Genomic DNA, 141,802 nt, shown 5'->3' with positions numbered 1-141,802 from the left:
CAGATAGTGCACACGGGAGAGACTTAGTAATTCTACAGATAGTGTACACGGGAGAGACTTAGTAATTCTTTGGCCTTGAACAAAATGATAATTACCTTGCACGTCTGTGGTGAAACTTAGATTAGGAAAATTTGCTAAGGTTTCTCTCTGTTCTGTAACAGGGTCTCACTATGTAACCCAGGCTGGTCTTGAACTCACAGAGATCTCCCTGCCTTCTGCGTGCTGGAACTAAAGGCCTAGCCCCCCTCTTTCTCTTTGTTTTAGTGTTTGTCTTGTAGTGTGGGCCGGCTTTGAACTCAGGGCTTCCTTGCCTCAGTTTATTTAAGGCTACATAGAAGGTTTGTATCACTTTCCCTAAATTTCAAAACTCTTTATTTGTTGATTAATTTGTTGATTTGTTCTAGAAAATGAGTGGGGTTTGGACAGTACACTGTGTACTTCCAAGAAAAGATTGCAGTTTAGAAAATCTGTCCCTCACACTCCTCCTCCTTGAGACTATTAAACTGCTAAACAAATTCATTCATAGCTCTTTCCGTTCCTCTATTGTGAAATTGGAAGAGAGCACAATTTAGAAGAAATTCAGTTTTTCTACTTATGTAAATTTGATTTTAGAACCTTATCTTCTCTTCATCTGGTTTTGAAGCCTTGAGCATTGCACTTAAGTTCTGAGATTGTTTTTTTCCTTGTAAGGGGTAGTAGCGTTATATGTTCTTAGGAATGTATGAAACAGTAACAGGGACTTAGTACACTGTCCAATATTGTGTTGTGGCTGCTCTCTGATGGTTAAAATGATAATTTTGATACATTTTACATGACTTTAGGAAGTGTTTTTAAATGATATAGAGCTGATTTTGGAGTTGGACAACAGCCCTGTCCTTCTCTACATCCAAGCATGTTGTTAAAAGAATAATTCACAGCTTCTGTCTCATGTCAAGAGCCATTTGATATGGGTCAAAAAGAAAAAAGAATTTAGAAAAAATTTTACTTTTCTTCATACCTATTTTCGTCTCTATCATACTTTTCATTGAAAAAAATATATATGTCTGTATATGTCTTTATAAATAATGTTCAAGTTTTCCACAATTAACGTTGAATTCAAAGATTACTGTAGTAATCTTTGAAGTTTTCAGGAAGGAGATGGGGGCCTTACAACAACAACTCCACCTGGTTAATATGACGTCATGATGCTTTAGTGCTACTATAAGACCTGTTTTGGTTACCAGCTGCTCAAGATGGTTCCAACTTGGTTAGCTGAAATGGTGCACATTTTTACAACATTCTGTCCAGAATTCCAAATAGGAACCTCAGAAAAACACTACTGAATACTCAGAGACTATTTGCAATTATACCAGAAAGTAGTCTTTGAACTTGACCATTATTTTACTTTCACAGGATCCCATAGAAAGAACAGCTGGAAATAATACAGGAAGATGACATCCCCTCTCCCAACAGAGTTTTTCCTCAGGGTTAGGGACATCATTTAGGGGTTCATTATAATTGGTATAGGGTTGGGAGTTGGGGGCAAATTTTGTAGGCTCAGGGATCTCTTTTAAAAAAAGGAAAAAATGGATGGTATAATAGAATAGTGTGATCTTCTGCAAACTAATAATAATAGCAAGTAATGGAGTGAGCTATTATTTATAGGCAATATACATTAGTATAGATTCTTGTATATTGATACAAACTTAAATTATATTGAGTATGTTTCTTTTTCAGCCACCATGTTTGTACTACTAGGCAAAGTTATTTTCTAATATTGTATGTATACATGCTTTTACCTCTGCTTAAAATATTTTTGCATAATGATACAATTTTATGATATATTTATCATATTGCAATGTACATTTCTACCTCTGATCAAGATACTCATGCATTGTTTATATTTTGAGGTCATTGTCCCCACTTGTTGCACAGTTGTTTATTGTATAATATCCTAATATGAAGTCTTAGTCTTTTAAATTATATAGGTATTAAAAATTATAGATCAATGATCATCTATATTTGTCATACTTATAGTTAGACTAATCAGGTCTTTTAGATACATAGAGATTGTATTCTGCATGGATAGGTATTCTTCAACCACTTCAAAGAGCTGTAGAATGTGGCATTTAAATAACTTAGGGTTCTGTTGAAATGAGACACGATTGCTCTGGCAGCATTGATCTATTCCCAAGAGAATGTTGAGCACCAAAGACGCTCCACTTGGTGCTTATTTTCTTCTTGGAAAAACTGGTGTTTGGGCAAGAAACTCCCCATGGCCCAAACACTGAATAGGTAGATGGTATCTGGAAATGGATAAGCAGGAATGTCAAATCTTGCCAAAACAGGCTAAAACTGTTTTGAAAAATTTCCTGCCTCTGAAAATGGTCTGTCAGTTACTCTAGGCCTTAGCCAAAGTTGGTTGTTTCAAGGTTGCAAATAAGACTTTGGGTGAATTCGCAGGTAGCCAGTTGTCTCTGTCATTTGTTGCACATTTGGAGAAGTTGCTTGATTGCACTTCTTGCTTACTCAAGTAATGTTATTTCCCTTTTTGGATCTTTGATGGGGTTGAAGACTAGATAGTTGTAGTTAGTTACCTCTCATGACTTGGCCAAGTTATTTATTATAAAAGACTTAAACTAGTTAGGATAGGATAATTATTGAATATATTTGTTCTTATTGTATATAGTTTTGTATTAGACTTAGAACTTACTTATTTAAACAAAAAGGGGAGGTGCTGTAGGAAATCCCACTGCCGTAGTTACCAGTCCACTGGGGCATGGCCTCTTATAATATTTATGGTGATGTAGAGCATGCATCTGGCCTATTTTTCCAGATGTGGGATTTGGTTTTTGTTCACCATTCCAGCAGAGGATTCAGATTTGTGAGTGTACTCTTAAATAAATAACCATCTATTATTCTCAGTTCTGATCTAGTCTGGGATTTCTGTTAAGCATCCTTCTTCAATCACCTAGAAGAAATGTTGCCCCAATATACTCAGAGGTCTGCCATGGCAAAAGGAAGCTTCAACAATCTCCCTCATGTCCCAGGCTTGCATAGGCATTCTCTCTACCAGAAGCAAGTGTTTTCAGTGTCAGGCTACATGCACTGTGCCTACTATTGACCTCTTTCTCCACACTGAGGACCTCCCTTCCCTCACTGCTTAGTTGAAGATTTTTGCTGTCAAGGAATCCTTATTCGAAACCAAGGTCAAAAGTGGATTATGTCAACTCTGCATTTCATTAAATGTGAATAATGTACATCATTGTCCCAGATGAGAGGTGACAGATCCGCTCCAGCATTGATAATAAGTGATACTGTGGCATGAGCCTGAACCCACAGAGATCAGTGGGGACAACTGAGCCAAGCATAGACATTTGGCAGCCTAAGAAAATTAGCATGCCCACCTCACATACCTGTCCCTACACATCTCCAGAGACTTCTCTCTTTGGTGTGGGCTGATCCAATCTAACTAAAACAGCATTTATGGTTTGCAGGACAAAAGTCAAGACTAGAAGCTAGAATATGCCTCAGTGTAAGAGTCTTTACTGTTTTCTCCCATGGCTCCTAATAACCATTTATGACTGGGAATCCAATGTGTATCTTCTGATCTCTACAGGAACTGCATGCATGTGGTCAAATACAATATTAAGGCCAGCAGCCTCTTTAAAAGGCTATGTCCCAAAGTGACTGGGAAAGTAATTATGTGTGGTGGTTATAGACTGATGCTGTATGGCAAGAAAAACAGAGGCAGATAACTCTGTTATTCCTGATTTCTTTCATGCTCCCATAATGAATGTGTTTGTTGCCTGAGAGTCTATAAAAGGGGTGTATTTCTCAATAATTTAGTCCTTATGAACAGTTTATAAAAGTGTATCTATACAGTAATTTATTAGGGATAACTAAATGCATGACAGTGCAGATACAGCATGAGACAGTGATTTTATCATTAAATGTGTATATATGGAGTAAGCCTAACTATGCATATACAAGACGCCAAACTGCTGTGTCTGCCAGGCTGTCTGGGAACTCACTATGTGGCCCATTCTGCCTCATAACAGAATGAACTCGCAGCGATCCATATTTCCTTATGATTTGGGGGGTTATAAGAGTATGAAACTACACCTGAATAAAGAAGTTGGGTTAAAGTGTGAAGAATTGGAAATTGCTTTTTTATTCACAAAGAAATACATTTCTCTCACAAGGGACAATAAAAGGGCTTTTAACATAAACACTGAATAGCCTTACCAAACTAAGAAAATCCATAACAAGAACAAATAACATCATAACAAAGAAACCAAAACCAAAATAATCAAAACCAAAAGTATAAAACAAAAAGCAAACAAAATTTAAACTAATTAGAATTCATCAAGGCAGATGGAATAGCACAGAACTATAATAGGCTCTGGCTTGCCTTGGAGACATTGTAGCAGGCAGTCACCCATTGGAACTGATTTTTCAAGATATCTGTGGTCATTCTTAGGGCCTGTATATGTCAAGTTCTCCGCAGGGATGAGGCCATTTACTAGTAAATGTAGACTTTTGAGTAAATTTGTCTAAGATTTTCTACTTCCCAAACATATTAGACTGCTTTCTTTTCTTCAGAAGAACTAAGTCAACAGACACATAACACACTGGGTATGATCACCTGGAGGTCAGTTGGTGTTTCCCTCACTGGTGAGTTCACAACTATAAGAAAGGTCTTTTTGTCTGGAGGCCTTGACCCTAATGTGAACAATATCATGGGTGAAAGGTGCATGTGTCTTCCTTTGGCTTCATCAGTTCTCTTAAGGACTGTTATCAAGAAGAAATCAAGACCCAAAAGCAGCCATGCTGGGTCACTGGCTAGTCATAATCTAGGCCTATTCCAAATGGAAAACCAAACTTGAGGAAGAGTATGCATTCCCAGAATTCAGTATTTGCTGGGGGTGGGCTCAGCACGTGGCTCTGGCTCTAGCAGCTCCTTCTGCAGGTGGCTCTCATCCTGGGCTGTTGCCTGTTCCAGATCAGTCTGAAGCTTTTTGTACCTGAGAGAAAAAAGCAGTTATGACACAACCTTTGTGAGGAGCTTCTGTGCTGGATGTCAAGTAGCTCCCTCCACCTCAGCTCTGCTTGACAGTCAAAATTCATCGTTTGACTGAGTTAATTGCTGGTACCCTCAAGAAATTAGGATCATAGAGTAGCTGGGACTAAAATTTTTTCAGTCCTAAACACAAGTCATAATTTAAAGTAATCACTCTATGTTGTCCATTCTATTAGAAAAATTAGGACATGCTCCTAGAGATTGGGAACTCATTTTGTAAATATCAGTAATATATCACAGCATTCTCAATACCATAAGAACAATTCACATTCTGTACAAGATTGTAGATGGAGTGGCGGGCTGCGTCCCGCCACCCGGCTAGCTTTACCCGAAATAATTACATACAAATTGTATTCTTTTAAACACTGCCTGGCCCATTAGCTCTAGCCTCTTATTGGCTAATTCTCACATCTTGATTAACCCATTTCTAATAATCTGCGTAGCACCACGAGGTGGTGGCTTACCAGGAAGGATCTTAACCTGCATCCATCTTGGAGATGAGAGCTATAGTGACTGCCTCACTGCCTTCTTCCTCCCAGCATTCAGTTCTGTTTATTCCACCTACCTAATTTTCTGTCCTATCAAAGGGCCAAGTAGTTTCTTTATTAATTAACCAATGAAACAACAGATAGATAAAAGACCCACCTACATCATTTCCCCTTTTTTCTGTTTAAACAAAAAGAAAGGCTTTCATTTTAACATAGTAAAATTACATATAACAAAACAAAACAGTTATCAAGCAAGAATTACAGTTATAATACTTATATCTATTTTATCTTTGATCATAACTAAGGAAAACTATAACTATAATGCTGAGTTCAGGCATAAACTAACCAGGATTCTCTCAAAAGCCCAATGCCAAATCCCCACTGTGCAGCACAGGAAACGAGGCATTTCTAGAGCCTTAAAGGCTCCAAAGTGCTCTGCGTTGGAGCACCAAAATGATGGGCATGGGCGATCGGAAGTTGTAATTAACCAGACCAACTTAAAATAATATTCAGCTTTAATAAACAGAAGAAAGGAAACTTACAAAACCAGGGTTCCAGCGATCCAGGAGCGCACGGGACAAAAGAGGAAGAAACAAGCGCACCTGGGTATTTTATCTGTTTTTTTGTGGCCCCAGGGGGACACATCCTAAACAGAAGGTGATTGGCTAAAGTCCCCCATCACAAGATGAGATTGACTGTATCATTTTATAAATAGACATAAAAGTGTCTTGCATTCTGGGTAACTGAACAAGGTCATCAGCCTCGCTCAGTCCTCATGCCCAGAAGGCACCTTGAACGTGAACAACATGTATGATAGAGTCTGTCATGCTAGAAGAGCATTTCCTGTGATGTGTACCTGAGAACATTGGCTCTTCTGGGGCTCTGGGACCAGAAAGAATTTGTGATGTCTCAGGACTAGAGTTGGGAATCTGTATCCAGGCTCTCTTTGGGAATCTGTGATAGCACAGTCTGAGAATGGTCTGATCTTCCCTGAAGCTGACACATCTGCCAGGGTTCATTCTCAAAAGTCATTATCCTATTCTCTCCAGAAAACACTTTTCATGGGATGAGCAAATATTGCAGAAGGCTTTGTTCAAAGGTGGGAATCTATTGTCTACATGATATTTTTCTAAATAAAATTGCAATTTCAACCAGGCCCCATGTTGAACAACTTTAAATCCAATATGATGGGGGATGCAACAGGAAGCTCTATGTGGCTTCAGGGAAAGCTTCTGAGAACACATATAGAGGGTTCTGAATGGACAAAGGAAGACTCAATTCTTCAGACACACTGAGTGTCAAACGTATGATTTACTAGAAAGATCTTGTTGACTGTATCAGCAGAATTCTCTGAGGTCTTTGTTCCTTGTTTCTTGCTGGGAGCCACAGAGATGAGCAGAAACCCACCAATGACAGAGATTCCAGGTACAGGAGACTCACTTGACTCTACCTCCCCTCCCAGTCTGTTCTCCTACCTCATCTTGGAGGCCTCAAAGTGATGCTGTAGATTTTCTGCCATGTCCTTTTCAGGAGTGATCATCTCCTTCTGATTCAGCAGAAACTGAAGTCTTTCCTCCAGCCTCTTGAGCTCCTGTTCATTATAATATTAAATTCTTAGTGGAGAGCTACAGACTGTCATACTAATCTAAGCACATATAAAGGATCTAAATAGCTTGCTGGTCAGCCAATCTGGTAAACATAACCATCTGGTTTAGGAAAAAACCCTGATTTAATGGAGAGGCTGACTAGAAACACGGCAGTACTTGTGCATGGACACTGAAATGAACACCCAGAGAGCATGCAGTTGGTGACTTATGGGAGTATGGTTGAGTAAGGAGATGGGTGAAAGCATGCATGGGTGGATGGGCAGAGAGGCAGTCAAATGGGCAAATGGTGGTTGACCTCATCCTGACCTACTTGCCTGGCCCTACCTGTTGTGGCTGGGTTTTGAGGTCACTGGTGTCTTCTTCTTTGTCTTTGCAGTTCATTTTCCAGTCCTCCAAGTGGGGCTTCAGCAGGACCCAGTCCTCCAATAGCTTCTTTTTCTCCTGCCTCAGCATGTCCACTTTCTTCTCCAATTGAGTCTGTTGCATCAGGAGCTGGCTGTGCAGACCACTAGAGAAACATTTTCCATACTAAGGCCCTGTAAGCCTCCTCTTGCTAACCCTGCCTCTAGGAATCAGCACCCTAAAAGGCTTTATGATTCCTAGAAGACTTAACCTGGAGTCTGATACAGCCAGGACAGCTGCATTCAGAAGCCAAAATGAGAGAACAGCTAAGACTGGAAAGTATCAAGCTACTATAGAAAGCCCCAACACCAAAAAGGATCCATGTCCCTTCAATAGAAGGAGAAGTCTACCAGCTGTCCTTACTACTCTATGGTAATGGAGAAACATCAGCATGTAGTGGGCAAATACCCTCCAAGGGAAGACAGGAGACCCAAGGTGATTCTATTCTATCTCCAGGTTCCACAACTGCCATGTGTGTAAAGCTTGGTCTGGAGCTCCAAATGCCCAAGGCTACCAGACATTCTCCTCCCACTGTAGATCCCTTTTCTTCTTAGGGGCTCATGGGGCTCTAGGACAATGGTGGCAGAGCTTAACTGTCCCTTTCACACTTAGCAATAATGAGTCTAAGAGAAAACAGTCGAAGAGCTGCTTACTATGAAGCAGAAAGACTACAACCACAGTTGACAATTCTCCATCCAGAAAAAGAAAGGCATAGATGTCCATTGCACAATTGTGAGAGTCTATGTCAAGGTGAGCCTTACCGATAGAAGACTATCTCCTTGGTCAGTTCACTGAACTTCTGTGAGGCCTTGGTATTCTCATTTTCCAATCTCTTCACTTGCATCATGACCTCATCATGTTCCGACTTCAGCTCTTCATACAAAGGATTTGGCTTGGGGTAGGGCCTAGAAACAGGAAGAAAGACCCCATGAACAAAGGTCTCAAGTATCATGGAAAATCAAGTTGTAGCCTGGTTCACCACAGCCCTGTGGATGCCACATTCGGCCTCCATGGCTTAGAAACACTGGGTTCTATTCAATTGGAATGCTGGGCCCAGGATGGCTGAGACTCAGGTTCAGGTGGAAGCTTCGCTGGCTGCATGATCTCACTCAGGAAGCCAAGAGGTTCAGTCTTGCTCGCTATGTTACCAGGAGTCTATGACACAGGTCTTGGCACACCATATATTGTAGTGACATTTCTCCCATTTCACTACAGCTATTCTAGAGTCTGGCTGACAATTACTGAACACTTAGAGCACTCAAGTTTGAGTTTTCGGCCCAACAGCAGGATGGTGATATAAACTGCCCAAGCGATTCCTAGGTGCCACCAAGGTAAGCACATAGGACAAGAGCTATGCTGCTTAAAGTGGTGCTCCCTGACCTCAGTACTGGCATCACCTGGAAAGTGGGACAGGCCAATCCTCAGTCCCTAACACAGATCTCTGTCTCCCAGAAACTCTTGGGACACACAAACATTAAATTATGCATATGTACACACACACACACAGACACACAGACGAGAGAGAGAGAGAGAGAGAGAGAGAGAGAGAGAGAGAGAGAGAGAGTAGTAGAGACACAGAATGGGAGAGTGACCACAAGTGGACACTAAAGAAATGCATGGAGCCTTATCATCTAACAGAATAATGTACAATAATAGATAGAAAATGTGATGAGCCCCAGGACATCCAGTTGCACACTGAGAGGGAACAAGGCCCCTCCAGCTGCTACCAGGAGTTTCCAGCACACAATCACCTACCAGTCAAGTTCAAAGTCTTACCACAAACTAACAGCAGCTAGTATCTCACACAAGCCACCACCTGAAAAGTCTTTTCCAAATGCATGCTGGAAACTATCTGTTACTGCTGCTGTCCCTGAGTTGTGTGACTGAGATCACAAGATCACAACATTTCATTTGGAAAAAGGAGAATAGTTAGAGTCCCAATCTCACGCCCTCCAAAGCTTCAGGTCTGCCTCTCCTCTGAGAAGAATTTTGGATGTGAGGTGAGGCACAGAGGCACTCCAGAGTTGCAGCCTCCTAGAAACCAACACCTTCTTGTCAGACTTTAATTATTTGACTTTTAGTTAAACAGCATTTTCCTTTTATTTTATATGCCAACTCCAGTTTTCCCTCCTAATCGCCTCCCTTTCCAATCTAACCCCTCTCCTCCCATGCCTCCTCTGTCTCTGCTCAGAAAGGGGCAGCCTCCCATGAGGTGGAGCAAAGAGTGGCACATCAAGTTGAGGCAGGCAGAGCTCCTTGCCTTATTTCAAGGCTAGGCAAGGTAATCCAGCATGGGGAACATATTCACACAAGGCAACAAACAAAGCTCCAAGCACAGATTCTGATCTCACTGTTAGGACCCTATAAAGTGACCAAGCTACACAACTGTCACACATAAACAGAGGTCCTAGGTCAGTCCCATGCAAACTCCCTAACTATTGGTCCGGAGGGCATGAGCTATCAAAACCTCACATCAGATGTCACTGTGGAAGCCAAGACCCAAAAAGAAAGCAGGTGAGGGTGACACTGCTGACAGCCCCATGAAGTCTGAAATGATGGATACCTATTGTCCACAGTTCCTTCTGTGATGGAGATGAGACGTTCTCGTAATTTATTCCTTTGGCTGGTCATCAGCTGTAGCTCCTTGGTCAGCTCCCCCTTTTCCTTCAGTTTCATGGTGAAGAGAATTGCGTCTGACATTGGCTCTATATCATCCCCTGTGGGGAGATAGAAACAAGTAATGTTGCACATGACAAGGAACAGAGGATGGACAGACAGCCCTGAGACCCAAACAGAAAGATCGTGTATGGAACCCATTGAAAAGCAAATATTTTGGTCCATATTGAGAGATTCCCAGTCTGGATCTCAGCTCTCCCATCACTTTAGACATGTGGCTACAGAAGCAGCCTGGAGTTTCCTTTGCCTCCCTGCAGAGGCTTCAGGAGAAGACCCCAGTCACCTCTTCAGGCTTATTCACAGCAGCACAGGATGCAGCATGGTCCAGAGCCCTGAAGCCTGCCTGTGATTTCCGAAGCCAGGAGAAAAATAACAGTGCACAGGTACTCAGGTGTTGTGAGGAGCCAGATATACAGAGGCCACTCCAGGACTATGGCTGTGGATTGGAAAGTCACGCAAGGGCACAACATGGTCAGCAGACTCACCAAGTCACCCCAACTGACAGCCCAGAACATTGAAGCTGGCAGAAAGCAGCCAATCTCTGGCCTGGTGCCATACCTCTGGTGGTTGGTTGGCTACACTAGGCAACTGCCTGCCATCCTCAGCTGCTAATTCAGAACCCTAAGGTAGCCACAGTCAGGGAGAGGTCGTCAAAGGAATTCTGCTGTACAGTCTGAGAACACAATGTCTTGGCCAGAAGCACTTTTCTCTCTGTGAGAATAGTGTAAGGCAGTCACTGAACATTAAAAAAAAAAAAAAAATCCTACTGAAGATGAAGTACAGTGATGTGTGCCCTAAGAAGGGGACACATTATCCCCTCCTTTCCTCCTGATGGTCTCTTTCTGCCCCCACATTTCCCCCAAACCACAGCAAAGGTAAAAGCTAAGTGGTGCTCCCAGCACAATAGCCTTGCCCAGGTCAGCCTCTGGCTTAGGAGATGAACAAACCAATGTTCTGGAATCCTTGCCTTTCAGGAATTACCATAAGGAGGGAAGTCCATTTGCTTCTCAGAAGCACAAGACCTGATAACCCATGACTGGAAGGCCAAATTCAAGCCCACCTCCACCAGCAAGTTCCCCACCCCCTGCCCAGGACTCACTCTGCCGTCGCCAGAACAATTTGCTTCTTCGTGTTTTTCTCTGGGACTTAAAGGCAGATTCTTTCTGTCTCTCTCTGTTCTCTGGATGACCTCCATTCTCCCTCCCAAGTAGACGCCTCAGTCTAGACAACATCTCTAATGATGTCCACTATGGGCACTGAAGGAATATCCTAAGGGCAGTTGGTGTTGCTACAACACTGATGACATCAGTTGGGATTCCAAGAGGTCTCCAGGATACAGTAGAATGCCCAGAGAACGGACTGCTGATATCATGAGGAACTGCACTTGCTACCCTGCTAATTACCTTTCCTCAAATGACCAGAAGTCCAGGTTCCCTTTCCAGAAGTCTCCCTGGAAACACAGAGGAAAACTTTCAATGCCTCTTCTTCCAAGGTCAGAATTTTTTAGCTTGACTGGAAAGCCCATGGTACTTCCCATGTTGAGAACTGAGCTGTTCTTTTCAAGACTGCCTAGGAATTCATTCCTCAAAATTCTTCTATTCATCAATATGAAAAATTGAATATTGCTGTGAATCCACGTTAAGATGCATGTAAATGAAACCTCCAACTTCCTCAAGTACAGATGTTTGAAAACACATTCAGAATGAATCTGCAGGCTTAGAGTGTGGAATTTGGGATTAGAAGCAATGTTCTTATCTTTAGAAAGTTGCTTCAGGATTCCTAAGCACTTAGAGAATGTACCCACCAGGGTGTTGATAAAAGTATAATGACCCATTGGCAGAGGAACCTGATATAGTGGGTCCCGCCCAGAGAAAAAAACCCTCAGGCTGAGTGTGGTGCTCTGCACTCTGCACCAAAGACACCAATGCAGGCTTAGCTATCGCCCTCTCTGAGTTACAGTGAGATTTTGCCTCTTGGGAGAGAAAGAATGCAATAGTGCAAAAAGAAAGTCGACAGCTGTTGACATATCCAGTTGGCAGACTGAGTGCCTATCATGTATCAAGTCCTGGGGTCAGTGACTCAGGCTGTCCTCATTGTCCTTGTGGGCCCTACTTGAAGTCATAGTTCTTATGCACTGGAAAAGCAGGATGATCTACACTCAAGGTGAACCTGCAAAGCTAGTGTGTGAACAGCTTAGGAGACGTGAGTCTGTCTCAACAAATAAAATGGAAATATACTTGCCCCCAAGGCCTCATCTACTAATTCTGTCTTTCTCTGAAGGTTTTCTTTGAGACACGCTTTATGGAACCCATAATCTCTAATTTACAATTCAGCCACAACATCCTGCGTGCTGGACTCATAGGAGTGTACTAATCCCCTGGAAGTCAGCTCCTTCTCAGACTTCCTGAATTTTAGACAGAGAGGTGAGTGGAGGCTTCTTACTGTACTGACCTACAAAACTAACTGAGGCGTCCGTATTACCATGCCATCTAGATGGCAAGAAGCCTAAATTGTGCATTGTCACTGTGCTCACAAGTCGCAGTATTCCTGGAGTCATCTTGTCACTTTCTGTGCTCATGCTAATTGAGAGCATACTTGGTGAGGACAGGTGGAGAATGAGCGGTTCTTCTCCACCTGAGCGTGTGCATTACAGGTACATACGCACACATGACTGGATGTCCACCTGCTGTCGTATAGGCAGCCGTGCACAGAGCCATAGACACTCTGCTTCATGAACAATTTGAATTTTTTGTAGGATTGTTTTATAATTTGCTATTCCCACACTTCCAGATCCTTACAGAAGAAATGCGTTGTGCAGCTAGGACTTTTTGATTGTCTCAGCTCAGGAAACTTCATTGATTGGATATCTGATATCCTCATGAACTGTTCTTGAATTTTTTTTTTTGTGGTTTTTCGAGACAGGGTTTCTCTGTGGTTTTGGAGCCTGTCCTGGAACTAGCTCTTGTAGACCAGGCTGGTCTCGAACTCACAGAGATCCGCCTGCCTCTGCCTCCCGAGTGCTGGGATTAAAGGTGTGCGCCACCACCGCCCGGCTCTGTTCTTGAATTTTCTATAAATTTCAGATTGAAAATTAGTAATCTACACAGCCAGAGTATGATTCCTCAAGGACTGTGTTTTCTTCCTTCCTTTGCCATCCCCAGGCCCTGATCCTGAAGGAGCTGTCTGTGATCAGAAGTGATGCAGGCAGCACCTGCCTCTGAAAGCTGGCCAAGAGCAACAGACTCCTCACCATAACCCTTTGTGGCTCCAAAGTGAGCTAAGCACTCAGGGTTAGCAGTGTTTGTGTTCAGCCCAGGGCTTGGATCTAGAACACATCTTTGGTGATTGTAAATTCATAGGGGCAATTCATTTCTTGAAGTGCCTGTTTGTAAATCATGGAAGACTGAGCTTTTGTTTGATTTGGCTGGGGGTCAGTTTAAGGCTTTTGGAGAAACATGTTGTTAATGTGACTGAGTTCTTGAGTTTGAAGGTGGTTTCACAAAATTTAATGTGAAGAAGGTGAAGGCTGAGTGTTTTCAGCAATAGACTTAGTGAAGTAGCTGTCATTGTTTTTGTGGTGCTGCTGATCAAACACAGGACTCCATCCATTTACATAAGTGCTCTACCACTGGCGTATAGCCGTAAGTTTGATGTGGCAAAATTCTGAAACTTCATATTTACTCAGATTGTTACACCACTGGGTTTTATTGTACTGTGTTCAAATTTGAATCTCACGGCTTCTATTTCTCTGATCATTATTCATTATGGATAGAATTCCAGATCTCTAACTTGGCTGCCTTTTATACTGTTTCTTGGTAGCATCATTTTCACGGGTGGGCTGTGTTTGCTAGAGGCAAGCACAACTCATTTAAGAGAGGCTTCCTGACTCAGCTTTAGCTGCAAAAAACTCGCAGCTCTTTTAAGAGAACCCGCCAGCACACACTTAAATGTTGTTTATGAATAGCTTACAGCATGCTTCTTGGTGGTTGCAGGGACCTTGAAATGCCATAGAGTTGTGGCAATAAGCATGGCTCCTGCCAGTACCTCTGTCATGAGGCTAGACTCTCAGAAAGCTAAGGTATGGGGTGGATCTAGCCATCAAAGTAACAGCTTTAATCCTAGTCATATTGCTTAGCAAATTAGACTCATGTGGTCAGACAAAAAGAGAGATAGATATACAGTAAAGATAGACTCAGATGAAGAAAACCTCTAAATGGTTTACAGTGTGTTTAAAAATATGTGTAAGCTTGGGAGAGAATAGTAAAAGGATAAAGTCCTTAAAGAAGAAAGAAAGAAAGTAGTTGGGTGTGGTGGCACACATCTTTAATCCCAAGACTTGGGAGGAAAATGCAGGCACATCTCTGTGAGTTCAAGTATAACCTGGTCTGCAGAGTGAGTGCCAGGACAGCCAACAATACACAGAGAAACCTAGTCTAAAAACAATTAAAAAGAAAAAGAAACAAAATAGAGTTCAAAATAAAGCCATGAAAAGATGGAAAATATATAGAGAATGAGGATGTTGTATGTTCTTTTGCTGTTGCTGTTTAGCTTGAGTTTTTTGGTGAAATCGTAACAGTGGGAGTGGGGGTATCTCTGACCCTTTTGCCTGCTCTTGAGACCCCTTTCCTTCTACTGGGTTCCTTCACAAAGTTTGATATGAAGGTTTGTGCCTAGTTTTAATGCATCTTACTGTTCATGATTTGGTTCATACTGCTGGGAGGCTGCTCTTTTCTGAAAAGAAATGGAGGCACAGTGATGGGGAACCTCTTCCTGCCAATGTCCTTAGAGAGCCTGGACCAGGTTGAGGCATGTCTTTGGGTTTCAAAAAGCCACAATCCCGACCACTCACCCCTGTTCTTCCTGTGTGCCACACCTGAAAGTCAGACCCCATTCCTATTTCCTCTCTATGATCAATGAATTTCCATTAAATAAAAAGAAACCTTAGTATACCCTATTCGGAGCTAGTGTGGGATCATTTGATTCCATGTTTCCCCCATCTGACATGTTCTGCTTCAAAATAGTAAATCTGGAAGAGAGGAAAGAGGGTAACTTGGAGGAATTGAGGTGTTGTGGGATGTTTTGATAGTACTCTGACATTCTTGAGAGATGCCATTAAGGTTCAACCTTGAAATCAGTGGACGAAAACAGCAAATGTCTGACCAGGACTGGCCATAGAGAAGCCATAAATATGGATAGAGACACAATGGAAGGAAAAGGCACTGGCGTTAACTTCCCCTTGGTTCTGGGATGAGGGTGACGGATGCATCTCTTGCAGTGTCTCCAACCAAAAAGCAAGGTCAGCTGGTTGCTTCTCAGCTTCTCTGATCTGGCATGTTTTCACTCCAGTCTTTGACTCAAGTCTTATTGATGGACAGAATGATAGAGATTTAATTTAAACCTATATATTGTGGCAGCAGCAGAGGTTGGGCCTTGGGACCTGAAATCCCATACAGGCTGCAGCCTGAGCATCCAGTATGGCACTGACTGAGGAGCTATGGGGGCCTCAGATGATAATTAAAATATCAGTAGATTGATATGCAGCCACTAAGCCAACAAACAACATCAGGCGGGAGCAGGAACCATGGTTGGGGTGTATTGTACAAGAGAGGAATCAAAAATTTTAAATAAAATCTACCCTTTTCTATCCATGACATTTTGATTGTGAGAGTCAACTGTTTTTCTGATTGGTTAATGTTTATTCCTGGTTGGTACCCTGTTGTTTGACTTCACCACAGTTTTATTTATTCATTGTACTGCTGATGGACTTTTGAGTTGTTCCACAAACCACACCATTGCTCTTATTCATGCTTTATGGTGTAGATATTTGGGTGTGTTCCTAGGTATGGAATTGATGTATGGAGCACAAGCATCAGCAGTTTCTCAGATGATATCGTCAAAGTGGCCGAGTTATTGATCTTCTCACTAAGTAGCAAATGAGAGTTCTTGTTTCTCTTTTTGACATTGTCAGTTTTCATACTTTTAGTCATTCTGAGTATAGAATGCTTTTGCTTTGGGGCTTAGTTTGTGTTTTCCTGATTGCCAATGCAGTTTGATAATTGGCATGTTTATTAGCAATTATATTATTTTGTTCAGTTCTTGTTCAAGTTTCTTGCTTGTGCTTTCACTGAGTTGTCTAATCATTCCTGGACTCACAGAGATCCCTTTATTCAGCGTCCTGAGTGCTGTGGTTAATGGTGTGTGCCACTACACCTATCTACCTTATCTTTTTTATTGATTGAGATGCATAATTTACAAACTGTATACATGATTTCTGTGTTCATATTTGTAGACTAAGTTCCAAGTGAAATAAACTACACGCAGGTTAAAGATTCAAAAAAATATATACGGCTGATCAGACATTCAGCAAACTATTTTGGATTATCCTATGTCTCGCTTATTGCCCATCGTCTGTGTCTGCCCTGACATCTTTTGACTGCCACAAAACCTTTGGGATGTTCTTGTAGTAGATTATTAGTTTCCTCCAACCCTACACTCGGGAGGGCACTAGAAGCACATGAAATCTATGACAGAATTTTCTCCACCTTGCTGTAACCTGCCCATTAGCTATCTCCACCAATGTGTTGATAAATTCTGTGAGTCATAATTGCCTCTTGTTCTATGACTATAAACGCTCATGCAGTCCCTTCCACGGTAGAACATTTCATTCATGACAACCTGAATTCTGGGACCCTGGGCTATGACCACTCATATTTGACTCCAAATATGAGTTTTGGGGTGAGAACTGTGTTCTGTGTCAACATGCATATGACACAAACCCTCCCCCACTTTTGAGACAATGTCTCACAGTATAGCCTTGGTTGGCCTGAAACACTGGCCTCTACCTCCTGAATGCTGGGATTAAAGCTCTTACCCCTCACATGACGTAGACAGTTACCATTCTGCAGCTCTCCTTTCTACTTTATGGTATCTTTTGATGAATATAAATCGTTCTTGTAGTCCAATTTATCAAATAACTTTTATTCCATTTCAGTTATGGAATAATTTTGCACCCTTCTCTAGGCATAATTTTCTGTCCCACCAGTCAGCTCTGCAATAACCACACAGAGGCTTATTAATTATAAATGCTCAGCAAATAGCTTAGGCTTGTTTCTAACTAGCTCTTATAACCTAAATTGACCCATTTCTATTACTTTACTTGCTGCCACATAGCTCATGGCTTGTTACCGTATCTTGTACCCATCCTGCTTCCTCTGCATCTAGCTGGCAACTCTGCTTTTCTTCATCCCAGCAGACCTCTCCCCCACTGTCCATAGGTCCAGCCTAATCTCTTCCTGCCTAGCTATTGGCCATTTAGATCTTTATTAAGCCAATGAGAACAATGCATCTTCATAGTGTACAAAAAGGTTTTTGCATAACACCCTTCAGTAGATAATCATATAAAATATAGAACATTTAAGTAAATAGAGATACCAGGTATACAATGAAAAATACATCTTTCTTATTGAACCCAGGGCCATATATGTGAGCTATATTCCCAGCCCTCTTTTGTAAACTTAAATTTTTAATTACATTTTATTTATTTAGTATGAATGTAGGCATGTGTGCATGTGTGGTGGGTCAAAGGATAGCTTGTGGTCTATGTTCTGTCCCTTATGGGTTCCAGGAATTGAATTCAGGCAGCCAGATTTCTCAGCAGGTACCTTACTCAACAAACCATCTCAACAGCCCCATAGACTTTTCTATTCTTTTAAGGCAGGATCTTCCTCATTTGCTCAGATGGGCCTTGAACTTGTAATCCTTCTGCCCCAGCCTCCTGAGAAACTGGGGTAACAAGTCTGTGCCATGGGGTTCAGTGAGAAAATATAACTCGCTGTTTTTCTTTCTGTATATGTTCATGCAGATATGTGCACTTTTTCTTCTTTAGCTGAAGTTCCAATTTAATTGGCCATCCTGTTTTCTCCCCTTTTCTGTTATGTCTTTTAATGATAGCCCTCATTTGATGATGTCTTGGAAACATTTTTACCACAACGGGTGATAAAAGGAGACATCTGCTGACATCTAGTGGGCAGAAGCGTGCGCGCACACAGTTCACACACAGGATAGTCTCACAGACAGGAATTTATTAGGTCAAAACATCAACAGTGTGAGGATGAGAACTCGCTTTCTGTTCGGTGTCATTTGTGCGCATAGAGCAACTCTCCCTAAATGGTTGCTTCCTGGAAAGTAATACAGATGTTTTCTTAGTACATTATCAGGAAATTCTGTCCTGTTATTTGCCAGCTCACAAGCAGAAATTGACTTCGGTGTCCAGGAATAGAGGTCAGATTTAACTCACTGGATGAGTGTCCCTCTCCACTCCCCAGAACGTCCTCCCTTGCTGCAAACCAAGTGTTCATATACATGTGGGTCCATTTCTGGACTCCATCCCAATTTGTCTTCGCTATAGTTGATGACTTTACAACAACTTATCATGTAGCCACAATAATTTTAAATAACATGACTCCAGGGAATGCCTTAAATTGGTTAGCCCCAGAAACAGTCCCTGAAACAAAGGTTTGAATGCTAGTGGTTGATCAGTGATGTGATTCTTACAAGTATTCCTGGAGGAGGGAGGAGATGAAACAGAGGAAAGAGGAAAGAAATGTGCTTGTTGATGAGCTAATTACCTCTGTGGGTAACTGAAGGGTTATCTCACAGGGGATTGGGAAGAAAGTGATGAAACCATTCTTCACCAGTTTTCAACCATTATGGGTAAAGCTACTTAGGGACATCATTTAATTTCCAACATTTGTGGTCTGCTGTGTGTGCTGGCTGAGCATGTTCCGGTAAGGAAACAAAAATGGAAGAGAGAGGGAGGGAGGGGCGATGGAAGGAGATAAGAAGGGAGGGGAGGGAGGGAGGGAGGGAGGGAGGGAGGGAGGGAGGGAGGGAGGGAGGGAGGGAGGGAGGGAAAGAAAGAGGCAGAAACAGAGAGAATGACACACAAAGGTGCACGCGCGCACGCACACACACACAGAAGCAGAGAACAAACTGGGATAAGAAAGTCTTCTCCAGAGGCTTGCTTTGATGAGCAATGATGGCAATGCTGGCCGTAGCCTTCCTCCAGTGCAAGGCCTGCCCCACTAATGCATCACACTGACTCCATTTCCATTGTCTTTTCACTTTTTAATAAGAAGCTTTTGAATGGGTGGATAATGAAGATTAAGTACATATGTAGAATTTTACACAACTCTAATAAAAAAATAAATTATGAAATTTGCAGAAAAAATGGATGGAATTGTAAAACACTATGTTAAATGAGGCACAGAAAGCTAATGGTTCATGTGGTCTCTCATATGCAGATCTCAGCTTTGGGTTTTTATATATGTGCATCAATGTGGGGGCAAGTGTGTGTATGAAACAGGAAACTAGGAAAGGGTCCGCAAAGGGGGAAGGGACTAGATACTGGAAGGGGAGGGCAGTAGAGCACATATGATATGAAAGTAGAAAGGGATTGCTTAAGTGGGGGCAAGTGCAGAAAGAGGAGGAGAAGAATTGAGGGAAGCATTAGTATGATGGCTATCCCTGATTACCAACTTGACTACATCTGAAATTAACTAAAATCCAAATTATTGGATACAGCAGTGAGGGATTTTTTTAAAAATCATTTGAAATGGGAAGATCCAACTTTGATCTCGATCTTTCGAAATAGGAAGATCCACCTTTAATGTGGGCCGCACTTCTGGTGGTAGCCTATAAAAAGGATATGTAAAAAGGAAGATTTTGCTCTTTCCCTATTTCCCTTTGCTCTCCCTGGCAAGTTCTGTCCTTCACTGGCTTTGGAGCCTGTTTGGAATCCAGAGCATACTGAAGACCAGCTGAGACAACCTCATGGACTGAGCAACTACTGGATTCTTGGACCTACCATTGGTAGATAGGCATTGTTAGGCTAGTTGAACCACAGTCTGTAAGCCAGCAAAATAAATCGTATATCTACACCTACACACACACACACACACACACACACACACACTCATTCTATAAGTTTGTTCCTCTAGAAAACCCTGACTAATATAGTCAGTCAAACTAAGGATGTATGAAGAAGCCATAACCAAACCTGATAATTGATAAGTTAATTAAAAAGGTAAAATTAGCAGCTGGAGAGATGGTACAGTGGTTAACACACTTGATACTCTTGAAGAATTCAGCACCAGTGTCAGGAAGCTAACAGCAGCTTGTAACTCCAGCTCTAGGGGATCTGACACCCTCTTTGGACCCTGATGGCACCCACCCACATTAAGAAAAATTAAAGCAGAGATTACACACATATGTGGATAAAGCTGTTTCCAGAAGCTATTGTGAAAATTGCAATGCCAGAGGCGGGCTACCTCCATGAGTTTTTGGTCAAGGAGGCTTTCTAAGGCCTCTAAAATAAGACAGGCAATTAGCAGCACTGTTGGTTGCCACCAGAACTAGATAGTAAGACGGTTGTTGACACCACACACTGGGTACAGAAGACAGCAATCAAGCTGCACCTGGCCTAGAAACTTCTCTTCTTGCTAAGCCTCATAGTGCTGGAAGTTATTATGCCAGGAGCCAGGGGGAGAAAAGTGACCAACAGTCTTCCCTGCGGACCTTGCATACTACACTACTGATCTACTACTCATTGATGTGCTCACTGGTGCAGTAGTGCTGGGTCTGTCAAGGGGGGACCAGTGCCTGTCTGAGCGGATTTGAGGCCTGCTCCACAGAACAGAATTACATTTAGTGCTGTAAGTCTGGTAAGCCCATGACTGAGGAGGGTCGTAGGCTCTCATGGGGAGCTAAAGCTGAGGTTTTGCTAAATACATATGATAGACTCATTGAGTTGCCTTCTAAATAATTATGATTACTCTAACAAATTAGTATTGCTTGAGCTCCAGCCAGAAACGTTTCTTTTTGCAGTGGGCAGCGCCATAACTGGCCAAAGTGCTGAAAGTAACTGCTGGATGCTCCACCATAAATGGGACATTCTTTTCATCCCCTTCAGGAGATGCGGGAGAATAGCGAGAGGAAAGAACATAAGAACTGAAGGAAAGGGTAGAGTGTTGTGGATCACTGTCTCCAGGCATGATGTGGTTGTTACACTCCTGAGCTTACAGCAGCTGTAACTAACTGCATAAGGCCTGAACAGGATTGAGCTCTTCAACAGTCTATCATGGGTGAGAGAGGGACTCACAGGGTCCCCTCTCTCAGGATCAGGCACGTAATGGTTGCTGGAATAAGAAGAGACATTTATGTTTTCTTCAGTAGTAAGGTACTCATGTTTCTGGAAGCAACCCTAATGAAACTCATTGAGCTACACACATGCACACACTCACACACATGCACACACAAACACATGCACACATTCACACATGTACCTGCACTCACATGGACATCTGCACGCACACATACATAAGGTGAAAGTAGGAGGACTAGACGAGAAGACTAAGGAAATTAGCAGAACCGAGAGCAGGAAACAGTCCTCAGTCTTCCCCAGGCAAGAACACAACAGTTTGTTATCCGATACCAAGTGATCAGCTCTGAAAACATACATACAACTAACATTATACAGACCGAGTAGGACATATCTGTGTATTTAGGAATATATATACCAAGGAGGAGTATATGAGAGAACTTGAAGGGAAGAGAGGGAAATGATGTAATTATAATCTCAAAAATGAAAGAAAACAATAAAAAGCTCCCGTATGCCAAGATAGCCCCCTTTTCTGTACAAAAACAAAAGATATAAGCAGAAATAGGAATGGGAAAAGAGGGTGATGAGGGTGAATGTGATCAAAATACATTATATACATGTGTATAAATATCATGATGAAGTCCACCATTATGTATATTAATGTGTTAATAAAAATGTGAAAATAATCTAAAAGGAGATTTATTAGGATTTTCTTCAGAGAAGCAGAGTCAATGAGATATATTATATCCTGTATACATTACTGTTATGTATGCATATGTGTCTATATGTAAATGTGAGACATACATATATGAGAGAGATTTATTTTAAGGTTCTGTCTTACAACACTGTAGGAGCCAAGGCCCAAATCTGCAGTGATGGCAACTGACTGGGTATTCAGGTAAGAGTGGGTGCTGTAGTTGTGAGTCTGAATTCCACACAGCAGCAGATAGAAATTCAAGCAAGGCTTATATTGTGTCTCTGGGTATATGTGTGCTTATGGCGTATGGGATGATATCTGTGGCCTATGTTACAACATGCAGATGTCGCTGGTCTAGGCTGCTGTCTGAGGGCTGTGCTGAACAGGCCTTGTCCTTCTCTGGCCATTGCAAAGTGGTGCTGGAGGTGGCATGGGCAGCAGAGAACGGGTCCCACCCCTCACCTGGATGATGCCAGAGAACTGGCCCTGGTGGCATGTGTAGGGAAAGCTGTTGGGCTGACCAACTCAACTACTTCCCTGGCTCAGTTCCAGGTCCTTGAGTTGACCCTAACATCTACGATCTATGAACTGCTGGAACATGTAAAGGGCTCAGTTCTGGTTCTGCACTATCTCCATGACTCTGGGCAACAGCAGGATATCTGAGAAGTTTTGGTGAGAGTCCAGTATTGATGGTGTAGTAGAAGCCAGAAGCCCTGAACCAGACCAATGACTCATCACAATCAGCACTTGCAAGTAAAGATTTTTGAGCAAAATTATACACTGTGTCACACATTGTAACTTTCAGTGCCACATGTGACTGAGAGGTGGCACAGATGGAGGAGCAGAGTGGTAAAGGTGTGGAGGAACTGGAGACTCGATAGCTGGGACAAGAGTGAGAGAAGGCTGTAGCTGATGGAGGAACAGCTTGCTTCTCAGAGGGGTTGGCAACGCTCTTTTTAATTTTATCTTGGTGGGGGTGGGGGGTAACAAGGGAGGAGGACAGATAGGAGGAGTGGGAAATGAGTTCCCAAATAATCAACAAAAATAGGTTTTAAAATGTTAATTCTGTCTCAAAATACCTTTATAGGTGCAAGTTGCAATCCGTACTGTTGCAGTGGATCCTGTAGTCATTATTAGCAGTCATTATCTGCCTCTATAGGTACTATTTCTTCCACAATAAGCTGTTCTGTTGGTTTAGGCTGCTGCCCACTGGGGTACCAAGACCTTTATCTCTGAGTTCACTGTGCCTTTTTCAGAAGAGGCTTTCTCCAATTTCATGTTACAGTTCTTAGTAGGCAAACAATCACCAAGGAGTCCAAAGGATCTTCTGTAGCTGGTGTTACAGGTAGTTGTGAACTTCCCAATGTGTCTGTTGTGCTGGGAACTGAACTTGGGTCCTATGTAAGAGCAGAGTGTACACTTGGAGACTGAGCTCTCTCTAGTCCTACTTCCTGAGTCTGCATTAACTTGCTTAGACACCTCCTGAGTCCTAGGAGTCTCCCTCCAGGATGAAAAGTTTCAATTCAAAGGATGTTACTACCCAACAGGGGTACATTTACACAGATATCATTCATACCCTAGTGTTGCCTAGTTTATAAATGAGGTTAACTCATAAGTATGTACATCTAAAATATGTATGCAAGGTATAAGGTTTGACGTACAGGGTGGGTTCAAGGACTCATTTGCCAGAATGCAGTATGGATTTAGGCTAACATTCAATTTACCTTTCTCCTTCTTCCTCTTCTTCCTCTTCTTCCTCTTCCTCTTCCTCTTCTTCTTTTGATACGGGGTTTCTCTGTGTAGCTTTGGAACCTGTCCTGAAACTTATTCTGTAGACAGGCTAGCTTTGAATTCATAGAGATCTGCCTGCCTCCGCCTCCCGAGTGCTGGAATTAAAGATGTGTGCCACCACTACCCGGCTTTCTTTTACTTTTGACTTCCTTTTAAATTCAACTCTGCTCTCGACCCAGCAATACCACTATTGGGAATATACCCAAGAGATGCCCAAACATACAACAAAAGTATATGCTCAACTATGTTCATAGCAGCATTGTTTGTAATAGCCAGAACCTGGAAACAACCTAGATGTCCTTCAATGGAAGAATGGATGAAGAAAGTATGGAATATATACATATTAGAGTACTACTCAGCAGTAAAAAACAATGACTTCTTGAATTTTGCATACAAATGGACGGAAATTGAAAACACTATCCTGAGTGAGGTAAGCCAGACCCAAAAAGAGGAACATGGGATGTACTCACTCATATTTGGTTTCTAGCCATAAATAAAGGACATTGAGACTATAATTCGTGACTCTAGAGAAGCTAAATAAGAAGGTGAACCCAAAGAAAAACATATAAGCATCCCCCTGAATATTAACCTTCATCAGGCGATGAAAGAAGACAGAGACAGAGACCAACATTGGAGCACTGGACTGAAGTCTCACGATCCAAAGGAGGAGCAGAAGGAGAGTGAGCACGAGCAAGGAACTCAGGACGGCGAGGGGTGCACCCACACACTGAGGCAATGGGGATGATCTATCGGGAACTCACCAAGGCCAGCTGGCCGGGGACTGAAAAAACATGGGACAAAACCGGTCTCGCTGAACATAACGGACAATGAGGACTACTGAGAACTGAAGAACAATGGCAATGGGTTCTTGATCCTATTGCACGTAATGGCTTTGTGGGAGCCCAGGTAGTTTGGATGCTCACCTTAATAGACCTGGATGGAGGTGGGTGGTCCTTGGACCTCCCACAGGGCAGAGAAACCTGCTTGCTCTTTGGGCTGAGGAGGAAGGAAGACTTGAATGGGGGAGGGGGAGGGAATGGGAGGTGGTGGCGGGGAAGAGGCAGAAATCTTTAATAATTTAATTAATTAATTAATAAAAAATCAGCAAGAAAAAAAATGTGATATTTTCAACACAGCAAATTCTCAATAAATGACCTTCCATCTGCAAAAAATAAAAAAAAAATAAAAAAAATAAATTCAACTCTGACACATAGGCCATAATTGCATTTTGGGTTTTCTAGTATTAGAATCAGCTCAGATCCTAGCACAAGATCCCCCACAAAGTGCTCGGTGCTTTGTAGGTATTTTCAGCAAAGGGCTGGAAGTATATCTCTTGCAGTTTAGATCAAGTGCAGTCCTTGAGTCCTAGGGCCCCTAGGCCTCTCAGTTGCAACTAGACCAGTGAGCCAGATTTTTTTTATTCATTACCCAGTTTCAGGCATTCTGTTGCAGTAACATAAAAGAGACTAAGACAAACCACTCCAGGTCCACTCTCTACACAGTTCTGGTGTCCACATTGATAAGACTGTTTTGTGATGATTGGAGTTGGCTACTGGACGCTCTGGCAGGAGTTGGGCAGGAGGTTGGATTGTCGCACTCTGTCTCACAGACTACGAGTCCACTGTCCCCTGTACCACAGGACAAAGTCCCTATCCAGTAGCTCCATTAAGGGGGAGAGCTTCACCACTATCCTCAGAGCCCCATTGCATCTCCCTGGCCAGACCTGTATGTTGAAGAGGCAGAGCTGACATCACTCTGCTGTTCTAAGGTGCATGGCCCCACATCAATCTCCAGAATTGTCTCCTTTGCAAACAATCCCTCAAGTGAACTTTCTACAAATTACTCTATGTCATTGTGTTGTCTGTCATGACTGTCACCTGGGTAAAAGGTCCTTTGAGAACAAAGGACCGAATGACAAGCAGAGATGACAGTTTCAGAGCCCAGAGATGGAGTTGATAATGGAAAACATGCCGTTGGTCATGGTGTTTTTTTAAGGCCAACAGGCTCAGTGAAGATAAGGTCATGTGCTTGATGAAACCACAGCAGATTTCCATCAAGAAAACCATCATGAAAACTACAAGGTTCTCAACTTTTCTGGTCATCTGAGTGTGGGTGCACTTTTTAATAAGGAAATGAATCTGAAGTAATATAACCAGTATGTTGCATTTGATAGCCCTCAGTCCATGGAGCAAAAATAACAACAATAATAAAATGCTTCAACTATCTCAAGACGGAAGCACTGAAAGCTTGAGTAAGGACGGAAGCCTCTTATCACTTAATCAAAACCATGGGTGCACCAATAACGGCCTGAGTCACAGAACACATGATTTGGAAGATCTGCAGGCTTCTCTTTCCAACCCCCTCTAGCTTGGCACACAGAGATATCTGGTGCACAGAAGGACAGCCGCAGCTGAGTTTTATAAATAATGCTCACAATCCCAAGATAGTTACAGCTGAGAATATTTACACAGTACACCTGCCCACCACTTTTAACTTTATGCAGCCTGCTGTCTTGATGTGAGACGGTATTCATCTTGGCCAGAGCCTGTGTTGGGCAGGTCTGGATGACCCTTTCCCATGAGTTACATGACACATTTTTTGATTGTTTGTTGTGAGACAGGCTTTCTCTTTAGCTTTGGAGCCTGACCTGGCACTCACTATGTAGACCAGGCTGGCCTTGAACTCACAGAGATCTGCCTGTCTCTGCCTCCCAAGTGCTGGGAGTAAAGGCATGTGCCACCACCACTGGCTACATTAAACTTTTTGTGCTGAGTCACGAGGCTCACACAATTACCCTCTCTGGCTTTTTAGGAGCAAGTAACAAGAGCAATTCCAGGCAACTCAGAATCAAGTTTTATTGGGGATGTTCTCATCTTACCTGGTTACAGGTCCAGGGGGATCATGTGATGATGTTACCAACACAGGGTGAATCAGATCCTGAGCCCTTGGCATCAGAGTTCATCTCCCAGCTTCCTTATTGCTGTTCTTGGGAGGCTTCTTCAGCCATGAGTCTGGAAAACATGTTTTCTCCAACCGTTCATTGTCCTGCGGAACTGGCTGTGGAGTCTTCTAGAAGGATCTTTGTGGTTTATGCTAAGTCCCAGTTCATATGCTGGACCTCTAGGAAGACGTCTCAGACAAAACCTCTTGTTCTTTTATGTTGTGGGCTAAATGTTACTGATTGTAAAAATCAATGTGGCAACTTTGACACTGTTTTAAAAAAAATCTAATCAGTTTTTGCCCTGCAATCTTGTCTACTTCCCCTCTCCAGGCAGATGACTATATGATTTTCTTTGGGTTCACTTTCTTATTTAGCTTCTCTAGGATCACAAATTATATGCTCAATGTCCTTTATTTATGGCTAGAAACCGATTATGAGTGAGTACATCCCATGTCCTCTTTTGGGGTCTGGGATACCTCACTCAGGATAGTGTTTTCTATTTCCATCCATTTGCACGCAAAATTCGAGAAGTCATTGTTTTTTACCGCTGAGTAGTACTCTAATATGTATATATTCCACACTTTCTTCATCTATTCCTCCATTGAAGGGCATCTAGGTTGTTTCCAGGTTCTGGCTATTACAAACAATGCTGCTATGAACATAGTTGAACAGATACTTTTGTCATTTGATGGGGCATCTCTTGGGTATATTCCCAATAGTAGTATTACTGGATCTTGGGGTAGGTTGATCCCAAATTTCCTGAGAAATCGCCACACTGATTTCCAAAGTGGTTGCACAAGTTTGCATTCCCACCAGCAATGAATGAGTGTGCCCCTTTCTCCACAACCTCTCCAGCAAAGGCTATCATTGCTGTTTTTGATTTTAGCCATTCTGACAGGTGTAAGATGGTATCTCAAAGTTGTTTTAATTTGCATTTCCCTTATCGCTAAGGAGGTTGAGCATGACCTTAAGTGTCTAAACTGGGAACTTGCGGGTGAGGTGGCAAGGGGCAAAGGGGAAATGGGATGAGAAACATGAGAAGGGGAGGATGGGAGGAGCTCGGGGGATTGGGATGGTTGGGATATAGGAAGGGAGGATACGGGAGCAGCGAAGTATATATCCTAACTAAGAGAGCCATCTTAGGGTTGGGAAGAAACTTGACTCTAGAGGGGTTAGCAGGTGTCCAGGGAGATGTCCCCAGCTGGTACCTTGGGCAACTAAGGAGGGGGAACCTGAAATGACCCTATCCTATACTGATGAATATCTTGCATATCACCTTAGAACCTTCATCTGGCGATGGATCGAGGTAGAGACAGAGTCTCAATTTGGAGCAACGGTCTGAGCTCTTAAGGTCCAAATGAGGAGCAGAAGGAGGGAGAACATGAGCAAGGAAACCAGGACCACGAGGGATGCACCCACCCACTATGACAGTGGAACTGATTTATTGTGAGCCCACCAAGGCCAGCTGGTCTGGGTCTGAATAAGCATGGGTTGAAACTGGACTCTCTGAGCATGGCGGACAATGAAGGCTGATGAGAAGCCAAGGACAATGGCACTAGGTTTCGATCCTAATACATGAACTGGCTTTGTGGGTGCTTAGCCTGTTTAGACGCTCACCTTCCTGGACATAGATAGAAGACCTTCGTCTTCCCGCAGGGCAGAGAATTTGGACTGCTCTTCAGTATCGAGAGGGAGGGGGAATGGTGTGGGGGGAGGAAAAGAGGAGTGGGGATGGGGGAGGGGACTGGGGGGAGGGGGCAATATTTGGGAGGAGGGGAGGGAAATAGGAAACGGGGAGAAGGTGGAAATTTTAATTAAAAAAGAATAAAAAAAAAGAAAAAAAATCTAATCAGTTATAATCTCACAACCAAAGACCCCCATTTCGCAGTGATCTTTTTTTTTTTTCATCTGCCTCAACATTTTGTTATTTGAGAACTAAAGCCCTGGCAATGAATCCATGGGGAAAAGAGATGGATTTTTGGCTGGCCTTCAACCAGCCTTGTGTAAGGCATCGGCCTTTGATTCCAGTAAGAAAGGGGAGAGATCATTTGTACTTAGATACTGTAACAGACTCTACACACACACACACACACACACACACACACAAATAAGGGCCTTGTTATGTATCCCTGGCTGCTCTCAAATTCATGGCAATCTTCCTGCCTTAGCGTTCTGAAAGCTTGGGTTTCACACATGTGCCATCAAATAGTTATCAGAAATTGTTAGCCATGGGGAAAGGGAGAATCAGTTTTCTCTAAGAGCATGGCCCTTGGTAAGCTGTCTAAGAATATTGGCAGCACAAATTGGTCTTGCTGGGTTAAAAAAAAAAGACACAAAATTCGATTGGTAGAACAGAGTGGTGATGAATCTGATTCTATTTATTGTTATGGTGGTGCCTGTGGAGGTCAGAGAACAGCTTTGTGGGTTTATTCACCTTTACATGAGTTTTGGGGTCAAGCTCTGCAAGGACTTTCACCCACTGAGCTGCCCCCTTGACACTTCCGTCCCATTTTCAAGAGTGTACTGCTGTCTTTTACTCTCTGGAGATATGGTTTTTAAAATCTCTTAGTATTTTCTCCATTCTCTTACTTTTGCCTACTGTTTTGAAGTATCTGCTCAGAGGAAACGCTTGATGGCCTGGGTAAGAACTGGGAAGCAAGATGTTAAATAGTGCTCACAACACATGAACTTCTGTGTCCGGTGTTCAGCTGGTAGTTGGTAGCCAGGGTGTGTATCTTTGTTTCTTTCCTCTGGGGCTAGTGGAAGTCTCCAAAAGAGGCGTGCTTACATCTTCCCTGGGTGTTGGAGGGGGTAAGGATCCATGCTGGTAACCAGAAGCACATGCAGGAATAAAGACCAGTGGCTTGCCTCATAATTCAATGCTCATGGTATGTACTCCCTCATAAGTAGATATTAGACATAAAACAAAGGATAATCAACCAACAGTCCACAACGCCAGAGAAGATGGGAGACAAGGAGAATGAATTCATGTATAGATATAGAAAAGGGATTTATTAGAGTGACTTACAGGCTGTGGTCTGGCTAGTCCAACAACTGTCTACTAACAGAAAGTCCAAGAGTCCAGTAGTCATTCAGTATGTGAGGCTGGATGTCTCAGCTGGTTTTCAGTATATGCTGGCACACCAAAGAAGAAGACTCTAATGTCAGTGAAGGAATGTACTTGCCAGAGACAGAGAGAGATTCTTCTATGTCCTTTGTGTAGGCTGCCACCAGAAAGTGGCCCAGATTAACGACAGATCTTCCCACCTCAAAAGATCTGGATTAAAGGTGGATCTTCATGTTTCAAATAATTTAATTAAGAAAAAATCTTTACAGACATACCATAGAAGTTGAATTATCTTTATCCCAGACGTACTCAAGTATTCATGGTAGATATTAATTTTAGAAGCTCCCTTTCAGCATATGATACAAATGCATTACCTGGGTCGGAACATGGAAGAGAAAAAAGCATGAGATTATAGCTATGTATTCATGTAGATTGTAAAAGTTTATTACATGAGAAAAACCCAAGGCAAGTAAGGTTGGTTGTTAAATTGTTCTCTTAAAGGCAGAGTAAACGGGCAGTTTGACCACAAAGTCAGCTAGCAGTCTTAAGTCTTAGTGACTTCAAGGTGTATTATTAATTTGACTATGAGGTTCAGCAAAAGCCCAAGTCTCTTAGAATATAACAGATCTTTTTTTAAAAAAAAATCATAATGCAATGTCACAGATATGATCAAAACATTTACTATGTTTTCAAAAATTAGTAAAAAAGATTAAAAAGTGGTTTCACCCTAGTGCAATGGAAACTCCATGATAACTAAGAGAGTAACCCTGCAAAGAATCCTAGTAATGGGGGAAATGGGGGACACAGAGCCTGGACTGGACAACTTCTGTTAAATAGGCAAGACCTCAAGTGGAGGGATTGGTACACCAACCCATGACCATTGACCTACAGTTAATTCTGCCTTACAGGGTGATCTGGGATAGAAGCCTAGCAGAATCATCATCAAAGGGACTAGAGAGACTTAACTTCATTCAGGTGAAATTTGTAAAATTCATTAAGAATATTCAGATATTCTCCACAGCATGTTGAGGTCCTATTACTGCCTGGGGTGCTCCTCAGGTGTTTAACTTCCAAATGATTTCAGTCCTTGTATATGTTAGATGTTGTATTCACTACAAGTGAATCTACTCATCCAAGAATCTTAAATGACTAACTCTTGTTAACGGCCAATAGAGAAAATTTCTTTGTTATTATCCAAATCCAAATGTGACCGGTTTGATATGAGTCAGTTTTTGGAGAAAAGTTCTCTTGTACCTCAGGATGATCCTGAATTTCTGATGTTTTTGTCTACCTATTAAGTACTGTGACGACAGGCATGTGTCACCATGCCTAGTTCATGCTGTTTATACAGAGCCGGGGGTCAAACTCAGGACTTTATGCATGGGAGACAATCATTCTGCTAACTGACTTGTATTCTCAGCTATCAGTGCAAATATTTTAGAACAATCACTAGCAAGTACACTTATTCAGTTAAAGTTACACTGATATTACTATAATAATACATTTCATATAAAAATAAAATATAGTTTGGTTATATATTCACATTAATTAAGAGTTTTACACAATAAATATATCCTCAGTGAATTTGTTTCAGGTCAAATGACAGTTATTTGTAAATATTTTAAAATTAAAAAATTAAAATGATTTTATTTTATGCCTATGAGTGTTTTGCCTGCATATATGTATGTGAACCATGTGTGTGCCTGGAGGTCAGAAGAGGGCACTGGATTCCGTGGAACTGTGGTTGCAAATGGTTGCTGATCACTATGCTGATGCTTCCAATCAAACTCGGATCCTCTGCAAGAGCAAGTGCCCTTGACCATTGAACCATCTCTCCAGGCCAAGATGAAAAAATTTAAACATTAGTACTTTATATCTGTACTTGAAGCAAAGATTCGAGTTGAATTGTCATTATCCCCTTATCTGAAAGATTATCAGAAACAGCAAACTAGACCTTGGTGACTTGGTAAAAACACTTTGGGATGGTGGCTTGTGTGGTGTGGTGTGTGTGTGTGTGTGTGTGTGTGTGTGTGTGTGTGTGTGCGTGCACTGGGGAGGTAGCTCATTTGGCAAAATGCTTTCTGTGCAAGCCTGAGGCCTTGAATTTGGTCTTCAGAACTCATATAAAAGAAAAGAAGCCTAGTGTAGAGGCAAGTGTTTGTGCCCAGTCAGTGCTGGAAGGGAGAGATTAGAGCATTTCTGGGACTCACTGGCCAGCCAGCCTCATCTACTTGGTGAGTAGACTGTGGACTAGTTGAGAGACCCTGCCTCAAAAATTCAAGATGAGTGTCGTATTAGGAACAATACTGAGGTTGACCTTTGCCTTCCACTTGCACAAACACACATATGCATGAATACATGTACACACATATGCAGTCTCACATGTGAAATTACACACACATGCATGCTTATAGATGAACACACAAAAATAAGAGAGAGAGAGAGAGAGAGAGAGAGAGAGAGAGAGAGAGAGAGAGAGAGAGGTGGATTGATAAATTAGAGTTCCAATCTGGATTATTTGAAATTATTCCCTCTGTTTTTATGGTTGCTGACAAGTTTACACCCATGGCCTCATTCTCTCTCTCTCTCTCTCTCTCTCTCTCTCTCTCTCTCTCTCTCTCTCTCTCTCTCTCTCCCTCTCTAAGAATGGTGTTCATCTGGGGATCATGAACCTTGCTCTTTTATTGTATTGTTCTAACTAACATTTCTAGATGGAGGGGTATGAATGTCTCTCCACCACCCATCTGCAGTTGAGAGCATTGGCTACTCTTCCAGAGGACTGCAGAGCCATTTTTCAGCCCATTCCTTTTACTTCTTAAGACATTCTTGGAAATTATTTGCTTGGCCAAAGGAATTCATCACAGTCCCAAAAGCAATGGGTGTTGCCAGCCTCAGGCTCTGGTTGGTATCCCTATCCTGCCATGTGCTTTCCTCCAACTATTCTTCTTGTAGACAAATGTTTACACTGAACTGCTGTAGTCCTGTGGCTTCCTGGTGGTCTTTGCAGAGACCTTTGTGGATGGAAGGATGTTGCAAAATTTGATTTTGTGATAGTTTTTCTTCTTGTTTGCTTCTGATATCTGTTCTATGGCCACAAGTGAGAGGCAATGCCCCCTGTACCCTGTTAGAGCTTTATAGATGAGAGGGCTCTTTTCCAGATTGTTTGACCTTAGTTGCCCTCTCTATACCTGGGGGGTAGACAGAGGGAGTAGCGATCCTCAACTGAAAGTGATCCCGCACTTTCACTCTCAATATCTGAAGGCATTTTGATTGGGTGTGTAGATGGTGTTGCTACTGGCCTCTACTGGAAAGAAGCCAGAAATACATTAAAGATCCCATAGCTAGTTTGCAACACAAAATGTTCTCAGTGATTCTGAATTATTAAATATAAATTAATGCTGGTATAGGGTTAGTAGTTAAGTTAGGGGATGGGAGGCGGCTCAGTGGCTAAGGGAGCATGTTGTAAAAGTATGAGGACTGGAGTCTGAATCTCTAGCATCCATATAAACTGGGTGTGGTCTGGAGTCTGAATCTCTAGCATCCATATAAACTGGGTGTGGTCTGGAGTCTGAATCTCTAGCATCCATATAAACTGGGTGTGGTCTGGAGTCTGAATCTCTAGCATCCATATGAAACTGGGGTGTGGTCAGTTGTGCACTATTGAGACTGGAGGATCTTTGTGACTTACTGGCCACCAGTGCAGCTCCTGGCTCACCAAGGACCTTGTCTCAAAAGATTCTGTCAGAGAGTGATAGAACAATACCCTGGACATTCTATTCAGGCTTCTATGTGCATGGGCATGTACACCTATGTACACATGCGTATACACCACACACACAGATGCAGAATGAGAGAGAGAGAGAAGAGAAGCGAGGAGAGAAAGATAAGGATAGATAGATAGATAGATAGATAGATAGATAGATAGATAGATAGATGATAGATAGATAGATAGATAGATAGATAGATAGATAGATAGATAGATATTTCAGAAAAACTCTATTTTTATCCTTGGTATTTCCAATCTCTCTGTCTGTTTCATTGTGTATCCTTCTGCCTTTGCCTGTTCATTCAAACTCACCCATCCCCATAAGCCAAATCTTAAGTTATTTAAACTGCAAATCAAGTTTTTGTGTGTAGGAAGAAGAGAGCAGCTGAGAGCAGCTGAGAGAGGAGACACACATTGCAGTCTAGAATCTGGGTCTTTATTGAGGTGTATTGCCCTTTAGGGACCTTCTGAGACATCTAAGAACCCTCAGGGAGATTAGGGAGTTGGCAAGGCTTCGGCAGGTAGTAGGCAGGCCAGAGCATATGACACAGAAAACCGGCTCGATTCCAGTTCCAGATTTCCTCCCAGGTTAGTCCAAGGTCCAGAGTTAATTCTCCCTCAAGATCTTATTGATCCAGGGCCTGTAATGGGAGATTCTGGTGAAGACAGCAGGTGGCTTTGCGTTCCGATGTACATAGGATGCAATGCCTTGGGCTATCCCAGCACACAGGAGGGGTCCTCCAGAGTCTCCCTGTTGGGGAAGGCACAGACAGGAAGTGCATGAATGGATGCTTCTACTTCTACCCACCCAGTTCACCTTAGAGTTGCAATTAGGTCTAGAGTCAGCCCAGGAGCCTGATGCAGCATTTTTCTTTCCTGGGACAGTCACCATACCTTCCTCACATTACCCCATATTCTCTGAACAGCAGACAGAAGATGGATACTTTGTTTCCTCAGTCCCTGATCCCTAAACCCTGAGAGTAGCTGACAATCTTCTGTCTTGCCTCCTTCTAGCTCTCTGGCTCCCAGCAGTGGTTTTCAAAAAAAACTAGTAAGAGGATCACCTTGTATATATTTCGCATCTTCTTGCCCACACACAGCTGGAGTTTGTCATGAAAATCAGGGAAGTGATTGCAGTTTTGGGGATCCAAGATTCTCATCTTCACCTCTTGCAGTGTGTCAGAAGCTGGTTCATTCACATTTGTTTTGCCCCAGCCAACTGCCCGGCACACCCTCCCAGGTGTGATGGACTTGAATTCGGCTGAGAATGGGAGGGTTCCTACGCCTAGGGTTAGGTTGGCTTTCTCCTTCAACTGTGAAGAGATTGGGGGTCTCTTAGTGAGGGCGGTGGGCTAGGAGATAGCTACAGGTAATCAGGGAGGAAAAGGGCAAAATACCAAGTACAAGGGGTTGGGGATAAGAAAGGAGTTCTGTCCTGAGGCAGAGCAGAGGAAGCTCAGGGCAATGGGGGCGTGAAAGAAAAGTCTAAGGGAATGGAATCAAAGCAAAAACTTGTTACCTTCAGTAACATGATGTCGTTGAGAATCAAATGATCATCATATTCTGGATGAGGGAATTGATTTTCAACCTCAAGCCTCTGCCATGTGTCTTCTTTTCCTGTTTTGTTGTGGGCTCCTAGGAGGACTGTTATAGACCTGTTATGAGGAAGGATGGGGGCTGAGGATGAAGAGTGCTTGCCTGGCATATATGGAGATCTGGGTTTGATGCACAGAGCTGGATAAACTGACATGGTGGTGCAGTTCTGTGATCTCTGCACTTGGGAGAAAGAGCGTGGGGGATTAGAAGTTCAAGGTCATTCTTAGCTATATAGTAGGTTTGAGGCAGGCCCGGGCTACCTGGCACTGTATTTCAAAAACAAAACACAAATAAAACCAACAATAGAGACAACAAAAAGAAAGGACAAGCAGAAGACAGTGGTAGCTTCAGAGATAAGCTCATTTTGAGAAAAGGCTGGAATTCCTCACTGGGATGTGGGGCTCTCACAATCCCCTCATTCTGGGCTCCTCGTGGTTTCAGATGGCTAACTGTGTAACCAGGGGAGCACTGTGGAGATGTCTGCACTTGGGCCTAAAGGTAGATCTTGGGCTCAAGTCAGCTTCAGGAGAGAAAAGACTTCGAGAAAGAGATTTACATTGCAGTTTCTGTTGCAAAATGTATTTTCTAGGTCTGGGTGCCCTGGAATTGCTGGGGAATTAGCAAGAAATAAATGACTTAGGGGTCAGGGGTGGCACTCCCCAGTTTGGGGAACTTGTTATGGGGCCATTCTTCTTCAGCAAGAGTTGCGAGGAAAGCTGGGAGTAGTAATGCCCTGTGGATGCTGGTCTGTCTTCCTTAGAAATGACCGGCCCTGGACCCTGGGCACTGGCTGTCAGTGTTCTTGAAAATGGCAAGGAGAGATGGCCCAGAAAACTACTGACAGATAATCCATGAGTATCTTCTCTGTTAAATGGGTCTGGAGGGGATACTACTGGAGAAACCTCCTTTGCCTCTGACGGGAGCTGCATTTATAGTGATTGAGACTCAGGGCATCTCTTTAATTACATCTCTCACTTGTCAGTTGGCCTAGGTTCAGGATCCCTCTTCAGATCCCACCTGAGTTTGATCTAGGTTGCTACCCTGATGATTTATCTCATTTTTAGGGATGAAATAGCATACTATCTCACCTTCCTGCACAGTGGGCAGCAGTCATCACAAAGTTTCGTCTTATCAGGAAGCCACTACAAGCTGACCGGTGGTTCTCGGAAGTTTCAATTTCCAGATAGGCCATGTAGGGGCGGGAGTGTGGTATGCACTCTGTGCCCCCGATGATCTCCCCTAGAACAGAGAACCAGGGTGTAGATGCTCTCTCCAGAGAGTGCACAGTGGGGTTAAGGTTGGGAGAGGGTTCCCTTGGTCTTCTTGTCCTAAATGCTGCCTGTCTTCCTCTCAGGTGTGTTGATCATCATTTCTCACCCACAACTCACCCTTCACCAAATAGTCACTTCTTTCTCAAGGCACAGCAGCCAATCCTGCCTTGGGTTTAGGCATTTTTCACTTCTGATTTCCCACACTCTGCACTGGCCTAGTCCATCTGCCTTCCAGAAGCACATGTGGTCTTAAGCAAAATCACAGGGTAATCTTTCGCCTTAAGCCCCAAAGATGAAGATTTACCTGTTTTTCTGGAGCCTCCCTCTTTATCCCACTTGCTTTAGGATTACCCCCACTTAGTCACCACAAGATTCCGTGTTCCTGGAGACCACTGTGGCTTTAAAGAATGGAAGGGTGTGTCCCAGGAGGGATTTCACTCTTGGGCTCCTGAGAAGAGCTTGAGACCCATTTAATAGTCCCCAAAGGCAAACTAAACCTCATTGTTTTAGAAGCTGACCCTGGATAATTGAGAGGGAAGGACCCCAACACTCACCAGCTTTGGTGCTGGAGCTCAGGAGGAAGAGCAGCAGATAGAGAACAGGAAGATGCATCCTTTCAGGGGGGCTGCTCACAGCCAGTGCAAGCTGGATTTTTGAGACTTAGACTTATTACTCCCAGCAGGAGGGGAGTGGCAGAGCTGTTTACCACAGGAACTGTGTGGCTGTGGTTTCTTCTTTAAGTCAACTGTCTTCATGACTAGATGCTCTTCAAGAATGACACGATTTTACTAGAGGGGAAATTAAAGCCTAAACTCTTATGTCACAGATAGACAGGTCCTCAACTGTGCATCTGTGTGGGTTAGGGGTGTGAGGACAGAATAAGAAGGGATCTTACCTTTTCTAGCTAGGGACAACTTGTTAAAGGTCCCTAGAAACTGGAGTTGAAGGTAATCTTGGTACTGAGCTTCCAGGAGCACACAGGCAGTGATGACTATAGCCCGCAGTAGGCAATGTGTTTTGGAGAAAGACTCAGTGGACATGTACATGTATAGACATGTACATGAGCAAATAAACATACACAATATGCCATTCCGACAAAGTAAATTAAAAATATAATATTCTGTTAGTTTTTATGCTATTCCAGTCCATAACACCATACATTAAAATTTGAACAGCATCCCCCTTTAATAATGGTTACTTAAAATTTGAAAAAAAAATTAACCTGCATTTCTTCCTCTGAATCAGTGTTTTTATCTGAAGAAGAGACAGAGGGAAATAAAAAAGAGAGCTAGAGGAGGAAGCAGACTCTAGGGTGGGACTCCACATGTCTCAACACGAGACTGAAGAGATAGGATGACCATTTCCCCAATCTGTCCCTCTGTTTGATATCTTGGTACTTCCATAGCAACCCTATCGGTTATTATTCTTTCAGTTTGTTGGCCTGACCTTTAGGGTTTATGGTTAGAACTAGATCTTTCTGATTTCAAATCAAGGGTCCCTTCTCCTCACCACAGAAGAGAAAGAATCTTGCTAAGTGTGAGGGGAGCAACAGGGTATGAAGTAAGTAATTTTCTCTGGAGGACTGAGGTAGTTCTAAACTGAAGACTACAGAGAGGTAACACTTTTTCTTTTTTGCTATAACTACCTTGGAAAATACCATTACTGTCTGTTTAAAAATGAAGAATTGAAATGGAGATGAAGACCACACTACCTCTAACTATCTTTGATTTTTTGAAACAGGATTTCTCTGTGTTACAGTCCTAGCTGTCTTGGAACTCATTCTCATAGACCAGGTTGACCTCAAACTCACAGAGGTCCACTTACCTCTGACCCCAAGTGCTGGGATTACAGGCTTGGGCTACTACGACCAGATGGACCTCTAACTGTTAAAACACACCAAGCACCTGGTTGGTGCTCCCCTGGACATGGAAGAATAGTCCAGGAAAGGGCGGGAAACACAGTGGAATGTTATTTCTCTTGGAGACCAACAAGAGATTTAGCTCATAGGTGGGAGCCTATAGAAGGGTAAATGCTTCCTGCACATCATTCCACCACCCCCTTGTTTCATGCTGGGCACATGAGCACAGGGATCCATTTCTTAGTATCTACCAGCTGTGTTACTCTCATGTGAACTTTCTGAGCCAGTCCACATCTCTCACCCTCTGAAAAATAAAACATTTACACACACTTCCCTAAAATCTTTGTGCACATGAAGTATATGAATATGGTTTATCAGAATTCCGTTTTGCCTCCCTTGTCTGCTTTACGTGTTGCTTTACTTAATAGTTTAATTATGACTTGAAGTTCATGAAATTGGAGTGTGATTAGTTAGAAATGAATGGGGTCACTAGGAGATATTGCCTGTGCTTCATTGTATCAAGGAGGTCATGGGTGTGGCAGGGCCTTGGACTCAGGCGTGGCCCCTGCCAGCATTCGGGGCCTGGATGACACCATTGCCTTGGGTGGCACTGCAGGTTACTTAGATTGTCATGGACCCAACAACAGCTTGGTTCTTGAACCTACACATGACTCCGGTTGTGGGTGTAGATCCCAAGCATTCCATGGTAACAGGAGCCCAGGAAATCAGTGCAGATCCTGTCTGTGGCATCTTTACATGTATACTAATCAGTGGTGATGCTGGAAACCCAGATGTGTAGACTGGTAGGCAGTGAGAAAGGTGGAGATGTTGATGTTGACTTCCTGACCGCAGTTGGTAATGGCAAAATTTTCTCACAGCAGTCAAGGGTTAAGCCCAACATATTGGTTCCCCTTGGGGATAGTAGCCCTCATGTGAGGTCTCCTCAGTTTCAGAATCACAGTGTCCTGCAGCTAGTGCAATGTTACCATTGGCTAAGAACAATGGGGAATTACTTCTAAGAGGAAGGCAGACCACTTAGAAGTTGACCTAATACAGGGATTCTTCTGGAAGGCTAGAAGTCACTATGCCATCTTTGAAGAAGATGGCAGTTGAATATGGGTGGCTCAAAACAAATATGGAGCCAGCTCCATACTTAAGTTCCTGAGGACTTTCGCCACCAGTTGCTAGTTCTTCCCAGCATTTGGTCCAGAAAAGGCTGGTGCTCGCCTGTTGTGACTTCTGTAGCCTCACACACCTTCCAGCGACTTCTGAGGGCAGGCTCTCCTCACTCTGCAAATAATGAAAGTTCGAGTTCTCCCTTTCTGATTTGTATCCCTTGCTCTTCTTTTGCTGTCTTAGTGCTCTAGCTAGAATTTCATGTACTATATTTCATATATATGGAAAGAGAGGACAGTCTTGTACCTGATTTTAGTGGATTTTCTTTGAATTTCTCTCTGTTTCTATTATGTGGAATAATTTGAGGAGTCTTGGTATTAGCTCTTCTTTGAAGTTCTGGTAGAAGTCTACACTGAAACTATCAGACCTTGGGTTTTTGTTGATTAAGAGACTTTTGATTACTGCTTCTTTTTCCTAAACATTATAGGTCTATTGAAATTGTTTATTTGGCATTGATTTAACTTTGGTATGTGGTATCTCTCCAGAAAGTTATCCAGTTATTTTAGATTTCCCAATTTTGTGGGGAACAGGTATTTGAAGTATGACCTAATGATTCTCTGGATTGTCTGCCATTAAGTTCCCATTTTCATTTCTGATTTGTTAATTTGGATGTTCTCTTTCTGTCCTTTGGTTATTTTGGGAAAAGGTTTGTCTATCTTGATGATTTTCTCAAAGAACCAGCTCTTTGTTTCATTGATTCTTTGTTTTTATTTTATTTATTTCAGTCATCAGTTTGATTGCTTCCTGTTGTCTACTTCTCCTGAGTGAGTCTTCTTCTTTTTGTTCTAGAGCTTTCAGGTATGCTGTTAAGTCACTAGTGTGAGATTTATCCACTTTCTTTATGTTGACACTTAGTGCTATGAAGTTTCCTCTAGCAGTACTTTTATAGTGTTCCATTGATTTGGGTATACTGTGATTTCATTTTCATTGAATTCTAGGAAAACTTTAATTTCTTTCTTTCTTCTTTGACAGGTGATTCAGTTGAGCATTGTTCAATTTTCAGGAGTTTGTAGGCTTTCTGCAATTAGTGTTGTTGTTGAATTCTAACTTCAAGCCATGGTAATCTCATAAGATAGAGGAGGTTAATATAATTATTTTATATCTGTTGTGGTTTGCTTTGTGAACAAGTATGTAGTTGATTTTAAAGAAGGTTCTGTGAAGTGCTGGGAAAAAGATATATTCTTTTGTGTTTTGGCGAAATGTTCTGTAGGTGTCTATTAAGTCCATTTGAGTCATGACATCTGTTATTTCTCTTATTTTTCTGCTAACTCTGTCTGGCAGACCTGTCCATTTGTGAGAGAGGGGTGATGAAGTATCATACTATAAGTGTGTGGGTTTTGGTGTGTGAATTAAGCTTTAGTAATGCTTCTTTTACAAATGTGGTGCTCTTTTATTTGAGGCATATATATTCAGAGTTAAAATTTCATCTTTATAGATTTTTACTATGATGGGTATGTAGTGTACTTCTCCATCTCTTTCAGTTAATTTTAGTTTTAAGTCTATTTTTGTTAGATATTAAAATAGCTATACCCACTTGTTTCTTAGGTCCATTTCTTTGGAAAATCTTTTCCCAACCCTTTACTCTGTGGTGATGTCTGTCTCTGAGGTTGAAGTGTGTACCCTGTATGCAGCAGCCTGATGGATCTTTTTTTTTTTGTAGCCATTCTGTTAGCCCGTGTATTTTTATAGGTGAATTGTATCCATTGATATTAAGAGATATTAATGACCAGTAGTTGATAATTCCTGTTATTTTTCAGTGGTAATGTTTGCATATTTACCTTCTTTTGGGTTTGCTGTTGCCTGTATTTTTGTGAGGGCAGCTAACTTCCTTGGGATGGAAGCTTCCTTCTAGTGCTGGATTTGTGGACAGGTATTGTTCAAATCTGTTTTTATCTTGAAATATCTTGTTTTCTCTGTCTATGGTGATTAAATGCTTTGTTGAGTGTAATAGTCTGGACCGGCATCCATGGACACTTACTGTCTGCAGTGCATCTGTCCAGGATCTCCTTCTGACTTTCAGGGTTTCCATTGAGAAGTCGGTTGTAATTCTGAAATGTATGACTTTATGTGTTACTTGTCTTTTTTCCTTTGCATATCCTAATATTCTTTCTTTGTTTTGTATGTTTTGTGTTTTGATTATTATATAGTGAGAGGACTTTTTCTTGGCCCAGACTATTTGGTGTTCTGTAAACTTCTTGTACCTTCATAGGCATGTACTACTTTAGCTTGGGAAAGTTTTCTTCTATGATTTTGTTGGATATCTTTTTTTTATGCCTTTGAGCTGGAGTTCTTCTCTTTCTTTTATCCCTATTATTCTTAGGTTTGGTCTTTTCATGGTGTCCCAGGTTTTCTGGATGTTTTTAAAATTTTGTTAGATTTAATATTTTCTTTGACCAATGAATCTATTTCCTCCATAATATCTTCAACTCCTGAGAGTCTGTCTTCCTTCTCTCGTATTCTGTTGGTTATGCTTGCATCCATAGTTCCTGCTCATTTACCCAGATTTTCCATTTCCAGAATTCCCCTGGATTGTGTTTCTCTATTGCCTTTATTTTAATTTTCAAGGCTTGAACTGTTTCCTTCACCTGCTTGATTGTTTTTTTTTTCTTGCTTTTCTTGACTTTCTTTGAGGGAGTTCTTGATTTCTTCTAGTTTTTTTTTCTTTTTCTTTTCCTCCATATCTTTAAGAAAACACTTCATTTATTCTTAAATGACCTCTGTCATCTTCATAAAGTTATTTATAAGGCTGTTTCCTTCTGCTTCATCTGTGATGGCCTAGTCATGTCTTGCTGATTGGTGTTAGACCACTATTTTCTGATGGTGCCATTGCTCTTTGTGCTGTTGAATGTGTTCTCACACTTCTTCTGCCCATCTCTTCCTCTAAGGGCTGCATGTGGAGTCTGAGCCTCTGGGGATCCTTTTTCTCCAATTAGTACATGTGGGGCCTCTAGATCAGGTGATCATTCTTCGTCTAGGTGCAGTGGTGCCTATTTCTCTGGTGGTCATTGGTGCTGTCCTTCCAGGTGTAGTTGGGGTCAGTGGTTCTGGTGGTCACTACTGTTCCAGGTGAAGTTTGGGGTGTTGGGAGTGGTGGTCACTGTCAGTACAGGTGCATTTGGGGTCTGTGGGGCCTGTTGTTGTTGGTGTGGAGGTGGGGTATGGTTAGTTGGAAAAGGTGTTGCTTCCTGGTCACTAGGGGAACTGTGGGTGGGTGGGAGAGGGACAGGATAGGGCCTAGAGAGCAGAGCTCTCTGGTAGGGAATTCACCCACTCGCTTAAAGCTCCAGGTGCAGTGGAAACATTTTTTAAAGAAGAAAACTACAGGCTAATCTTTTCTGGTATGGAGTTAATACTTGTTCTGGTTCATGGCTTGGGAGATTTCCAGTTATGGTTTGGCTCTGTGTCTCATGTTGTGGTTTCCCTGCTCACCCAAGCTCCCCCCTCAGCTTTCTGCAGCAGCAATCATAGTACGGTATTCACTTTACTTTTGTTACATAAGATGCCGCCAGACCATGTTCTTGCCTTTAACATGAGAAGGAAGAGGATGGAACACAGCAAGGACTTTTCTTCCTTCCTTCCTTCCTTCCTTCCTTCCTTCCTTCCTTCCTTCTTTCTTTTTTTCTTCCTTCCTTCCTTCCTTCCTTCCTTCATTTGTACCTCTTTTTCCTCCTTCTTTTCTTCAGGCAAAAAACATTATAAAAGCTATAACTAGATGGGGAGCCAGTGTTCACAGACATGGGCACAATAAACTGTTCAAGGGGTATGTATGATCATATCACAATATAATATTGTAAACAATATTTACTCATATGTGAATCATCTATAGTATTATAAAGCTGTTTGGAAAACTGAACTATTATAACAATATATGTTATAGTGTGCACCAATCTCTAGCAGGACAGCCACCACCACTACAGCTAATTTCCTTTCTTCCTGGCTTCCTTATCTTTTTCTTCCCTCCTTCCATTTCTTTTTTATTTCATTCTTCCTTTCTTCTTTCCTCCTCTCTCCCTTCCTCTTTTTTGTCCCACACTCTTTCACTTCCCCTCTACCCCCTCTACTCTCCTGTTTCATTTTTCAGGTAGATTTTTCATGTAGTCCAGGTTGGACTGCCTTGAATCCTGATCCTCCTGCTTCTTCCTCTCTGTAACATGAGAGCCTTCTTGTTGGGGTTTCTGTCCTGCCCAGTTCCCACAGCCCGTAAATCCCAGAGAAAATCACACAAGGTCTCCATAAGTTATAAAACTGATTGGCCCATTAGCTCAGGCTTCTTATTAACTCTTCTAACTTATATTTGCCCATTATTCTTATCTATGTTAGCCAGATGGCTCGGTACTTTTTTCAATGGGGCAGGTGACATCTTCATTCTTCGGTGTCTGGACAGGACTGCAGAGAGAGTTTCTTTCTTCCCAGGATACTCTTGTTCTCCTTGCCCCACCTCTACTTTCTGTCTTGTTGTCCCACCTATACTTCCTGCCTACCTACTGGCCAATCAGCATTTATTTAAAACATAATTGACAGAATACAGAATTGTCCCACACTACCTCTCAAGTGCTAAGGTAGCTTGTGTACACTTCTATGGTCAGTTTAGAACATTTTTGTTAGGAAATAATTTTGTAATGAGACACAAGATGTAATGTAGATGTTCAAGATATATTCAGTGCACATAAGTGACTCCAATATAACATTTAGTGGCTTTGGATTATAGGGTAATAACTTGGGCATATTGGTGGACACCTCAATCTACAGTACTTGGAAGGTTGAGGCAAGATTACAGTACTTGTCCCTGGCTAGCCTGGGCTTAATAGCAAGACCTTATATAAAATAGAACTGAATAAAGCAAACTGAAAATTTATTTATGCCTAAAAATGACACAAAGTCATATTACATCTGTAACAAGTCTTTCTCTCTCCCTCTAGCTAGTTACCAAATAATGACATAGACTTCTTTTTTTCAATTCCAAAGACATCTTTAATATTTTTATTAATTTTATTGAGCTATACATTTTTCTTTGCTCCCCTCCCTTCAACTCCTCCTACCTTCAACTTTCTCCCATGGTCCCATGCTACAAATTGACTCAGGAAATCTTGTCATTTTATACTTCCCTGGTAGATTAGATCCACATATGTCTTCTTAGGGTCCTCATTGTTTTCTGGGTTCTCTTAGGTTGTAATTTCTAGATGGGTTTTCTTTGCTTTGTGTTTTAAAACCACTTATGAGTGAGTAATATATTTGTTTTTCTGGGTCTGGGTTACCTCACTCAATATGATGTTTTCTAGATCTATCCATTGGTCTGCAAATTTCAAGATGTCATTATTTTTTCTGCTGTGTAGTACATCATTGTGTAAATTACCATATTTTCCTTATTCATTGTTTGGTTGATGGGCATTTAGGTTGTTTCCAGGTTCTGGCTATGACAAACAGTGCTGCTGTGAACATAGTTGAGCACATGTCCTTGTGGTACGATTGAGCATCCTTTGAGTATATACCCAAAAGTGGTATTGATGGGTCTTGAGGAAAGTCTTTTCCTAATTTACTGAGAAATCACCATACTGATATTCAAAGGGTATGTGCCAGCTTGCACTCCCACCAGCAATGAAGAAGTGTTCCCTTTACCACACAACATCTCCAATATAAGTTGTCATTAGTGTTTGTGATCTTGGTCATTCTTAGAGGTGATTATATATGAAAACAGAATCCATCCTTCTGCTGCATACAAGAAATACACCTCAAATTCAAAGAGAGACATCTCCTCAGAGTAAAGTGTTGGGAAAAAATTTCCAATCAAATGGACCTATGAAACCTATGAAATTAGGATAGCTGGTGTGGCTACCCTAATATCTAACAAAATAGACTTCAAACTAAAATACATCAAAAGAGACTTCTTATTAGGTGTGAAAGCTCAGGCTTAGGTTAGGATCGTCTCAGTAGCTCTTATAACTAAAATTGAACATCTCATATTAATATATGTTCTGCACATGCCACTATCTTTCTTTAATGTTTCACATCCTCTTTCCTCTCTATGTCTGTTTGGTGAGAACACTTTTCTTCTCCCCAGAATCTGCTTTGCACCAGAAATCCCATATAAACACTTCTTGCCGAACTATTCGCCATTCAGCTCTATATTTGACCAATCAGAAGATGCCTTTGCAAAGACATATCTTCACAGTGCAAACAAATATGTTGCAACATCCTTGGTTCTTTAAAATGTTTCCAGAACTACTAAGAGTTTTAGTGACAAAATATTTAATAAATCATGCCTTTGGATGATATGAGAACAGATAGGGGCAAGTGGTAACACCAGCTGAAGGTCATTAATCAACCCTGGCATCTTTCTTCTTGTCACATGTCACCAAAGACTGGATTCTCTCATTGCTAACTTCCTTTTCCTCTGAAGATAAATCTTCTTTTGTCACCTAAAAATGCTTCTCACCTGCATTTACTTTGTTCAGAAAGTTCACCATTTTAGCTGACTCTAGGGTTTTTTTGTTGTTGTTGTTGTTTTGTTTTTTTTTGGTTTTTCAAGACAGGGTTTCTCTGTAGCTTTGGAGCCTGTCCTGGAACTCCCTCTGTAGACCAGGCTGGCCTCGAACTCACAGAGATCCACCTGCCTCTGCCTCCCGAGTGCTGGGATTAAAGGCGTGCGCCACCACCGCCCGGCTTAGGGTTTTTGTTTATATTTTTGCAAGGCATGTGTGAGAAGTTGTTGATCTCCAATTGAATGAATCCTTCAGATTCTGTTGGCTGAGCTTGCTTTGACCTCCTCAGTGCGTGTCTGCTGCTAAGGGTGCACAGAGAGGTTTCATTAAACTGGCCTGTACATCTCTCCTACATCAGCCACCACAGACAAAACCATCTTATCTGCATGATTCCCTTGCTGACCTCATGAGACCATAGTGGTTCTTTCGTTCCCAAGGGTCATCAGACAGGCCACTATTGTCCTCTTTCACCATAAATACAAATGTGGTTGTGATCAGGTTCTTGATTTTTTTTTAATTCATTTGATTTATTTTATTTTTTTTTATTGAAAAAAAATTTTCTGCCTCCTCCCCGCCTCCCATTTCCCTCCCCCTTCTCCCGCCCCTCTCCCCCTCCCCCCCACTCCTCTTCTCCTCCCTCTCCAGTCCCAGGAGCAGTCAGGGTTCCCTGCCCTGTGGAAAGTCCAAGGTCCTCCCCTCTCCATCCAGGTCTAGGAAGGTGAACATCCAAACTGTCTAGGCTCCCACAAAGCCAGAACATGAAGTAGGATCAAAACCCCGTGCCATTGTCCTTGGCCTCTCGTCAGTTCTCATTGTCCGCCATGTTCAGAGAGTCTGGTTTTATCCCATGCTTTTTCAGTCACAGTCCAGCTGGCCTTGGTGAGCTCCCAATAGATCGGCCCCACTATCTCAGTGGGTGGGTGCACCCCTCGTGGTCCTGACTTCGTTGTACATGTTCTCCCTCCTTCTGCTCCTCATTAGGACCTTGGGAGCTCAGTCCGGTGCTCCAGTGTGGGTCTCTGTCTCTATCTCCATCCATAGCTAGATGAAGGTTCAGCTTTTGTTGAGATGAACAAACTGATTCTATCATTTGTGTGTAAATGTCAGATCAGAGTGATGCTTGACAGGGCTTACACAGCAGTGCCATGTAGAATCAACAGCTCCTTTACCTGGAGACATTGAGGTATCTGTGACATCTAGAGATAGGAATTGGTTTTCTCCCTCTACTATGTGGGTCCTGGGATTGAACTTAGGTCATCAGATTTGATGGTAAGCATTTTACCTATGGAGCCATTTCTGGCCTAGTGCCATTGTCCTTGGCTTCTCATCAGCCTTCATTGTCCGCCATGCTCAGAGAGTCCAGTTTCAACCCATGCTTATTCAGTCCCCGACAAGCTGGCCTTGGTGGGCTCCCAATAAATCAGATCTACTGTCACAGTGGGTGAGTGCATCCCTCGTGGTCCTGATTTCCTTGCTCATGTTCTCCCTCCTTCTGCTCCTCATTTGGACCTTAAGAGCTCAGACCATTGCTCCAAATTGAGTCTCTGTCTCTACCTCGATCCATCGCCAGATGAAGGTTCTAAGGTGATATGTAAGACATTCATCAGTATAGGATAGGGTCATTTCAGGTTCCCTCTCCTCAGTTGTCCAAGGTACCAGCTGGGGACATCTCCCTGGACACCTGAGAACCTCTCTAGAGTCAAGTCTCTTGCCAACCCTAAGATGGCTCCCTTAGTTAGGATATATACTTCGCTGCTCCCGTATCCACCCTTCCTATACCCCAACCATCCCAATCCCCCGAGCTCCTCCCATCCTCCCCTTCTCATGTTTCTCATCCCATTTCCCCTTTGCCCCATGCCACCTCCCCCAGGTTCTTGATTTTTGAGCTGCTCAGTCACCAACTGCTCCTTTAACACCAAGGGCCCATGTGGTGTGATTTGTTCTGTGGTGGTGTCCTTTCTGGAAGCAGTTCAGGTTCTCAAATGTGACCTCAGCCTAGATGTCAGGAGTTTCCATCTGCCACACCATTACTGTGAGCCAGGCTGCAGGGTGAGGCAATCACTTTCTCCTACATTCAGTTGCCTAGCTCCAGGAAAGAAGAGGTATTCCAAGTCTGAGTTGTTATTTGACTATGGAGGTAAAGACATGGTGTGGTATTAACTACAGGTTACCAAGAATTCACATCTCCCAAAAAACACACAGCTATTGTCTCTGCTCTCTCTTTCACCATTGAGACTTTTGTGTAAGTCAAGGCTGATAGACCTTGCTTGTAGTCCCAATGCTAGGAAGACTGATTCAGAAGGATTATGAGTTGGAGACCAGTCAGAGCTGTGTAATGAGACTGTGCCCAAACAAAACCAATTGAAATCAAAATGAAAATAAAAAACCCTACCATTCCTCCGAGCTCCTCCCATCCTCCCCTTCTCATATTTCTCATCCCATTTCCCCTTTGCCCCATGCCACCTCACCCGCAAGTTCCCAGTTTTTGCCCTGCAATCTTGTCTACTTCCCCCTCTCCATGCGGATGACTATATGATTTTCTTTGGGTTCACTTTCTTATTTAGCTTCTATAGGATCACACATTATATGCTTAATGTCTTTTATTTTATGGCTAGAAACCGATTATGAGTGAGTACATCCCATGTTCCTCTTTTTGAGTCTGGGATACCTCACTCAGGATAGTGTTTTCTATTTCCATCCATTTGCACTCAAAATTCGAGAAGTCATTGTTTTTTACTGCTGAGTAGTACTCTAATATGTATATATTCCACACTTTCTTCATCTATTCCTCCATTGAAGGGCATCTAGGTTGTTTCCAGGTTTTGGCTATTACAAACAATGCTGCTATGAACATAGTTGAACAGATACTTTTGTCATTTGATGTGGCATCTCTTGGGTATATTCCCAATAGTGGTATTACTGGATCTTGGGGTAGGTTGATCCCAAATTTCCTGAGAAATCGCCACACTGATTTCCAAAGTGGTTGCACAAGTTTGCATTCCCACCAGCAATGAATGAGTGTGCCTCTTTCTCCACAACCTCTCCAGCAAAGGCTATCATTGGTGTTCTTGATTTTAGCCATTCTGACAGGTGTAAGATGGTATCTCAAAGTTGTTTTAATTTGCATTTCCCTTATCGCGAAGGAGGTTGAGCATGACCTTAGGTGTCTTTTGGCCATTTGAATTTCTTCTGTTGAGAATTCTCTGTTCAGATCAGTGCCCCATTTTTTTATTGGGAGGAGCTCGGAGGATTGGGATGGTTGGGATATAGGAAGGATGGATACGGGAGCAGCGAAGTATATATCCTATCTAAGGGAGCCATCTTAGGGTTGGCAAGAGACTTGACTCTTGAGGGGTTCGCAGGTGTCCAGGAATATGTCCCCAGCTGGTACCTTGGGCAACTAAGGAGAGGGAACCTGAAATGACCCTATCCTATACTGATGAATATCTTGCATATCACCTTAGAACCTTCATCTGGCGATGGATCGAGGTAGAGACAGAGTCTCAATTTGGAGCAACGGTCTGAGCTCTTAAGGTCCAAATGAGGAGCAGAAGGAGGGAGAACATGAGCAAAAAATCAGGACCACGAGGGATGCACCCACCCACTGTGACAGTGGAACTGATTTATTGGGAGCCCACCAAGGCCAGCTGGTCTGGGACTGAATAAGCATGGGTTGATTCCGGACTCTCTGAGCATGGCGGTCAATGAAGACTGATGAGAAGCCAAGGACAATGGCACTAGGTTTCGATCCTAATACATGAACTGGCTTTGTGGGAGCTTAGCCTGTTTGGACGCTCACCTTTCTGGACGTAGATAGAAGGACCTTGGTCTTCCCGCAGGGCAGGGAATTTGGACTGCTCTTCAGTATCGAGAGGGAGGGGGAATGGAGTGGGGGGAGGAGAAGAGGAGTGGGGATAGGGGGAGGGAAGTGGGGAGAGGGCAATATTTGGGAGGAGGGGAGGGAAATGGGAAATGGGGAGCAGGTGGAAATTTTAATTAAAAAAGAATAAAAATAAATAAATAAGTAAAAAAAAAAAAACCCTACCATTTAAGTTCACAACTATAAATAAGAGTTAGAAAAAACAAAGCAAAAAAAAATCAAAAGTCACCTATGTAACTATAATTCAACATAGATTCTTCAACTTTTTAAAGATTCATCCAGTTTGTTTAATCCACACAGGTTTCTTTTCCCATAAAATGAAATTTAAAGTAAGCCTGGTATTTTGAAATCTATACTGATACTGATCAGTGGTGAAGCCAGAAACCCAGATGTGTGGACTGGCAGGCAGGGAGGAAGGTGGAGGTGCTCAGTTCCTGGTCGGGACTGATAATGTTAGCAATTTCTCATGGTATTGATAGTCACAGTCAAACCCTTTATTATTATTATATTACATTATATTATGATTTCTTATGTATTATACTATAAATTATCATATTACAATTTATTATATCATATTATGCCAATTTAAATAAGGTACCCTTGAGGCATAGTAGACCTCATGTGAGGTCTCCTCTGTTTCAAACTCCACAGCACCCTGCAGCTAATGCACTGTTTCCCTTGACTAAGAACAATGAGACTTTGACTTCTATGAGGAGGCCAGGGCACTTAGAAGTTGACCTAAGGCAGGCATTCTACTTGTGAAAGGTTAGAAGTCACTATGCCATCTTTGAGGAAGATGACAGTTGAATTTGAGTGGCTCAGAAGTAGGACTAGAGCCAGTTCCACACTTAAGGTCCTGAGGACCTCTTCCCACTGATGGCTAATTGGCTGAGAAATGGCTGGTGCTCCCCTGTTGTGACTGCTGCAGCCTCATACACTTTCTAGGGACTTCTGAGGGCAGCCTGTCCTCTAGCTGCAGGTGCAATACTGGGAGGACGGTGACGGTGAGTCAGGTGTTGGGGACACAAGCCACCAACAGCCATCTCTGAGCAAGACATGGGGATTGGCTATGATGTGTGGAAGAGGTGTAGTGACCAAGGCATTGATATTTGTGGAAAGACGAGATGAGGACAAAGAGAGAGAAGAAGAGAAGGGCAGACAGTGGAGGAAACAGCAGAGCAGTGCAAATTTCTCCTGATGTGGAACCTTGCAGTACACACGCATGTATGTGAGATCATATTCAATAATCCACAGTGGCACACCCTGTGCCAGGAAATCAGTACTCAAGTTTGCTAACTTGGCCAGAGAGTATCGCCAAACACCTCTTCACTCAACTTAGAGAGGTTCTAGGTGTGGGTGAGGAACCAAGTCAGTTTAGAGCACAGAGTAGAGGCTCACAGTTGCTGGAGTTCTCATCTTTATTGAGGTGCATTACAAGGAACAATCAATCACCAGAACCATGTGTCTCTTTATGATCCACTCACACAAAGGGGAAGGATGGGACAGCCTGGGGAACAGGCTAGGGCCAGGCTCAAAGAGACTGGGACAGTCTGGAGATAGCATGGGGGAAGGTCGGTTTAGGCTAGGAACAGAGTCACCCAAGGGGTACCAGAAGACCTCTGACTTGGAGATCCTGACTCAGGCTCACAAGGCTTTTTAGCTACTTGCCCTTATGACTGTATTAATCCAGGGCACATAAGTGGAGATCCGGGTGAAGACTGCAGGGGGTTTTGCGTCTAGACGTCCATATGATACAATACCATGGGCCACCCCAGCACACAGTAGAGGTCCCCCAGAGTCTCCCTGTAGGGTAGAGAAAGCAGAGGGTGAACAGAGATCACTTTCCCCCAACTACAGATTCCTTGTCATAGCTAATCCCAGAGTGAGGTGAGCACTTCTGGCTCTCTGGAGATTCAATTTTTTCTCCTGTCTTGTCACAATGCTTAGGTTGTTTCCCTTCACCCCCCTCTATTCTCATCTGGAAACCCCTGGGAAAGTTTCAGCAAGGGTTTGTGCATGGAAATGAGAGCTAGAGGGAGAATTTCAATTCCAAGAGTGCTAGGATCCTAAGAACATAGGCATCAGGACAATGGAGAGCTGTTTGTCCTCCTCCCCCCCTCTGGCACTGTCTCTTGATGTGAGGAGGAAAAGTAGGTGGGTTCTCACCCTGTATGCAGATCTTGTCTTTCTGGGACTGCCCACACAGACTTGGAGGTCATAGTTGAATTTCTTGTAGGATTTACAGGCCTCTTTTGCCATGATTCTCAGTTTCACCTCCATCAGTCTTTCTGATGTCGGCTCTGTCACTCCAGTTTGTCCCCAGCCAGCTGCACGGCACATTTTTCCAGGTATAATGAAGTCAGGTAGGCTAGGCAGGGCAATTGTATCCACAGCCGGAGTGAGCTTAGCTTTTCTTTGAAGCTGAGGGGGAAGGAGAGAAGACGTGGTAACCCAGAGAAGCATGCTGTCCTGGACATGGGTTCTTTCCCACTGGGGTTGTAAGGACAAGGATTTTAGGGGTGGGTTCTGAGGAAATGGGTTGGATAATGAGAGTAAAGGATGGGAGAGCTAAAATGGGCAAGAAAGATAATGGAACCTTCAGCAACATGATGTCGTGCAGATTGGAGTAGAAGCTGTACTGTGGGTGGACGATTTGTTTTTTGACTTTTATCTTCTGCTGTGTGGGTTCTGTCTTGCTCACATCATGAGCCCCAAGAGTGACAGTAATTTCTCTGTTGAAAGAGAAAAAGAGGCAGTAAAAAGTGCTGTTCTCATGAGGACTCATTTTGAACAGAGGGACACCAGGTCTTCTCTATCCCAGAGCAGAGCCACTTGTAAGACCCCGATTGGAATTGAGATGAAGCTCCCAGGAACACACCATCAGAAGCTATGAGCTCAGGGAAACACAGCACTGAGAGGCTGTGCTCCCTTCCAGTATTTGGACTGAATACATGGTTTTGCATGTGGTACAAAGGATCTACCATTGAGTTACACCCCAGCACATGACTGAGAGCTCTGGTGACACCAGGACAAGAGGAAGGCAGCAGTTTGTCCTGACCGGTACCCTTTTCAAAGCTCTGTCCTCTGAAAATGGAGATGACAGAGAAAATGGGTGCCTTTGTGTTCCCTTTGTCTTCTCATTATAAGTAGGAGTCTGTCTGGAGATGAGCAGGACTGGGAACTTTCCTCAGGCTCTGCCCCTTTGTGACTCTTGCTCTTGCATTTCTTCATACAAAGAGGAGTCACCCACCTTCCTTTACAGTGCGCGGCCGTCATCACAAATTCTTCACTTATGAGAAACCCTCCACAGCTGGCAGTGAAACCTCCATCAGTGAGGACCTCCAGATGGGCCATGTAAGGGCGGGAGTGTGGTTTTGACTCCACACCACCAATAATCTCCTCTGGAACAAAGAACCCCGAGTTCCTAGTCACAATCTTACAGGACACCCTAAGAGGGCTGGCAGAGGAAATGGGGCTAAAGCTGAGTGCCTGCTCCCCATCCCATCCCAACTCTCAAGGGGCTCATGTCACTCCGAACACCCTTTGATCTTTCCTTCCTGTTGATCTTCCTCTCCAGCCTTCCCTTTCCACCATCATCCTACATTTCAGTACACAATGCACATTCATGTTGCTGATGTCAGTTCATTTAGACAATTCTTCACTCCTTTATCCTGCCTTCATCAATGGTAATGAAAGGCCATAGGAGAATTGCCAAAACAGAATATTTTGATAAACTATGTAAAGGGTAATTAATTTTTCATTCTTACTTACCCTAAGACATTTCTCCTGGACTACATGCAAAGTACCTGCCTCATTTCAGGGTTTCTATTACCATAGTTAACAGATTTGGGTCAGTTGCTGAAAAATTCAAGGGTAGGGAGACAGAGACAAAACTCACCAGCTCCAGTTCCAGGAGACAAGAGGAGGGCCGACAAAAGAAAGAGTAGGGCCTGCATTTCCCACTGGTGCAGCCTATGCTCAGCCTCTGGTGTGTTTCTGTCTGGTCTCTGCTTTTATAGATCCAAAGCAAGAGAAAGGGAGGGCAGGAAACCACCAAGCTGCCCTGGTCATGCTTCATCTTCCTTATCAGAAATTCTCATGACTCTGCTCTCTGCTTGTGTTGAATCTGTAACCAGATCCTGAGAGTCCTGGATCCCATGATGAGGTGCCTACTTCACCTGATGAAGATGATCCTCAGATACAAAACAGCAACAATGTGCTGAGGAACTTGTTTAAGGATGCTGAGCCTGTCCTTGTAAACAGCCAGGTATTATTGTCAGCTTTGAGGCCCATGCAGCATGTGTGAAAAGACTCAACCTCTGACACTGTAGCACAAACGCAGGCATATGTAGTGTGTGAAACATATGAGTGTGATGGGGTCCGTTTCATTTACAACTGGTTTGGGGCTGATTGAGCCTGATAGCCATAATTTGCGTTGACAAGTGGGAGGGCATCTCAGATTTATTCTAATAAGAAGCAGGTGATAGAATTTGTTAGAGAGAGAAGAAAGAATGGGGAGAATGTATTGAATTCACAGCATATCATGCAGGATGGAGACCTTCAGCCAGTGTTTCTCAATCTTCCTAAGGCTGCGACTCTTTAGTACAGCTCCTCATGTCGTGGTCACTCACAACTATAAAATTATTTCCATTGCTATTTCATGACTGTAAGTTAGCTACTGGAATAAATTGTAATATAAAAATCTGATATATAGAATATCTGCTGTGTAGCCCCCTAAAGGATCCCAAACCACAGGTGTAGAAGTGCTACTATAAGTGCATGTTCTGATTTTCTAATACTAATAGCACATCGTGTGGATATTGCCATACACATTTAGGGGTAACTTAATGGACTCTTAGGATGTCGCATAACAGGAAGATCATACATCTAATTAGTTTCAGAATCTTACTGTTTTCAGTTCCTGTGGGATGGAGAGAATGCATAACGGAAAACATAAAGTACCACATCTACACTCTGCATGGGATCTCAGGATTTCTATTTATCTACTGGGACCCAAACATGTTTGACTGCAACATAGCATCTCTCAAGATCATATTTGAGGCCATACTTGGTGCTTTCATCATTTCATGGACCACTGAAAATCAAACACTGCTCTCAGGTGAAAAGGAACATGCCACTGAGTACAATTTCTAGTCTTGCTTACTTGATCACAGTTGAAATGCTGTCATCTTGGAATAATTGACATTTTGTTACATTACTGGTCTGAGCTTTCTTTAGACCCCACCAACCCTGAGTACAATTGTTTCCATTTTACACATGATGAAATCAAGACTTGACAAACTGTCAGAAACATTGACTACCAGAAGTTGGTCTCAGTTCAGTTGCTTCATGACTCTTCCAATAACCTTTCTTTGTTCCAGCTGCTTTCCTTGATTTCAGAAACAAAGCAAGACGAAGCAAACAGAGGACTTTGAAGGGTTCAATTCACTTGTCTACAGCTCAGCAGGAATGACCTTAGAACAGATCCCACATATTACAGTGCACACCTGTGTTATACCATTCAGATATGTTGCACTGCTCACATATGTTACATTGTTCACACGTGTTGTGCCATTCATGTATGTCACACCTCTTGTATGTTGCACCGCTCACATGAGATGCACTGCTCACATGTGTTATACTGCTCAGATATTGATGCACTGATCACCTCTGACGTAGAGCTCAAGTGTTTTATACTGCTCATGTGTGTTACACTGCTGGCATATATTACATACATTGCACCACTTATGCAGGCTTTCATTCCAGATTGGACCCAGTAGAATAGAGATCCTCACTGGAAGCAAGAACAGGATTACTTTTCTGTTCACTAGACTACACCTTAGTATTAGTTCTTATAGACCCTTTTGTAAGTGATAAAATGTAGTAGCTGTAGATGTGAAATGATTATGGCATGAAGAGTAATCCTGCCACATAAACAATGTCACACCAGGTGTATCTGCAATGCAAGATAAGTCATCAGTGTAACATGATTGAACTCCCTGTAATGGATGTAATTGGACTCCCTCATGATGTATGATGACATCATGTTGATTGGACTTGGAGTGAAGGAGGTAGCAACTACTGTAGACACCTTGGGAAGAAGCATTCTTGCCTCCAAGTAGGAACGAAATCTAAATTGTTGGATAACCTTTTTGTACACTATGAAGATATGTCTCCACAAAGGTACCTTCTGATTGATTTAATAAAAAGCTGACTGGTCAGTAGTTAAACAAGAGAAGATAGGCAGACTTCCAGGAAGAGATAGGAACTCTGGGAAGAAGAGAGGCAGGAAATTCACCAGGAGACAAGGGAAGTCAGATGTACTGTGGAGGAGAAGTAATGAGCCATGGAGCAGAATGTATATTAATATAAATGGGTTAATTTAAGTTTTAAGAGCTAGTTGGAAACAATCCTGAGTTAGGGCCAAGCTTAATAGTTAATAAAAAGTTGGGAGTTGGAAGTCCAAAGGACAGACAACTACACTAAAAACTTTGACTTCAAAGAAGCATCTGTGGTTTCAGTGATCACAAGTGGTCACTTCCTAAGTGAAGTTGCTGCATCTGGTCTCTGCATCCGACTGGAAGAGGTAAATGCTCACTGGGTATCTGGATGAAAAGTTGATAGAGAAAGAATGCTTAAACCTGGCTTATAGATGACTCCCTGTGATCGACCGATGCCACTTGAGGGTGGATGTTTGTGATTATACAATCCTATTTTATCTGTCTTGGAAGATGATGACGTACAGATGATCAAACTCAAAATAATAGCATCTTCATGCTTCTAGGAGAAGACTACCTAATATGTAATCATAGTAGCAAGTAGCAACTAAAGTCATTTATATTAACTCCCCTTTTCTTTTGGACATTTGAAGAGTCCCATGCAGTGGTAAATAATAGCGAGAGCCTTCTTGACCTTCATCATGTTTAGAGACAATTTTTTTAGAAATTTCATATAGGAGTACTGTATTTATAGTATTATCATGTCTCCTGTCCCCCTCAAATTCTTTCATGTTCTCCCATTCCCTCTTTAAAAGAAGAGCTTTTTTCTTTTAATATTATTATTGTTATTGTGATTATTATTAGTAGTAGTAGTAGAGTTGTAGTAGTAGGGGGTTGGGGGAGTGTGTGTGTGTGAGCGCGCGTGCACACACAAACACACACACATACTATTGAGTCAGTTTAGTGTTGCTGGAATATACTCGGTTTTAGGGTTGACCACTTGAGGTTGGAGAACTTATCGTGGACACTGGTCCTCAGAGAAAACTAGTTCTCCCTCTTTATCTAGGGCTTAGGTCTCGTGAATCTTCCCCATCTACATTTGCAGGTCCACTCGTGGTGTCACTATGCAGCTCTTGTTTAGACAGCCGTTTTGTTGAGCTGCCTAGGCACAGCTTCGCTGTCATGTCTAGAAGACACTAATTTGCAGCAGGCATCCTGGTCCTCCTCCTCTTACAGTCTCTCAGCTCCTTCTTCTGTGATATTTCATATTACAAGGTAGGGATTACCTTGTAAATGTATCCTTTGGGGCTGGGTACCCTGTAGTAACTTATTCTCTGCATTTTCCCACTTGTACGTCTCTGTTTACAGTCTCCATCATGATGCTTCTTTGATGAGGGCTGAAAGCCACACTTACCTATGTGTCTAACTGTAAGTGTCCAGAATACAGCAGAGCTTACATCTGCTTAAGGATATAATAGTAGGCTCTCTTCTAGCTTTCCAGAACCAGGCCTGTGTTCCTTTCAATAGAGTGGGCCTTAAATCCAATTAAGCAGTTGCTTGATCCCCCTAAGATACAAGTGTCATTATTTCACCACTGTGAATATCTTGTCAGTCTTCCATTGCCATGGGACCTATGTTTTCTATGTTTTACACATGAGTGGGACTACTGACAAGTTTTCTTTCTTTATTTTAATTTTATTTTTTTTACAATCCTTTCTCATTTTACACACCAATCCCAGTTCCCTCCCTTCTTTAGATTCCTCCCATCTTCCCCTCACCCCACTCAGCATTCACTTCTCAGAGAGGATAATGCTTCCCATGGGAGTAAGCAAAGTCTGGCACATCACTTTGCGACAAGAGCAAGGCCCTCCCAGCTACAGCTAGGCTGAGCAAGATATCTCCCTCCATAGTGAAAGTGCTCCAAAAAGCCAGTTCATGCACTAGGGATATAACCTGGTCCCATTTCCAGTGGCCCTACAGACTGACCAAGTAACACAATGCATTTATGTGTTACTTTTCCTTTTTCCTTTGCATGTCTTAATATTCTTTCTTTATTCTGTATGTTTAGTGTTTTGGTTATTATATAGTGAAGGGACTTTTTCTTGGTCCAGTCTATTTGGTATTCTGTAAACTTCTTGTACCTTCATAGGCATGTCCTTTCCATGCCTGGGAATATTTTCTTTCATGATTTTGTTGAATATAATTTCTATGCCTTTGAGCTGGAGTTCTCCCTCTTCTATCCCTATTATTCTTAGGTTTGGTCTTTTCATGGTGTCTCAAATTTTCTGAATGTTTTCTATTAAGATTGTTGTTGGATTTAATATTTCCTTGACCAATGAATCTATTTCCTATATTGTATCAACTCCTGAAACATGGTGTCCCAAATTTTCTGGATGTTTTGTATTAAGATTTTTTTGGATTTAATATTTCTTTGACCAATGAATCTATTTCCTGTATTGTATCTTCAACTCCTGAGATTCTCTCTTCCATCTCTCATATTCTGTTGTTTATGTTTTCATCCATAGTTCATGTTCATTTACCCAGATTTTCCATTTCCAGAATTCCCTTGGTTTGTGTTTTTTTTTCTTGCCCCATTTCAGTTTTCAAGTCTTGAACTGTTTTCTCCACCTGTTTGATTGTTTTTTTTTTCCTTGCTTTTCTTGGCTTTCTTTGAGGGATTTCTTCTAATTTTTTTGTTTTATTTCTTTCTTCCTTCTTTCCTTTCTCCTTCTCCCTCATTCTTTGTTCTTCCTTTTCTTCCGAAAAAAATATTATAAAAGTTATGATTGGAATGGGATCCAGTGTTCAAAGACATAAGCTACAATAAACTGTTCAAGGGTATGATCATGTTACAATAAAATATTGTATATACTCAAAATCTGAATCATCTGCAGCATTATAAAGCTGCTGGGAAATGTGGACTATCATAACAGAAGATGTTGTAGAGTGCACTCAGCTCTGGCAGGGAGAGCCAAAACCCAGGAGTAGTTAATTTCCTTCCTTGCTTCCTTCCTTTATTCTTTCCTCCTCCCTTCCTCCCTCTCTTTGTCCCTCACTCATTTGCTTTCCCTCTTCTCCATTTTCTCTCATTTTTCATTTTGAGGCAGACTTTCAAGTAGTACTGGTTGACCTTGAACTCAGTATGTAGCTGAGACTATAGCCTTGAATCTTGATCCTCCTACCTCTACTTCTCAAATGCTAGGGTTATGTATGTGCACTACTACCAGGTTTAAAATTTTTTGTTATGAAATCAGTTTATAATGTGATACTAGATGTAATACAGATGTTCAGGATGTAGTCAGTACACAATGCTGACTCAAAGATAACATTTAGTAGTTTTATATTATAGACTGAAAACATGGACATACTGATAGATACCTCAATCTGCAGTACTTGGAAGGCTAAGGCACTTGTCTCTGCCTAGCCTGGACTTCATAGCAAGACCTTATATAAGATAAAACCAAAGGAAATAAAAATTCAAAAATTGTTTATGATTAAAATGGCACAAAATCATCTAACTTCTATAGCGAGTCTTACTCTGTCCCTCCAGATAGCTCCCCCAAAAAATGACACATAGACTTCTTATTAATTATGAAAGATCAACCTTAGCTTAGTCTTGTCCCACTGGCTCTTATAAATGAAATTAACTCATTCATATTAACATATGTTCTGCCATGTGGCATCACCTGTCTTACATGTTGAACCTCCTCCTTCTCTTCTATGTCTCTTTGGTAATTGTACCTTTCTTCTTCCCAGAGTCTGCTCTGTCCCAGAAGTTCCGCCTAACCTCTTGTTGCCTAGCTATTGACCATTCAGCCCTTTATTAAACAAATCAGAAGGTGCCTTGGCAAAGACACATCTACACAAGGTAAACAAATATATCACAACATCCTTCCTTCTTAAATAATTGCTAAAGCATACCTTTTGATGGTCCTAGAACAGATGGGGACAGGAGGTGACACTGGCTGTAGGACGTAAATCAAGACTGACTTTTGTCTTCTTGAACCACATGATGAGAGACTGAAATCTACTCAGTGTTAGATTCTTTTTTTCTCTGAAGATAAGTCTTCTTTGGTCACCTGAAAATCCCTCTCAGTACAATTGCCTTGGTCTGAAGATTCAGATTTCTTGTTGACTCTTGGGTTTTGTTTCCAGTTTTGTAAGGCTAGGGTGAGAAGTTGCTGACCTCCTCTTGGATGTTGGATGAATCCTTCAGCTGTTGTTTGCTGAGCTTCCTTTGACCTCCTCAGTGGGTGTCTGCTGCTAAGGGTGCACAGAGAAGTTTCATTAAACTAGCCTGCACATCGTTGTTGGAATCCGACACAACCACCACAGGCAAAACATTCTTATCTGCATGTTTCCCTTGGTGACCTCATGACACAGTGGCAGTTCTATCATTCCCAGGGTTCATTGGTGAAGTCACTATTTTCCTCATTCACCATAACTACAAATGTGATTGTGATCAGGTTCCTGATTTTGGAACTGCTAGACTATCACCTGCTCCTTTAACATCAGGGGCCCATGTGATGGGGTTTGTTGGTAGAGTAACCATTTTGGAAGCTATTTTTTTGCATAATGTGACCTCAGCCCAGGTTTCAGGAGTTTCCATCTGTCCCACTATTACCATGGGCCAGGCTGCAGATGGAGCAGACACTCTCTCCAACATTCACTAGTCTAGCTCCAGGGAGGAAGAGTTGTCCCAAGTCCATGTTGTCCTTAGACTATGAGTGTAAGAGGCATTGTGGCTTCAGCTTCAGGTTACCAAGTATTCACATCTCCTAAGAAAACCCATAGCCATTGTCCCTCTGCTCTCTACTTCACCCTTTGAGACTTTTGTAGAAGCCAGGGGTGGTTTAGCACGTAGGGAGGCTGATGCAGAAGGATGAGTTAGAGACCAGTCTGAGCTATGGAGTGGGATGATGCCCAAACCAAAATTATTGAAATCAAAAGGAAAAAAATCTACCATTTAATTACACAACTATAAAGAACAGTTAGAAAAAAAGAAAACAAAATTTCCTGAGTCACCCTTATAAATATAAGCCAATAAAGATTCTTTGATTTTTTTTAAAGATCCTTCCAGTTTGTTTAATTCACAATTCTTCTTTTTCCATATAGTTAAAGTTTATAGTAAGTCTATACTGACACTGATTAGTGATGAAGCAGGAATCTACATGTGTGGACTGGCAGGCAGGGAGGAAGGCAGAGGTACTGAGTTCCTGGTTGGGGTTGGTAGTGGTTGCAATTTCTCATGGTTCAGCAGTCAAGGGTCAAGCCCATCATATTCGGTACCATTGGGGAATAATAGACCTCATATGAGATCTCAATTTCAGATTCCACAGCACCCTGAAGCTAAAACACTGTTTCCCTTGACTAAGGACAATGAGAGCTTTGGCTTCTAAGAGGATGGCAGGGCACTTAGAAGTTGACCTAATACAGGTATTCTACTTGTGAAAGGCTAGAAGTCACTATGCCATCTTTGAGGAAGATGACAGTTGAATTTGGGTGGCTCAGAAGTAGGTCTAGAGCCCGCTCCACACTTAAGTTCTTGAGGACCTCTTCTCACCAGCTAGTTCTGCCTGTTACATAGCCCCTATAAAGGATTTATATGCCCCTGTTGAGACTACTGCCTCAATAGACACTTTCCAGGGACTTCTGAGGTCAACCTCTCCTCTAGATGCAGGTGATGGTGGGTCAGGTGTTGGGAACACAAGCTATCTACAGCCACCTCTGAGCTAGACATGGCAATTTGTTATGATGTGTGGAAGAAATTTCGTGGCTAAGGCACTGTGATTTGTGGAAAGAAGAGACGAGGACAAGGAGAGAGAATAGGAAAAAGAAGGACAATGAAAGAAACAACAGAACAGTGCAAATTGTTCTGGATGTGAAATCTCACAGTACACACGTGTATATGTGAGGGATTATTCAGTAATCCACAGTGGCACACCCTGTGCCAGGAAACAACTGGTCAAGTTTACAGACATGGCTAGAGAATAACACCCGTCAACTCTTAACTCAGCTAAGAGAAGTTCTACCTGTGTGTGAGGGACTGAGTTAGTTTATGCACAGTGTGAAGTCTCAGAGCTAATGGAGATATCATCTTTATTGAGGTGCATTACAGGGAACAGTTAATCACCAGAACCTTGAGTATCTTTAAGGTCCTCTCAGAGATGTGCTGTGACAGGGTGGGGACAGTCTGGAGACACATTGGAGGCATGCTGGCACAGGCTGGAGACAGGTTGGGATGGGCTGGGGCAGTTGGGGTACAAGTTGGGACAGGCTGGAGATCGGTTGGGGGCAGGTTGGGACAGTATGGGGACAGTCTGGGGACAGGTTGGAACAGGCTGAGGACAGGCTGGGATCGGGATCATACAGGCTGGACACAGGCTGCTGAGTTAGACTAGAGGCAAGTCTGGAGACACGTTTTTCTTTCATTCAGGAGGTAACAGAAAAGCTCTGACTTGAAGAATCTGACTCAGGCTGACAGCTTCTCAGCTATGTTCCCTTATGACTGCATTAATCCAGGACACATATCCAGAGGTTCTGGTGAAGACTGCAGGGGGTTTTGCATCATTATGTCCATATGATACAATACCATGGGTCACCCCAGCACAGACTAGAGGTCCCCCGGAGTCTCCCTGTAGGTTGCAAAAAAAGCAGAGAATGAGAACAGATCACTTTCTTTAACTACAGACCCCTCACCATAGCTAAACCCAGAGTGAGGTAAGGAGTTCTGGCTCCCTGTGAGCCATGAGTTAGGGCTTGAACTTTTTCTACTGTCTTGACACAATGTTTAGGTTGTCTCCCCCTCACTCCCTTCTATTGCATTCTAGAACCCTGGGGGAAAGTTACAGGAAGGGCTTGGATGGGGTATGAGAACTAGAGGGAAAACTGCATTTCCCAGAAGACGAGCAGCCAAAGAACACAGGTGTAGGTCAAGGCAGTGGAGAGATGATTGACCCACTCCCTTCTCTGACACTGTCTCCTGATGTGGGGAGAGAAAATATGTTGGTACTCACCTTAAACACTGATTGTCTGTTTCCTGGACGGCCCACACAGACCTGGACGTCATCTCTGTAATTCGAGTAGTGCTTACAAGCCTCTTTTCCCATGATTCTTAGTGTCACCTCCCTCAGTTTGACAGACAATGGATCGTTCACTCCAGTTTTGCCCCATCCAGCTGCCAGGCACATATGTCCAGGTTTAATAGAGTCGCGTGGACTAGGCAGGAGAATTTTAGCCACAGCAGGAGTGATCTTAGCTTTTCTTTGAAGCTGTGAGGAGGAAGGAGAGAAGACATGGTAACCCAGAGAAGAGTGATGTCTTTGGCATGGGTTCTTTCCCACTGTGGTGGTAAAGCCAAGGAATTCGGGGTAGGTTCTGAGGAAATAGGTTAAACAAGAGAAAATTCAAAGGCCTGAGTCAAAAAAAAAAAGAGTTAAAGAAGGATATTTAAGAAGGCAGGAAAAATAATGGCACCTTCAGCAACATGATGTCATGCAGGTGCAGGTAGACGTTGTAATGTGGATGAATGATTTGTTTTTCGACTTTTATCTTCTGCTGTGTGGGTTCTGTCTTGCTCACATCATGAGCCCCAAGAGTGACAATAATTTCTCTGTTGAAAGAGAAAAAGAGGTCCCATTTATTCAATGATGCCCTTAATGTCTGTGCTGCTGGGGTTGTATGTAGGAAGTGGTCTCCTGTGCCCAGGTGTTGTAGAGTACTTCCCACTTTCTCTTCTATCAGGTTCAGTGTGTTCGGACTGATATTGAGGTCTTTAATCCATTTAGACTTGAGTTTTGAGCATGGTGATAGATATGGATCTATTTTCATTCTTCTACAGACTGACATCCAGTTTTGCCAGCACCATTTGTTAAAGATGCTCTCTTTTTTCCATTGTATACTTTTAGCTCCTTTATCAAAAATCAGGTGTTCATAGGTTTGTGGGTTAAAGCTAGGGTCTTCTATTCAATTCCATTGGTCGACTTCTCTGTTTCTATGCCAATACCAAGCTGTTTTCAATACTGTAGCTCTGTAATAGAGTTTGAAGTCAGGGATGGTAATGCCTCCCGACAATCCTTTATTGTATAAGATTGTTTTGGCTATCCTGGGTTTTTTGTTTTTCCATATAAAGTTGATTATTGTCTTCTCCAGATCTGTGAAGAATTTTGATGGGATTTTGATGGGGATTGCGTTGAATCTATAGATTGCTTTTGGTAGAATTGCCATTTTTACTATGTTGATCCTCCCAATCCAAGAGCAAGGGAGATCCTTCCATTTTCTGGTGTCCTCATCGATTTCTTTCTTCAAAGACTTAAAGTTCTTGCCAAATAGATCTTTCACTTCCTTGGTCAGAGTTACCCCAAGATATTTTATGCTATTTGTGGCTATCGTGAAAGGTGATGTTTCTCTGATTTCCCTCTCTGCTTCCTTATCCTTTGTGTATAGGAAGGCAACTGATTTTTTGGAGTTCATCTTGTATCCTGAGACTGAGAAGCTTCTGTAAAGCAAAGGACACTGTCACTAAGACAAAAAGGCAACCCACTGACTGGGAGAAGATCTTCACCAACCCCGCAACAGACAAAGGTCTGATCTCCAAAATATATAGAGAACTCAAGAAAGTAGACTGTAAAGGGCTAATCAACCCAATTAAAAAATGGGGCACTGCGCTGAACAGAGAATTCTCAACAGAAGAAGTGCGAATGGCCAAAAGACATTTAAGGACATGCTCAACTTCCTTGGCGATCAGGGAAATGCAAATCAAGACAACTTTAAGATACCATCTTACACCTGTCAGAATGGCTAAAATAAAAAACACCAATGATAGCCTTTGCTGGAGAGGTTGTGGAGAAAGGGGTACTCTCATCCATTGCTGGTGGGAATGCAAACTTGTGCAACCACTTTGGAAAACAGTATGGCAGTTTCTCAGTTTAGGGATCCACCTACCCCTGGACCCAGCAATACCACTCTTGGGAATATATCCAAGAAATGCCTTATCATACAACAAAAGTATATGCTCAACTATGTTCATAGCAGCATTGTTTGTAATAGCCATAACCTGGAAACAACCTAGATGCCCTTCAATGGAAAAATGGATGAAGAAAGTATGGAATATATACATATTGGAGTACTACTCAGCAGTAAAAAACAATGACTTCCTGAATTTTGCAGGCAAATGGACGGAAATAGAAAACACTATCCTGAGTGAGGTGAGCCAGACCCAAAAAGAGGAACATGGGATGTACTCACTCATATTTGGTTTCTAGCCATGAATAGGGGACGTTGAGCCTATTATGCGTGATCCTAGAAAAGCTAATTAAGAAGGTGAACCCTAAGAAAAACATTTAGGCGATGAAAGGAGACAGAGACAAAGACCCACATTGGAGCACCGGACTGAAATCTCAAGGTCCAAATCAAGAGCAGGAGACAGAGCACGAGCAAGGAACTCAGGACCGCGAGGGGTGCACCCACACACTGAGACAATGGGGATGTTCTATCAGGAACTCACCAAGGCCAGCTGGCCTGGGTCTGAAAAAGCATGAGATAAAACCGGACTTGCTGAACATAATGGACAATGAGGACTACTGAGAACTCAAGAACAATGGCAATGGGTTTTTGATCCTACTGCACGTACTGGCTTTGTGGGAGCCTAGGCAGTTTGGATGCTCACCTTACTAGACCTGGATGGAGGTGGGTGGTCCTTGGACTTCCCACGGGGCAGGGAACCCGGATTACTCTTAGGGATGATGAGGGAGGGGAACTTGATGGGGGAGGGGGAGGGAAATGGGAGGTGGTGGCAGGGAGAAGGCAGAAATCTTTAATAAATAAATAAATAATTTTTAAAAAAAAGTTATCAGGCTTCATCTATGACTAGGAGCACAAGCTGAATGCCGTATTCTGTGGATGTTCGTGACTCAGCTCACATGAGGGCTCTGGGGAAAGAGTATATCCCGAGGAGAAGCCCTGAACTGACCTGATGCAGTGGGAGTGACTTTACTGGTCTAGGCACACAACATTTGATCCTATGCTAAAGTTCCTGATCCGGGTGCTGGAGCTGTCGTGTATCATCTCCTGAGTCACTCTGGGCAAGGTAAAGAGAGGTGGATGCAGTTCTGAGATGAGATGACGGCTGGATAAAGAGGCATTGGGGCACTGGACCAGGAGACGTGGGAGGAGCCTCAGAGAACAGTGGACTTCCTAGGACCATAGAAATTCCTTAGAGGGGTGGGTAGAGTACTAGGGAAGGGCTTGTGAACTTTCCTTCCCTTTGTAGTCTGGTAAATTTGAAGAAGAATTTGGAAATGAAGAAGGCATCATTCTCAGACTAAGTCAGTACTCTTCAGGACTGACAGCACTGGCCTATATATGTGCTGTAAGAATGGAGTTGGTGCACACGTATGTGCAGGCTTAGTGAGAAGTATTTGAAGACAGCAACCATGAGACTAGGGGAGGGCAAAAAGCTGGTGCACAAATGTAGCTAAGATATGAATTCACAGAAGAAAATGATATCAGCACTTTTATGAAAACAGATTTTTTTATTAAGATTCAAATAGCTGTACCCCAGGATGTTGGACACCAGCCCAGACACAGAGCTGTCTTCTGTACCCCAGGATGTTGGACACTAGCCCGACACAGAGCTGTCTTCTGTACCCCAGGATGTTGGACACCAGCCCCGACACAGAGCTGTCTTCTAGGGTTGTTGCAAGAGTTTCATCGTTTCCCGAATCCAAGGAATAAAGCTTGAGATTCTGGTAAATACCCGAGGAGGTTTCTTGGTACAAAATTGATAACTGACAATACCCTGGGCCACATTGTCACATACAAAAGGTCCCCCAGAATCTCCCTGTGGATATAAAAAGAAGTCCCTGTAAATATCCTCTTATCATCTCCAGCCACACTCATTTCTCCCCATTCTTCTCTGTTCTCACTGAGGCCTGGGTTTTCAGATGGAAAGTCTAAGGGCCACCATTGACCTCTGTCCTGAATGGGATGAAGGTTCATGAACTCTGTCACTCACAAACTGGAGTGTTCCTGCCTAATGTGTCCTTTCTTCAGTCTCAGTAGACTGTAGTTCTCTTACTTTCCCAAAGTGAGAAAAAGAGAGGATTGAGGGAAAATGTTAGATCCTTGTAGGCTGATCCCTACATAACCCTAGACTATCAGCAATTGTACAGTGGGAGAAGACATGGCTGTGCATCTGCATTATAACTCTGTCCCTGGGTGAACATTTGAAGACAGCTGTGTCCTTACCTTACCAGTAGCCTTCTTCTCTTTGGGATTTCCCACACAGAGTTGGGTGGAGTTGTTGTAGTTTCTGGACATTGCTTGGCATGCTTGGCTATTTTGAACTTCTAGCTTTACTTCCTGAAGTGTGTTAGGCAGAGTACAATCGGCCAGTCGTCCCCAGCCTGCCACTGTGCACACCTGCCCAGGTTTCACCCAGTCCTGGCTCTTTGGAAGGTCAATGATCTTCACAGCATTACTGAGTTGAGCTTTGTGTTTCAGCTGGTCAGAAAGATGAGGAATAGTTCATTTCCAGCTTCTCAGCAAACTTAAACCACACATGGGGTTGCCTGTACCTTCCCCACCTGCAGAAACTCCAAAGACCCATTCTATTGCCTGGGACCATAGACTAGCCACCCAGAGAGAGGACTGGAAGTATACCCTAGTAATCTCTGGTAGTGCACCAAAAATAATCAGTAAAATGGTACCTTCAGTAGCATGATGTCATTGACGTTTGTATCACGATTATAGCCCTTGTGACATATGGCTTTAACAACAGGGATGCGCTGAGTGTTAGTCCGTTGCTTAATATTGTGGGCACCCAATGTTACATTTATTACACTTGAAAATAAAATGGATTAAGCACAACATAGGAACAATCAATCAGTCTCTAAATTGAAGGTGGAGGGTTCAGTTTAAGGCAAAACTTGACTGAGTAAAGATCAAGAAAATAATGAGGCGTATTGTGTTCTAGGTCTTCAGAAAACTCCCCAGCCATTTGGATCCTTCACCTACACCATCTGGTCCCATATCCCACAAGCAGTTTAGGTCAAATACAATAGTGAGGTTGATCTTTGTCTTTAGTCTATGTTTAGGGACAATTTGTATCTGTTGTTATTTGGTCAGTTCCAGGCAACAAAGCCGGTTGCTTCTACTTACCTTCCATTACAGTGAGCTGCTGTCATTACGATGTCTTCTCCCACCAGGAAACCACCACATTGCCTTGGGAGTGATCCGTTTTCATAAATCTGTAAGAATGCCATGTAGGGATGGGAGTGGCGTTTGGCTTCTGTACCCCAAAAGATTTTCCCTAGAAGAGAAAATTTGTTCTGCACCTGTGTCCTCGTGGAAACTGTGCAACAAACCTGGTGGATTAGAGCGCCTTTTGTGGCATCTGCCACGCATCAATAAAGGGTCCCTGACTTCCCAGAGGAGGCCTTAAAACCTCTGAGGAGCAGATGGGGAAATAGGGTGGGTAAAGGAGAGAAGGAAAAGAGGAAGGAGGGGAACTGGGATTAGTATGTAAAAAAAAATCAATTAATTGATTAATTAATTAGTTAATTAAAATAGGAAGGGACCCAGGCTTCTGTGGATGATCACGCAGGGCTTAAGCATGATGCTACTTTTTCACTAGTTCTCAATTTGTGTAGTAATGATGGAGCCAAGACTTCTCCCTGAGTCAGATACAACCTCAAGTACCCATCAAGGAAGAATTCAGCACACAGTGACCAGAAGATCTAAAATACAACCAATAAACTAACTTCAGTTGCTCCTCTGTCTCATGCTTCACCTGGAGTCCTCATCAATTAAGTGCTGGGCTTTGCCTAATGTTAGCATAATACACTAACGGGGTAGAAAGCTCCAGCTGCCTTTTCTCCATTCTGATTAAGTAAGCATCGTAACTACACCATTCAGAAACGACAAGATTGTTCTATAAACCACGAGAAAACCTCAAATTGCTGTGCCAGAAGCTCGATCCAGATGGCAGTTCCAGGATAAAGCGGTCACTCTTAGGTTTGGCCAACTAGAACTTTCAGGTGTTGTTTTCAACTGTATCTTTCCAAGGGAGTGCTATGATATTTTCACAATTTCTCACTTTTATATGACTGAGATCTCACTCACCAGGTGCCATTACAAGTAGTTCACTGTGATTTCAGAACCCTCTTTATCCAGTGCTGGGGCGAGGCTAAGCAAAATTTGAGGTTAGCGAAGTGAGAAGTAGACCTTAGACAGAGCCTGGCAGGAACACTGTAGGAGTGTTAGAGGTGACACATGCCGGACTCTAGGGAAGGACATGGTTGCTTACCTCCTTCAGTGCTGAGTGGCAGGACAGCCACCAGGAGGAGCAGGAGCAGAAACATCTTCCTCACAGGCCTGACCAGTTCTCAATTGTCACCTGTTGTTGCCTCACACCTTTTAAGCATTTTGTGTAGAAAGAGAGTCATGGACGGTGGCCACGAATTTCCTGTGTGGTATTTAAGATCCGAGTTCTTGCCCCATTCATGTGGTGAACGTGCAGGAAGCACTTTGTCAGTCAGTTGCTGGTGAGCATGACCGCATTCTCCACAGGAATGTTGGACTCTGAGGAGGGAGGAAGAGCCTGCTGAGGCCTTCCACATCGAGTAAAGAGGGAGCCCCCTTCTCATGTCAGTGATCAGAGAACTGCACTATGATGGCTTTGTCTCTTTAATTTGTGATCAGGAAATTATCTCCTTTAAAAATAAAACTCTCTAGGAGGAGCTCATGTCTAACTGCTGTTTGGAGGAACATGAAGACTTTTTCTGTTCCACGTGTGAAAGTCCTCTTTTAAAATAAAATCCTAAAGAAAAGCTGGAGCACCTGTGAAAATCTCATGAGCTTTGAACACTGCTGTGAGGTGGGATGAAGTGCTAGGGTGATGTTGGCGACACTGTCAGAAAGAAATGACAGAAGAGGTAGCTTTATAGAAATGATTCCACAGCAAATATTAAGGGTCCAATGCAGTCTAAAAGGGCACTGAAGCTCTCATCTTCTTGACATTTCAAATGCTGAAATCATTTCATCAACAAAGTAGTTAGAGGCAGGAAAGGAGAGATGAAGAGCAGAAACAGAACTGTGCTGTTCCTGCTGAGTGTCTTGCTCTTGTTCCACACTGTCAGGCAACCTGGTCCCCAGGGAAGAACGTGATGTAGGCAAAGCTAGGGTGCTGCTCACTTCTCTGTTTCCACGAAGTAAACACCTTCTCTCTGGGTCTGTCTCCCTGAGGAACCAGTTTCTCTCTCCCCTGAAGAACCAATTTCTCTATCTCTCTCTGTATCCCTGAGGATCTAGCTCTCTCTCTCTCTCTCTCTCTCTCTCTCTCTCTCTCTCTCTCTCTCTGAAACAGATTCTCTCTGTCTCTGTCTCCTCTGAGGAATCAGCTCTAGTTCCCCTTGCAGCTTGCATATGCATGTACTTTTGAATGAAAATTCAAGTGCATTTCTTCTTAGAACACCAGAGTCCTCCTGGCATTTGAGATTGCTTTTCTAGGCAATCTTGTCATCTAGTATAGACACGAGGAGAGCTCTGATGTAAGCTGTGTGTGCTCCTCATGCTGACTTTTCATCAGTCACAGCAAAGCTGGAATCATCAAACATATTCTCTTCATCTTCATCTTCTCCCTAAGGAATATGAAAGGGATTTTCATTATATTGTTTCTCCATTAATTTACTTTGATCTTCTTCTCCTAATTTATAAATGATGAACACATTTAGTGATCTTGGAATAATTTTTAAATATCTGTGTAATACGGTACTATATATCTGCTCAAACAAAATCCATGACTTTAGACACATAGAATATTGAAGATGCTAGATTATAACGTTACTCTGCAGCAGCTGATTATCATTTAGATGCATCAGACCAATGCTGTCACAATGCTCACTTCTGATTTCTTACATCTTGATAATGCTATCACATTTTCCTGGTAGTTAAACGACTTTTGAGCAATTAGGACAGACTCTTGGGCTAGCGTTCTGTCTCACACTTGGATCACATCCCCGTTATCTCAGGGTTTCCTGGGACCAGGTAACATTGTCAAGCAGCCACATTGTGAATGTCCTAGTGACCTGTGACCTTTCTCAGAGGTGACTGTAGTTCTGACTAGGGAATAGAGAATATGTGCACAAGATTGAACACTATCTGTGGAATGAAGTTTGTTTTCTGCTGTGAGGATTTCACTGATGAATGTGTCTGAGGACTTTGCGAGTTGAAAGAAGGGAAACAAATGGGAACAACATTTGCATGGGATACTGCATGTATGTGCGTGAGAGGTCCGGAAGGTAATGAGAAAGGGCCAGGATCAAATCATCAGAGTAATTTTTTTTTTTTTGGTTTTTCAAGACAGGGTTTCTCTGTTGTTTTGGAGCCTGTCCTGAAACTAGCTCTTGTAGACCAGGCTGGTCTCGAACTCACAGAGATCCGCCTGCCTCTGCCTCCCAAGTGCTGGGATTAAAAATCATCAGAATAATGATGAAAATTTTTCGTATTTGATGGAAAAAATCACTGAGGTCCTGTAATAAGTGTTGTGGACTTCATGTAGGAGGATTTCAGACAAGGCTCTAGGCCATGCGAGCCCTTTCCACTGTGTCTTTGCTCAGCGTTTCCCTTCCAGCCAAGCCCTCTCCTTATATAGTGCCTCTGTGTCCCTGCCACCCACAACTTCTGTTTCTGTCTTATGATCACAGAGAAGCAAGGTAGACCTGGGCCCCTGCCCGGCTGTGATATCAGCTACACCCAAAACTTTCTTCCTGGGTCCAAATAGCTGAAAATTCCAGGGAAAAGAAAAACCTATCAATACTTTATCTGAATAGGGGATGGTGACTCCCAACATCTTTAAGCAACATCTTATTCCATAGAGATTTGGTCTTCTTATATTCTCCCAGATTGTTTAAAGTCAAACAATTGCCATTGTTGCAAAGTGTAGAAAGCACATTTGATCATTTTAGCTGTTTTCACTAGTGAAGTGCAATGGCATTGTGTGGACCCACAACAGCCTTGCACAGCTAGCAACAATGTTCTTCTTAGATGGTTTTCACCTTTCTGTATGGACACAGTGAGCCTGTGTGATAATGCTGTCTGTTGCTCCACTGCCTGACTCTATTTCTGTCTCTGTTCATCTGTGAGAGACTGTTGTACAAACACCAGCATCCTGAGCATGATGCTACCTCATGCTTCATACATGTTCATGTTTTAATCTAATAACCAGGCACCAAGCATTATTAGATAGTTCAGGACTATATTTAGTCACAGAAAAATGGAGAAAGTGTTAAAACCAGAGTGAGAGCTGGGGAGGGGATGAGGTGATTACAGAAAAGTCTACCTGAATTCTGATCTAGACCACGAGGATGTCTCTTCCCAGAGGGAGTTTGCACTCATATGCTCCAGAGTTTTTAAGGCAGACTATAGAGTTACCACAATTTTTGATATTTTGGAAGAACATTATGAGAAGCTAGTGAGGAATTTTTGTAAGTGGGACATGGATGTCAACAGATTCATCTGAGAAAAGCCTGAAGTCTGGCACAGGCCTCTGTTCTTGTTTCTAAAGAATAAACACCCCCAGTTAAGGTGATACTATTGCCCAGCATGGGTATTTCTTTTGCCTCTATTTATAGAACCCACTACTGCAAGCAAAATGGTACGTGCAGTTGATGAATTTGTTACACTGCTTCCAGGAACCTCACTCAAAGTCTTGAGTGTCTGCTGAGCTGCTCACTGTGTCTGAGGATTGTATCCTCCTCACTGGTTTAGTTTTCTTCCTAATGCCGAGCTGACTCAGATTGAGACTGTGATAGGAGGTCCCATCTTAAGGTGAGTTCCCATGGGAGAGGATCCTGGGAAGTGAATGAACTTCCAAGCACACAAAGATGGCAGATGGAGAACTGGAGAGGAAGAGTTTGCTGTGAGGAAGACAGTGGTACTGAAAGGATGCTGACTCTGGCCGCTCTCCTACAGTAAGCACTCTGAGTTTGCCTACTGGGACATCCTCCTTGTAGTTCCAGAGACAGGGCACAAAAGGGCCTAGGAGTCTCTGTGAACTGACGCTCTTTTTTTTTTTTATTGAAAAAAAATTTTCCGCCTCCTCCCCACCTCCCATTTCCCTCCCGCCCCTCTCCCCCTCCCCCCACTCCTCTTCTCCTCCCTCTCCAGCCCCAAGAGCAGTCAGGGTTCCCTGCCCTGTGGAAAGTCCAAGGTCCTCCCCACTCCATCCAGGTCTAGAAAGGTGAACATCCAAACTGTCTAGGCTCCCACAAAGCCAGAACATGAAGTAGGATCAAAACCCAGTGCCATTGTCCTTGGCCTCTCATCAGCTCTCATTGTCTGCCATGTTCAGAGAGTCCGGTTTTATCCCATGCTTTTTCAGTCACAGTCCAGCTGGCCTTGGTGAGCTCCCAATAGATCAGACCCACTGTCTCAGTGGGTGGGTGCACCCCTCGTGGTCCTGCCTTCTTTGCTCATGTTCTCCCTCCTTTTGTTCCTCACAACAGACAAAGGTCTGATCTCCAAAATATATAAAGAACTCAAGAAACTAGACGTTAAAATGCTAAATAACCCAATTAAAAAATGGGGCACTGATTTGAACAGAGAATTCTCAACAGAAGAAGTTCAAATGGCCAAAAGACACTTAAGGTCATGCTCAACCTCCTTAGCGATCAGAGAAATGCAAATCAAAACAACTTTGAGATATCATCTTAACCTGTCAGAATGGCTAAAATCAAAAACACCAAGAATAGCCTTTGCTGGAGAGGTTGTGGAGAAAGGGGTACTCTCATCCATTGCTGGTGGGAATGCAAACTTGTGCAACCACTTTGGAAATCAGTGTGGCGGTTTCTCAGGAAATTTGGGATCAACCTACCCCTGGACCCAGCAATACCACTCTTGGGAATATACCCAAGAGATGCCCTATCATATGACAAAAGCATTTGTTCAACTATGTTCATAGCAGCATTATTTGTAATAGGCAGAACCTGGAACTGACGCTCTTTAGAGCAAGGTGTGCTGTAAAGAACCTCATGGACACTGATTTGATGCTGAGAATCTTCTGGGGGAATTCTTTGGTCCAGAGATGAGAAATGGCATGTCCTAGATATTCATTCAATTAAAAAGTCACATCAGCACAAGAATCTTGCAGAAATATGTTATCTAATACCACTATTTTTTGGGGCTAACAGATGTCTGTAGTCCCCAGGGAGGTAGGTTTTAAGTAACTGGAAAGAAAGGAATAGGTCATTTGGTTTCACATCACACATCCTCTCCAGATACATATTCAAGCAAAGCAAGCATCATGAAAAGTATTTAAATGGAGGAGTAACAGCTAAGAGTGTAGACCAGGAATCAACTGTATTCCTGAATTAACTTAATAGGATGCATTGTGGTCACTTCCTTTCTGAGCCATCCATTTTCATGGAGATGGGTGTATATTTGAACCTTTAAGCATTTTTTCACTAGCCATGAATATTTTCATGAAATAAAAGGAAAGCCATAGCAAGTATTTCATACTCAGTCTTCTCAGAATAGATGGTGTAAGGCATATGTCTTGATTCCCTTTTCCCCTCTAACCCTTACAGGCATCTCCAGAATTTGAATGTTCTTAGATGTGGTTGAGTGGACTCCAAGTGACGAATAACTGGCATAGCAGGACAATACTGTAGGTTCCATGTGATGGGAAGTACTGGACAGCTGGGAACTGAGGCCTGGGAATCAAATAGGCTGCTGCTGCTGCTGCCTCATAGTTGAATCCTCAGTACCACATGCTCAAAGCCTTTTGGGTGAGGATATACCAGGGAACTGTCTGAAAAAAGAAATGAATGTGAAGTTTGACCAGAATCCATTTTTTCAAGTTTAATAATTTATTGATCGATGATCTTACACCTGGATCATACTTTCTACTTCTTCCTCTCCTTCTAGTCCCTCCCCCACCTCCTCTCTGCACCCATTCCCACTCTTCTTCTGCTTCTATTCAGAAAAGATCAGGTCTCCCATGGATATCTATGAACAATTTGCAGTAAGACTAAGCATTTTGGAGCCATTACTTCCAGGAGGGACTTGTGTGTCTGGGGTGTGTGCTACGGGGTGCATTTTGTGTTTGAAATAGGGGGTACGCCATGTCCCGTGGGTCCAGCGCCGGTTTTGACCACCACATTACTATTTTCTCTCCCGAGGGCTGACTCTACCAAGTAGAATATGCTTTTAAGGCTATTAACCAAGGTGGACTCACATCTGTGGCTGTCAGAGGAAAAGACTGTGCAGTAATTGTCACATAGAAGAAAGTACCCGACAAATTACTGGATTCCAGCACAGTGACCCACCTGTTCAAGATAACTGAGAACACTGGCTGTGTGATGACTGGGGTGACAGCTGACAGCAGATCCCAGGTACAGAGGGCACGCTATGAGGCAGCTAACTGGAAATACAAGTACAGCTATGAGATTCCTGTGGACATGCTGTGTAAAAGAATCGCTGATATTTCTCAGGTCTACACACAGAATGCAGAGATGAGGCCGCTCGGTTATTGTATGATTTTAAGTGGTATCGATGAAGAACAAGGTCCTCAAGTGTACAAGTGTGACCCTGCAGGCTACTACTGTGACTTTAAAGCCACCGCAGCAGGCGTCAAACAGACAGAGTCAACTAGCTTCCTCAAAAAAAAAGTGAAGAAGAAATTTGATTGGACATTTGAACAAACAGTGAAAACTGCAATCACATGCCTGTCTACTGTTCTGTAGATTGACTTCAAGCCTTCAGAAATAGAAGTTGGAGTAGTTACAGTCGAAAATCCTAAATTCAGGATTCTCTCAGAAGCAGAGATCGACGCTCACCTTGTTGCTCTAGCAGAGAGAGACTGAACATTGTCATCACTTTACCAAATCCATGATGCCACTTGCCTGTGTGTTTGGTGACAGCAAACCAACATCCCAGAGGCCCCTGGGTTGAAGATGGAACCTCTCCCACTCCTCCTGCCGCTGAGCTGGCTAGGACTGCATAAATAAAACTGTGCTTTTGGGGAAAAAAAAAAGACTAAGCATTTTGCCTTGCCTAAAGGCTAGGCAAGGCAATGCAGTATAAGAAATAGATTCCCAAAGTCAGCACAAGATTCAGAGACAGTCTCTGTTCCTGCTGTTAGGAGTCCAACAAGAGGACCAAGCTCCACAACTGTAACATATATGCAGAGTATCTAGGTCAGTCCCATGCAAGCTGGTTGCCTGTTCAGTCTCTGTGAGCCCCTATGAGCCCCTATGAATTAATTGTGTGAGCCCTCCTCTGGTGTCCTTGATCTAGGCGACATACTAACTTCCTCTAGAAACCCCTTGAGTCAGGCCCGTACAGTTCAAATCTTCCATGATACTACTAGTAATGCCCATTAAACACTGCTTTCCTAACGCAAAGCACCAAAGCCCAGACTTCTCCAAACAAAAGCATAGTCAAGACTATGACAATGATACCCCACTCCTGGTACCAAATTCTGTCTTAGTTAGGGTTTCTACTGCTGTGAAGAAACACACCATGACCCCAGAAACTTATATAAAGAAAACTAATTAATTCGGATAGCTTACAGTTAATGAGGTTTAGTCTGTTATCATCATGGTAGAAAACAGGGTGGTTTGCAGGCAGACATGGTGCTAGAGAAGGATCGAGATTTGTACATCTTGATCCAAAGGCAACAAGAAATGAACTATCTGTCACACTGGACATAGCTAGAGCAAAGGAGAACTCAAAGTGAAATGCTTCCTCTAACAAGACCACTTCTAATAATGCCACTTGCCATGAACTTATGAAGGCCAATTACACTCTACCAATCACAAATAGGAAAACATAAGTCATAAAGGAGGTGAATATTAAAGTGGGAAGTTATAGACCGGAAATGAGGCAGAGGATAGGAGCTGTAAGTTTGTCTGGAGGGAAGAGTTAACTGAGATAAAGAAAGTACAAAGATACCATTGGAAAACCAGATGTGTCCACCTATCCAATAGCTGCTTCACTGTTTTGAGGATACCCAACTGCCCCCTGATGAGATTCAAGACCCACACCAAGGGCTACAGGGGACCCAGGCCTGGTGCTATAAGCCTAGCTATTAACCTAGAAGGGGCAGTGGGTTCATGCAGGGGTGCATTTCTGATGATTCACTAAACCAACACAGCAACAAACTGCCTTCTAAATAACCTATGCTTTCCCCACCAACAAAAGAAGATCCCAGTCTTAATCAGAGACCCTTCTCCTTACCATGAATGGTGGTGAATGTAGAGAATCATGGCTGCTTAACATGTACAAATACGTGGTGGTTGTGAGCCCATTTGTAGTTCGGTAACTTATAACACTGCCTATAAGACTCAGGAGACATTATGGAAGAGGGCATGAGAAATATATAAGACCCGAAAGATAGAGTGATGGACTCCAAAATTCCTTTCTCTAGACTTGATGCAATTATTGCCTCCATCAATTAACACCAACTGTAGTTACCGGCTCTGTGCCCACATAAGATTAGCCCTATCACCAATCATTCAAAGACAGTCAAAGAAGGGGGAGGGGTTTGCAAGGCCCCACTCTTTACCTGTGAACTATTGGCTATTCATAGATTTTTGGGAGAGGAGGAAATCACTGTCTTCAGTGTGTATCCACTACCAGGCTCTGATAGAGAGACCCAAATCCACAATGACACAGTTGATCTTTGTTAATCTCAGAGGTCATAAAACTAAACACATAGGAATGAACATGAGAGAGAAATTTGTGAGGCGAGTTTAGGATGTTAGGGAGGTGAGAGGTTTTTAGAATGTTCAATAAGCTGAGAATACATACATGTGAGAAATTGTTTTTAAAAAGTTATCAGGCTGCCATCTATGACTAGTTGTACAAGATGAATGTAACAGAAGTTACTCAGTGGATGCTCGTGACTCAGCTGACACCAGCATTCTGGAGCATGATGCACACACACACTCACACACACACGCACACGCACATCCTCACACATATGAGAAGTGCTGAGCTCACCCTGTGGTAGTGGAAGTGACAGGTCTAGGCACAAAACATTTGATCCTATGTTAAAATTCCTGATGTTGGAGCTGTCATGTGTCATCTACTGAGTCACTTTGGAGAAGGTAAAAAGAGGTCGCTGCTGTTCTGAGATGAGATGACAGCTGGCTAGAGAGGTCTTGAGGTGCTGAATCTGGAGACATGAGAGGAGCCTCAGAGAACAGTGGACTTCCTAGAATCATAGAAATTCCTTAGAGGAAAGGGTAGAATATAAGCTAAGGGTGTTTGATTGACTATCACCCCCAATGTTGTAGTTTGTTAAATTTGAAGAAGAAATTGGAAAGAAAGAAGGCATCCTTCTTAGACAAAGTCAGTACTTGCCATGACTCACAAAACTGGCCTATATACGTGAGAAATACTTAAAGATAACAACCATGAGGTGAGGGGAGGGTGAAGAATATTGGTACACAAAATACTTAAGATATGCATTCACAGAAAAGAATGAGATCATTTGTGAAAACAGATTTCTTTATTAAGATTTGGATAGATGTACGCCAGGATGTGGGACACCAGCCCAGACACAGGGTTTATCTTCTAGGGTTGTTGAAGGATTTTCATCATTTTCTGAATCCAAGGAATAAAGCTTGAGATTCTGGTGTATACCTCGGGAAGATCCCCAGTACAATGGTGTTGGCTTACAATGCCCTGGACCACATTGTGACACACAAAGGGTCCCCCGGAATCACTCTGTGAGCAGAAAAATAGGAAGTCTTAGTAAATATCATTACCTCTTGCCAGACTCATTTTCTCCACAATCTTCTCCATTCTCACTAATACCTGGTATATCATATAGAAAGGTAAAGTGCCATTCATTGACTGACCTCTGTCCTGAATGGGAAGGAGGTCACTGAACTCTGTCCCTCACTAACTGGAGTGTCCCTGCCTTGTGTGTCCTTTCTTCAGTTTTACTAGGACTCTAACTCTCCTATTTTCCCGTAGTGAAAGGACATAGATTGACTCGTGGAAAATGGTAGATCCTTGTAGGTTGATCCCTGCATAAACTCTAGACTAGCAGAACTTGTCCCAGTGGGAGGAGACATGGCTGCATGTCTGCATTACAGCACTGCTCCTGCGCAAACAATTGCAGATGGCCATGTCCTCACCTCAGCTGTAGCTTTCTTCTCCTTGGGATTTCCCACACAGAGCTGGATGGAATCGTTGTAATTTTTGTACATTTCTTGACACTTCTGACTTTTTTGAACTTCTAACTTCACTTCCTGAAGTGTGTTAGGCAGAATACAATTGGCCAGTGGTCCCCAGCCTGCCACTGTGCACACCTGCCCAGGTTTCACCCAGTCCTGACTCTTTGGAAGGTCAATGATCTTCACAGCATTACTGAGTTGAGCTTTGTGTTTCAGCTGGTCAGAAAGATGAGGAAGAATAGTTCAGGTCTGGCCTCTCAGCAAGCTTAACTAAGCATGGGGTTGCCCGTACCTTCCCCACCTGCAGAAACCGCAAAGCACCATTCCATTGCCCTGCAACCATAGACCAGCCCCCCAGAAGACAGGATTGATATATCAGTAACACGTGGAGTACACCAAAAATAGTCATTGAAATTGTACCTTCAGTAGCATGATGTCATTGACCACTTTTTCAGGGCTATAGCCCTTATGAATGATGGTTTTAACAACAGGGATGCGCTGAATGTTGTTTTTCTGATCCTTAATATTGTGAGCACCAAAGGTTACATTTCATTAAATAAAATATGAGCTATAGCAAATGTTTAATGTTCATGGTCCACTCTGATTAAATGCTATGGGTATACTGATTCCTTAGTTCCCCTCCACCCTTTATAGGCAGCTCCACAACTTGAATGCCCTTGGATGTGATGGAATATGAATGACAAACAGCTGGTCTAGCAGGACAATCCTGTGGGTTCCATGTGATGGAAAGTACTGGAGAGCTGGGAATCATGCAGCCTGATGCTGCTACTTCCTAGTAGAATTCTCAGTACCACACACTCTGCTGTGGGAACTCCTCCAGCCAATAGCCTTTAAGATACTGGCCCACTTTGGGCATAGTCTCGTGTACTATAAATACAGATGAAAACCGTGAGCAGGCTTCTTGGGTGCTTGATTCAGTTTCAGGTCCCAGCGCACGCTGAGGGCTGCAGATCACTACTTTTTCTGTGAGTTTATCCCCAACTAAATAAACCTTTGTTAAACTCCATTCTGGGCTATTGTGGAACTTTTTTGTGTGCCAATAGTGCTCAAAGCCTTTTGTTGTGAGGATACACCAGGAAACAGTGTCTGTGGTAAAAAGGACTGTGAAGATTGAATGGAATCCATTTTATTGGCATCTAAAAGGAAAGATGGGTGTTCTGAAGAGGCTAGCAAATAGTCCAAGTATTACTGTAAAATGTAAAAAGCAGATGACAATATTTTAGTCTTCTGAAATCAAAGAAATATGGCATTGTATTTTAACAGAATATATTTGAGGTTCATAATCTTTGTATATTTATATTTTGAAGAAAACATATACATTTTGTATGTTAATATAATAAAAATGAGAAAGAAAATGATTTGCTGTACCACTTTAGAAACAACTCAAAATTATATTTTTTTACAGGTCAATAACTCAGTTTGTTCCACAATTAATTACTTAATGTCACAGAAAGTTTCTGATTATTTTTATTAATTGCATTTATTTACATATAAATTAAAAGGAATAGTATATAAAATATAAGCTTTCAAATAAACTCCTATCTGAAACACTTACATTGAAGTAGCAATATGCATACCTATTTATTATATATTCTGTTATTGTATTTGACTATTTGACTATTTTGGTCAGGTTGAAGAAATAGTGCCTGCATACATGATATCTATAATATTAAGAACATGTCATAGTTCGTTTTGGCTGTTTAAGTCTGTCAGTTGCCAGCATGAAGTTTTATCCCACTATCGCCTCATTAGAAATGGGTACAGAGCACATGGTCTTGGGCAGGTAAGGAGGGAGGTGCAAAAGGACTCCTGCAGACATCTTTGGTCCTTTCTCTTCCTTTGTCTTGACACTGCTTTGTCCAGATATGGGAATGGGTCATATTTTAATTTGTTTTAGGCCTGGTATGGCGAGACCCTTTGCACTGTGGTCCAGCTTCTCCTGAGGAAACTCTTTCATGCCTTCACACCACAAAGTGTTGAAGGGGTTACACTTTCAAGCACCACAGTATTTCAACATAACAAGTAAAACAAGAAGAACTAACTGAAAATTTGGTAATTACGGTCTTCAATTCAAATTACAATAGTCGAGACAATGGGGTATCTGCAAAGGGAGAGATAACAAGGTCATGGGACTAAGATAAAGGCACATTAATAGACCTGGAAAATATAGTCAAAGAATGGTGGAGAACCTAACCCCCAATGGGGCATCTGAGTCAAAGCTCCTGCATCTATGGCTCAGAGAATATCCTGAACGAAAGGCTGCAAAATTGTACTAGCCAGAGTACCAGAAAGTCGAGTGTGAAACAGTCTCTCTTAGAAATGGCTGCATCAACAAGACCAGAGCAACAGCAACATCAATGGACATGTTAACAAGGAAGGGGGAAGTTTTGCCAAACCTGACCCTTAAAGAACTAAAAGCAACTATTGACAGCTGTATGAAGGAGAATTAGCATCCCCTTACTGGTTGCCCAATTCAGAGTGGTTGTCCTTGAAACAGAGACAACAAAATCAGACCCAGAAGGTTATATTTATAACAGTAACAGTTGGTGTGATGTGATGGCTAATTTATGACAACTTGACATAGGCTAGAGTCATCTGAGAAGAGGGGCTATCAATTAAGACAATACCTCCTTAAACTGATCAGTAGGGAAGTCTGTAGAGCATTTTCTTAGTGATTGATGTGGCAGGGCCCAGCCCATTGTGGGTGGCGCCACCCCTGGGCTAGTAGTCCTGGGTTATATAAGAAAGCAGGCTGAGCAAGCCATATAAATCAAGTCAGTAAGCATTGTTCTTCCATGGCCTCTGTATTAGCTGCAGGTTCCAGCTTTGAGTTTCTGTCCTGGCTTCCTTCAGAGATGGAGTGTGACCTAAGAACTGTAAGATGAAATAATCTCTTTCCTCCCCATGTGGCTTTCGGTCATGGTGTTCATCACAGCAACAGAAACTCTAACTAAACAGATGTATAATCAACTTTCAATTACAAACTCAGTGAAAGACACTAATACAAGTACAAAAATCATGGCAAAGCCTGGGAGAACATTTGTAAAAGTTGAATCTAATAAAACAACATTAAGAACACAATTGTCAAGTGGATTTAAAATAAAGCCATACCAAATGAGTAAACCCAGCCAGGTGATAGTGGCGCACACCTTTAATCCCAGCATTCAAGAGACAGAGGCAGGCAGATTACTGCGTTCAAGGTAAGCCTGGGCTACAGAGCAAGTTCCAGGGCAGCAATGGCTACATACAGAAACCCTATCTCAAAAAACAAAACAAAACAGTAAACCCCAATCAAAACAATGAGTCAAAGATCAGAAAGGACAGACACACAGACAAAGAGAAATAGGCAGGTGAGGAGTAACTCCACACCATATCCCCTTTAGGGGGGAATGGTATTTAAATGATCAATGAGAAACCACTGCACACCTCTTAGAATAGTCAGAATACAAACCGCTGGCAAAAATGTGGGAAAAGAGGAGCTCTTATTCATTACAGACACTGAATGCCACCTTTGAGGGTAGTATAGATATTTCTTACAAAATTAAATTTACTCATACCATAAGGCCAGGCATTCATAAGAAAGAAAAGGTCACCGTATGTGATTATTTGGAAGCTAGGTGGACCCCTAAAAGAGCAACGAGTGAAAACAAAAAAAGAACAACCAACAACACAGGAGTTTAAGAGTAGTTGAAATTCCATGACACTGTAATGATGAATACATGTATTGAAATATATCTTTGTCCAACCCAAAGTTATGACATTTGAACATGCCATGATGTAAAACATGCACTTTGATAGTGGTATATCAATGTAGGTTTATGGATTATACCAAAGGATTAACTTTGGTGGTGGATTTGATAGTGATTGAGGTTATGTGTGTAAGTTAGAAACATTTGGGTTAAAAAAAAATACCTCTACTTAAATATTTAATATGACTCTATAAAAACAGCACTAAATATTAAACACATTTCAAGAAAAAAGAAACCCACGCCATAACATAAAATATATTGGTAAATTGTTAGGTTCTGTTTAGGCTTGTGGAAAGCACACTGGGCATGCGGAGGACTTCCCTTGTAGTAACTCAATCGTGTTTATTTCAAAGGTCATTCAAAAATTTTTGTTCTGGAGCATGCTGGTTCTCTAATACTGAGCCAGGGAGAGGGGTAAACAGCAAACAGCCCAGGGCCTTAAAACCACTCTGCCACTGAAAGCAGCTAGAACAGAGTTCACTCTAGTTTACTCCACAGCATAAAAATGTCTGTGGTGGAAATAGCTGGCAGGCAACTCATCCATGGAGAAAATGCCTTATATAATTAGGACTCCAACTGATTGCTGCAAGACTCCCTAGTGGGTTTTTTTAAGATTGTTTTATTTATTACATACACGGTGTTTTTTATTTATTACATATACATGTCTGCATTTATGCCTGGCAGGCCAGAAGAAGACACCAGATCTCATTACAGATGGTTGTCAGTTACCATGTGGTTGCTGGGAATTGAACTCAGGACCTCTGGAAAGAGCAGCCAGTGCTTTTGACCTCTGAGCCACCTCTCCAGCCCCTCCCCTAGTTGATTTCTGCTGGATATTAAAGGCACGGATTTGACAAAGTCACTTTTGCTTGCTCTCTGGTTCACAGCTGTGCAAGTGTTGGCTTGATTTCACACTCCCAAGCAGAGGAGAGGAGGCTTAGAAGCTGTCATCTGCCTTCACAGTGGCTCCTCTGGCCAGGGACTGGATGGTGCTTTATCTCCTGCTTGACTCTGAGTGACAGCAAACTAAAGAAAAGAGCCACCATACCTCTACTCCCTGACGTTGTTTGGGTCCTGCACTTGGTGTTCACTACACTCGGGAGTTTCAGGGCTGTTTCCCCTTAGGCAAGGTGGTCATAAGTGTGATTACATCTGGAATAGAGGAGGCCAGCTTGAGTTATTTTTGTTTTCTGCTCAGATGTAACTACTTCTAAAGTAGCAACTGGTTATAGCAGTATCTTCAAGAGAAACTCGTATGTTTCTCATTGTTGAAATGGTTTTGCAAAATGCCATACCTGGTCATAATGTATTCTTGATTATTTGCTTTTGAAATTTAAAATTTTAGATTATAATTTAATTATAATATTTCTCTCTCCTAGCCCTCTTATACACCCCAATTCTCCTTCAAAATCATGGCCTTTTTAAAAAAGCTAATTGTTCTTATGTTCATCTATGTATTTGTATATACATATGTTTTTAAATATAAATGCTAAGACTGTATAATGTTGCTAGTGTGTGTGTTTTCAGGACTGACCATTTGCCACTGGCCACCTCTCTGGCTTTCCTCAGTTGCCTGTAGTCCTTTGTGTAGGGCTGAGGCCTCCTAGGCTTTTCCTTATCCGTTTTGGCATGTTCATTGGTGTCTCCTTGTTTACATTGCATTTGGACAGTCATGTTGGGGAGACTTGATGGTGTAACTTCTGTTGTTACTAGGAGACACAGTCTCACAGATAACACCCTGGTCCTCAGGCTCTTACAATCTTTCTGACTCTTCTGTAATGTTCCTTGAGCCTTGGGTGCAGGAATGTTTTGGTGATGTATCTACATGAACTGGGCTCCACAATTCTGCATATTGGTTGGATGTGTCTTCCTGTAGTGGTCTCTGTTGCAAAGGGAAGTTCCTTTGATGAGGAGTGAAAATGACACTTATCAGTAGAGAAGGAAGTCTTGGTCCCAAAGGCTCTTATATTTTTGAAGACATGTTGAAATAATTGTGATGAAATAAAAGAATGAAAATGGTTTTAACCATTCCGGGAGACAGACCACCTAAATATGGACTAACATCATTCTTCATTTGGCTGAATTGCCTGTATAGTCAAGACATTTCTTAGACTTTTATTTTTGACAGAGATGTTTCCTTGAACTGTTGAAGTCATCTCTGCTGTGTCTCCTGGGCTTCACTCCTGCTCATAACGATCTACAATACCAGGGACAGTGCCCTTAGTCTCAGTCACACTCCTTTTTCTCTGTCTCTTTAGTAGTTCAAATGTAGAGAGGCACAGCAACAGATTCCTGAAGGTAACCAGGCAGCTCAAACCCTACCACTGCTGGAGATGGAGCACTGATAACCAGCTCAGAGGCAGGATGTGAGACCACATGGTCTTAGGTGCAATATCCTCTCCAGGACATGTCAGGGCACCTAGAGGGCCACACAAATACAAATTTGGAAGAAAAATGGTTGTCAGAAGCAAACTTTCCTAGTAGAGGAGCCCTGCTTTGTCAGCGTGGACAAGGCAGCCCAGATTCTGCAGTGTACTTGCTGGGATCTATGATGGTCACTCTCTTGACAGGGACTATATCTGTATGTCCTTAATTATCCTTTTTATAGGGATAATTTTGTTTCATGGGATAATTTCACTTATGAATGAAATATTTTACATTAAGAGCAATGGATTATGTAATTTCTTGTAGAGGGTGGGGCTTTAGTCTTTTTCTTCCCTTTGTCCTCTGGAGTAATTCCTAATTTGATCCATGGGCCAAGACCATCAGCAGGGTCATGTGAAATGATACTAGTAGAATATTGGTGCTACAATGAAAGTTGTGATATTTATACTAGAATTGAATACTCTTGCCTTTATAGTGACTTTAATTTTTTTTAAGTAAGATATAATCATATCACTTCCCCCCTTTCCTTTCCTTCTCCCCAACTCCTCTTATGTACTCCCTTGCTTCCTCTCATATTCTTAGCCTATTCTTCTTTCTTGTTGTTAAATATTTACTTTTCTTTATGTGTACTGTGTCGCGTGTGGTGGGGGATGGGTGATAGCATAGGATCGCTTAGAGCTGCAGTTACAGGTGGTTGTGAATTGCCTGATGTGAGGGCTGGAAACCAAACGCAGGTCCTTTGGAAGAGCAATAAGCGTTGTTAACCACACTGAGCCATCCTCCAAACCCAAAGCCTCTTTTCTTTAATTATTATTGTTATATTGCACAAATGCCTAAATGCATGAACGTAACCTGTTGAGTTCCTTTAGTGTTATTCACATGCATGGGATTTCAAGGCTGAACACTTGGAGCTGTATAACCAATCGGAGGCTCAACCCTGAGGAAGACTATTTCTCTTGCTCTCAGCATTCCTTAGTTGCTTATAGTTCTTCCTTTAGGGTTGGAGCCCCATGAGATTCCCCTCTTCCATGTTAGCTTGTCTATTGGTATCTGTTACATGTTCAAGTCTTGTTTAGGCAGCCAGATTATTGAGGTATCATAAGTGAAGCTTCTCTGTCATTTCTAGGAGACACAGTTGTACAAAAATATTTCCTGATTCCCTACTCTTACAATATTTTTGCCTCCTCTTCTGAGATATTTCCTGAACCTTATGTTCAGGATTTGTGTTGTAGATATATCTACTGGGGCTGGGCACCCCATGATATTTTGTTCTCTGTGTTTTGAACAATTGTGGCTTTTTGTAATGTAGAAAAAAAAGAGGCTTCTTTGATGAGGGGTGAGAGCTATACTTACCAGTGGGTATGAGGATAAGTATTTAGAATGCAGTAAGGAATTATGCTGGTTTTGTTTTGTTTTTTTTTTTTGTTTTGTTTTGTTTTTTTTTTTGTTTTTTTTTTTTTTTTAGTTTTTCGAGACAGGGTTTCTCTGTGGTTTTGGAGCCTGTCCTGGAACTAGCTCTTGTAGACCAGGCTGGTCTCGAACACACAGAGATCCGCCTGCCTCTCCCGAGGGCTGGGATTAAAGGCGTGTGCCACCACCGCCCGGCATTATGCTGGTTTAGTAAAGTAGCGGCAGGAGGTTCTCCTCTAAGATCCTTGACCTCACTAGCTCCAGGCAATTGGTTAGATTTCCAGAACCAAGTATGATTTTCCTCCTGTTGAACAGGTATTGGTTACTTCCAGGATGTAAGTGCCACTATTTCACCTTTAGGGATATATTGTTACGATGGTCATTGTTGTGGTTCCTATGGTGTGGCAGCTGGGTAGGACTGTGGCTGCTCCCCTCCCTCATCAGCCTGCAGAGCACCTTCCACTACTACCATACCTAGTTCTTAAGGAGGAACCTCTCAAGTTAGAACCAGCTTAGATCCACTGAGTCCTGTGTCCAAAGCACATGGTGTCTTAGTTACTTTCCAGATCTGGGAGACAACTAAGAACAACAGAAATAACCGACATTGTTTTAGGAGCCTCTTGGACATCCCTGATCAACAATTCAAAAGGAAGATTCACGTGCCTGGCATTGAGTTTTTTGTTAGAGAGTATGTGGCTCTTGAGGCAAACACTGTCAGCTCAAGTGACATAACTTCATTTAAACTATATGTGTAAAATGTATACATGTACTTAAGCATATTATATGTAATTTTATGTAAGTAAAAAATAATATGGATCCTAATGCCAGCTAATCTTATGTCAACTTACCATACAAACTAGAGTTATCTGAAAGAAGGGACCTTTGATTAAGAAAATGCTTCTATAAGGTCTGGCTGTAAGGCATTTTCTCTCTGTTTTTGAGACAAGGTTCCTCTGTGTATCCTTGGAGCCTCTCCTAGAACTTGCTCTGTAGACAAGGCTGGCCTTGAACTCATAGAGATACATCTGCCTCTGCATCCTGTGTGCTGGGATTAAAGGTATGCAACACCACCACCCAGAAAGGCATTTTCTTAATGATTGATGGGAGAGGGCCTAACACATTGTGGGTAGTGCCATCCTTTGGCTAGTAGTCCTGGGTTCTTCTATAAGAAGCAGTGGAAAACAAGCCAGTAACCAGCACCCCTCCATGGTCTCTGCATCAGTTCCTGCTTCCAGATTCTTGCCTTATTTGAGTTCCTGTCTTAATTTCCTTCCATGGTGAACAGCAATATGGAAGTGTAAGCCAAACAAACCCTTTCCTCCCCGACTTTGTTTTTAGTCACGGTGTTTCACTGCAGCAATAGAAATCCTAACCAAGACAGTCCTTATGGCTCTCCAAGCATCCTTAGTATTATTTTTCCCTCCTCTCTCCCTCTTCTGTATCAACCCCTTCTCTCATCTCTCCCTGATAACCCCCCCCCCTACTTTTTCCAATTTCCTTATATTGATTTTTCACGTAAGCTTCATCCCAAGGGGCTCTGAGGACAATGCTCAAGGATCTGTGAGTACAGACCAGAGTCACCCCAATGCCAGGTTATTTAAGCATCTGCCATGCTCACCACTGCATCTCCAGAGCCAACACTGCCCTAGACATTGGCTGTTCCTCACAAAACCACTTATGTCTTGAAGGAAGGTGGGCACAGCATTCCAAGCCCCCTCTTACACAGAAGGCAGAAGAAGCAAGGGTGTTCAGCAAACAGGGGTGTGGTTCAGAAGCAAGGCTGACAGCTATGAACAGAGGGGTAGACTGATGGACGTTGAGACTGGTGAATGACTGGGTAGTGCATATGTTTTGAACCTTAGATAGATGCCCAGGACCCCACTTAGAATCTTCTTTGCTGAGATATAAGATAGACTGTCATCAAAGGAATACCCTGCCATTATCACAGTTGCAACATATACTTAAAATGGCATTGAGACTCTCACCAGGGAGCGAGATGTAGTGGGAACAGACGATGGTGTGGAGAGTGATCTCCTGGTCCCTTGGGCCCTTCAGATCTGTTTGCTCCATGGTGCACATAGATTTGGTCATGAGAAGTACACAACACTGGGCATCTGGGCCCTCAATCCCATTTCCCTTCAGAGGAGAATTCCTTCACAGCCTAGACCCACCTATGTGAGTGGGTCAGGACCCCAAGTGAGACTTTAAGGACTGAATAGATGTGAATGTGCATTGTGTCTTCAGTGGTGTGCTAAAGACCATGAAAACAGCAAAGGAGAGTGAGGGTGGGACCAGAGCCTGCAGCAGCTCGTGGGAACTAGGCATCTGGACCTTAGGGAGTTGTAGAAACCTTTCTAAATGGAAGTCAGATCTCAGAAACTGCCTTGGAAGTGCTGATAGGAATGGGAGGGCATGCAAGGAAGTGAGGTTGCCCTGGGTTTCCTTAGTATTGAGTCTGGGATTGAAGTAGTTCAGATTGCAAATATCCAACAGTCAAGTGTAATAATATTTTGATGTAGGAGAAAGCCGTCAAGGCCGGTTCTGTGCAATGACTTAAGACCTCCATAATCCTTTATTCAATGTAGACAGCCATAGAAACATTATTCTTTTAGTCTGTGTTTTGTGTGCCGTTTTATGTAACTTCAGAGTTCTAAAGTTGTGGAGCACATCTTCATCACTGAAAATGAAACACTCGTCTGTAACACAGCATGTTGGCATGATGGGAGGTTTTAGACAAGAACTACCCTCTTTGATGGACACTGCCTTGCTTCTCCCTTCACTTTTGTGACTTGTGCTCCTATGAACATTGGCATTTGTTTAAACATAACAATGTTCTGTCTGTTCCTCTCATTGAGTACTTGTGTTGTTTAATCTTTAGCATCTGTATGCATTTAAGGTTTATTTTTTTTAGTGTGGTGTAAGGAATTGATCCAATATTATCTTTTCCCCATCAAAACAACTATCTGGTTGCCCTAATACCACTTATTGAAAGTTTATTGCTCTCGTGGGTTTGGGATTTGTCTTATGTTATTTTTGGTTTTTCGAGACAGGGTTTCTCTGTGGTTTTGGAGCCTGTCCTGGAACTAGCTCTTGTAGACCAGGCTGGTCTCGAACTCACAGAGATCCGCCTACCTCTGCCTCCCAAGTGCTGGGATTAAAGGCGTGCGCCACCACCGCCCGGCTTTAAATGGGGGCTTTAATGAGATTTCAACTCTGCCCTTTAATCAGGCTTATCTGTCTGCTTAGGACAGCACTGAGAAGGTGGGTTTCAGGGAGAGAGATCCTTGCCCGGGGGGAGAGAAGTGGAGTCCAAGAGTGAGATGGGGGAGAAAGGCAGGCTGTGAGTTAAGGAAGGGAGGACGCTCACCTCCATCCTAGGCTGTGAGTAGATGACGGGTTTAGTTTGTTATCACAAAGAAAACTCCTTTTCTGAAGGAACTTCACTCTTCACCTTCCCCATCTACCTATAGACCTTCACTCTATCCAAGCAGAGGTCACTGGAGAATGAGTGTTCATACTCCTCCAGCACTGATGCATCAAACCTAATCCCCATTTAACGGAGGTTAACTGAGAGGTGATAGGTTCTGAGAGATGAAACTTTGTGAATGGTCGCCCTATTCAGAGACCCCACGGAATCCCCTGCACTTTCCAGGGCATGAAAACACTGGAAGGAGACAGCTGTGATCTTGTGATAAGCAGCCCCTCATCAGACACCGAATGAATGGTGTCCTGACTTTGCACTTCCCAGCCTCTCAAACACAGCAAAATTAAAATTTCTGTTGTTTAGAATACTACTGCATGGTATTTTGACATAGGAGTTCAAACAAGTTAAGACACCACTAAATGATGTTTAATTAAACAAAATTTACATTCTCCATGTGACATTAACCAAGACTATGGAAATCCCCTGGAGCTGGTCCTTGATGCCGTGGTGCAAGGCGTCTCATCGTTCTCTTTATCCAGGGAATGAAGCTCTGGATCTTGGTGAATACAGCTGGAGGAATGCCATTGCTGTCTCCATAGGAGACGATGCCCTGGGCCACATTGTTACATATCAGAGGGCCACCAGAATCGCCCTGTGGAGCAGAGAAGGGAAAGGACATGAAGCTTGCTGCCCTGCAATTCTGGCACCAGTGGGTGGGGCCCTTGGTTGCCTGTGTGTAGGGGATGGGTATTTGATGGGCTTGCGGGAGGCAAGCCCCTGGGTCTTTTAGCTGTTGGACTTCAGGCCTGGTTAAAGTTACCGCCTCCAGCTCTCTCCCTCAGGGGACCTTCGCCTTCCCCCCCCCATTAAGGTACATTGTGGGCCTTCCTGTCATTCCTGAACAGGAAGTACCTAAGGCATGGAGACTGGCCTTGCTGTCCTGTCAGCCCTGAGCCCTTTGTCCCAAGAAATACTGGTGGGCATTCATACTCTTACCCTGAAGGCAGACTTCCTTTCTCTTGGGTTCCCCACACAGATCTGAGTCTGGCTGTTGTAGATGTTGAAGCGATTGCTGCACTTTTGGTCCCTCTGCACCCTTAGCTGCACCTCCTGGAGTACATCTGTTCTCATGTTCCGGCTCACTAGGCCCCAGCCAGCCACTGTGCACAAATGCCCTGGCCGCAGACGGTTTCTGCCCTGAGGCAGAGCCACGGGCCTCACGGCTTTATTCTTCCGGATTCTTCTTGTCAGCTGTCAGGAGGAATGGAGGTATTCCAGCTCAGTTGACATCCCCACACACACGCACACTCGGGGATTCTCTGTCCTCACCACCACCCTGGAACCCTGTCCCCACTTCCTTCTCAACAGTCCCCGAACACAGAAAAGTCACAGAGCCAAGAGGAAGCCACTAAGGCTGGAGAGTCAGAGGTCTGGCAGGCAGTACCTGAAGCAACATGATGTCGTTGCGGAAGTTCTGTGGATCATAATCAGGATGGGGGATAGCTCTGAGCACAGGGATGTGTTGCTGGGTCCTTTCTTGCCTCTGGATGTTGTGAGCTCCCAGGGTGACATTTATGGAACTGCAAAAGAAAAGTTGGACTAGAGGTAGATATGAGATCCAGCCGTTCCGCAGGGCAGACGAATGGACCAAGGACAGGAACACTGCAGCTGGAGAGAATGGGGAACACTGGAAGGCTCTGGGCCTGGCCCCTGCCTGCTGTTTCCCAGAAATGCTCAGCTGGGGACAGCAGATTGAACAGAAATAGTTTGAGTTCACAGTTAGCACCCAGCCTGTGCCTTCTACCTCCTCCTCCTCATCGTATACCTTTTGATCACATCTCCTTTTCTCTATATCAACACCGGCTTCTTACCTCCCTCCTCCCACTCCCGTCTTGTCTCTAGAACTAAAGGCAGAACCTTTCATTATAACTACACTTAATTATAATTGCATACATTCAGGAGGCTCAGAGGAAGAAATTTTGGGGACTTTGGTTTCCTGGGAAGCTCCTGGGTTCTCACCTTCCCAAACAGTGGGCCGCTGTCATGACAAAGTCTTCTCGCACCAGAAACCCTCCGCAAGCACCCAGCCCTCCTGGATTCTGGATCAGAAGGAAAGCCATGTAGGGGCGGGAGTGAGGCCTGGCTTCTCGGCCTCCAATGATCTTTCCTGCAAGGAAGCACCTGGGACTTACACGTGTGTTTGAGATCCTGCAGACAGAACCGCCTGTATGTGGAGGGGGAGCTTTAGGAAGGCTGGGAGGCAGAAAGCACTGGGTGGGGGGCTTGAAAAAGCCTCGGGGGCATGATACGGGGAGCTGTGTGGACATCAGGCGCAGGAAGAAACCTCCAAGGCTCTGCAGAAATTACTCCTTGCCCTTCAGTCCTTTGTGCCGTCCTTCTCCAAATGGAGAACGGTGTTTGTTCCACGCAAGTCTGGCCCTGGCCTCAGGTATTGAGGAAGAATGTTTCCCCAAGGTATGAGCTTTCTATCTTCCCTGCTATCTTCCCCAGAGAGCATCCCATGTCCCAGAGTGCACCTCCTGATATCATGGGACTAGATATGAGTCTAAACTAGAGCTGATGGGACTTTTACAGCTGAGTTCTTGTCTCTGGGCTTTGGTATACAGGCTTTTGAATAAATTTATGTAGAAAATACATACTTTATGTAGAAAATACAGTACTTTCTATATGTGGGGGCCAATAACAAGACTCTCTCATACATTATTAGCCAATTTAACTGCCATAGCAACGCTGTGAGGCAGTATTAATATTATCCACATTTTATAGATAAGAAAACTGAGAAAATGTGTGTTCAGTTAACTTGCTCACTGATACAGAGTTAAAATTGCCACAGAAGTCTAGTGCTAGTATATAGGATGAGATCAGATCTCTGAGGTGTGGCTGGTCACTCACCTGCCTCATCTCCTTGGAGTAGAATAAAAATCAACAGGAGCAGGAGTGGCTGCATCTTTCCAGAACCATGCGTTGTTTAGTCAGTTGCTGCTTGAACTTCTCTCTGCCAGACTTTTATCCCCCATGGAGAGGAAGGAAGGGGTGCTGGGAAGTCCCGGTCCCACTTTCCAGCTTGTGTGACAGGTTTCATCACCCAAGGCTTCCTAGGAGGTTTGCACACCAACTGCCAGTGATCTAGGAGAAGAGGGAGTCGACCAAGCCAGTGGGGCATCCCACATGGTTGCCATGCCAGTGCTGACAGCAAGTAGGAACCAAGTCCACTGTACATTCAGTAATTCAGGGAAACTAGTGCCTACTTCCTTCTCTCCCTCTCCTTATGGGGTTAGAGTTACAATTGACATTCAATGAATGTCAATTCATATATGTATTCAGAGAACAAAAAGGGAGGAAGGGAGGGAGGGAAGGAGGGAGGGAGGGAAGGAGGGAGAGAGGGAGAGCGGGGTGTTAAATAGCCCAGGATGGCTTCAACATGGCTATATGGTTCAGGATGACCTTTATTTTTTTTTTAATGTCTGATGTTCCTGGCTCCTGACTGCCAGGACTGCTGGAATTCACCACCTTGTCGGCTTTATGAGGTGTTGGGGACCAAGCCTACAGTCTCACGCATAGTAGGCAATCATTCTACCAACTGAGCTAAAGCCCCCCTTTTCTGGATTCCTTACTCACGTGTGTTTACTAATGTCTGAGGACAAGGGTGAGAAAATGATAGCGGGGGTGGTGGAAGATATGGGCAAAGACAAAGGAAAAGTCAAAGAGGGAAGAAGAGAAATGAAGCCTGCTCGCCTTCATCCTCTAAGATCCTTACTGCTCCCACTTCTTTCTAGAAGTTGCCAAGGTAGAGACCTCCTGAGGTCATGGAGGATGCATCTGGAGAAAAAAAAGGACAGATAAAGCTTTTGATAGTGATTTTCTTGGGTCACCCGTGTCCCAGCCCACTCTCAGTGAAATCATGACTCAATTGCAGATGTTTTGACAATTCTGGCAAAGGTCTCTATGTTTTCCAGGATCCCCTGCATGCTGCAGAGGCCCAGCAGATTCAGTTGTGGAGAACTGTCTGACCTTTGCTTGGAAACACTTAGGATCTCATATTGTTAACAGTGGAAAATAACCACCAACTTGTTTCCATTCTTAGCCTCAGGGGTAATAGTTTTAAAAGGGAGACATGTTTATTATTATGTTACATGTACATCAAGAAGAGCCGGGGTCATATAATGAATGTGGGAGCACAAGAGATCACCGCAGAGTCACACAATGAATTACTAAACCCACTGAAAATATCAAACAGACTCAGTGTACACAGCAGACCATTATAATCCTGTATCACTTCTGTGAAATAGCTGCTGACTGGTACACTCCCTAATCTATGGAGCATGATTGGCTAACTTGAAAAGTATTTGGAAGTGTAGCATTCTTTCCAACCCAAACACAGTTTTCTGCTCTTTTTAGAGCTGCACTGAGCTTAATCCCATCCTAAGCCATGTTCTCTGTTAGTATCGGAGAAATAGCATGAAGGAAGAGCGAACACCCCAGCAAGGTTACCTTACCTTTGTATTTGGGATATTTCATTTTAGTGATGTCTCAACATTTTGTTAGTTTTAGAAATGTTCTTTAGATTTAAAAAAAAAAAAAGGATAAAAAGCCTGTATACACAGAAAAAAGAGGCATGAAAGTCACACACCCAGTTATGTAAATAAAGGTGTGCACTGGTCATTTTATACCAGTAGCAAGAGATTTCATGTCAACCAAAAACAACAAGAAGCATGGCTGTTTAACATGTCCCCAAAATGGAAAAGCCTGAGAACTGACTGTGCAGGAGCTATCTTCAGGCCCAAACTGAAGTAAGAGTCTAGACGGAAGCTACTAATGTCTGAGATACCAGCATCACCACCCATCCATAGATATAAACCCAAAGGAAGCTCACATCCAGAGAGGGCACAGCTGCATCTCTCTGAGCAGCAGTACTGGGACAGCCTCAGCCTGGGAAGACTTGGGAACAGTAACTCGTGGGATATTCTATAATAGGACAGCTACAAATATAACTGAACACTTGTCTCTTCCACGTACGTATAAAATGTTAGAAAAGACCCAAGAAGAAAACACTTAGTATGATCATGTTTATATAAAGCTCAAAATTAGACACAAGGTGTGGGTTTATGTCTAGAGGTTTACACACAAGAGGAAAGTACATAAAAGAACAGGAAAGCTCCATCAAGTCAGAATGGTGACTCTTCTAGGGTTGGAGGGGAGAATCATAGCGGGTTCCACCTCCTGACATAAAATGCAGCAATCGCCTCATAAGTATTCTTTCAGTGGTGTGCATAGACTCCTGTAGACTTTCTAATGAATAATGTGTGTGTGTGTGTGTGTGTGTGTGTGTGTGTGTGTGTGTGGTGTTGGAGAGAACATTTGAGTAAAGTGGAGACTAGTATAATAGATCAAAGTACATATCTTTAAAGCATTTTTATTTTAATAAAAATTGTGGTTTGAAGAAGCAAGACTGCTGATAAATTTCACAAGACCTATAGGCAGTTGCATCTGTTTGTGACTGTTCCATTACATTTCTGTCAGTTACATTTTTTTTCCTCCTCTGGGGTATTGAGACATTAATATTGGGTATTTCCCGTCTCCTTCCTGGGCTGCATAAGTTCCATATACCGATCCTCTGGGCAGGCAGTGACCAGCTACAGCTGGCCCAGAGACACCCCACTCCCAATTGAGAAACCAATTTAGTTGTTCTTGACTTTGTAGAGGACCAGGGCTATACAGACCTCAGCTCCTCCGGTCTGTCTTAGTGTCTCTCCTGAAAGGGTGTTTTGGGAGCATCTCAGACGTCTCCATTGAGTGTGGATATTTCGTTAGTGGGAGGAGTCAGTATCACAGCCGGCCCTTTTAACAAAAGTGTCTTCAGGCAGCCAGATCCTTTAACCAAGGATTGAACTGTGTGCTGCTCTCCATGTATGAGCAGCAAGTGACAGAGGAGAGGCTGAAGCTCCAAGGATCCTGAAGGACAGGGCTGCAAATAATAGGCTTGCTGACACCTACACAAAACCTTCCAGATCGAGAATTTAGAGGAAAAGACACACGTGGGTGTCACAGGTCCTGAGCGTGCCAGCAGAAAGGCTTATTCCTAATGTTAGGAAGAAGCTAATAAGAGACCCTTTTGGCAAACCTCCCAGACCACCCAAATCTTCAACAATGTAGGTCATGATATAGGCATGGAATAATGTGCTGTCTTCCCAGTAAGAAAAGTTTATTCTAAACTTCTACTTAGTGGAATGCAGAAGATTGTATTCTCTTTCAGTGAGTGGAGAGATTATAATAACTATATTATTAGTAGTATAATTTAATTTTAATTTTGTGAAGGGGGAAGGGCAATAGCCAGAAAGAAGGGCAATTTTATGTTACCTTATTTGCATCTTTATTTGCATATTATTTTTGCAAATAATGGAAATGCATTATTTTTATTTACTTTTTTTGAGTCAGAATTGCAGGTAGCTCATGGTGGACTCTAACTCTCTATATTGCTAAGGATGACCTTGGATTCTTAATCCTCTTCTCTGTCTCTAGTGCTGGGATTACAGACATGTGCCACCATGCCAGAGCAAGCTGAAATGTACTAGTTTTATAAGAAGAGAAAATGACATTGTTTACAGGGAAACGGATGGAAGTGAAGGTCATCAGGAGAAAAGAAATAAACCAGACTCAGAAAGACAATTGCCACCTGCTTTCTTTCAAGTGTGGATTTGGGAGACAGGGAGACATGGTAGTAGAGGGGGCTGTTAGAAATATGAAAGGAAATATGACTGGGGGTGGGAAGGAAAGAGTGAGGAGAGGGTGTATATGACCAAAATGCGTCATATGCATGGAAGAAGTTTCCAAATGAAACTCACTACTTTGTAAAATTAATATATAATAATAAAATAAGATGGAAGAGGAAGAAAAAGCTAAAGTAGGGCCCATATGTCCTCTTAAATAGCAAACAGTATTAAACACTGTAATCTCAATGAACTAAGCAGGTTAGCAAGGCAGGTCCCTTTGCTTCCAGTACCAGGCAAGGGTCTATGGGGCAGTGTGGCTGTTGTAGCGGCTGGGGCTGATAGGAAAGGGGCAGGCACCTTCTAGACTCCACTATTGCATTCTCTCACACCTTGTCTTCAAGGACCTTCCCCATCTGTGGTTTATTAATGATGGATTTGAGGAAGTGAGAAGCCTTATCTGGGGCACTAAGTCTGAGTCCCTTAATATTGGACTGAATGTCAAATTTATTGTCCAGACTGGAACAGTTGAGAGTAAAATGGAACAAAAACTCATTGGGAATATTCATTTTGGAGCGTGTGTGAGCAAGAAACAAACTGAAGGCTATCTATTGGAACAGTTTGCATTATTAAACATCACCAACTTACCTCTGGCTGCCTTTCCCTGACCTGAAATAGTTCCAGGAATATTATTTTAGTAATTTAAGGTTAAAATTGTAAATAAACAACTGGACATAGAAATATGTCGGTTTTAATTCCTCTATCCAGCTGGCCACTATGGAAATCAAATCTCTCTCTGTCTCTGTGTGTATGTGTCTCTCTCTGTTTCTGTCTCTCTCTGTCTCTCTGTCTCTGTCTCTCTGTCTCTCTCTCTCTCTCTATGTCAGTTTGGGAACTCATGTAGTCTAACCTGGCCTCCAACTCACAGAGGCCCCTCTCTCTGTGTCTCAAGAGTTCTAGGATTAATTGTGTGTGCCACCCAACCAGGAAGATGTTTTTTCATCTAGATATTTTTTCCTTTATGTATGTTTACTTTGCGATCTCAAATGTAACGTTCAGTTTGAAGCCTATATGTTCAATTAGTCAACATTTTCCTTTATCTTGTTAAGATTCTGTTAGTGTATATCATTTTAGAATGTCATTTGTGTTTGATGATCTGGCCTTCGAGATATCTAAATGACATAATTTGTAAAATTATGGAAAAAAATATGTATGAAGAAAAATCCTACCAGGAAAATATGCATATAACAAACATTTAGCGATAGTAGATACTGACTTATAATTTGCTTTTGTCTTACACATACCTGCCAACCATTCTCATGGGTCAAATGTATAACAAAACTAATATGTAATCTTGTTTAATTTTTTGGTGTGGACAAAGACTGTTAGGTTGATCAAAAGCCTTGGATTCCTCTTGGTAGGGCTCTAGAGATCATTCCAGGACCTTGTTCACGCTGGGCAGATGTGTTGTAACTGGTACACATTTCTGGCCCTTGGTTTGGTTTTGATTTTTTATTTGTTTGTTTGTTTGGGCTGTGTCTCACCATGCTGCGTGGGCTGGTCACAAACCCCTGGCCTCAAGTGATCCTCTTATCACAACCTCCCAAGGACAAGGAAATAAAAATGCCATCTTTCTCAATGTCCTCACCAAGTCTGAATATCATTGTTTTTCCAAATCAGACTAACACAAATTTACTAATGTTTTTACTTGTACGAATGAGTTAATGAGCTGATTTTTTATTTTAGAAAATATAATTAAAAATTTTTTAAGTATTTTTCCAGATGTCATGTAGCCCAGGCTGACCTTGAACTTTGTACGTAGCTGAGGATAACCTTGAACCTCACAGCCATCTTCCTTTCACCTACCAAATATTGGAATGGAGTAGTGAGCCTTTAACTTTTTATAAATATTTTCTAGTACTTTAAAAATAACTTGCCTGTTGATATTCTTAACCCTAGTTCTCTGTAATGGAAGGTAATATAGATGTGCAAAGGCTGCGCAATGCCTAAGATGAATGTGCCTATTTCTCCATTAGAACATTAATACATATTCTAATTTGGAATTAGATAATACTAAGATGAAGATCAATGCTCTCCCAGATATCTGCCCCCCCCACTTCATCATACGTTATACATTAGTTTTTTATTACTGTAATAAACCATGAGAGCTCTAACTTTATCCAGTGGGTTGACCCATTGATGAGCTCATACTGAATGGGCAACATGGGACAGAGCTGCACACGGAACGATAGGGAGCAGGGGCCAGATAGGAAAGGATTAACAACAAGGTGCACCTACCCTTCGGGGAGTCACAATCGGACTTCCTCCTTTCAATCAGGCCTCCTTTCCTACTGGCCCATTCAGTATGAACTCATCCACGGATCAACCCATTAAGTTAGCACTCTTGTAGTTCACTGGCACCACCAGCTGGGGGCCGAACCTTCAAAAGGAGACTTTTGGAATGCTATTTCATATTTAAACCATAACATGCACAATCACTATGCGGGGAACATGAAAGCTCCAGGGAGGAGTGAGAGGGAGTAGGGGCAGCTGGGGAGGAGAGGGATAGAGAGAGAGATAGTATCAGCTTACTTAGAAACTGTTGTGAGAATCCAGCCTCATCTAGAGTGGTTCTGTCTGTGCTATCGGATACAAAGAGTAGGATTGACCTGTCAGACGCTGTCCTACAAGATGGCTTCTTACCTTAGGTGGCAGAACCCTCATTCACTATGCCATGGTCTCTGGCTTACACTCTGGGACTCTCTCCATGGCTGGCTCTCTGAGCTCTCCGTGATTCTGCAGAGTGGCCCTGGAGCGGCTCCCTCCACTGCCCACCTGCTTATCTCTGTAATGCATCTGACTTCTCTGTGTGTTGCTGCTGCCGGGGGTTTGAACCGGGTTGGGTGGCACGTGAATTTTTGGAACAGTTTACTGTGAAGCATAACTCTGTTTTCCCCTATTATTCGATGTGCTGCATTTTGTTTGTTTATAGCCATGTTCTTGGTTTGTTATTAATTTTCTCTTTGTAAAAAGTTTATCAATCGGCAGCAACTTCAGCGGGGGAACGCAACTCTCCCTCAGTTCCTCCAAAACCAACCTCCCAGGCTCATTTCCGGTGTAGACCACATCCTGGGGCCTCCCTTCCTCCTCTGTACCCATCATCACCAGTGGACCACACAGATCTTCCTCTTCTAACTTCTCCTCCCCCACTCATTGCTTTATCCCAGCCCCTACCCCAGCAGGCACCCTCCGGGAAGCTGCAGGTCACTCCAGCCAGCTGAAGGTTAACTGCAGCTCTTCCTTTCCCTCTCCTTCCACTCCTCCAAGGCTCAACTGTAGCTCTGTAGCAGATCTGCTGTGGTCTCTTTTCAATCTCTGCCCCCGTTCCCAAGGGACTAAGCAGATCCTGGTGGAACACCCTGCTTTCCACCCCTATGTGGACCTCAGCACCCTCCTCCTAGGCTATTCCCTTTCTTACAAGTTAGCTTCCAACCCTAGAAATGCATTTGGCCTGGAAACCCTGTACCCACACCTATCAGGCTTCTAAAAGGAAACACACAGTCATAACAAGCAGAGGGAGCAGCAGAAACCAAGGAACAAGACATTCACCCAAAACAGACAAAATCCAACATCAGCACCTAAGATTTCAATCTTCCTAAACCCAGATGCCTAAATGTCACCATAAAATTGTGAGCAGTAGCAGCTCGACAATCCTACCATGACAGACTCTGGGTACTGCAACGTGGCTAAAGCACAAGTGAAGAACCTTAAAATGACCTTTATAAATATGATAGAGGTCCTGACGAAGGAAGTGAATAAATCCATTAAAGAAATATTTGAAAAATCAAACATGAAGAGGAAATGAGTAAAACAGTTCAAGTGATAGAATCTGGAAATGAAAAACTTAGAAACTCGAACAGAAACCTTGGAGATAAACCTCACCTGTAGACTATAAGAGATGGAAAAGAGAATATCAGGCATTGAAGACATGATAAAAGAATGGGCAGATTGGTCAAAGAAAATTCTAAACCTGAAAAACTCCTGAACTAAAACATCCAGAAAATCTGGGATACCATGAAAAGACCAAATCTAAGAATAATAGGAATAGAGGAAGGAGAAGAGACCCAGGTCAAAGGCACAGAAATGTTTTCAACAAAATCATAGAAGAAAATGTCCCTAACTAAAGAAGGAGATGCCTACCAAAGTACAAGAAGCATACAGAGCACTAAATAGACTGGAATAAAAAAAAAAGATCCCCTTGGAACATAATAATCAAAATACTAACTGTACAGAACAAGAAAGAATATTAAAAGCTGCAAGGGAAAAAGACCAACTAATATATAAAGGCAGACCTATTAGATTTACACCTGACTTCTCAATGGAGACTCGAGAAGCCAGAAGGGCCTGGACAGATGTTCTACAGACTTTAACAGACCACAGATGCCAACCCAGGCAACTATAATATAAAACGTTAAAACACAATAAATGGAGAAAAGAAGATATTCCATGTTAAAGTCAAGTTTAAGCAATATCTATTTACACAAACCTGGCCCTACAGAAAGCACTAGAAGGAAAATTTCAATCTAAAGAGGTTAATTACATACAAGAAAATGCAGGAAATAAGTAATCTCAGACAGGTGATCAAAAGAGGAGAAACATACACATAAAATACCACCACCACAACAACAACAAAATAATAGGAATAAACAAACACTGCTCATTGATATCTCTTAATATCAATGGTCTCGATTCCTCAATAAAAAGATACAGACTAACAAAATGAATGTGAAAACAGAATCCATCCTTCTACTGCTTCTAAGAAACACACGTTAATATCAATGAGAGACATTACCTCAGGGCAAAAGTATAAAAATAATTCCAAACAAATGGGCCTAAGAAGCAAGCTGGTGTAGACATTTTAATATCTGACAAAATAGACTTCAATCCAAAACTAATCAGAAGAGATAGGGAAGGATACTGCATACTCATCAAAGTAAAAATTCACCAAGAGAATGTTTGAAATTTAATATTTATGTGCCAAGCACAATGGTACCCAAGTTTGTAAAAGAAACACTGCTACAGCTTAAACCACATATTGACATTCACACACTGATAGTGTAAAGACCTCAATATCTCACTCTCACCAATAGTTTGGTCACTCAGACAAAAACTTAACAGAGAAATGCTGGAGCAAACAGAAATTATAAACCAAAGGAACGCCGGGCGGTGGTGGAGCACGTCTTTAATCCCAGCACTCGGGAGACAGAGGCAGGCGGATCTCTGGGAGTTTGAGGCCAGCCTGGTCTACAAGAGCTAGTTCTGGGACAGGCACCAAAGCTACAGAGAAACCCTGTCTCGAAAAAAAAAAAAAAGCCAAAGGAACCTAACAGACATCTACAGAACATTTCATTCAAACACAAATGAATATATCTTTTTTTCTGCATTTCTCCATTTCTCATGGAACTTTCTCCAAAATTGACTACGTACTTGTACACAATGTAAGTCTCAATAGCTATAAGAAAATTGAAATAGCACCCTGCATCATACCCAGTCACCAGGGATGAAAGCTGGGTATCAACACCAACAGAAAGCTTACAAACTCATGGAAACTGTAAACCTCACTCCTGAATGAAAAATGGGTCAAGACAGAAGTAAAGAAATTCAGACTTCATAGAATTGGATGACAATGAATACACAGCATAACCAAACTTATGGGACACAATGACGGCAGTTATAAAAGACAAATTCATAGCACTAAGTACCTACATTTAAAAGAAAATGGAGAGATATAATAAGTGAAGAGATTTCAGTAAGTTTATAATATGCCTGAAATCTCTAGAACAAAAAGAAGCAATCATACCCAAAGGAGTAAATGACAAGTGTTGTGGGAGCTGCGGGCTGGCGTTCCTGCCACCCAGCTCCCAGCTGCCTGGCTAGCTCATGCCCCAAAATAACGACACACAAACTGTATTCTTTTAAACACTGTCTGGCCCATTTCTGTTAATGTGTATAGCACCTTGAGGTGCTCTTACCGGGAAGATTCTAGCCTACATCCATCCTGGGTCGGAGCTTCATCACGTCTGCCCTGGAGAGCAGAGCTATGGCGTCTCAGCTCACTTCCCTTCTTCCCAGCATTCTGTTCTGTTTACTCCACCCACCTATGTTCTAACCTAACAGGGCCAAGCAGTTTTTTTATTAATTAACCAATGACCTTCCTCCATCAGACAAGAAATAACCAAACTTGGGACTAAAATTAATAGAATAGAAACAACAAAAAAAAAATCAATGAAAAAAGTTTGGTTCTTCAAGAAAACCAATAAGATCAACAAACCCTTATCCAACTGAATTAAAGTGGAGAGAGAGACTATCTAAATTAATAAAATTAAAAATGAAAAGGAGACATAACAACACTGAGAAAATCATTAGGTCATACTTCACAAACCTGTACTCCACAACATTGGAAATTTAAAGAAATAAAAAATTTTTTAGATACATATTACTTACTAAAGCTAAATCAAGATCAGACAATCAGTTTAAGCAGGCTTATAACCCCTCATGTTATTGAGGATGTGGATTTAGGGGAACACTTGTCTATTGCTTGTGGGAGTGCAAACTTTTACAGCCACTATAAACATCAGTATGATGGTTCCTCAGGAAGGTGGGAATTGATTACCCTCAAGATCCAGCTATATCATTCTTGAGCATATTCTCAAAGAATGCTCCACCCTACCACAGTGATACTGACTCAGCTGTGTTTGTTGCTGCTTTATTCATGATGTCCAGAAACTGGAAACAACCTTGATGTCCTTCAACAGAATAAAGAATAAAGAAAGCTGGTACATTTGCATAAGGGAGTATTACTGAGATGTTAAAAATAATGAAATTCTCAGGTAAATGGGTGGAACTAGAAAAAAAATCATCCTGAGTGAGGTAACCCAGACACAGAAAGGTAAACATGATATGTGCTAATTTACATGTGTATATTAGCTCTTAAGTCAATGATAGCCAAGTTACTACTGTAGAAACACAGAGGTTAGGTATAGAGTACAGGATGGGGTGGGATACAGATAGATATTGTTAGAAAGAGAAAATAGAATAGATAGTTATGGATGAATGAGGGGGCTGAAAAAAGAGTATCAAGTGGGGAGAGAGAGTAGGACCAGGGAGGAAATATGGGGAGAGACAGTTAAAATTAAGGACCATTTGAGGGGTAGTGTGGAAACCTAATACAATAGAAGATTCCTAAAATATATACATATATGAAATTGATCTAAATGAAATCACCAAATAGTGTTAATCCCACCAGGCAAGAATAAGACCACTACCACAATTTTGAGTTAAATTTGAAGCAAGCTTGATTTTTGTTGGGGTGTACCCAAGAACTGGCTAGTAAGTGTCTCCTAAATCAGGTTAAAGAGAACAGTCCATTTCTTGGGCCCCTTTTAAGGAGTAAAATCATGAGTAGTTGCAAAGCAGGATTCCAGAAGAGATACAAAAGAGCAATTAAGAAGGACAGAAAACTCTCAAAATTCTCAAAATTCTCAAAAAAATCAAAAAACACAATGTAGTCACCTTCTGATTATGGAATATCAGGGAGGGTTAGGGTGTTCTCAAAAACAAGTCAAGGTCATGGACTGGGACAGGTCAGGCTCCAGGAAACAGCCTTAAAAACAGTAACTCAGCTCTTACAGTAAATGGAAACATTTTAAACAATACAGCATAATGGCTCCTGCCTTCAAAATGGAGTCAGGCAGATTCCTCAAATGGGGAGACAGATCCCTAACTGGACATCTCTTGTCCCTAAATGAAGCTTCCGGCGTCAGGGCTGGGTTGTATCTAACTGAGTTGTTAGCTAACGGTTTCCATAGGAATCCCCAAACAACCCAGGCTGTTGCTATGACTATAGATTGCTCTCCACAAACTGACAGCAAGGCCCCTACTCAACTCACTGAATATGAAGAAGTCAAGCTGGTGCAGACATAGAGCCTTCGCCCCTAAATTCTAGAATCCTTAGTACAGTAAGGTACTCTGCACGCTACCAAGCATAAACACCAACCCAACCACAAACCCTTTATCTACAGTGCTGTTTCTCCTGTCTCTATGGTGGCACGAAGCTTGTCGGAATAACCAACAAATAATCTGATCTGACTTAAGGCCCTCTCCCCGAGTTGAAAACCACACATGACACTACTTGGATGGCCTAGAACCTGAGACCAGATAGCTCAGGGACCTGGGGTGAAACCAAATACTACTGTTCTCAACAAACACAAAAGTAAAAGGTAGCAATAAAATGACTCCTAATGACATTCTGTTATGCTCATGAATCAATGCCTTGCTCAATCATCATCACATCCTCCTGCAGCAGATTCCTGAGTGTCCTAATAAGTGGGTCTCTGATTCTTGTACCTTCCCTTGGACTCTTTTCTTTCCATTTGTATTGTTCAATTCTGATGCATTATTTTTTATTTATCTTATATTATAATCCCTTAGATGCCTGTTTATGTTATAACAAGAGACAGAAAGGGAATGGATCTATACAGGAGTGAAAGGGGGAGAAGGAGTAGAAAAAAGTGAAACTATAGTCAAGTTATATTATGGGAAGGAAAAATCTATTATCAGTAGAAGGAAGAGAGAAAGAGAAACAAAGAGAAAAGGAGAGGGGGGAGGAGCGAGAGAGGGAGAGAAGGAGGGAGAGAGGGAGAGAAAAGCTAAAGTTCATCTCCTGTATAAGCTAACATACTAAGCTAATATAGCAGTAAAGTTCCAAAAGTCATTAGAAAACGTCCAACAATACATTTATTTATGTTATAGTGATAAATACGATTTAAATATTAATTTGGACTGAAGACAAGAAACAGAAGTCAATATTTTCAGAAAAAGGTGTGACAATGTCAAACACATGCATACAGATTGCAAATAGAGCAGTAACTGGCCTTAAAACCCTAGAATAGTGTACTGTCTTCACTGTTAAGCATAGGATAACTGCTGTATGAAGAAGAAGAAGAAGAAGAAGAAGAAGAAGAAGAAGAAGAAGAAGAAGAAGAAGAAGAAGAAGGAGGAGGAGGAGGAGGAGGAGGAGGAGGAGGAGGAGGAGGAGGAGGAGGAGGAGGAGGAGAGAGGAAGAGGAAGAAGAAGAAGAAGAAGAAGAAGAAGAAGAAGAAGAAGAAGAAGAAGAAGAAGAAGAAGAAGAAGAAGAAGAAGAAGAAGAAGAAGAGGACAAAGAGGAGGAGGACAAAGAGGAGGAGGACAAGGAGGAGGGGAGGAGGACGAGGACGAGGAGGGGAGGAGGAGGAGGACGAGGAGGGGAGGAGGAGGAGGAGGTCAAGGAGGAGGAGGGGAGGAGGAGGAGGACAAGGAGGACAAGAAGGAGGAGGACAAAGAGGAGGAGGACAAGGAGGGGAGGAGGTGGAAGGGAGGAGGAGAAGGGGAGGAGGTGGAGGGGAGGAGGTGAAGGAAGAGCAGGAGGATTAACAGCAGAAGCAGCTTCATTCATAGACACCATGTTTGTGGTCTTTGTTCCATAAGATTCTAGGCAGAGACTAGACTAGGCTGGAAACTAGTTCATCTCCACACAGGAACAGGAAGCTCCCAGCAGCTTCCTCCCAATACCCTTTTACCATTGTCCACATCTCAACGGTTGAAATTTCATTTCCAGGGCTTGGTGGAAGAAAGGAGGAAGAGCAGTTTTCATATGCTTCCTGTTATTATTCTTAATAATAAATTCATTTATATTTTCATTATAAAAGTTTATTGTATCATTGCTAATTCCTTTAATTTTCCTGCCATATTTTCCCCTTTTTTCATATTTTCATATTCTTTCCCCTCTCTCAATTTTCCCCAAGTCTTCCCCATTTCCCTACCCACTACACTTCTCTCTCTCTCTCTCTCTCTCTCTCTCTCTCTCTCTCTCTCTCTCTCTCTCCCTCTCAACAAACAAATCCAAAGCAAAAAATAAAAGCACAGAACTGAGGTCCCTCCAGAGGTGGGAGGTCTTAGAACAGGAAACTTATCCAGTAGCATGACCCCTGGCCTTTGGAATTCCCAGAGTCAAATCTCCCTTCACCCCACTGCTTTGTTGATTCACTAGCAAATGTTGGGGCTTAATGAAGGTGACCAAGAGATGTTAGGGATTTTCTAGGCCTCTGGAGATTCATTTCTGGAGACTAAGGGTGCTATAGACTCTTGTTTGTGATGTAAGAAAGTCAACCTTGGACAGCTGGGTAGTAAAATAGGTGTATGGTTGGATGTCATGGCACAAATCTTTAATCCCAGCTGTGGGGAAGCAGAGACAGGTAGACCTTGGTGAGTTTAAGGTCAGGCTTATCCACAAAACAAACTCCAGGCCAGCCTAGACTTCCTATGTCAAAAATTAAAAACAAACCAACAACCCCCTAACCACCACCATGTATGTGTGAGTGATAAATATGTGGGAATTATCTAGCCTGAAGTTTCAGTTAGGGGAGGGTCTGGGGAAGAAGGAGGAAGAAAAGCCCAGAACTGACACGAGACTGCAACCCGGACCATTGAAGTGCACACGAGTGGCTCAAATAGTACAGGACTTCAGTTGTATTCATTGTGCAGATCAATTTATTATGAGTTTTCAGCCTTGCTACCCACTCCATGTGGGTCTCGCCTGTATCTGGACAAGCTAGTCAGGCACAGCTGGTTTCAACCACCTGTTAAAGGGGCTTCATGCTTCTTTTGATCCATGGCAGGAAGGACACAACCTTAGTGAAGATACCTGAAGAGATGGTCTGGTTCTTTCCATAGGATAAAACTCCATAAGCTCTGTTGTTACACACGAGGGGTCCCCCAGAGTCGCCCTGTTGGACAGGCCAAGGAAGAACTGAGCATCCTTCCCCTCGCTCTGCCCTCCTTACCTCCTCCTGGAAAGGTTAGCTGTTAGGTCAGGGCCAGGACAGATTTTTAAACTCCCTCAGTACCACAGCTCCATGGAGGGAGGCCCCCCTCTTCCTTCTAGCTCAATCCAAGGTTTCCCCCGAAGTCCTCAGGGACACTCAGAAACAATTTATGTTGCTTTGGGATGGCGGATGTTTCCCCATCTTTCTCTCTTGCTAACCCACAGAGGGACGCAAACCTGCTTTTGGGATGTCCCTTTTATGAGCTGATGCTTGAGGGTTTGGCCATTATCATAAATAGCCCTCTCCTAGGTTCCTCTCTCCCTGCATTTTGTCTGTCAAATGCTTAAACAAACCTTGAAAGCAGCCTCTACTTTCTTCGGGTCTCCAGCACAAATCTGCATGGTTTTGGAATAGCGGCAGAAGAGTTTTTTGCATTTCTGGTCATCCTGGATGATCAATACAGCCTCTTGTAGGATGGTAGTTCCTTTGGTGTCATGAAAGGACTTCCTCCCCCAGCCAGTCAGGTAGCATACATTCCCAACCTTCACCTGGGCATTGGCCCTGGGCAGGGGGAGGGGCCTCACAGCTTTGGTCCTCTTGGCCTTCCTTTCCAGCTGTGGGAGAAGAAGCAGGAGACAAGAGCTCAGCCAGGAACCTGCTGGCCTGGAACCCTTTGAAAGAAAGAGTAGGAGAGAGGGAGGGAACAAGATGAGAGCAAAATGGGAGGGGCAAGCCCTGCAGCAAACAGAACACAGGCACCAGGAGTGGTGGTTGAGTAGGGTATGGGAAGAGGTGTGTGAATTGGGTGGCAAGTCTAACCTTTAAGAGCATGATGTCATTGGAGTTATCCTGAGGATTATAGGCTGGGTGAGGGATGGCTTCTGCCACAGGGATGATCTGCTGGGTCTCCTCCGGGATGCTGATATCGTGGGCTCCAAGAGTGACGTTCATTGAGCTGCAGAGTGCAAATGGGAGATGTGCAGTGAGAGAGGACACAGGGCAGGAGCTGTAAGAGGCTGGGCAGACAGGGTGGGGCTCTAGCTGAGGGGACTTGAGGAGACAGAATGGGCTCAGGCTCTTTGTTTTGTGAGGACAGTGGTTCCAGAAGACTTCCTCTGGTTTCTAGAAAACATTACACATTTGCATTGACTCTTAATGTGTACTTTCAACGTTGGACACTGCTGTAGTCTGACCAATGTAGCTGCTTTCAACTCAACAGTGCTGCTGCCTCTGGGCTCTCACAGTTTGACCTCAAAGTTTCCCTGTTGTCATCCTTCCATTTTCACAGCCCTGCCCTCTAGTGAGCTCTCACAGAAGCATCCACAAGTAGAGGATGGAAACTCCTGTTGGGGTCTCAGAAAGCATGGCCTAGCTCCATCTCCTTACCTTCCCATGCAGTGAGCAGCTGTCAGCACAAAGTTGTCTTTTACCAGGAAGCCTCCACAGCAATGCCTTTTCCCATCATCATGAAAAGATGCAATAAAGGCCATGTAGGGGCGGGAGTGGGGCTTGACCTCATGGCCCCCGATGATCTCCTCTGAAAGAAAAGGCTAGAATATGAGGTGTCTGGGAGCAGCAGATGAGGGAGGGAGAGGTGAACAGTGAGATCTACAGTTCCCCAAGATTGTTGTGGACAGAATTCCTTGTACATAGAATGATCTTTGCTGAGTCTGAAGCCTCAATGCCCTGTTCTGAGAAGGGGTGGGTAGGACTTGTCCTCCAGCCCCTACTTTACAAATACATGGAGGGACAAACTTCTTTCTTCATGATGCTAGAGACCAAAGGGATGCTGAGTGGCTCATGTTAGTCTTTCTCAGTAAATGGGTCGCCGTACGCCTCTCCTGTCTTGATTTCTGCCAATTTGTCACCTTTTATTCCATGCTCTTTGGAGAGGGATTTTCTAAAGTTCTCCTGTTCTGGTGCCCATCATATCCTAGGTTCTCAGTAAAAGAATTAGCTGTGTGGAAGAATGATTTTTACTTAGCAGGAGGGATGGTGGCTCAGAGCTCATTGGAATCATAGCCTAGGGGATACTGTAGGATTCCACTGGCCTAAAGAGAATAGTTGGTGACTGCAGAAAGAAACGGACGGGCCAACCAAGACAAGACTGCAAATAGAGCAATGTACAGGCATATTGTCAACCTGGACCTCTAGATTTAGCAGCCTGAGGGTGGAGATTAATAAATAATGCTAATATTCATCAGCTGGTTGCCTTACATCATTGCTGGCTGATGATTAAACCTGCCCTTGGTCTGGGTTCAGGTAAGGTCAATGATGTATTGTTTAGTAAGCTTACGTTCTCTGCTACTACTCTTTGGGGTTGATCCACTCCCCAGGCGACACGAAGAGCAGGGAGAAGCTAGTGCCCACCGTGTCCTCTGGGGACACCGCCCTTCTTCAGTCCTTGTTGACGATCTAGACGGTGACAGGCTTCAGGTCTGGGTTGGTCTGGGACCTGAGATTGAGGAAGCTCCTGGTTCACTGCAGGAAGTTCCTGACTAGAGCGGGCAGAGACTCCACAGAGGTATTATGGGATGGCACCTCTGGAACCGGAGGTTCACTCACCTGCACCAGCTCCAAGCGGCAGAAGAAAGGTCAGGAGAATCAGGACTGCTGCCATCTTCTTAGGAGGCTGCTCGAGTTGGAGGAGGACAGAGTGGACACAGCCCTTGAAAGATGAAGGAGGTGAGCGCTCAGTGACCTCACAGGCATTTTAAACCTGTGCACCTCTGCTCTGATTGGCTTTAGTAGCTAAGGCAGTTTCCTGGTTTGGGTAAAACTGACACAGTAACCACATTGACATCCTATGAGCCAATCCTGGCTAAAGACCAGGAAAAGAGAGTGTTAAGGTTGTGGTTGAGGAGGGCCTGAGACCCCAGGAAGTCTACTCTGTCTGAGACAAAAGTGTGGCTTTTCTTACCTCTTACATTTTTTTCCATTCTGGTAAGATCATTTTTAAATTTTTTTGGTTTTTTCTTTCTCCCTTTTCTTTTTTAAAAAAATAATGCTGACCCCCAATTTACCACAAAACTGCTATAGCATTATTTATACACAGACACAGTTATAAAGTACTTATTAAAAGCTGATACTGCACCATATTTGGCAAGGCAGAGTTTCAGTATTAACCTCTGAGACTTCTCATCATACTGAGGAACCATCTGTTGGAATAGTCTGATGAATTAATCTTCACTCATTCTGACTCTCCTAAACTGCTAGGGTGTCACAGAGAAAGCAAGTGAAGCCTAGTGACCAATGATCGTGTCTACTGTCTTGTATAATTAACTATACTAACAAATCACAATAGAATGTATTGGTTACCTGTTTACTTTGTATTGGCATTCATCTCTCAAGAGCTCAGTAGGATTAGATCTGCATTGACTTCTCTGCTGAGGACTTCAGTGAATTTCCTACAGTGTTGCTTTGGATCTTTAATAGATAAACAAGATCCTTGATTAGTCTTGAGTGGTTGTTTAGTGGACTAGATCCAGGAGTGAGACAGACAGGGATCCAGCTCTTGAAGAGGCTGATAACGACTGGAGTGAGCTGAGGATCTGAGCCTAGGGCATGTGATGGGGAGAGCTGTGTGAGATCAGCTCTGGGAGTTGAGACAGGCTGGCCTTTCCCTAAGAACAGAGGTGTGTGTGTGTGTGCGTGTGTAGTGTTCATATGTGCATGTGCGTGTGTGCATGAATATGTGTGTGTCTGTCTGTCTGCCTGTCTATGTGTATGTGTGTGTGTGTGTGTGTGTGTGCGTGTGTTTAAGCATGCACATCCAGAACAATCCCAGAGCACGCTGGGTCCTGTTTATCTCCACAACTTTATGTTTTTCAGAGATTTTTGAATTTCCTTTTTCATATTTGTATCCATAGAGGCTTTCGTGTCCCAGCTGTTAACTGCACTCCAGATATTAATTGGATGTAAATTAATCATTCAGTCCAGGGTTTGAAACTCTGTGTTATTTTTGGGCCACAATAAGGGACAGCTGTTTGGGGATACACATTACTATACTATATTTTATATATATATGTGTGCGTGTGTGTGTGTGTGTGTATGTTATAACAAAAATTGCTAAGTCATCACTGAAAAGAAACCATGTATAAACGATACATTATCTGCACATACAGGTATGCAATAAAATCCTTACAAAATATAATAATCTTAATTATATGGTATCCATGTTAAGGGAATTTTTTTAACCATGGAATGGGCTCCAATTTAGTGATATCGAATAACTAAAGTGAACACAGCTAAGTAGTAGTATTTATTTTAGTGTGATTTCTTCCTAAAAATAAGGAGAGCAGTGTTGGCAAACCCTTTAATTCCAGCACTCGGCAGGCAGAGGCAGACATAGCTCTGTGAGTTCAAGGCCAACCTGGTCCACATAGTGAGTTCCAGGATGCACAAGGCCACACATAGAAATCCTGTTTCAGGATAGAAAAAAAAAAGAAAGCACAAACAAACAAAAATAGTGAATGAGGACAACACAAACTTTATGGGCCATTTGACATTGCTTTGGAAAAGCAAATAGACTTGTTAAATACAACTGACTTGCTGGACAGAGCTCAAATCTCAGTGAATTCCTGAGGTAGGGTGAGATATTTTGGTCATAATTTTACTGTTACCATTTGGAATTATTGAAAAATTAAAATATAAGCATGCCATCAGCCATTATCCTTCTAACTCCTTTCAGGTTGCTCTATCCCATTCAGATTCAAGGCCTCTTATTCTTTAATTACCATTCTCTCTCTTTTTCTCTCTCAACATTCACAGTGATGAAAATATAAATCCAGCTTACAGAGTCAGTTTATTATTGCTTGAATTTGTATTTATTTTAGGTCTGACCACTTGGGATTGGATAACCATTAGGGGCTCATCTTAGAGGAAGACTATTTCTCCCTTTCTTGGCACTTTATAGTTTGTTGCTCTTCATCTTGAGATGGGGCCCCCTGGTATTTCCCCAACCACTTTGGAAGGTCTACTGGTGTTGTCATTGTTCAGATCTTATTTAAGCAGTCATATTGCTTAAATTTCACAGGTGTAGTTCCCTCATCATGTCTAGAGGATATCTACATCGAGGATTTATCTATGGATTATATGTATGTGTCTGTGTTCCGTGGGGGCATGTGCATGTGAGCACACACGCCCTTGGAGCCCAGGGGAGCTGAGGTTACAAGTGTTACGAGACATTCAACATGGGTGCTCAGAACTGAACTAGGGTCCTCTGCAAGAGCAGTCTCTACCATTAATATGTCTGAGCCATCTCTCCAGGCCTGCATGCTCAATTCCTGAGACCTGTGACTCACAAGTGTAGGTGCTATGAAAAGCTGATGGTGTGAATCCAGTGTGACTGTGAGGGTGAACTCTTGTTTCAGAAAAGGTGCTGTAAGAGGCTCATGAATGTAGAGAAGGTCCTGTAAGAGACCCATAAATGTCGAGAACGAACATGATTGAAGATATTTTTAGGTTGAAGGCAGGATTGCAGATATAGGCATTTTTAATTGAAACTCAGCAGGGAACTTTGGCAGATAATATATATGCTGATAAAAATGACCTTGCAGTTATACCAAATAGTGATATTATTTCTGGAAATCTTGATATCTGTTTTCAGATTTCCTGTCAAATGTAATAGCAAGGTCACTGTTTACAAACCGGTATTGAACTGGATTGAAATGCAATTAATTGCCTTAAATTGAGCTTACCATAATACCACCTTCTCCTGGAGCACTTAGGTATAAAACATGGTATTGAGATGTTGGTTTTTCCATTAAAGATGAAATAAACAGTCAAATCCACTAAAAGGTCAATCTGATATTGAGTTTTCATTCCCAAATTCTGGCATAAATACTGTTTACAACATTGTAAGTAACCTAATAATGTTTTGGTAATGTCCACAGAATGGCCACCTTACTTCTAAAATGTAAATGATTTCATCATAGTTACCATGAACACTTTTCAGGAATTCCTGGCATTGGAGATGATTAAATCCCTTGTCCCTTATGAAACTCAGTACTGGAAAGATTACCCAGTTTATAATGATTTAGCATTAAATTTCCTTTTAGAACTTAGCTTGTCTTCTTTGACAATTTTATATATGTATCCAATGTTTTTAGTCATTTTTGCTCAAATTCATCCCCTCTCATCCCGCATGATTCCCACTGAGACCTTCTTCTTTATTCATAAATTTTCTTGATGACATCTGCAAGGACACATCATTAATCATGATTATCGTGTGGTAATTGCACAGTCTTCTGTTATTTTACAAGTTCCTCTTATTTTCCTTTGATTTACATTTTTAATTTATTTGATTTGTTCATTCCTTTACTTATTTTTGAGACAGGGTTTCTCTGTGTATCCCTGGCTGTTGTGGAAATTTCTATGCAGACAAGGTTGGGCTTTATCTCGGAGACCCAGCTGCCTCTGCTCCCCAGTGCTGGGATTAAAGTTTTCTCCACCACTGTCAGGCTGGGTCTGTCTCTTTAAACTAGCATCACTGGGCAGCAGCAGCAGCTGTACAAGTTAGGTTGATTATGGACAAAGCAAACAACTTCGATATATTTTCCACTGCCCCATACAAAAAGGTATTTATTAGTGTCTTTCAATGGCATTATTTCTTCAATGACGTTAGCTCCCTTATTGCTACCTGGAACCAGAATATCAGGTTGGGCTGTTCTTAGCATCAGCACTGCAATCCATCCCCAAAGAATAAGATTTAACGTCAGTACTTGTGGTCTCCAAAGTTCTTTGGTAGAATTTTTTTCTCAGTGTGTTCTGTTCTCTTGGTTGTAGTCTGGTGAAACCCAATGAGTTTATTAATAAATATTCCGCACTCCTTAGGGCATATCAGAATTGGAACACTATTTGTACACCTCTCAATGGAGTCACTAATACAAAATGGTTTGCATAATTTGTTTTGTTTTATTATTTTAAATATAACCACATAACCACATGTCTAGCTTTTTACCACAGAGCCTATCTAACCAGCTGTGCTGGGTACTTTCTGTCAACTCGACATAAACTAGAAACACCGGAAGAGGAGCCCTCAATTGAGGATTGTGTCCATTAGATTGACTGTGGGCATGTTTGTGGGGTACTTTTCGGTTGCTAATGGCTTGAACTGGGACTAGCCTACTGTGGGTAGTGCCATCCACGGGCATGAGGTCCTGGGTTGTGTAAGAAAGCAAGCTGAACCAGCAGGCAGCTTTCCTCTGAGGTTCCTGCCTCTGCACCTGCTTGAAAGCCTGCCTGCCCTGACTTCCATCAGTGATAAAGTGCAGGTGGGACATGGGAGCCAAATCAACCTTTTCTTGGCCAAGTACTTTGGGACAGTGTTTTAAATAGAATAAAGAACATAACTAGAACAGGTGTGACTGTCTCTTTAAATGTGTTGTGCTTGTGTGTAAACATGTATGTTAGAGTATGTGTCCCGTGTCTGTATGAGTACAGAGGAAGATGTCAGGATCCTATACTGTTTTCCATCTTAGTCCTAATACCAAAAAGGAATTCTTACTTGTTTTCCAAATACCGTTAAAAATCCATTTGGCAAGGTAGATTAAAATATCACTGATAACCTCTGTTTGGTTTGCTACGTCTCCATGAACATATAATGCTGCCAGTTTGACTGTCTTCACTTGGAAGAAAAAACATTGGCTAGCAGCATCACACTGCAGTCATGCATGTTTAGCAACATGAAGAACAAATATGCTTATTGCACAGCATTAGAACAACATTCTCAAGAACAATACAATACAGTTACACACACATCAACACACGCATGTGCCCACCCACCCACCCACACACATACACACACACACACAGAACTGTAGTAGAGGGAGAGAGAACTGGTGTGCGTCAAAGCCGGCCACAGCAATGGAATTACTACACCAAGGCCATATTCTCTAATATCCCTGAGCAACCGCATCAGCTGGGAACCAGGTGCTCAAATACATGAGCCTAAGAGGGACATAGTCTCTAAAAACCACCAAAGGAAGGTGGTATGGGACACAAATATGAAACAGAAACTCTATATTCTCTAAGTCCACAGGAATGGTGCTTGCAGAAGTATGACATTGGACAGAACAATGTAGGTATAACGGTATATCTTCCCCAGCACAATTGAGAAGACCACTGTTCTCGTGTCTGTTCTGGGTCCTTCAGGGGAGTCTTATGCTCTCTGGCTTGCTGGATTGCAATGTCCAGGGGGAGCAGAGAAGTTGGGTCTTGATGAATTGAAGCATTTCCTCTCCCAGGTGTAGAATATCATATAGATGTTAGGGGAGCTGAATAAACTCTCTGCAAATGGTGAGGACTGGGAGACACATCCACAGACTAGAGGAATCTGAAGCAGTTTGTATTTATGACATTTACAGCCCCTGAATCCACTCTAATGTGGGCTCAAGGAAACAAAGCATTGTGGCTTTGACACCTTCACCATGCAGTAGTGGGAGGAGCCCAGGAATTTCTCTCCAGAGGGAGTCTAAGCATGGGCTCATCTTTTGTGTTGAAAATCATAAAGTTACTGACCACAGATTAGATATCATTGAGGTCATTTGCTCAAGGAATCCTGGGCTCAATTCAGCCTCCATCCCGATATCTTTGATGCTGTTTGTCGGGTTAGTTACTACCTTTTGGTAGAAAACTATTTTATCTCCTCTCTAAAGTATAAACAATAATGGTTTTCAACATTATTTTAAGCCATAGAACCTTCTCCTCAATGTAAATAGGACATCTAAGCTGAATATGCATGTGACCATGATATTTAATATGCAATTTTCTTTGATTGTGTCCTCTTCTTTGTATTTGTTGTCTCCAACGGAGCTGGGTCCTTAGTCTGTCTCCTGGGCAGGATTTATTTTCCTGTTCTCTGTCAGAAGATGTGTGCCACCTACATGTCTTCCTAAATAAAAGCTTGTCTTTGAAAGCTACCTGATACAAATGGAGATTTTATTCCATCTCCCAGAACAGTGTGACGACGCTCTGTCTGATTGAGATAAGGAGGCATTAAGTAGTATCTACCAATCAGGACAGGACCCTGAGCCAGGGATCTTTGAATATTATGATTATTTAAGTTAATTTAAGAATTCTTTTTTTTTCAGAAGTATTTCAAAGTTTTAATGGAAAATAATTGTAGTATGAGTAATTTACTAAAATATTTCAAATTATTTACATTGTGACCTCAGCTGTGTTGCTTATTAAGCTACACAGCTGATGTGAGCAGTTTTTTTTAATTAATTTATTTATTTATTAAAGATTTCTGCCTCCTCCCCACCACCACCTCCCATTTCCCTCCCCCTCCCCCAACAAAGTCCCCCTCCCTCGTCAGCCCTAAGAGCAATCAGGGTTCCCTGCCCTGTGGGAAGTCCAAGGACCACCCACTTCCATCCCAGTCTTGTAAGGTGAGCATCCAAACTGCCTAGGCTCCCACAAAGCCAGTACGTGCAGTAGGATCAAAAACCTATGCCAAGAATTCTTATTTGTTTGTTTGAGACAGAGTCTCTCTCTTATAGCCTTGGAGTCAGACATCTGCCTCCCCAGTGCTGGATTAAGGCAAGAGCATTCATGCCTAGAAGCTTGGGTTTTTTTTTTTTTAAAAAAAAAACAATGTGAATCCAACATAGGGAGACTTTTATTTAAGAAAGAGCCACACATTCTTGCTACAGTTTCATGCCAAGAACTTCCTAACAATGAGAAGCCCAGGTAGACTTAGGAATTATGGATGCAGCAGTAACCAAGAATGTTGAAACATCACAGGAACATCTCCACACCTTTTTTCATTTCTCTTTATTTCACAGCCTCCTGATTCATATTTAGTTCTGTTTCTGAATTATGTTTCTGTATATGTGCATCTCATAGGATTTAAATCTGCATAGTGATTCTGTTATCTGCTACCTTTCAAATAAATACAAAGAGGCAGTCTTAGTTGGGTTATTTTCTATTTACTGCCAATTCCTGGTGGGGTGGAATGCCGATTTTCTGAACAATTTCCCCTAGAAACAAACTGCCTAAGGCCATTTGTAAACCTCATACACTTCAGTGTTGACTGATGGAAAAGTAGAGATTTTCGTTCTTTTGCCTTGGGTATGTCGAAGACTGACATCGACCAAATGACACGCAGGGCACCATAGCCTAGCTGGCAATGATTGAGATGAACAAGCTCAGAGGAGCTCATGCTGCTGAGAGACCCTGATGCTATGGATGCTGAGCACATGGGGAGGTTGGGATTTGAGTGAGCTGACTATGAACAGCTTCCCTAGATCTGAGCATGTGGGAGGTAAGATAAAAGGTGTTGGACAGACATTGAGAGCCCTGGCCTGCATGGAACCTCTATGATGACACTTCTGGCCTGGATATTTGTGAGCCCCCTCCCTGCCAGGCCATGATTTAGGCTGACACCACAGCTCTGAGATCTAATGAATGGGATCACGTGTGGATCTGGGTGTCCTAGGTAGGGGGATAAGAGGTAGGGACGTGTTCAGATTATCTTGGACTTTATAGCATAGACGCTGATAACTCATAAAAGCAGGCATAAAAAAGATGGGGGTGGAGCTAAGAGGCTGGAGGAAACTTGGCCCTGTTTTCAGAAGTTGATACCAAAATGAATTCTAGATGTAAAACAGACCTTTCTGAAATTGCTGTCACTTTAAGGATGAAGCTATAGGACAGAGATACCCTGCCCGGGAAGACCATCTACAGTGACCTCAGCTCTGTCTTCATATCTCCAGGACCAATGGAGCTTTTCCTCTCCTTTCTTCCATATGACACAGAGGAGGGGAGGACAAATGTACATGCTGAGCCCCATGAAAAGAGACACCCATGCTCAACTTTGGGCCTGTCAGAGGGCGGGCACAGCAAAGTGAGACTGGTACAAACACGGTGTGCAATGGCCATGCCTGACATTTGGGTCGAGGACGTGTATGGTGTTGGAGTGAGCAGAGAAGAAAAGTAGGACTTTGGTTTGCTAAGGAAAGAGTTGGTCCCTGTGAATGAGCAGGAAGCCAGTCTTTCAATGCTGAAAAGTGGCGTTTATTGATTTGGTGGCTTCTGTCCTAGGAGAGTCCTGGACTCAGCTGTAGGGAAGGTGGTGAGTCAGGGAGGGGTCTGGTTTGCTCTGTAGTTAGCTATGTTTTATCATTTTCTGTATCCAGGATAGGAAACTTGACACTCTAGTGTAGGTTCCTGGTGCTGAACCATCCTTACAGGCCAAGGACACAATGCCTGCAGCTCTGTTTTTACACACGAGAGGCCCTCCAGAGTCCCCCTGTGAATGGAGAAGGGTCAGAGAGGACTGAGCTATTGTTCAGCCTAGTCCCCGCCTCCCTCTCACATCAGGGCTCCTCTCCAAGGTGTATGAATTGTGTGTTGAGAGAAATGGAGGGCAGGCCTGGGGTCGTTGGGGTTCCCATTCTGACTGTGGACAGAATTAGGGCTTCACCTCCCGCCGGAGCCTGGCCTCTGTCCTTTCTCCACTGTGATGATCTACTCCCTATGAAGGTGTGTCAGACCCTCAGCTCCAGCCTATTGTTTAAAAACATGGGGGCAGGTGAGTGAGCCTGATGTGAGCATGGAGGATCAGACCATTGACAAATATGGGTGCCTGCTCTGAGGAGACCCCTGCTTATGATGATGACACACAGAAGGAGCTCTGCTTACTAAAGCCTGGGACGGGGAGTCAGGAGGACTGTGCAAATCCTGCTTTATGCTTGCTGCCTTCACCAAGGCTCCCTGTCAGCTCTGAGAGCCTAGTTAGTTACTGTGACTGCTGTTCCAGGAAATAAGATAATGGCCAATGGGGAAAAGAGTCCCTTGATTTTGGTCCCTAGGTTCCAGATTGCTTTTCTCCTCCCATGGAGCCCAGAGAGGACAATCCAACTTACGTTAAAGGTAGCTCGATTGATCTTTGGGTCCCCCACACAGATCGCAGTAGCTTTGTTGTAACGACGATGAAAGCGGAACTCACACTCCTCATCCTTCTGGACTGTCAGCTCTACTGCTTGCAATGTATCTGGGAGTTTACCACTCGGAGACACCATTCCCCAACCAGCCACATAGCACACGTCCCCTGGCTTCACGTGGACATTACTCCTGGGCAGCCTGAGAGTCCTCACAGCTTCAGTCCTCTTTGCCCTCCTCTCCAGCTGTGGGGAAAGAAGGATGAGAGAGCAGCTCTGTCAAGAGACTGGTTCCTGGGACCCAATGAAAGCCAGGATGTCAGGAAAAAAAGAACAGAATGAGAGGAGGAGGAGAGGGGCAATCCCTGCAGCAAGCAGAGCACAGAGAGCTGTGCTCCCAGTTCTCACCTTTAAGAGCATGATGTCACTGGAGTCATCCTTAAAATTGTAGTATGGGTGTGGGAAGGCTTTAGCCACAGGGATGATCTGCTGGGTCTCCTCCTGGATGCTGATGTTGTGGGCTCCTAGAGTGACTCTCATTGAGCTGCAGAGAGCAGAGTGCAGATGGGAGATGTGGAGTGAGAGGGGACACAGGGCAGGAGCTATAAGAGGCTGGGTGGGCAGGGTGGGGCTCTAGCTGAGAGGACTGAGGAGACAGAAGGGCCTCAGGGTGTGAACCACTGCTCTTCCTTTACAAGAACACTAGACTCCTGGGAACTTGCTCTTGTTTCCAGGCAATACTCCAAAGTTTGCATTGACTGTTAATGTGTACTTTCAACCTCAGCCACTGCTGTAATCTGACCAGTGTATTTGCTTTCAACTCAACTGTGCAGCTGCCTCTGAACTCTCACCCTTTGACCTCAAATTTTCCCTGATAACAGACTTCCACTGTCAAAGCCCTGCCATGCAGTGAGCTCTCAGAGAAGCATCCAGGAGTAGGAGATGGAAACTAGACCTGGGGAAGCATATCTCCTTCTCCTCACCTTCCCATGCAGTGAGCAGCTGTCAGCACGAAGTTGTCTTTTACCAGGAAGCCTCCGCATCTATAATTTTTGCCATCATCATTCACATATTTAATAAATGCCATGTAGGGGCGGGAGTGGGGCTTGACCTCGTAGCCCCCGATGATCTCCTCTGAAAGAAAAGGCAGAATATGGGGTGTCTGGGAGCAGCAGATGAGGTAGGAGGGAAGATCTAGGGAGAGGTGAACCGTGAGATCTACACTTCCCCAAGACTGTTGTGGACAGAATTCCTTGCACATAGATTGATCTTTGCTGAGGCTGAAGCCTCAGTGCCCTGTCTGAGAAGGGGTGGGTAGGACTTGTCCTGCAGCCCCTGCTTTACAAATACATGGAGGGACAAACTTCTTTCTTCATGATGCTAGAGACCAAGGGCATCCTGAGTGGCTCATATTAGTCTTTCTCAGGTAATGGGTCTCCTGATGCCTTTCCTGTCTTGATTTCTGCTAATTTTGTCACCTTTTACCCCAAGGTCTTTAAAGAGGGATTTTCTAAAGTTCTCCTGTTCTGGTGCTCATCATATCCTAGGTTCTCAGTAGATGAATTAGCTGCATGGAAGAATGATTTTTACTTAGGTGGAGGGATGGTGGCTCAGAGCTCAAGGGAATCAGAGCCTAGAGGATATTGTAGGATTCAGCTGGTATAATGGCAGTAGGTGGGAACCTGCAGAAAGAAGTGGAGGGCCAAGCAAAACTAGATGGCAAAGGTAATGGAGTGTACAGCACAGGCATCTTGTCACCCTGGGCCTCTAGATTTAGCAGCCTGAGGGTGGAGATTAATAAATACTGCTAATATTCTTCAGCTGGTGGTCTTATGTCATTGCTGACTGGTCATAAAAGCTGCCCTGAGTCTGGGCTCAGGTAGAGTTATTGGTGTACATTTAGTAACTTTGCATTCTCTGCTTCATCTCTTTTGGGGGATGATCCACTCTCTATGGGACACGAAGAGCAGGGAGAAGCTAGTGCCCACCGTGTCCTCTGAGGACACTGCCCTTCTTCAGACCCTGTTGAGGATCTAGCCAGTGACAGGCTCCCAGGTCTGGGTTGGTCTGGGACCTGAGGTTCAGGAAGCTCCTGGTTCAGTGCAGGAAGTTCCTGACTAGAGCTGGGCAGAGACTCCACAGAGGTATTATGAGATGGAATCTCTCTTGGACAGGGGTGTTCACTCACCTGCACCAGCTCCAAGCGGCAGAAGAAAGGTCAGGAGAATCAGGACTGCTGCCATCACCCAGGAAGGCTCTCAGGTTGGAGGAGGGCAGAGTAGACACAGCCCTTGAAGGATGAAGGAGGTGAGCGCTCAGTGACCTCACAGGCCTTTTAAACCTGTGCACCTCTGCTCTGATTGGCTTTATTAGCTAAGGCAGTTTCCTGATTTGGGTAAGATTGTCACTGTCACCACATGATATCCTATGAGCTAATCCTGGCTAAAGACCAGGAAAAGAGAGTGTTAAGGTTGTGGTTGAAGAGGGTCTGAGACCCCAGGAAGTCCACTGTGCCTTCACTGAGACAAAAGTGTGGCTTTTGATACCTCTTACATTTTTTTTCCACTGTGGTCAGAAGTTTTTTTTTATTATTTCTTTGGTTTATTCTTTCTCCCTTTTCTTTTTTTAGAAAAAATATTGGCTACACCCAATTTACCACAAAACAGCTGTAGCACTACTTATAAACAAACACAGTTATACAGTACTTATTAAAAGCTGGTGCAGTGTCCTATTTGGCGAGGCAGAGTTTCAGTACGTCTTCTCATTAACCTCTGAGACTTCTCATCATACTGAGGAACCAACTGTTGGAATGGTCTAATGAATTAATCTTCACACACTCTGACTCTCCTAAACTGCTAGGGTGTCACAGAGAAATTCCTAAAGCAAGTGAAAGCTAGTGACCAATGATCGTGTCTACTGTCTTGTATAATTAAGTACACTAACAAATCACAAAAACGTGTTGGTTACCTGTTTACTTTGTATTGGCATTCATCTCTCAAGAGCTCAGTAAGATCAGATCAGCACAGGCTTCCCTGCTGAGGACTTCAGCTGATTTCTTAGAGTGCTGATTTAGATCTTTAATAGATAAACAAAACCCTTGATTAGTTCTGAGTTGTTGTTTAGTGGACTAGATCCAGCAGTGAGACAGACAGGGATCCAGCTCTTGAAGAGGCTGATAACAACTGGAGTGAGCTGAGGATCTGAGCTTAGGGCATGTGATGGGAAGAGCTGTGTGAGATCAGCTCTGGGAGTAGGGACAGGCTGGCCTTGCCCTGAGAACCGAGGTGTGTGTATGTGTGTGTGTGTCTGTGTGTCTGTATGTCTGTGTGTGTGTCTGTATGTCTGTGTGTGTGTGTTGTTCTCATATGTGCATGTCCATGTGTGTGCGTGCCTGCATGCGTGAGTGTGTGCATGCGTGAGTGTGCGTGTGTATGTGTGTTTAAGCACACACATCCAGAACAACCCCAGAGCACCCTGGGTTCTGTTTTATCTCCACAGCTTTTTCAGAGATTTTTTAATTTTCTCCTTTCGTACTTGGTGTACATAAATGCTCTCTTGTTCTAGTTGTGAACTGCAATCCGGATATTAATTGGATCTAAATTAATCATCCAGTCCATGGGTTGGAACTCTGTGTCAGTTTTCGACCACAATGAAGGGACAACTGTTTTGGGATACACATTACTCTACAAGGTATAATAAAAATTGATAATTCCTCCCTGAAAAGAAACCATGTATAAATGATACATTATCTGCACATACAGGTATGCAATAAAATCCTTACAAAATAGAATAATCTTAATTATATGATACCCACGTAGAGGGAATCTTTTAAAACTATGGAGGACGCTCAAATTTAGTGATATCGAATAACTAAAGTGAACACAGCTAAGTAGTAGTATTTACTTTAGGGTGATTTCATCCTAGAAAAAGGAGAGCAGTGTTGGCAAACCCTTTAATGCCAGCACTCGGCAGAAGGGGCAGACACATCTCTGTGAGTTCAAGGCCAACCTGCTCCACATAGTGAGTTCCAGGATGCACAAGGCCACACATAGAAACCCTGTTTCAGGATAGAAAAAAAAAGAGCAAACAAACAAAAATAGTGAATGAGGACAACACAAATTTTGTGGCCATTTGACATTGCTTTGGAAAAACAAATGGACTGGTTAAATACAACTGACTTGATGGACATAGCTACAATCTCAGTGAATTCCTGATGGGGTGAGTTATTTTGATTCTAATTTTACTTTTCGTGTGCTTACCATTTGGAATTATTGAAATATTAAAACATAAGCATGCCATCAGCCATTATCCTTCTAACTCTTTCAGGTTGCTCCATTCCTTTTAGATTCAAGGTCTATTATTCTTTAATTGTCTCTCTCTCTCTCCCTCTCTCAACATACACGGTGATGAAAATATAAATCCAGCATACAGAGTCAGTTTGTTATTGCTTGAATTCATATTTAGTTTAGGTCTGCCCACTTAGGATTGGATAACCATTAGAGGGGCTCATCTTTGGGGAAGATTATTTCTCCCTCTCTCAGCACTTTATAGTTTGTTGCTTTTCATCTTGGGATGGGGCCCCCTGGTATTTCCTCAACCACTTTGGAAGATCTTCTGTTGTTGACATTGTCCATATCTTATTTTAACAGTCATATTGCTGAAATTTCACAGGTGTAGTTTCCTCATCATGTCTAGAGGATATCTACATCAAGGATTTTAACTATGGATTATGTGTATGTGTCTGTGTTCCGGTTGGGGCATGTGCATGTGAGTACACAAGCCCTTGAGGCCAGAGGAGCCTAAGTTACAAGTGTTATGAGACATTCAACACGGGTGCTCAGAACTGAACTTGGGTCCTCTGCAAGAGCAGTCGCTACCATTAAGACTTCTGAGTCATCTCCCCAGGCCTACCTCATCAATTCCCAATATCTGTGACTCACAAATGTAGGTGCTATGAAAAGCTCATGGCGTGAATCCAGTGTGACTGTGAAGGGTGAGCTCTTGTTTCAGAGAAGGTCCTATAAGAGGCCCATGAATGCAGAGAACAAACATGATTGAACATATTTTTAGGTTGAAAGAATGATTGCAGATTTAGGCATTTCCAATTGAAATTCAGCAGGGAACTTTGGCAGAAATTTTGTAGGCTGATGAAAATGAACTTGTGATAATACCAAAACTTGTGATAATACCAAATAGTGATATTATTTCTGGAAATCTTGGTATCTGTTTTCTGTTTTTCTGTCAAATGTAATAGCAAGGTTATTTCACTGTTTACAAACCGGTATTGAGCTGGATTGAAATGCAATTTTTGCATTAAATTGAGCTTACCGTAATACCACCTTCTCCTGGAGCACTTTGGTATAAAACATGGTATTGATAGGTTGGTTTTCCTGTTAACGATGAAATAAACAGTCAAATTTACTAAAAGGTCAATCTGTATTGAGTTTTCATTCCCAAATTCTGGCATAAATACTGCTTACAACATTGTAAGTAACCTAATAATGTTTTGGTAATGTCCACAGAAGGCCATCTTACTTCTAAAATGTAAATGATTTCATCAGAGTAACAATGAACACTTTTCAGGAATTCCTGGCATTGGAAATGATTAAATCCCTTGTCCCTTATGAAACTCAGTACTGGAAAGATTACCCAGTTTATAATGATTTAGCATTAAATTTCCTTTTAGAACTTAGCTTGTCTTTCTTGACAATTTTATATATATGTCCAATGTTTTTTAGTCATTTTTGCCCAATTCATACCCTCTTATCCAGCACAATTCCCACTGAGACCTTCTTCCTTTTTCATTAATTTTCTTGATGACTTCTGCAAGGACACATCATTAATCATGAGTATCATGTGGTAATTGCACTGTCTTCTCTTAATTTTACAAGTTCCTCTTATTTTCCTTTCATTTACATTTTTAATTTATTTGATTTGTTCATTCATTTACGTATTTTTGAGACAGGGTTTCTCTGTGTATCCCTGGCTGTTGTGGAACTTTCTCTGTAGACCAGGCTGATCTTTACCTCAGAGACCCAGCTGCCTCTGCTCCCCAGACCTGGGATTAAAAGCTTTCTCCACCACTGTCAGGCTGGGTCTGTCTCTTTAAACTACCATCTCTGGGCATCGGCAGCAGCTGTACTAGTTAGGTTTAATATGGGCAAAGAAAACCACTTCTATATATTTTCCACTGCCCCATACCAAAAAAAAAAAATTATTTATTTCGCGTCTTCAATGGTGTTTTCTCTTCAATGACATTAGCTCCATTATTACTACCTGGAAGCAAATATCAGGTTGGGCTGTTCTTAGCATCAGCACTGCAATCCATCCCCAAAGAATAAGATTTAACATGAGTAATTATGGTCTCCAAAATTCTTTGGATAAATTTTTTTTGTTTGTTCTGTTCTCTTGGATGTATCTGGTGAAACCCAATGAGTTTATTAATAAATATTCCGCACTCCTTAGGGCATATCAGATCTGGAATACTATTTGTACACCTCTCAGTGCACTCACGATTTTCACAGTTTGTTTTGTTTTAAATTTTAAATATAACCACATAACCACATGTCTATCTTTTTACCACAGAGCCTATCTAACCAGCTATGCTGGGTACTTTCTGTCAAATCGACATAAACTAGAAACACCAGAAAAGGAGCCCTCAATTGAGGATTGTGTCCATTAGATTGACTGTGGGCATGTTTGTAGGGTACATTTTGGTTGCTAATGGATGGAACTGGAAATAGCCCACTGTGGGTAGTGCCATCCACGGGCATGAGGTCCTGGGTTGTGTAAGAAAGCAAGCTGAACCAGCAGGCAGCTTTCCTCCCAGGTTCCTGCCTCTGCTCCTGCCTGAGAGCCTGCCTGCCCTGACTTCCATCAGTGATGGAGTGCAGGTGGGACATGTGAGCCAAATCAACCCTTTCCTGGCCAAGCACTTTGGGGCAGAGTTTTTATCAGAGTAACAGAACATAACTAGAACAGGTGTGACTATCTTTGTAAATGTGTGGTGCTTGTGTGTAAACATGTATGTCTGTGTATGTATCCTGTGTCTTTATGAGTACAGAGGAAGATGTCAGGGACCGCTACTATTTTCCATCTTAGTCCTTTGAGATGGGGAACCTGGAACAGACTGTTTTGTTGAGGCTGCTGGCAGCAAGCATCAGCCGTCTTTCTGTGTCTTCACTGAGGATACAGGTGCATCAGCTGCACTCAGCATCTTTTATGTTGGTGCTTGGATCTGAACTCAGATTCTCCTTCTTGTTCAGATAGTGCTCTTACCCACTGAACCATATCCTCACCATCCTAAAATAAAACTTTAAGTGTTTGTTGTTACTGAGAAGATGCTTTGTTCTTGTGTCACCATCCTTGACAGCTTCTATATTAGGTAGCACAGTTTGCATGTAATGCCTTCTCTGTTATCAACTTTATAAACATTTGCAAATTCTGAAAGGCTTAACAGAGTCTTGTATTTCCCTGACAAAAAGTAGCTGTCTGCCCCCTTTCAGCTGAGTGATCTTCTCTCTTTTTGGAGTTGTATTATATTCTACCATGGTATAGAAGCCATGCTGCAATTAGAAATAATAAGAGATAAAGAACTATAATTACTTCTACTATGAAAATTGAAAGGAAAATAGAAAGCAAGATTTGAGTGTTTCAGGATCTCAGCTGCAGATGCAGTGCAGAGTGAGAGCCTATTGTAAGAATGGTAGCTGGGGGCAGGCCTCAAGGTCCCCTCGAGGGAGCACGGGCCCCTACTGCTGGGGCTGCAGGTTCTGCTGTGCTCTTCTGGACCCGCCCTGCCTGCCTCCTTCTTCCCTTGGTCCCTGGCTCATTGGGCTTCCAGGTGTCCCTGTGTAGGTGTTGAGGAGTTCCATCTGGACGGGTGAGTGTGTGCTATCCAGGGGCGGACTGTCCCAGAAGAGAGCACAAACCCCCCTCCCCCAGCTCCTGCTGCAGGGCTTTCTTTCCTACACATGCCCCCCCCCAGCCTGATTGTCTGCAAGGAAGAGATGGGCCGGCGCCAATGCAAGAATTCCTCCAACAACCTGAAAGGCAACATGACATCACCAGAATCCAGGAATCCCGAAATAAGAAGAATTGTACACCCTATTCCAGAAGAATTAGAAGAATTTGACTCAAAAGTGAATTATATGAAAATAATAGAGGACCTTAAACAGGAGGTGAAAAACTGCCATAATCAATTAGAGATTACAAACAAAAAGGTAGAGGAAATGAATAAATCTCTCAAAGATACCCAAGAAAACCAAGAGAAATAAGAAAAAGCAATCAAACAGGTCAGGGAAACGGTTCAAGACTTGAAGAATGAAGTGGAAGTAATGAAAAAAACACAAACCGAGGGAAGGATGCAGATGGAAAATTTGGATAAATGAACAGGAAATACAGAGACAAGTACTACCAACAGATTACAAGAGATAGAAGAAAGAATCTCAGACACTGAAGATACCATAGAGAAAATAAACACACTGATGAAAGAAAACAGCAAAACCAACAAATTCTCATCACAAAACATTCAGGAAATCTGGGACACAATAAAAAGACCAAACTTAAGAATAATAGGGATAGAAGAAGGAGAAAAAGCACAGCTCAATGGACCAGAAAATATATTTAATAAAATTATAGAAGAAAACTTTCCCTTTGAAAGATATTCCTTTGAAGGTCCAAGAAGCATACAGAACACCGAATAGATTGGATCAAAAAAAAAAAAATCTCCTCGTCATATAATAAGCAAAACACAAAACATACAGAATAAAGAAAATATATTAAGAGCTGCAAAGGAAAAAGGTCAAGTTACCTATAAAGGTAAACCTATCAGACTTACACCTGACTTCTCTATGGAAACCATGAAAGCCAGAAGGTCCTGGATAGATGTACTGCAGAAACTAAGAGACCATGGATGCAAGCCCAGACTACTATACCCAGCCAAGCTTTCGTTCACTATAAATGGAGAAAACAAAATTTTTCACGATAAAAACAAATTTAAACAATACGTAGCCACAAATCCAGCCTTACAGAAAGTAATTGAAGGAAAATCACAACCCAAGGAGTCCAACAATGCCCACAATAACTCAGACATCTAATGACCTTTCACCGGCACAACTTGAAGAAGGGAAACACGCAAACTCTACTACCAAAAAAAAGAAAGACAGAAAGAAAAAATGACCGGAGTTATCAACCACTGGTCATTAATATCACTTAATATCAATGGATTCAACTCACCTATAAAGAGGCACAGGCTAAGAGATTGGATACAAAAACAGGATCCAACATTCTGCTGTTTACAAGAAACACAACTCAACCACAAAGACAGACATCTACTTAGAGTAAAGGGCTGGGAAAAGGTTTATCAAGCAAACAGACCTAAGAAACAAGCAGGTATGGCCATACTAATTTCTAACAAAGTTGACTTCAAACTAAAATCAATCAGAAGAGATGGAGAGGGACATTTTTTACTCATAACAGGAACAATTCATCAGGATGAAGTCTCAATCCTGAATATCTATGCCCCTAATATAAAAGTACCCACGTATGTAAAAGAAACATTACTAAAACTCAACGCAGTCATCAAACCACAGACACTAATATTAGGAGATTTCAACACTCCTCTCTCACTAATGGACAGGTCAATCAGACAGAAACCTAACAGAGAAATAAAAGGATTAAGGGAGGTAATGAATCAAATGGACTTAACAGACATCAGACATCTCTATAACATTCCACCCAAATATACCTTCTTCTCTGCAGATCATGGAACCTTCTCGAAAACTGACCACATACTCGGTAACAAAGCAAACATCCACAGTTACAAAAAAATATTAGTAACCACCTGTGTCTTATCAGATCACCATGGATTAAAGTTAGAATTCAACAACAATGCTACCCCCAGAAAGCCTACGAACTCATGGAAACTTGACAGTCAACTACTGAACCACACCTGGATCAAGGAAGAAATAAAGAAAGAAATTAAAGTCTTTCTTGAATTCAATGAAAACGAAGACTCAACATACTCAAACCTATGGGACACTATGAAAGCAGGGCCAAGAGGAAAGTTCATAGCACTAAGTGCCCACTTAAAGAAAACAGAGAAAGCACACATTGGAGACTTAATAGCCCACCTGAAAGCTCTAGAAAAAAAGAAGCAGACTCACCTAGGAGAAGTAGAAGACTGGAAATAATCAAACTGAGGGCTGAAATCAACAAAATAGAAACACAGAAAACAATCCAAAGAATCAATGAAACAAAAAGCTGGTTCTTGGAGAAAATCAACAAGATTGATAAACCCCTATCCAAACTAATCAAATGGTGGAGAGAGAATACGCAAATTAACAAAATCAGAAACGAAAAGGGAGACATAACCACAGACACAGAGGAAATTCAGAGAATCATTAGATCGTACTACAAAAGCCTGTATGCCACAAAATTGGAAAATGTAAAAGAAATGGACACTTTTTTAGATAAGTCCCATATACCAAAGTTAAACCAGGAACAGGTGAACAATCTAAATAGAACTGTTAGTCGTGAAGAATTAGAAGTTGTTATAAAAAAACCTCCCTACCAAAAAAAGCCCAGGTCCAGAAGGCTTCAAAGCAGAATTCTACCAGAGCTTCCAAGAAGACCTAATACCTATACTCCTTAATGTATTTCACAATATAGAAACAGAGAAGTCATTGCCAAATTCCTTTTATGAAGCTGCAGTTACTCTGATACCAAAACCACACAAAGACACAACCAAGAAAGAGAACTACAGGCCAATCTCACTCATGAACATCGATGCGAAAATCCTCAATAAAATACTGGCAAACTGAATCCAAGAACACATTAGAAAAATTATCCATTATGATCAAGTAGGCTTCATCCCAGAGATGCAGGGCTGGTTCAACATACAAAAATCTATCAATGTAATCCATCATATAAATAAACTGAAAGAAAAAAACCATATGATCATTTCATTAGATGCTGAAAAAGCATTTGACAAAATTCAACATCCCTTTATGATAAAGGTCTTAGAGAGATTAGGGATACAAGGGTCGTACCTAACTATAATAAAAGCTATTTATAGCAAGCCAACAGCTGACATCAAATTAAATGGAGAGAAACTCAAAGCTATTCCACTAAAATCAGTAACACGACAAGACTGTCCACTTTCTCCATACCTCTTTAATATAGTGCTTGAAATTCTAGCGATAGCAATAAGACAACATAAGGGGATCAAAGGGATTCAAATTCATTATTTGCAGACGATATGATAGTGTATATAAGCGACCCCAAAAACTCCAGCAAAGAACTCCTACAGCTGATAAACACCTTTAGTAGTGTGGCAGGATACAAGATCAATTCCAAAAAATCAGTTGCCCTCCTATACACAAAGGATAAGGAAGCAGAGAGGGAAATCAGAGAAGCATCACCCTTCACAATAGCCACAAATAGCATAAAATATCTTGGGGTAACTCTAACCAAGGAAGTGAAGGATCTATTTGACAAGAACTTTAAGTCTTTGAAGAAAGAAATTGAGGAGGATACCAGAAAATGGAAGGATCTCCCTTGCTCTTGGATTGGGAGGATCAACATAGTAAAAATGGCAATTCTACCATGGGCAATTTATAGATTCAATGCAATCCCCATTAAAATCCCTTCAAAATTCGTCACAGATCTTGAGAGGACAATAATCAACTTTATATGGAAAAACAAAAAAACCCAGGATAGCCAAAACAATCTTATATAATAAAGGATCATCTGGAGGCATTACCATCCCTGACTTCAAACTCTATTATAGAGCTTCAGTATTGAAAACAGCTTGGTATTGGCATAAAAACAGAGAAGTCGATCAACGGAACCAAGTAAAAGACCCTGATTTTAACCCACAAACATATGAACACCTGATTTTTGATAAAGGAGCTAAAAGTATTCAATGGAAAAAAAAGAGCATCTTCAACAAATGGTGCTGGCAGAACTGGTTGTCAACCTGTAGAAGAATGAAAATAGATCCATATCTATCGCCATGCACAAAACTCAAGTCCAAATGGATTAAAGACCTCAATATCAGTCCGAACACACTGAACCTTATAGAAGAAAAAGTGGGAAGTACTCTACAACCTATGGGTACAGGAGATCACTTTACGTATATCCCCAGCAGCACAGACATTAAGGACAACATTGAATAAATGGGACCTCCTGAAACTGAGAAGCTTCTGTAAAGCAAAGGACACTGTCACTAAGACAAAAAGGCAACCCACTGACTGGGAGAAGATCTTCACCAACCCTGCAACAGACAAAGGTCTGATCTCCAAAATATATAAAGAACTCAAGAAACTAGACTTTAAAATGCTAATTAACCCAATTTAAAAATGGTGCACTGAACTGAACAGAGAATTCTCAACAGAAGAAATTCAAATGGCCAAAAGACACTTAAGGTCATGCTCAGCCTCCTTAGCGATAAGGGAAATGCAAATTAAAACAACTTTGAGATACCATCTTACACCTGTCAGAATGGCTAAAATCAAAAACACCAATGATAGCCTTTGCTGGAGAGGTTGTGGAGTAAGGGGAACACTCATCCATTGCTGGTGGGAATGCAAACTTGTGCAACCACTTTGGAAATCAGTGTGGCGATTTCTCAGGAAATTTGGGATCAACCTACCCCAAGATCCAGTAATACCACTCTTGGGAATATACCCAAGAGATGCCCTATCATATGACAAAAGTATCTGTTCAACTATGTTCATAGCAGCATTGTTTGTAATAGCCCGAACCTGGAAACAACCTAGATGCCCTTCAATGGAGGAATGGATGAAGAAAGTGTGGAATATATACATATTAGAGTACTACTCAGCGGTAAAAAACAATGACTTCTCGAATTTTGCATGCAAATGTATTGAAATAGAAAACACTATCCTGAGTGAGGTATCCCAGACCCAAAAAGAGGAACATAGGATGTACTCACTCATAATTGGATTCTAGCCATAAATAAAGGACATTGAGCATATAATTTGTGATCCTAGAGAAGCTAAATAAGAAAATGAACTCAAAGAAAAACGTATAGGCATCCGCCTGGATAGGGGAAGTAGACAAGATTGCCGGACTAAAACTGGGAACTTTCGGAACCTTCATCTGGCGATGGATCGAGAGAGAGACAGAGACCCAATTTGGAGCAACGGTCTGAGGTCTTAAGGTCCAAATGAGGAGCAGAAGGAGGGAGAACATGAGCAAGGAAGTCAGGACCACGAGGGGTGCACCCACCCACAGTGACAGTGGAACTGATCTTTTGGGAGCCCACCAAGGCCAGCTGGACTGGGACTGAATAAGCATGGGTTGAAACTGGACTCTCTGAGCATGGCGGACAATGAAGGCTGATGAGAAGCCAAGGATAATGGTACTAGGTTTCGATCCTAATACATGAACTGGCTTTGTGGGAGCTTAGCCTGTTTGGATGCTCACCTTCCTGGACCTAGATAGAAGTGGGAGGACCTTAGTCTTCCCGCAAGGCAGGGAATTTGGACTGCTCTTCAGACTCGAGAGGGAGGGGATATGGACTGGGGGGAGGAGAAGAGGAGTGGGGATGGGGGAGGGGAGTAGGGGGGCAATATGTGGGAGGAGGGGGAGGGAAATGGGAAACAGGGAGCAGGTGGAAATTTTAATTAAAAAAAGAATAAAAAAATAAAAATAAAAAAAAGAATGGTAGCTGGGTTGTGGTGTGTGAGGCAAGGTTCTGGTGTGTGTGTTCTTGACAATCAAAAAGAAATTCTTACTAGTTTTCCAAATACCATTAAAAACTCATTTAACAATGTAGTTTAATATATTACTGATAACCTCTGTTGGTTTGCTACATCTCCATGAAAATATGATGGTGCCAGTTTGACTGTCTTCACTTGGAAGATAAAACACTGGAAGCATCACACTGAAGTCAGGCATGGTTAACAACTGGAAGAGCACACAAATATTGAAATTGCACAGGATGAGAACAGCATTCTCAAGAACCATACAATACAGTTACACACACATAGACACATGCGTGTGCCCACACACACACAGAGAGAGAGAGAGACAGAGAGAGAGAGACAGAGAGAGACAGAGAGAGAGAGAGAACCATAGTAGAGAGAGAAAGAGAGAACTGGGAATGGTGTGAGTCAAAGCCTGCCACAGCAATGGAATTGCTACACCAAGGCCATATTTTTTTAATATCCCCAAGAAGCAGCATCAACTGGGAACCAGGTGCTCAAATACATGAGCCTAACAGGGACATAGTCACTAAAAACCACCAAAGGAAGGTGGCATGGGACACATCCACAGACGAGAGGAATCTGAAGCAGTTTGTATTTAAGATATTTACAGCCTCTGAATCCACCTTAATATGTGCTCAAGGGAGCAAAGCAAGGTGGCTTTGACACCTTCACCATGCAGTAGTGGGAGGAGCCCTGGAGTTTCTCGCCAGAGGGAGTCTAAGCATGGGCTCATCTTTGTGTGAAATAGCAGAAAATTACTGACCACAGGTTAGCTATCATTGAGGTCATTTGCTCAAAGAATCCTAGGCTCAATTCAGCCTCCATCCCAATATCTTTGATGCTGTTTGTCGGGTTAGTTACTACCTTTTGGTAGAAAACTATTTTATCTCCTCTCTAAAACATAAACAATAATGGTTTTCAACATTATTTTAAGCCATAGACCTTCTCCTCAATGTAAATAGGACATCTAAGCTGAATACGCATGTGACCATATGATATTTAACATGCATTTTTCTTTGATTGTGCACTCTTCTTTGTATTTGTTGTCTCCAAAGGAGCTGGATCCTTAGTCTGTGTCCTGGGCAGGGTTTATTTTCCTGTTCTCTGTCAGAAAATGTGTGCCACCTACATTTCTTCCTAAATAAAAGCTTGTCTTTGAAAGATGCCTGATACAAAAGGAGATTTTATTCCATCTCCCAGAAGAATGTGACGCTCTGTCTGTTTGGGATAAGCAGGCATTAAGCAGTATCTACCACTCATGTTATCTCTTAAATGTCTGACAGGACAGGACCCTGAGCCAAGGCTGCTTTGAATTTTTATGATTATTTAAGTTAATTTAAGAATTCTTATTTGTTTGTTTGAAACAGAGTCTCTCTCTTATAGACTTGGAGTAAGACATCTGCCTCCCCAGTGCTGTATTAAGGCAAGAGCATTCATGCCTAGAAGCTTGGTGTTTTTTTTTTAAACAATGTGAGTCCAACATAGGGAGACTTTTATTTAAGAAAGAGCCACACATTCTTGCTACAGTCTCATGCCAAGAACTTCCTAACAATGAGAAGCCCAGGTAGACATAGGAATTATGGATGCAGCAGTAACCAAGAATGTTGAAACATCACAGGAACTTCTCCACACCTTTTTTCATTTCTCTTTATTTCACGGCCTCCTGATTCATATTTAGTTCTGTTTCTGAATTATGTTTCTGTATATGTGCATCTCAAAGGATTTAAATATGCATACTGATTCTGTTATCTGCTACCTTGCAAATAAATACAAGGAGGCTGTCTTAGTTGGGCTGTTCTCTAGTTATTGCCAACTCCTGGTGGGGTGGATGTAGATTTTCTGAATAGCTTCCCATAGAAGCTAACTTCTTAAGGCCATTTTCAAAGTTCATACACTTCAATGTTGACATATGAAAAGGTAGAGATTTTTAGTTCTTTTGCCTTGGGGATGTCAAATACTGACATCGACCAAATGACAGCAGGGCACCATAGCCTAGAAGCTGGCAATGATTGAGATGAACAAGGTCAGAGGAGCTCATGCTGCTGAGAGATGCTGCTGCTAAGGATGCTGAGCACATGGGAAGGTTGGGGTTTGAGTGAGCTGACTGTGAAGAGCTTCTCTAGATCTGAGCATGTGGGAGGTGGGATACCTGCATGGAACCTCTATGATGGCATTTCTGGCCTGAATATTTGTGAGCCCCCTCCCTGCCAGGCCATGATTTAGGCTGACACCACAGGTCTGAAAATCTAATGAATGGGATCACATGTGGTTCTGGGTGTCCTAGGTAGGGGGATAAGAGGTAGGGACGTGCTCAGATTAGCTTGGACTTTAAAGCATAGAAGCTGATAACTCATAGGATCCAGCATAAAAAAGGGGGGGAGGGCTGGAGGCAGCTTGGTCCTGTTTCCAGAAGATGATGCCAAAATGAATCAAGATGTTAAACAGACCTTTCTGAAATTGCTGTCACTTTAATGATGAAACTGTGGGACAGAGATACCCTATCCGGGAAGGACCATTGACAGTGACCTCAGCTCTGTCTTCATATCTTCATGTCCAATGGTGCTTTTCCTCTCCTTTCTTCCATATGACACAGAGGTGGACAAATGTTCTTGCTGAGCCCCACGAAAAGAGACACCCATGCCCAACTTTTGGCCTGTCAGAGGGCGGGCACTGCAGAGTGAGACTGGTACAAACACGGTGTGCAATGGCCATGCCTGAGATTTGGGGCGAGGACGTGTATGGTGTTGGAGTGAGCAGAGAAGAAAAGTAGGACTTTGGTTTGCTAAGTAAAGAGTTGGTTCCTGTGAATGAGCAGGAAGCCAGTCTTTGAATTCTGCAAAGTGATGTTTATTGATTTGCTGGTGTCCCAGAAGAGTCCTGGACTCATGTGTAGGGAGGGGTCTGCTTTGCTCTGTAGTTAGCTATGTTTTATCGTTATCTTTATCCAGGATAGGAAACTTGACACTCTGGTGAACGTTCCTGGTGCTGAACCATCAGTGCAGACCAAGGACACAATGCCTGCAGCTCTGTTTTTACACACGAGAGGCCCTCCAGAATCCCCCTGTGAATGGAGAAGGGTCAGAGAGGACTGAGCTGTTGTTCAGCCTAGTCCCCGCCTCCCTCTCATGTCAAGGCTCCTCTCCAAGGTGTATGAAATGTGTGTTGAGAAAAATGGAGGGAAGGCCTGGGTTCCTGGGGTTCCCATTCTGATTGTGGACAGAATTAGGGCTTCACCTCCCTCCTGAGTCCGGCCTCCACCCTTTCTCCACAGTGATTCACTCCCTATGAAGGTGTATAGGACCTTCAGCTCCAGCCTATTGCTTAAGAACATAGGGACAGGTGAGTGAGCCTGATGTGAGCATGGAGGACCAGTCCATTGACAAATGTGGGTGCCTGCTCTGAGGAGACCCCTGTTTATGATGATGATACACAGAGGGAGCTCTGCTTTCTAAAGCCTGGGCCTGGGAGTCAGGAGGGCTGTACAAATCCTGCTATGCCAGCTTCCTTCTGCAAGGCTCCTTGTCAGCTCTGAAGCTCGAGTTAGTTACTGAGACTGGTGTTCCCAGGGAATTAGATAATGGCCAATGGGGAAAAGAGTCCCTTGATTTTGGTCCCTAGGTTCCAGATTGCTTTTTTCTCCCATGTAACCCAGAGAGGACAATCTAACTCACCAAAAAGGAAGCTCGCTTGATCTTTGGGTCCCCCACACAGATCGCAGTAGCTTTGTTGTAACGACGACGAAAGCGGGATTCACACTCCTGATCCTTCTGGACTGTCAGCTCTACCTCTTGCAATGTATCTGGGAGTTTACCCTTAGGAGCCAACATTCCCCATCCAGCTACATGGCACACGTCCCCTGGCTTCACATGGACATTACTCCTGGGCAGCCTGAGAGTCCTCACAGCTTCAGTCCTCTTTGCCCTCCTCTCCAGCTGTGGGGGAAGAAGAATGAGAGAGCAGTTCAGCCAAGAGACTGGGTTCCTGGGACCCAATGAAAGCCAGGATGTCAGGAATAAAAAGAACAGAATGAGAGGAGGGGGGAGGGGCAATTTCTGCAGCAAGCAGAGCACAGAGAGCTGTGCTCCCAGTTCTCACCTTTAAGAGCATGATGTCACTGGAGTCATCCTTAAAATTGTAGTCTGGGTGTGGGAAGGCTTTAGCCACAGGGATGATCTGCTGGGTCCCCTCCGGGAAGCTGATGTCGTGGGCTCCTAGAGTGACTCTCATTGAGCTGCAGAGAGCAGAGTGCAGATGGGAGATGTGGAGTGAGAGGGGACACAGGGCAGGAGCTATAACAGGCTGGGTGGGCAGGGTGGGGCTCTAGCTGAGGGGACTGAGGAGACAGAAGGGTCTCAGGGTGTGAACCACTGCTCTTCCTTTACAAGAACATTAGACTCCTGGGAACTTGCTCTTGTTTCCAGGTAATACTCCAAAGTTTGCATTGACTCTTAATGTGCACTTTCAACCTCAGCCACTTCTGTAGTCTGACCAGTGTATTTGCTTTCAACTCAACTGTGCAGCTGCCTCTGAACTCTCACCCTTTGACCTCAGAGTTTTCCTGATGACAGACTTCCATTGTCACAGCCCTGTCCTGCAGTGAGCTCTCAGAGGAGCATCCACGAGTAGGAGATGGAAACTAGTCTTGGGGAAGCATAACTCCTTCTCCTCACCTTCGCATGCAGTGAGCAGCTGTCAGCACAAAGTTGTCTTTTACCAGGAAGCCTCCGCATCTATAACTTCTGCCATCATCATTCACAGATGTAATAAATGCCATGTAGGGGCGGGAGTGGGGCTTGACCTCATGGCCCCCAATGATCTCCTCTGAAAGAAAAGGCAGAATATGGGGTGTCTGGGAGCAGCAGATGAGGTAGGAGGGAAGATCTAGGGAGGGTGATGGGGTGAGATCTACAGTTCCCCAAGACTGTTGTGGACAGAATTCCTTGCACATAGATTGATCTTTGCTGAGGCTGAAGCCTCAGTGCCATGTCTGAGAAGGGGTGGGTAGGACTTGTCCTACAGCCCCTGCTTTACAAATACATGGAGGGACAAATTTCTTTCTTCATGATGCTAGAGACCAAGGGCATCCTGAATGGCTCATGTTAGTCTTTCTCGGGTAATGGGTCTCCTGACACCTCTCCTGTCTTGATTTCTGCTAATTTCATCAACTTTTATCCCAAGGTCTTTAGAGAGGGATTTTCTAAAGTTCTCCTGTTCTGGTGCTCATCATATCCTAGGTTCTCAGTAAATGAATTAGCTGCATGGAAGAATGATTTTTACTTAGGTGGAGGGATGGTGGCTCAGAGCTCAAGGGAATCAGAGCCTAGAGGATATTGTAGGATTCAGCTGGTATAATGGCAGTAGGTGGGAACCTGCAGAAAGAAGTGGAGGGCCAAGCAAAACTAGATGGCAAAGGTAATGGAGTGTACAGCACAGGCATCTTGTCACCCTGGGCCTCTAGATTTAATAGCCTGAGGGTGGAGATTAATAAATACTGCTAATATTCTTCAGCTGGTGGTCTTATGTCATTGTGGACTGGTCATAAAAGCTACCCTGAGTCTGGGCTCGGTTAGAGTTATTGGTGTACATTTAGTAACTTTGCATTCTCTGCTTTATCTCATTTTAGGAATGATCCACTCTCTATGGGACACAAAGAGCAGGGAGAAGCTAGTGCCCACCGTGTCCTCTGAGGACACTGCTCTTTTTCTGACCTTGTTGAGGATCTAGCCAGTGACAGGCTTGAGGTTCAGGAAGCTCCTGGTTCAGTGCAGGAAGTTCCTGACTAGAGCTGGGCACAGACTCCACAGAGGTATTATGGGATGTCATCTCTGGGACAGGGGTGTTCACTCACCTGCACTAGCTCCAAGTGTCAGAAGAAAGGTCTGGAGAATCAAGACAACTGCCATCTCCCCAGGAAGGCTGCTCAGGTTTGGGGACGGCAGAGTTGACACAGTCCTAGAAGGACGAAGGAGGTGAGCGCTCAGTGACCTCACAGGCATTTTAAACCTGTGCACCTCTGCTCTGATTGGCTTTTTAGCTAAGGCAGTTTCCTGATTTGGGTAAAAATGTCACTGTCACCTATGACAACCTCTGAGCTAATCCTGTATAAAGACCAGGAAAAGAGGGTGTTAAGGTTGTGGTTGAGGAGGGCCTGAGACCCCAGGAAGTCTACTCTGTCTGAGACAAGAGTGTGGCTTTTCTTACCTCTTACATTTTTTTTCCATTGCAGTAAGATCTTTTTTTAGTTTCTTTGGTTTTTTTCTTTCTCCCTTTTCTTTTCTTTTAAAAAAATAATGGCTACACACAATTTACCACAAAATAGCTATAGCACTATTTATACACAGACACAGTTATACAGTACTTATTAAAAGCTGATGCTGCACCATATTTGGCAAGGCAGAGTTTCAGTACATCTTATTAACCTCTGAGACTTCTCATCATACTGAGGAACCATCTGTTGGAATAGTCTGATGAATTAATCTTCACACACTCTGACTGTCCTAAACTGCCAGGATGTCACAGAGAAATTCCTAAAGCAAGGGAAACCTAGTAACCAATGATCGTGTCTACTGCCTTGTATAATTAAGTACACTAACACATCACAAAAACGTGTTGGTTACCTGTTTACTTTGTATTGGCATTCATCTCTCAAGAGCTCAGTAAGATTAGATCAGCACAGGCTTCCCTGCTGAGGACTTTAGCTGATTTCTTAGAGTGTTGATTTGGATCTTTAATAGATAAACAAGAAGGTTGATTAGTCTTGAGTGGTTGTTTAGTGGACTAGATCCAGGAGTGAGACAGACAGGCATCCAGCTCTTGAAGAGGCTGATAACGACTGTAGAGAGTTGAGGATCTGAGCTTAGGGCATGTGATGGGGAGAGCTGTGTGGAGTTGAGACAGGCTGGCCTTGCCCTAGGAACAGAGGTGTGTGTGTGTGTGTGTGTGTGTGTGTGTGTGTGTGTGTGTGTTGTGCTCATATGCGCATGTCCATGTGTGTGCGTGCCTGCATGCGTGAGTGTGTGCATGCGTGTGTGTGTGTGTGTATGTGTGTTTAAGCACACACATCCAGAACAACCCCAGAGCACCCTGGGTTCTGTTGTATCTCCACAGCTTTTTCAGAGATTTTTTAATTTTCTCCTTTCATACTTGGTACATAAATGCTTTCTTGTTCTAGTTGTGAACTGCAATCCGGATATTAATTGGATCTAAATTAATCATCCAGTCCATGGGTTGGAACTCTGTGTCAGTTTTCGGCCACAATGAAGGGACAACTGTTTTGGTATACACATTACTCTACAAGCTATAATAAAAATTGATAATTCCTCCCTGAAAAGAAACCATGTGTAAATGATACATTATCTGCACATACAGGTATGCAATAAAATCCTTAAAGAATATAATAATCTTAATTATATGGTACCCACGTAGAGGGAATCTTTAAAAACTATGGAGGATGCTCAAATTTAGTGATATCGAATAACTAAAGTGAACACAGCTAAGTAGTAGTATTTACTTTAGGGTGATATCATCCTAGAAAAAGGAGAGCAGTGTTGGCAAACCCTTTAAAGCCAGCACTCGGCAGAAGAGGCAGACACATCTCTGTGAGTTCAAGGCCAACCTGCTCCACATAGTGAGTTCCAGGATGCACAAGGCCACACATAGAAACCCTGTTTCGGGATAGAAAAAAAAAGAGCAAACAAACAAAATAGTGAATGAGGACAACACAAAGTTTGTGGGATATTTGACATTGCTTTAGAAAAACAAATGGATTTGCTAAATACAACTGACTTGATGGACAGAGCTCCAATCTCAGTGAATTCCTGATGGGGTTAGATATTTTGATTCTAATTTTACTGTTTGTGTGCTTACCATTTGGAATTATTGAAAAATTAAAACATAAGCATGCTATCAGCCATTATCACTCTATCTCCTTTCAGGTTGCTCCATTCCCTTCTGATTCAAAATCTCTTATTCTTTAGTTACCATTCTCTCTCTCTCTTTGTCTCTCTCTCTCTCTCTCTCTCTCTCTCTCTCCCTCTCTCAACATACACGGTTGAAAATATAAATCCAGCATACAGAGTCAGTTTATTATTGCTTGAATTCATATTTAGTTTAGATCTGCCCACTTAGGATTTGATAACCATTAGAGGGGCTCATCTTTGGGGAAGACTATTTCTCCCTCTCTCAGAACTTTATAGTTTGGCCGGGCGGTGGTGGCGCACAGCTTTAATCCCAGCACTTGGGAGGCAGAGGCAGGCGGATCTCTGTGAGTTCAAGACCAGCCTG

At 42.7% G+C, this 141,802-nt stretch overlaps 8 protein-coding genes and 1 pseudogene across 9 annotated transcripts; 1 reads left to right on the top strand and 8 right to left on the bottom strand.

The window, feature by feature from the left end:
* Window positions 1–34,093: 34,093 nt before the first annotated feature.
* On the bottom strand, window positions 34,094–37,134 carry LOC130885094 (chymase-like). Its single transcript, XM_057786500.1, has 5 exons — window positions 37,077–37,134; window positions 36,340–36,490; window positions 35,175–35,310; window positions 34,720–34,968; window positions 34,094–34,406 (listed from the first exon to the last, which is right to left on the bottom strand). The coding sequence occupies exons 1-5, from the start codon at window positions 37,132–37,134 to the stop codon at window positions 34,263–34,265; spliced, it is 738 nt and encodes a 245-aa protein (XP_057642483.1). The 3' UTR covers window positions 34,094–34,262.
* A 14,437-nt stretch (window positions 37,135–51,571) lies between these two features.
* Window positions 51,572–53,871, bottom strand: LOC130885087 (mast cell protease 4-like). Its single transcript, XM_057786491.1, has 5 exons — window positions 53,814–53,871; window positions 53,166–53,316; window positions 52,512–52,647; window positions 52,082–52,336; window positions 51,572–51,718 (listed from the first exon to the last, which is right to left on the bottom strand). The coding sequence occupies exons 1-5, from the start codon at window positions 53,869–53,871 to the stop codon at window positions 51,572–51,574; spliced, it is 747 nt and encodes a 248-aa protein (XP_057642474.1).
* An 8,750-nt stretch (window positions 53,872–62,621) lies between these two features.
* On the bottom strand, window positions 62,622–69,507 carry LOC130884900 (mast cell protease 8-like). 2 transcript variants are annotated; one of them, XM_057786198.1, is made up of 5 exons: window positions 69,440–69,507; window positions 68,293–68,443; window positions 63,610–63,745; window positions 63,150–63,404; window positions 62,622–62,768 (listed from the first exon to the last, which is right to left on the bottom strand). In XM_057786198.1, exons 1-5 carry the CDS (start codon window positions 69,492–69,494, stop codon window positions 62,622–62,624), a joined length of 744 nt encoding a protein of 247 aa, XP_057642181.1. In that variant the 5' UTR covers window positions 69,495–69,507. The 2 variants fall into 2 exon arrangements, with proteins under 2 accessions (XP_057642181.1, XP_057642180.1); XM_057786197.1 differs by lacking the exons at window positions 62,622–62,768; window positions 63,150–63,404; window positions 63,610–63,745 and adding exons at window positions 66,821–66,973; window positions 67,381–67,635; window positions 67,842–67,974.
* A 5,689-nt stretch (window positions 69,508–75,196) lies between these two features.
* Window positions 75,197–76,147, top strand: LOC130884901 (proteasome subunit alpha type-6-like; annotated as a pseudogene).
* A 2,523-nt stretch (window positions 76,148–78,670) lies between these two features.
* LOC130884663 (mast cell protease 8-like) lies at window positions 78,671–88,954 on the bottom strand. The gene is made up of 4 exons (XM_057785834.1): window positions 88,870–88,954; window positions 79,740–79,864; window positions 79,281–79,535; window positions 78,671–78,864 (listed from the first exon to the last, which is right to left on the bottom strand). Exons 1-4 carry the CDS (start codon window positions 88,952–88,954, stop codon window positions 78,712–78,714), a joined length of 618 nt encoding a protein of 205 aa, XP_057641817.1. The 3' UTR covers window positions 78,671–78,711.
* Window positions 88,955–90,722: 1,768 nt separating this feature from the next.
* LOC130884898 (cathepsin G-like) lies at window positions 90,723–93,293 on the bottom strand. The gene is made up of 5 exons (XM_057786194.1): window positions 93,222–93,293; window positions 92,328–92,475; window positions 91,753–91,888; window positions 91,305–91,559; window positions 90,723–90,960 (listed from the first exon to the last, which is right to left on the bottom strand). Exons 1-5 carry the CDS (start codon window positions 93,274–93,276, stop codon window positions 90,769–90,771), a joined length of 786 nt encoding a protein of 261 aa, XP_057642177.1. The 5' UTR covers window positions 93,277–93,293; the 3' UTR covers window positions 90,723–90,768.
* Window positions 93,294–107,635: 14,342 nt separating this feature from the next.
* On the bottom strand, window positions 107,636–110,521 carry LOC130884899 (granzyme F-like). The gene is made up of 5 exons (XM_057786195.1): window positions 110,464–110,521; window positions 109,285–109,435; window positions 108,718–108,853; window positions 108,252–108,512; window positions 107,636–107,859 (listed from the first exon to the last, which is right to left on the bottom strand). The coding sequence occupies exons 1-5, from the start codon at window positions 110,516–110,518 to the stop codon at window positions 107,716–107,718; spliced, it is 747 nt and encodes a 248-aa protein (XP_057642178.1). The 5' UTR covers window positions 110,519–110,521; the 3' UTR covers window positions 107,636–107,715.
* Window positions 110,522–118,934: 8,413 nt separating this feature from the next.
* LOC130884936 (granzyme C-like) lies at window positions 118,935–122,118 on the bottom strand. Its single transcript, XM_057786265.1, has 5 exons — window positions 121,972–122,118; window positions 120,767–120,917; window positions 120,192–120,327; window positions 119,769–120,029; window positions 118,935–119,152 (listed from the first exon to the last, which is right to left on the bottom strand). The coding sequence occupies exons 1-5, from the start codon at window positions 122,024–122,026 to the stop codon at window positions 119,009–119,011; spliced, it is 747 nt and encodes a 248-aa protein (XP_057642248.1). The 5' UTR covers window positions 122,027–122,118; the 3' UTR covers window positions 118,935–119,008.
* Window positions 122,119–136,436: 14,318 nt separating this feature from the next.
* On the bottom strand, window positions 136,437–139,422 carry LOC130884947 (granzyme C-like). The gene is made up of 5 exons (XM_057786279.1): window positions 139,368–139,422; window positions 138,190–138,340; window positions 137,615–137,750; window positions 137,191–137,451; window positions 136,437–136,580 (listed from the first exon to the last, which is right to left on the bottom strand). The coding sequence occupies exons 1-5, from the start codon at window positions 139,420–139,422 to the stop codon at window positions 136,437–136,439; spliced, it is 747 nt and encodes a 248-aa protein (XP_057642262.1).
* Window positions 139,423–141,802: the final 2,380 nt, after the last annotated feature.

This window comes from Chionomys nivalis, chromosome 12 (genome assembly GCF_950005125.1).
Source record: "Chionomys nivalis chromosome 12, mChiNiv1.1, whole genome shotgun sequence".
NCBI lineage: Eukaryota > Metazoa > Chordata > Mammalia > Rodentia > Cricetidae > Chionomys > Chionomys nivalis.
Note: the sequence above shows the minus strand (reverse complement) of the source record. Positions and strands in the feature narration are given on the sequence as shown.

What these genes read in the sequence shown, in the direction of transcription:
- LOC130885094 (XM_057786500.1), bottom strand. Translation starts at nt 37,134, where the DNA reads ATGCATCTTCCTGTTCTCTATCTGCTGCTCTTCCTCCTGAGCTCCAGC. An exon ending in GAGCTCCAGCACCAAAGCTG is followed by an intron (nt 36,491 to 37,076) that starts GTGAGTGTTGGG and finishes TCTCTGTTCTAG; the next exon opens with GGGAGATCATCGGGGGCACA. An exon ending in ACGACATCATGTTACTGAAG is followed by an intron (nt 34,969 to 35,174) that starts GTAACAAGTTTT and finishes ATCTCTTCACAG; the next exon opens with TTGAAGGAGAAAGCCAACCT.
- LOC130885087 (XM_057786491.1), bottom strand. Translation starts at nt 53,871, where the DNA reads ATGCAGGCCCTACTCTTTCTTTTGTCGGCCCTCCTCTTGTCTCCTGGA. An exon ending in ACGACATCATGTTGCTGAAG is followed by an intron (nt 52,337 to 52,511) that starts GTTCCATTATCT and finishes CTTCCCCCTCAG; the next exon opens with CTTCAAAGAAAAGCTAAGCT. An exon ending in AGACAAGATCTGCATACAGG is followed by an intron (nt 51,719 to 52,081) that starts GTGAGAACCCAC and finishes TCTACCCTACAG; the next exon opens with GGAGACTCTGGGGGACCTCT.
- LOC130884900 (XM_057786197.1), bottom strand. Translation starts at nt 69,494, where the DNA reads ATGTTTCTGCTCCTGCTCCTCCTGGTGGCTGTCCTGCCACTCAGCACT. An exon ending in GCCACTCAGCACTGAAGGAG is followed by an intron (nt 68,444 to 69,439) that starts GTAAGCAACCAT and finishes TTTCTCTTCTAG; the next exon opens with GGAAAATCTTTTGGGGTACA. An exon ending in GCAGCTCACTGTAATGGAAG is followed by an intron (nt 67,975 to 68,292) that starts GTAAGTAGAAGC and finishes TTTATTTTCAAG; the next exon opens with TGTAATAAATGTAACATTGG.
- LOC130884663 (XM_057785834.1), bottom strand. Translation starts at nt 88,954, where the DNA reads ATGGAGCAAACAGATCTGAAGGGCCCAAGGGACCAGGAGATCACTCTC. An exon ending in CCACTACATCTCGCTCCCTG is followed by an intron (nt 79,865 to 88,869) that starts GTGAGAGTCTCA and finishes TTTAATGAAATG; the next exon opens with TAACCTTTGGTGCTCACAAT. An exon ending in ATGACATCATGCTACTGAAG is followed by an intron (nt 79,536 to 79,739) that starts GTACAATTTCAA and finishes CTTTCTGACCAG; the next exon opens with CTGAAACACAAAGCTCAACT.
- LOC130884898 (XM_057786194.1), bottom strand. Translation starts at nt 93,276, where the DNA reads ATGCAGCCACTCCTGCTCCTGTTGATTTTTATTCTACTCCAAGGAGAT. An exon ending in ACTCCAAGGAGATGAGGCAG is followed by an intron (nt 92,476 to 93,221) that starts GTGAGTGACCAG and finishes GCTTCCTTGCAG; the next exon opens with GAAAGATCATTGGAGGCCGA. An exon ending in AAAGGAAGTCTGCCTTCAGG is followed by an intron (nt 90,961 to 91,304) that starts GTAAGAGTATGA and finishes TCTGCTCCACAG; the next exon opens with GGCGATTCTGGTGGCCCTCT.
- LOC130884899 (XM_057786195.1), bottom strand. Translation starts at nt 110,518, where the DNA reads ATGGCAGCAGTCCTGATTCTCCTGACCTTTCTTCTGCCGCTTGGAGCT. An exon ending in GCCGCTTGGAGCTGGTGCAG is followed by an intron (nt 109,436 to 110,463) that starts GTGAGTGAACCT and finishes CTTTTCTTTCAG; the next exon opens with AGGAGATCATCGGGGGCCAT. An exon ending in AAGTAGAGGCTGCTTTCAAG is followed by an intron (nt 107,860 to 108,251) that starts GTTTGTTTAAGC and finishes CCTGTCCAACAG; the next exon opens with GGCGACTCTGGGGGACCCCT.
- LOC130884936 (XM_057786265.1), bottom strand. Translation starts at nt 122,026, where the DNA reads ATGGCAGCAGTCCTGATTCTCCTGACCTTTCTTCTGCCGCTTGGAGCT. An exon ending in GCCGCTTGGAGCTGGTGCAG is followed by an intron (nt 120,918 to 121,971) that starts GTGAGTGAACAC and finishes CTTTTCTTTCAG; the next exon opens with AGGAGATCATCGGGGGCTAC. An exon ending in TCAATCGAGCTACCTTTAAC is followed by an intron (nt 119,153 to 119,768) that starts GTAAGTTGGATT and finishes CTCCATTCACAG; the next exon opens with GGGGACTCTGGAGGGCCTCT.
- LOC130884947 (XM_057786279.1), bottom strand. Translation starts at nt 139,422, where the DNA reads ATGGCAGTTGTCTTGATTCTCCAGACCTTTCTTCTGACACTTGGAGCT. An exon ending in GTGACATCATGCTCTTAAAG is followed by an intron (nt 137,452 to 137,614) that starts GTGAGAACTGGG and finishes CTTCCCCCACAG; the next exon opens with CTGGAGAGGAGGGCAAAGAG. An exon ending in TCAAGCGAGCTTCCTTTTTG is followed by an intron (nt 136,581 to 137,190) that starts GTGAGTTAGATT and finishes CTCCATTCACAG; the next exon opens with GGGGATTCTGGAGGGCCTCT.